General features: G+C 40.9%; 3 protein-coding genes across 5 annotated transcripts; 2 read left to right on the forward strand and 1 right to left on the reverse strand.

Annotated features, from left to right (window-relative positions):
• Window positions 1-354: 354 nt before the first annotated feature.
• tab2 (TGF-beta activated kinase 1 (MAP3K7) binding protein 2) lies at window positions 355-50,577 on the forward strand. Of its 2 annotated transcripts, none has more exons than XM_074685209.1 (7): window positions 355-729; window positions 31,047-31,233; window positions 31,539-33,225; window positions 41,305-41,465; window positions 44,423-44,513; window positions 48,543-48,638; window positions 48,808-50,577. In XM_074685209.1, the coding sequence occupies exons 2-7, from the start codon at window positions 31,132-31,134 to the stop codon at window positions 48,945-48,947; spliced, it is 2,277 nt and encodes a 758-aa protein (XP_074541310.1). In that variant the 5' UTR covers window positions 355-729; window positions 31,047-31,131; the 3' UTR covers window positions 48,948-50,577. The 2 variants fall into 2 exon arrangements, with proteins under 2 accessions (XP_074541310.1, XP_074541311.1); XM_074685210.1 differs by having other exon boundaries at window positions 48,543-48,623.
• An 8,979-nt stretch (window positions 50,578-59,556) lies between these two features.
• LOC141801751 (endoribonuclease ZC3H12A-like) lies at window positions 59,557-80,721 on the reverse strand. Of its 2 annotated transcripts, none has more exons than XM_074684987.1 (6): window positions 80,573-80,721; window positions 70,064-70,478; window positions 64,419-64,558; window positions 61,332-61,566; window positions 61,134-61,240; window positions 59,557-60,703 (listed from the first exon to the last, which is right to left on the reverse strand). In XM_074684987.1, the coding sequence occupies exons 2-6, from the start codon at window positions 70,360-70,362 to the stop codon at window positions 59,820-59,822; spliced, it is 1,665 nt and encodes a 554-aa protein (XP_074541088.1). In that variant the 5' UTR covers window positions 70,363-70,478; window positions 80,573-80,721; the 3' UTR covers window positions 59,557-59,819. The 2 variants fall into 2 exon arrangements, with proteins under 2 accessions (XP_074541088.1, XP_074541087.1); XM_074684986.1 differs by lacking the exon at window positions 80,573-80,721 and adding an exon at window positions 71,375-71,438.
• On the forward strand, window positions 80,722-113,991 carry cd2ap (CD2-associated protein). Its single transcript, XM_074684985.1, has 19 exons — window positions 80,722-81,097; window positions 88,483-88,640; window positions 88,928-89,105; window positions 91,334-91,434; window positions 93,692-93,818; window positions 94,035-94,210; window positions 97,529-97,616; window positions 97,885-97,979; window positions 99,498-99,596; window positions 100,688-100,741; window positions 102,617-102,653; window positions 103,231-103,293; window positions 103,419-103,569; window positions 103,808-103,917; window positions 105,130-105,245; window positions 105,814-105,897; window positions 109,357-109,577; window positions 109,713-109,776; window positions 111,180-113,991. Exons 1-19 carry the CDS (start codon window positions 81,094-81,096, stop codon window positions 111,219-111,221), a joined length of 1,968 nt encoding a protein of 655 aa, XP_074541086.1. The 5' UTR covers window positions 80,722-81,093; the 3' UTR covers window positions 111,222-113,991.
• The last annotated feature ends 17,353 nt before the right edge of the window (window positions 113,992-131,344 follow it).

Below are 131,344 nucleotides of genomic sequence, written 5' to 3' on the forward strand. Positions count from 1 at the left end.
ATGTATTTGCTGTATATTTCTGAGGTAGTAACCCTTGATTGGATTTTCCCATTGCACTGTTTTTGCTGTTTTTTATTTATTTATTTATTTTTATTTTATTTTATCTATTCTGTTCCAGGAATTTTGCAGAACTTTGTAAGGGGCTGTATAAATGAAGTCATTTGTTTTATCATGATCTTTCTGGTCCAGCACCCTGACAGGTGAACCAGGTCTTTATTTGCTCCTTTGTTCGCTTCCTGTGCAGCAGCAGGAGCAGGAGCAGGAGCAAGGCTGTTCGGTCCATTTTGCAATCACTCCTCCCTCCCCTCCCTTCTCCTCCCGGACTCAACTTTGGGAAACTTCGAAAAAAAGAAAAACAACTGCTCCCCTCCTCTCGCGATAGTAGCGAGCTGGAGCAGCCGCCATATTCTGTGACAGTATTTTGATTCGTATGTGCTGGAAGTGAGGAAAAAGAGAAAAGTGAAGGGCTGTCGAGGGGAGGGGGGCTGAAGAGCTGTCACAAACCTACTCCAGAGTCTCTGTCACACGGCGGAGGGTTCAGGCTCGGTATCCCTCCCCGGACGCTGTTTCGAGGACACACCAGGCCCGGGGCCTCGGTTCAGCTGGCTCTTCGTCTCCCCGATAGCAGCTGGACCCCTCTCGGCTTCTGCTCTCCAAGCTCCGCGGCCCTCCGGAGGTCTGGCGGCGGTCTCGGGTGTTGTAGGCGGCCCGGGGAGCGCAGACTGAACGGTGAGTTACTCCAAGTTAACCCGGTCTTTTACCGAAGCGGAGCTGCTGGGTGAAAAGGGTTTAAAAGTGGCACTGTGCGCTAAAAAAGAAGTTGATTTTGTGTATAAAGCGCTTAAACAGTCCGCTTCACTCTGAGGGAGAGAAAATGGAGAGACTAAAGTTTCAGATGTGGAAAAAGTTTTTGTCCGGAGCTAAGCTAGCTAACCTGGGGTGTCTGGAGCCTGTTCCCGTCCCGGCCGAGTGAACGAACCAGGGTCTAACCGAAGTAATATATTCATTAATCCCTCCCGGAGTCTGCTTTGGTATTTATACCAGATAACGTGTATTTTGGGTGTTTTATCGGAGTATAACGGGGCTGACGCTACATGTTTGGTAGCTCATGTTGGACTACTTTTTCCATTGAGCTGTGAAACGGACCAGCCGTGGATGGAAATGTTAAATCATTAAACTCCAGCTTTACTCAGACCCACACTCCGTGTACTTGGTCTCTAACTAACCCCGACTGAAAGCTGTGTCACATTCATTATCAGCTCATCCCTCAAATAAAACTTTTACCAGGTCTCTGAACTTTCTCTGGAGTTTGTCAGTAGGCTAGTGATTGTTTTCTACACAAGGAACAGGAGCGCGTCCAGAGGGGAGGCCAGGGGGTAACTTTGGCCCCCGACGAAATCTGATTGGTCACCCACGCTGCTACTCAAATATCTTAAACCATTATTGGCTATCCGTTCCATAGAAGGCGGGACTGAATCCTACAATCAAGTGTTTGAAGTTTCAGATTGTAGCTGTTTAGATTTAGATATGAAAAATCAAAGTAAACTTTTGTACACTCGGTACATGTTGGCCCAGGTAACACCAAGTCGAGAGTAACTACGAAGGAATCACAAATTTAATTGTTTGATTTGGTCAATGGATATTGTATGTCTACTCTTTTAGTCATGGTTCTAAGAGATTGGCACTTAAAGCAAAAATACTACTCAATGATCACTTCTAAATATTTGTCTATTTAGCCAGTGGTACTGCGCCCCTCCCTGCATATGATATTGTCATCATCTACGCTTAGGTTCTTGTTTCACCTTGCAAAATATACCTGTAACTTTTTTTTTTTTTTTTGTAAATGTAAAAATCTTTGTCAGAAGGCTTTGGTTGCAGAAGTCGTCTCTGTTTCTCTCCAGTTCTCAATCTCACAGTGGCAACTATGCATTCTCAAATTATTTGGAATGTCATTTTGGAAGTGTTTTAATATTAGATGGCAAAAAAAGCTTCCAGATGCCCTCAAATCACTGTCTGGCTGTTTTTCACCATTAAAATCTGGGGTGATGAAAAAAACTGCAAAAATACATTTTTAGGGTGAGATCAGATTTGCAAGAACTTATCATGTTTTTAAGTTTTGATAATCAAATATTCAAAAATCATGACTCATCATTAGATTTCGACCGGTATTTCTCATTGAAACAAAGCGTGCCTCAACAAATCTCAATACCAACAAAAGCCTGACTCAGCAGATATTAAGTGGTTTTATGAGGACTGTTTTAAGTTTTTATTTTCATTAAATTATTAAGCAACTGAACCAACTAAACAGGTGAGCTATCATACACACTCAGATCTGGAGTGTGTGTGGGATCAGAGTGATGCCCTGTCTCTGAAGTTTGCATGCCGTATGAGGAAAACGTCTTTATGCAGACTGTACAGATGTCTGAATGAAGGGGCCGTTAATGAGCCTCGCCCCTCTCAGTGCAGTGTGATGCAGACATTTGACAGGATTTTAATCATTTTGCTAATTGATCACTGAAGTCCGCCTCATTCCCACGCTGACAGCATGCATAGGTGGTGCCACACATTCTCACACACACAGTGGCAAGTAAGATAATAGCTCGATCCTACAGTCACAGCAGGGGATCTAGTCTTGTCTGCTTGTATACAGAAAAAAGAATCAGAATTGGAACTTGTTTATCATGGTCATGGACTTCCTGCCAAGTCCCATCGAATCCAACTGCAGTTCCATAGCATTGCATTATCTAGGTGTGTCAATCAAGCTATGCTGTTCTCAGTCTGATTAAGCTGTTTACATGCATCTTAATAGTCCAATCTCGTGCTGACTAAGCTCATAGTCCGATTTCTTAAGCTGCATGTAAACATACTGAGTGTCTGCTGTCTTTCTCACACTTTTGTCAGCTTGAAGCAGAGGTGAGCACTTTAAGAAGCAATTAAAGATACGATCTCTTAAACCAAAAGGTCTGGCCTGATCAGATTGGGGTTGCAGCTTCAGTGAGTACCTTTAGTTTGTTTATGAGTGTCTACATCCAGACCCCATAACCCCTTTTACACAAGTCGGTACAGCAGCTGGGCCTCCTCTGTCAGCAGATCTGAACACGCTCCTGACAGGTTTCACAAGATTATGCCTCATCATAAAATTATAAGATTGATTTGTTTACAATAATTTTCTGAGCAGCATGATTGAAATACTCCTCAGTGGTTGTTGTTTTTTTTTGTTTACATCTTTGTTATGGTAAAACTAAGAGATTTTTTTTTATCCTGGTTTTGGCTCGTAGTTTATACTTTGTTATAGAGCATCTCTCCTGCTGGAGTCGGTTAAGATGCTCCACAGGTGAGACTGACAGATGAGTAGCAGGGTCTGACCTACATTTCACAAGCCCATATTTTGTACAGTCGAATCACAAAGTCATAGTTCCTGTCTTCTTCCTGTTGTTGTTTTTTTCATGGTCATCAGCAGTCGTGGTGGTTACACAGAGAGCCATGCTGTCAAAAGAGGTCTTTTCTCCAGGACCAGTTGCCTGAAACTAGTGAAAGCAAAACAACCCCTGAAATATAACTACTTAAATACTTAAGAAAATCAATAAATGGAATCCTAAATCCAAACTTTCCAAGGCACTTTCCTGTTTAATATTATATGATAAAATCAAGGATTTTCACAATCTGCCTAAATTATTGAAAGTCTTCACCCTTATCAGTCAGCACCAGAATAACTGGTAGATGAAATTAGTTATTTATATTTTTATAGCTGTAGGTCTGAGACGTTAGCCATATATTGCACGGCCTGGTTTGTCAGAATGTTAATCTAGTGAATGGAGATGAGGTTGTATGTGGGCTGTGTTTGGTTGTAACCACTTGAGCAGCGCGGTGAGAAACCAGCACAGGCATGAGGTTGTTATTCTGCCAGAGGGACTGAAGGCTGCTGGGGCTAGCTATGTGATGTTGAGTTTAGCTAAGTTTGTTGTCTAAAATTTGTCTCACTTTTAGTCTGACTTAAATTTCCTGTAGACCAACTAATCAAATAGAAATCCCCGTTATTAATGTTAGCTGATGCTGTGTTCCATTTACATTGGAACTGGGAAGTGGAGTATGAGAATGACGTCATCTACAAGTTAAAAGCATTCCAGTTGCCAAGTCGGTAAAACTTGCCATAACAGCAGAATTTCTGTATATAAACATTCAATAATACTATGTAACACTAGTCAGAAATTCTTAAATATATGGAATATTACAGGAACTTAATTACTGTTCACACTCAGGGCAGCCATCTTTGATTGTAGACTTGAAGGTGTTGTGGAATCTCGGACTTTCCAGTGGGAAATTCTGACTTCAGTGAGTGTTCCTATCGAAATTTCTTGTAAATTCTGACTTTTGAGTACAAATTGAATGCACCGTAAGTGTTTGTTGTGATGCCAAGTAGCAGTCACAGGTATTGGGGGCTGTGCGCTGAGCTACCTTTGAGAATGATTGTTTCAGTGTCAGCTGTCTGTGATGTTTTAATCAAGGTCTCTTCCTCTTCAAAATGACACAAAGAAACCTTGGTAAATCCTCAACTCTGGATTAGAGGTGTCCCAGTCCGATATTGATATTGGTCTGATATCAGCAAAAAAACAAGTATCGGTATCGTATCGGAATGCATCTAAAATCTCCGATAAAAGTTTCTGTTACCCATTGGTTAATAATGAATGGGTCAGTTTTTCCTCATACCTACTGTTGCTGATTACTGTTCTTTGTTTGAGTAATATCACTTAATCAAGCCTTTTCTAACATGACAGACATACTACAAAATAAGTAATAAAAGTATGCATGTTTAATGCTGATATCGTATCAGATTAATATCAGTATCGGGCAATACTCAGTGCTGCAGTATCTGTATCGCATCGGAAGTGAAAATGTAATATTGGGACATCCCTACTCTGGATGTTTACAGTCTGTGTGTGACACCTGCAGGGCTTCAGGGGCTGTGAGCTGAGCTGCTGCTCCCTGACTGGCATCCTTTTTCCTGTCAAATTAAACAGCAGTGTAGAAACTGTGTCATGGTAAAACATGAAGGCTGCAGTCAGCTGTTAAGAGTCTCCTGTCTCCCATGGCCTTAGACATACAGGTGTGCTTTTACAGGTGAATTTAGGACAAATGTGACAGTTATGTGTGCTGTAGAACTAACTGTACTGAGAGGTTTGGCTGTCATGTTGTTTCTCATCCTGCGACGACGGGCTGAGTTTTCTCTGATTCTCTGAGTTGATTCATACACAGTGCAGATCTCACAGCCCTGTGTGTGTGTGTGTGTGTGTGTGTGTGTGTGTGTGTGTGTGTGTGTGTGTGTGTGTGTGTGTGTGTGTGTCTGCTTCTAAACTCTGCTGTCACTCTGTCAGACTGTGGATCATTCATTAGCAGCTTGTGCCTGTCCTGACTCGTAGTCAACATTGCACTTCCTGACCAATAAGCTGCCACGGCCGACTGTTTATAGGTGCAGACCCTAACTGAAACCATGTGTGCCTGTAGCTGGCTTGTTGCTATGAGGCCTGGCTGGTCTGCCACTCTGCAGGGAGTGTTCGAGCGAGTGATAGTGGGACAGCTGGCTGCTCCGTTTGGGTGTCGTTTGGTAAAAACTGTGTGAACCCACATGATGGAGGGTGACAGATTAGAAGCGGACACTTGTTGACAGAGGCTGAGGGGTTTGGCTCACTGCTCTGCTTGTGTTCAATAAACAGACTGAAGCTGAAGCTTTTACTACGAGCTGATGTGGCGTGTTGTTGTGAGCTCCGCGCACATACTTGAGGCTGCCTTCCTGAAAAACCTGTTTCCTGATTTATCATCTGCAGTTTGCACAACTATCAGCAGTCAGGGCAGGGTGGGGGTGTCGTTTCTTCACAACAGGAAGGATAATTGCTGCATGAGTGTGTTGCGATGGAGCACAGAGCGAGCCGTTTCAGAGTCAGGAACAGTATTATCTTACCTTTCTCTTTCTCTCCCTCTGTAAGAGGCTGCTCTCTCAGAATCACAGCTCAACCTGATACTCTGCGACCTTTCCACACTGCTCATTATACTGTGTGTGTTTTCCTCAGTGCTGAAGTGTCAGGTTAGAGGCTGGAGGTAGGCAGAGAGGGAGGATCCATCACACTATTCTGCCTGAAGCTGCAGAGTTAAGGAAGAGGGTTTGGTGTTTTTAACCCTCCCCCACTCTCAGTGTGTGGCTGTCAGGAAGAGAGCCCCCTCCCCCGTCCACGTCTCCCGACTCCTCGCTTTAAATGGAGTCCTCCATTACACAGGCTGCTGCTCATGGTCCTCTGCAGTTCAAGGGTTAAGCTGCACGCATGGAGGCTGACACTGCACAGGTCAGCACACCTGTAGCCCCCTCAGCGCTCAGGGAGTGTGCATTAAGAAGCAGGTAAACAGATGACCCTGGTGCTCCTCACTCTCAGCACTTTGAAGTTTAGATTTGACTCATTTATAAGAAGCTGGAGGAAGAGGAGCTCCTCAGAGAGCTGACAGACGCACTGCTCTGACAGACTCTGACTCTATGAACTGTTCACACACAGAGCAGGCGCTGGATGAGCCTTTATCTGGATGTTCTTTCTCTCCAGCTGGTCAGACTTTACCAGCCTGTAAGCTCTGCTTTAAGATACACTCCTGTGAACACATCCAGCTCTGCTCTCAACAGCTGACAGTTTGTTTACCTCTCTGTCTCCAGCCGATTGAGCTGTTTGTTAATGATGGAGTGGTAGGTCTGTGAGAGGCAAGGGTCAGAGTGAGAGATGGACGACTGCTTTACTATCAAGCCTCATACTGAAGGAGGGGTGTAACACAAACCTAAAAACCAAGTTTTAAAAGATAGATGCTAGACTGAACTCAGAGAAAGTTCGGAGGTTTGGTGCTGGAGTGTACCTGGTAGGAGTTAGCAGTTAGCAGGGAATGGGCAGAAATTCAGGCCCCATTTACACAAAAACGCTTCATCCAAAAAAGCTAAATTGCAATGAAAATAAACCCTGCGGAACTGAAAACGCCTGAAATGGCCTGTAGTTGGCGCTATAACTGTCATCTACTGTATTGGTGAAAGCTAAGAGCAGAAGTGGGGCAAAAGATGCTTATTTTGTATAAAGACAGTCAGCAGATTCATCACATTGAGCAGCACGAGCACAACACGGCAGTCAACAACAATCGTAGCAACGGTACTGTTGTACTGTTGTATGAGCTTGCGTGAAGTAGCGTCTGTTGCCAGCGTTTCCACTGAAAACGCCGACTTGCTGTTTACAGCTTGGCAGCAGCGTTTCAGAAAAACTCCACCCCCGGAGGACGTTTGCAAAAGTTTGCTATTTACGTCAGCTAAAATGCTCTTTCCGTTTGCGTTTCACTCTAAAACTGTTGTAGTGTAAAAGGCCCCTCAGAAGAGAGAAAGCAGAGAGTTATCAGAGAAGTAAATTTAAGAGTTAGCAGAAAGTTGGCAAAGAGTTAGCAGAGGGTTAACAGAGGTTGCAGAATTAGCAAAGAATTAGCAAAGATTTAACAGAGATTTAGCAAAGAGTTAACACAGGTTAAACAAAGTCAGCAAAGAGTAGCTGCAGATAGTTAAGAGAAAGTAAACAAAGGGTAGACAGAGAATAAGCATAGAGTTTATAGTAGGGTTGGGCGATATGACCTAAAAATAAAATCTCAGATTTTTTCACAAAAAATTCAATTTACGATATTTTGATGATTTTTTTCCCTTTTGAAGCAAACAATAAGTACAAATGACAGATAACTCAAAACCAGTTTTGTTTTAATTTTGTCAAAAACTTAATAAAGTAACCTCTATTTGACTCTTGGAATTGAATTTTCAGCTTTTCTTCTGTTTCAATAACTTCACTTTGTAGTTTTATAGGAGGCAGATTTTTTTACATTTACAGTAAAAGCTGCACCATTTTGTACATTTTGAATTTAAAAATACTGCTAGGAAAAGCGTGTACAGTACTGTTTCAGTGCACTACAGCACTATTCAGTTATAGTCTACTTTTAAATAATCAAAAAAACCCACTTTGTTTCTGTCTAGTTTTATTTTTTAGCCTGTTTATCCTTTAATTTAAATACAAACAAATAAGTAAAAATAAATGCAATTTATTCAAGTGTGGGCTCACAAATTTCATGCCTCCCTGCATAAGTCAGTGCCCTGGTTGGGGCACCCCAGTCTAAAAAGTCTGGTCGGCCCCTGCTTGACAAAGCGCACCACGATGCTGGTTGGTTATGTTGCTCTGCTCGTCAGCGGATGGATTTATGCTGAATGGAGGATTTAGTTGGTGGAACAGAGGGAGTTACAGGGAAAGACAGAACTCAGCTTTGCCCAGATAAAAGTCAAACAGCTTCTCAGTCATGTCTGTCCACCCAGCGCCGCTCTGTTTGATTGCCCATCGTTGTCCTGTCCCCCACCCCGCAGTCTACTTCCACAAATCATGATCCATGTCACCATAAGAGGGGATTTACTTCGGTACAGTGAGAATTTTCTGAGAAAAACGAATGTCTATTTCTTTACTATCTAAATCTCAAAATGATCAGAGTATTAACTTCGAAGAGCAGCAGGTTTTACGCACGTCAGTCATATCATTAATAATAGTCTGCAGAAGAACCTGAAAGGGTCCCGTTTTTGTAAATGTTTCAGTCAAAGATCTAAACTCCTGAAAAGTGACAGATAGAAAACAGGGTATTGGAGGAAAGGGTTTTGAACATTTACTGACGAGAGGTCTAGTTTATATCAACCTCTTAGGGCTGTTGATACGGACTTTAAGGAATACGTGTCCTTCGAGGTGCTGGGTCTCAAAGACGCACAATAACATTTTTATGATATCTAGGTATCTGTTGTTTTGTTAGTGAACTGTTAAATCAAGCTGCACACACGCAGAGTCAGCGCTTGCTGCGGTATGAAAGGTGCACAATAGTGGGAGAGAAAACAATTTGAATTTGTCATTTTTTAAATTGTCGACAAGGAAAATTTTGAATTAATTGATATAATCGATATATCGCCCAGGCCTAGTTTATAGAACTAGCAGAGAGGTAAAAGAGAGTCTGCAAAGAATTAGAAAGTTGACAGTTGACTTAAAGAGACCAATGAGTTTGCAGAGAGTCAGCAAAAAGGAAACAGACAGCAGAAAGTTATAATTAAGAGTCAGAAGACAGAAAGCAAAAAGTTAACAGATTGCAGAGAGGTAAAACAGAGAGCCAGCATGTAGGTAACCAGAAGTTAGCAAAAAGTTAGCAGAGTTAACAGTGAGTTAGCAAAGAGTTAGCAGAGTTAACAGTGAGTAAGTACAGAGTTAGCAGTGTCAGCAGAAAATGAACAGAGAATTGACAGTTATTAGCAAGTTAACAGAGAGTCAGCAGAGTTAGTTTAGAAAGTTAGAAGAGAGTCGACATAAGTTTAACAGAACAGTTGCAGGGTGAGGACTTTGAAATCGTAGTGACAACATGAATTCAAGGAGCTGTTTTGGATGTAGCATAAAAGCTAATTGGAAGCAGGGGCGGAGCAAAACAGGCACTGCAGCCCTTTCAAACAGTTCACTGTTGTTCTCTGAGCTCTGCTCAGCTTAATGAGCTATTGGTCAATCACATTAAACCATCCTTTAAAGTCAGTGACAGGAAAATGTCACAACAAGAAGAAACCACACACAACAGAAAGTCCTGCTCCAGCTGAAGGCCTGCTGTCATCTCCTTTACCTCCTCAAGAAGTCAGACTCAGTGACAGCACTCTGAAAATGTCTTTATCTCACTCCTCATACACACATCACTGATGTCCTCGCTGTCAGTCATGGAGAGCAGATTATGCAGATGAGTCCATATCATGCGTCTCTGGGTCTCTCACTGGGTCTTTCTACCCACTAACAGTCCATCATCAAGTATCAGGTGTGTTCACAGGTATCCCTTGTGTGAGTATGTGTGTTGTGAGTGTGAGGAGCTCTGCTGCAGTAACACCGTCCACTCTCTGAGAGTCTCTGAGTGACAGCCGGCAGGAAGCAGGTTCAGCTGTTATCTCTGACCTGCTGTAGACCCAGCCTCTGCAGCAGGATGTGTGTGTGTGTGTCTGTGTGTGTCTTCCACTTCCTCTTCCAGTGCATTGCTCTGAGAAACACCTCAGTTAGCATTTTTACCCTCCACCCTGCCTCGCTGTGAGTGAGGGTGCAGAGGTGTGTTAGAGGATCCAGTGGAGCATGAAGCAGGTTTTGGTTTGTCAGCTCAACGTCAGGATGGTTAGTTTGAGACTAAAGCAACGACCTCTAAAGAAAAAAGTCTTTCTTTTGTTAAAACATGAGCTGATCCTGATGTTTGAATGGACCTGAAACCTTCAGACAGTAACAGAGTGAAACTCTGATTTCTGACCTGAAACTGCTTCTTTAACCGTTCAGCTTTGGGTGTGTGTGTGTGTGTGTTTCAGAGAGGAGGACACGTCTGAGGGTAACACGGTTCCCTCTGAAACCCTAGGACTCCTCTTCTTCTTCCTGTAGTTGCGAGCAGTCAGCAGAGAGCAGGTCTGCTCTGCATCTGTGTGAGTAAGCCGACTGTAAGCTGACCTCCTGCAGGCCGCTCTTATCTCTCCGTGGGCCGGTCCTGGCCCCGCGTCCTCTCTCCCTCAGACTCATCCTCTCCGACGCAGCAGAGCTCCTCGTCTTCTCCTCCTGTTTTTAAATGCCAGCAGAGACCACTCTGTCCTTCATCATTTCTCCCACCGCCTGCTGACGCCCTCTCATCTGTCTCCCTAACGAAGGGAGAGGGCTTTGATCCAGGGTCCTATCAGGAACAGCGTGGGCCTCCGGCTCCTCTCCTCCCTCCCTCTCCTCCCTCTCCTCCCTCCTCGCTGTCTCTCTCTGAAACTTATTGTCAGGGCGTGGTGGACCGAGTCCACCCAGCTGAAAAGCTTTTGTTTGTTGTGGTTCAGTACAGCTTTGCCAAGGGCAACTGTCTGAGTGGGTCTGCATGAGATTCCTGCAGCAGTAGTGGTCTTTCATTTAGCCCCTACATCTGCCTGTGTTTTGCAACCTTTCACATCGCAGATATAACCACCTGAGCTCCAGGGCGAGGAAAACAAACTGCCACAACACTTTGAAGGAATCTGTTTCCCTCCTCTGGAGATTTGGCAGCCCCCGAGTGAAGCCTGTGGGTCTTCACCCTGCTTCCTGCTGTGTGCATGGACCAGTTTCCTCTGTCAGCTGAAGACTGCAAAACAGAAACAGCTTTACCTTTACCTGAGTCTGTCTGTGTGTGAAAGTGTCTGGAAGGAAAACTCACCAGATTCAAGGTGAAGTTTGATTTTGGGCTCTGACGGACAGGTCATTGTCAGACCTCGATCCCTCATGAACAAATAGCTTCTGTTAGAAACACAAAGATGAGTGTTGTGCATGTTACACGCTGTAGTACTTCTTGTTCCTGACTCTGTTTCCTCTGAATGAACCTCTCTGAGGTGTCCTCAGGTTAAACCTCAGCTGAAGGTGTGTTTGTCTGACTGAGGATTGACGTTCTCACCTCTGAAGCTCAGATTGTCTCAGAGATAAACTTCAGTGAGAGCCTGTATTGTGACAGCAGGCGTGTAAACAGACTCTCAGTTTAAAGAGGGGAAGTGGAGCCTCAGAGCTTCAGAGCCTCAGAACAGGGATATCTCTGGGTTAGCTGAGTCCTACTCCTCTCTTTCTCCTCCTCCCTCCCCCATGGTGCCCTTTGGCCTCCCAAACCCACTGGCCTGCCTCTGCTCCTGGTTAGAGATGTCATAACAGAACCACTCAGCTGTGCTATTCCTTAGAGGAATGTGCTGCTTGAGTTCGGTTGTGTGTGTGAGAGTGTGTGTGTGTGTGTGTGGTATGGCTGCAGGCCAGACTGGCACTGGCACCCTCCAGGGCACACCTGTTGTTGCCAGTCTTAGCAGAACCAGCACTGTGTTGTCCCTCCCATCATCTGCAGACACCTCCTCGCCCCTTCAGCGCCTGCACACTCTGCACCTGACTACGCAGCTAATAGGGGCTGATGGGAAATTTAACCATGCATACTCTTTAAGCTCCCCACTGTGCATCTCAGAGGAGCTCAAACTGTGTGAAAACCTCACAGAGAATGAGTCTGTGGAGGATTCAGGGCTGATGATAAGAAACACTGAACATCGTGGAGCCCTGCTCTTATTGGAGCAGCTAAACACTTAGAGCTCTTCTGGTGAAATCAGTGATGAATCACTGATTGATTAATCAGTGAGGATGTTGTTCAGGTAGATTAGTCCTGCTGGTTTTACAGGACACGGATATAACACGCATGTGTTAAAGTATAAAAGCATGACCACAGGTTGATGCACGCACGTTTATAACATTCTGTATGAAGTCGGTAGTGCTTTTCTGGGGTGAAGACTGTTTGCCCCATCCAAACTCAGTGAATTTAATCGTCATAGAGCCTTTTTGTCTAAGTGCTGTAAAATGATTTGTGTTTGTCCTGACCGTGGGCTCTAAGAAATCACATTAGAAAAGCGAAACTTTTGGTTTTGATAACCTTATTTTAAAGATGCAGTATGTAGAAATTAGAATTCTAGTGGCATTGAACATTCAGATTTTAAAATGAGCCCATCTGTTAATAAATTATTTAATCACCAAGAGACTCTCAGCCTTTGCAGATCAAAAGAGATCCTGAAGATGGCATCACTCATGAATTTCCCTTTGGGGATGAATAAAGTATATTTTATCTTTATCTTTATCTTCATTTATTTTTGTCATCATTTTGACGGCCATTGATGCTGTGGGACATGTCTCATAGCTGGAGAAACAACAGATAGAAAGCTACACGACGGCTGCAAAACCCTCTGAGAGCTCATGTTCTGTTTTACAGTAAACAACAAGTTTACTTTGACTTTGTATTAGTCTTTCATGATCATAGCATTTGGTATTTGCTTTTTGTTTTTATTTATGGTAAGTGTCATGATGTGTATTTTATGCACGAGTGGACTGTGAGAACGGTGGCATCTGAGTTTCCCTTTTAGGGATTGATAAAACTGTCTCATCTTATCTTTTCTTTAGGGATAGGAACCAAATTAGGTACATTTATATTTACTGACCAAATTCTGTCAAAAGTACCAGGTAAAATTAAAAGGTACCATGTTTTGGTACCTAAATGCATCCTTGTGACTGTGAGGGAATGGATGAGTAGGTGATTTTCCATGCTGGACATGAACACAGCATTGCAAGGTTATATATTGAAAAATAAATATTTTAAATTGATTTTTTTTTTATTTCATTATTAAACAAATTGATATTTTTTACCACATAAACACAAAAAAGTACTGAAACTTGGTACCGATTGCCAGGTACCGGGCATGGGTACCGTATCATTTCAAATGTGAAAGGTACCCATTAGGGATGGGAATTTCGACTAATTTCCTAGCCGACTAGTCTCAAATTTTATTTGCGACTTTGGTCGCAAACACCCAACTTCAGCGTCAATCCTCAAACCAAACTTTTTCATTGATGACTCCCAGTTGGGAAACTCGGCTCCAAACAGTGTTTACTCTTCCTTTGGACGTTGTCTGTCACTTTATTTCTTTGTGATTGTTTTTGTGACGAAAATGTGATGGATTTACGCTCATGAGATGCCTGTTTGTTATTCTCCATCATAAAATATCTACTGTAGAAAATATAGGAATGGGTAACAAAAAACGGTTTCTGTTGAGAATCAATAAGAAATGTTTCAATCCACTGATATCATTACCTTTTTGCATAATGATCCCCTTATTAATTCTTTACACTATGCCGGAGCTGCCAGACCTTTCGTCGACTAGTCTGCCCCAGCTATCTTAGCGTAGCAGATGGATAACAGTTTCCCAAGAAAATTCGGATTCAGGATTTTCAGCTTGAAGTTTTACTGAACACACAAAGAAATCTACATTACTCTCTCACAGGAGGTTCCTGTTTAATACATTCAACATGTTATAAATCTCCTTAATTACCAAAAATGTTCTCAACATGCGGCTGTGGCTCAGTGGTAGAGTCGTCGCTTTTCAGTCGGAAGGTTGCTGCTGCTGTTTGTCAGTGGTGTGTGAATGTGGTGTATAGGCTGATGGTTCCTGTGGCAGAAAACCCTCGACCATCAGTGAGTGAATGTGGTGTGGATGGGTGAATGAGATGAGCAGTCTCAAAGTACTTTGAGTGGTCCTGGAGACTGGAAAAGCTCTAAGCCGTGTTTCCACCAAGCAGTCCGGGTCGGTTCATCTCGGTAAGGTGCGATTTTATCAGCGTTTCCACAGACTCATCCCAGGACGGATCCCTAAAAACCGAGACGAGCCGTCCCACTTTTTTGGGACCCTTTCGTATGGGTGCCAGACTGAACCGATCCGCTCTTGGGAGGTGGAGCTACACACTGCAGACGGTTGATTGGTCAAAAGAATCGTCTCTTACCCCGACAGCGGCTGCATTTCTCCTTGCGGCTCACAGACTTCTCTGAAACGAAGCTTGATTGCACTTTGTAACAGAGAGTTACATGAAAATCACAGAGAGGACAAAATGCTGCATGTCTTCCATCTGTGCTCTTTGTTTACTGTGTTGCGTTTTCTTCTTTGTTGGATTTATTAGCGGGGTAAGCTGCTACGGCGTCGCGCTATTGTTTACCAGCTGTGGCTTCCGGCATCCGGCTGACACGCTGCCCACCACGAGACGGCACAGTTTGCTGTGGAAACGGGATCAGACTTCACTGTCCCAAACCGTCCCAAACCGTACTGAACCGACCCGTACTGCTTGGTGGAAACGCAGCTCTATATAAACACTGGTCCACTTACCTTTTACTATCCAAAATGATGCTAGCTTGATGCTAATGTCTATGGGAAATGGTGCTGATATGCTAGCAGTTAGCATACATCAGTATAACTTCGGCTTTAGAATAAAATTTCATCTTTCATCACAGAAACGTGTCATAATTACCCTTAGTAAACAATACTGAGAACTCCAAATGTCAAAATACTAACAGGCAAATGAAAGAAAAGTTACATGCAGGCTCATGGTTGGCTGGATCGACACTATTATTTGACAGAAATGATAGATAGAAATTAAAAAGTGTGGTAAATGAGCACCTATAAGTCCAGTGGATTTAAATGAAAACATAGAATGATGGCAAAAAACCAAGAATCAATGCAGGAATAGTCACCAACCAGCAGGATTTCCAGTTTTATACCTCGACTTGTTTACATTTACCAGTCTGTGAGGCTGCAGCTGATGTCCTCTAACTGTTACGTTTTATATTTGGTCACTTTAAACATTTAAATGTGTCCTGCTCTGGGCTGAGTTTATGTTGGTCTCAGTCTCATAACCGTGAAATATTCAGGCTCTTTTGGTCACACTGCTGGCTCAACCTGAGCACGCTGCTGTCAGATTTAAACTGATCATTTTTCCAGATATGTCACCAAGAATATCGTCTCCTTACTAGAAAACACTGAGCAGCTCAGAAGCCTTAAAACTCTGAAACCGGTCACCAGCTCAGGAACAGATGTGTTGGAGTCCTCCAGCTGTCTACGGGGACACATGAAATCTCCACAAAGAGGATGCTATAAATAAAATCTGGAGCTTAAATCATGCAGGGTACCACAGACTGCATCACACTGTTTTATATCTATATATGTGACAGATTATATTAGATAAACTGAGCCCTGAAGGTTCCCTCAGTCCGTTTCCGTTAAAGCCTCTCACCATTGTTAGCCGTGTCACTATGAAGTCCGTCACCTTGCTGTGGGTTTAAGTGGCTCTGCTCACTGACAGGTATGAGTTGAATGTTTAGAGAGGGCTGGAGGAAGACTGAATGGCATCTGAGCAGCAGAGCGCTCACGTGACTTGGCTGCTGTTTGTCTTTTGGTTGGCCTCAAGGTGGGGAATGATACTCCTAACAGCTGCAGGAAGCATTTCCGGCCGGGAGTTTTCTCCTCCTCAGCCAAGCACCCGGAGGTCCAGCGACACACTGAAGCATCCACGGCTGCTCCTTCACCCATTCATATAGATTTACCATCATGTAGGTTTACTATCATCAAGATTAACGATCATATAGGATTACTTTTATAAAGTGAAGAAGTGGAGACCACATGGAGGAATGGTGTACCTCTGAAAACGGAGCGTTACAGCAGCTATTGATGCTTTTTATTTAAGTATAGCACATTATCAGAGTCATCACAACATAAACTGAAATAATCTAAGTTTATACCTCGAGGACTGATGGGGGTAGTGCTCATGTGTAGGATGATGTAAAATAAAGCTTGGTTAACAGGTGGTTATGTCAGTGAACAGGTGGTGTCATTGTCCTGCTCACCCTGCAGAGAGTCTCACTAACATTTTCCTGTTATCTTGTTATCTTCTAGAGACAGAATGATGAAAGGTTAGTTATTATATGCTTAAAAGACTTCCTGTGATTCTGTGTTCAGAAACAAAGTGGGTGGAGCTTCTGAGAGGAGTAACTAAAGTAGAGAACTACAAAAGGGAGCTGCAAAGAGGAGATCAGTGATGGGTATTGATTAGGGATGCACGATATTGGATTTTTGCCGATATCCGATATGCCTATATATTGAAACCCCTTTTGGCCGATACCGATAATCACAAGTTTGTTTGTTTTTTTCACTGTAAAGAAAGCTAAGTCTATCCTGTACTGGAATTTATATGTTACTCTAATTGTGACGGTTTTATTTGTTTAAGAAACAAACATAAAACAAGACAAAAACGTTTTATTTTACCATAAATAAGAAATGTATTATTTTTTCAAACTCAAGACATTCAGTATTGAAATACAGAAAAATAATTTCTTTAGATCACATGAACTTTAAATGTACAATGTCTATTTAAACATAACCAAGTTGCATTTGATTATTTAAGAGCTACTGTAACAACCCGGTGACAGACACAGAGCTCTGCAGTGCAAATAAATGAAGTGCTGCATTTTATTTAAGCAGCTTTTTTTTCAGATGGAAAATAATAATAATCCTAACTGAATAGCACCTTATCGGCTGTGCCTATCGGCAGAAATTTTCATATCTGCCGATACAGATAAACGTGTTTTTAAGCTTTTATCAGCCGATACCGATATTGTGCCGATAATATCGTGCATCTCTAGTATTGATAACCAGTTCCTGTTAAGAATCGATTAGAAATGGTTCCACCCATAGACATCATTAGCTGTTATGCTTAACAATTCCCTGGTCGATTCTTCTGGTGGTGGCAGAAACAGTCCTTTCTCTCAGCACAATCTGCTACCTGTAATCTCGTTTCCACCAAGCGATTTAGTTCAGTTCGTCTCGGTATGGCATGCGTTTTGTGGCATTTCCATTGACTAATCCTGGGACAGTTCCCCAAATTACTGACCTGTACTGTCCCAATTGTTGGTACCCTTATGTCCAGCTGTCTATACTGTTGGGGTGCTAGACATACCGATCTGACTACAGAAGATGGATCCAAGATGGAGAAGGAGTTATGCCATAGTGATGAAACTTGGCATGCATTAAAATCAACATTTTTAGACACTTACAGCCTGGTTTATTTTTCAACACGGTCAGTGTTTTCTTGAGTTGTTACTATGGCAGAACGTACATACCTTGGGTCATCTTCAACTGTCTCCCTACCCTTCGTGATTTCAGCTGCCCACTTTTTCACAGTTGATAAAACTGGAGCATCATCCCCTGATGTAGCAACCATGTCAGCGTGAATGTCCTTAGGGGTTAACCCCTTTTTCTGCAGATATTTGATAACACCACGGTGCCAAATTTTGTTTATTTTTACAAAACTTTTCAAAGTCCTCAAACACTACATCAGTGTTAGTTAATCTGAGTGTTGAATTTGATGCATGCCAATTTTCATTAGGGGTGGGCGATACCTGGAATTTTGTTATCGATCTGATACCAAGTAAATACAGGGCTAGTATCGCCGATACCAATACCAATACTTTTTACATGAAATATAATGATCATTGAATAATTTTGCAATTATCATTATGACTGTGGTAAAACACAGCATAAAGATTTTAGGCAATAAAAATTCTTTTTTTTAACTAACCACAACAATAGACACAACATTTAAACAGTAAAAAAGTAATAAGATGATTATTCTTTCACCACAATTGTTTAGGGAAAAAAAATCGCAAGTACAAAATAACAAAAAGTTTTCTCTTATTTGCACAGTGAAGCGGCTGACAGAGGAAAGTAAAGTAAATTGCTGGACAACATAAGAGAATCTGCAGTATCGATCTCATCATGCTAGTATCGATCTGATACCAATACTCATCTTGGTATCGATACTATCGATATTTAGATCGATGCGCCCACCCCTAATTTTCATTACTATGGCATAACTCCTACCTAGTCATGCTTCAAACTTTTCAGCCCTCTCTCATAGAACATTGCAGTCTGTTGATTGGTCAAAAGAATCGTCACTTATCATGTGTCAGCACCTGTATTTCTCCTGGCAGCACACGGTCTTCTCTGATACAAAGCCTGATTACACTTTGTATCGAAGAGCCACATGGAAATTAAAAAGAAGACAAAATGCGGGAAGTCTTTCATCATTCCTCTTTGTTTATTGTGTCACTTTTTTCTTTTTTGTTGGATTCATTAGCGGCATACACTGTTTTGTTTAGCTATGGCGCTATTACGTAACCGACACAGCTATCGGCATCCAGCTCTCATGTCCCCTATCAAGGGGGGCACAGTTGGTCAGCTGATCCAACCTGTACCAAACTGTACTGATCCAAACCGGACTGCTGGTTGGAAACTGGGCTTATATGTGAACATCTTCCACCCCATCTGAGAGGGTCTTTTCGATGACTGGACATACTATCAGTCCGCAATGATCCAAGAGTCGTCCAGAGATTTAGGATACAGTGACCATGTGCAAAGATTTTTCTGATTTATGTTTATTTCCGTCAAGAGAAATCCAGATCCAGTGACCAACTTCATGTTTATTCACATAAACCCAATAAAATGTTGTTGACGCGGAAACGTGTAAAGCTACTTTTCATACAAGGAAAACTCAAAGGAGGAAATGGCATTGGTATCAATGAAATCTTATCAGCACCCATCCTTAGAGGAGATCTTAACTAGTTCTTTGGTATTTGTGGTGTCTTGCTGGTTTTTCTTTGTAAAGACCTAAAGAGAGATTCTGAATCTGGTGTGTTTCAGGGAATTTTTTTCATGTGTGTGAATTTGTAGAGACTTCTTAACTGTGTGTGGTTTCAGGCCTGTTTTCCTGTGTAAGAAGCTGATAACAGCTCGAGCCGGAGGAATGAGCTGACCACAGACTGAAGTGCTGTTAGAGTCCTGCTGCCTGTGTGTTCAAAGAGCATGATGACATACAGTGAGTGCATTTCATAAGACAATAAAGGGGGAAGATTTGCCTGGTGCATACTTGGCATGTCATCGCTGAGCGCCTGAGTGCAAGCAGTCTCATTGTGTTGAATGGGCTTCGCTGTGGGTGCTGAGAGACGGCACTGCCACCCAAGCTCCAGCTCCAGCAGGTCAGGAGGTCAGGGGTTCGAGTCCCAGGCTGCATGATGCTTTAAGTTCTGAGTCTAAAAGGAATCAATCAGTGTGAATGAGGGGCTGGTGTTTGTTGTTCTCAAATAATAATCTGCTATGCTGCTCTTTCTGCAGCTGTCGAGTTCTTCTGCTCCATCCTGACTGTGAGAAACTTTGAGGTACAGTCAGTTTGTTGTCTGTGGATAAAAACAGGTTCACATATAAATGTGCTGTTACTCTTTTTCTGAAGTATTGGGTGTGATCTGTCAGAGGGATGGTATGCTGTGTTTGCGTGTCTGCACTGTTGCAACACTGAGAAAGAGGTGTGTGTGTGTGTGAATGTGTGTGTGTGTGTGACTTCCTGCTGAAGGCGGGGCTGTGGGTTTTGATTGACAGGGCTGTTATGTCTGGTATTTATGGCTTTTTGTTGGTAGCTTTGTTATCTGAAGGACGCACACAAGCTGCTACAGTACAGACTACACACTGTCTATTAGTCAGCCTGCAGACCTCTGTCAACGTGTTAGTCACAAGGAGAGGGACTTCACATGCACGCTGTGCACTGCACGTCTTCTGTTGTAACCTCACTACATTTTATTGCTTTAACTCAACTTTAAATGTATAATGATAGTTGCATAATAAAGTAATGATAGTTAATAAAATCAGAGACATTTAGGGTCTGAAGTCTGTTTTCATCAGTCCTGTGTGAAATTCTGGGATTTATTAAATACATGAGGAAAACAAGTCCAAGTTCATCGCAAGGTCCAGAAGCTTTCATGATCCAGAATTGACACATAAAGGTGAAAGGCAAAACAAATGTGGAACAAATATTTATGTTGTCAATGTTGATAACCAATGCCAACAGAAGCTAACTCTGGTTTAACTCTAACTAACCAGAATCAACTAAACTTATCATGAGGTTTTGACCAATCAGAGTGCAGTATTTAATGGAAGTATTAAGTAAAGACAGCACTCTTCAGAGTACGGATGTCACAATCCGATTTTTTCACAATATATTTTGCCAATACCGATCCAATATCAATACCTACCTCTTAGACATGCACAGATCAATCAGCTGGCCGATCGATTGGTGCCGATTTCCTTAATTTTGGGAGATTGGTAGGGATGTCCTGATATTACATTTTCACTTCCGATACGATACCGATACTGCAGCATTGAGTATTGGCCAATACCGATATTAATCCGATACGATATCAGCATTAAACATAAATACTTTTATTACTTATTTTGTAGTATTTCATGTTAGAAAAGGCTTGATTAAGTGATATTATTCAAACAAAGAACAGTAATCAGCAACATTAAGTATAAGGAAAAACTGACCCATTTATTATTAAACAATGGGTAACATAAATTTTAACATTAAACATAAAAAATACTAGTAATTGAATAAAATAAAGAATAAATTAGAAAAACCCAGAAAATAACCTAAATAAATCAAATAAAAACAGCAGGAGCGGAGTCTGGAATAGACTGCTTATATCGGAGATGTTAGATGCATTCCAATATGATACCGATATTTGTTTTTTTGCTGATATCGGACCGATATCCGATATTAATATCGAACTGGGACACCTCTAGAGATCGGTGATAGGCCCATCCTTAAAAATCTGATCTTACCTCCAGGAAGGTCTGACAGCCAGCCATTGTTGCTTTGTGCTCTGAGACCTTAAACTCAGGACACTGTTGTTATTGGCTGTTTAAGTTAAAACATAAAGATTGTATTGTTTCACAGGTATTGTTCAATGATTTTCAATAAAACAAGATTAGAACATTGAAGGTATAAACTGTCAGTTATAATAAATAAAAAATGAAAATCGGTATCGTCAGGTCAGGCTTTTTAAAGATCAATGATCGGTTAGAAAATGTGATCGGTGCACCCCTACTTTCTTTGATAAACCCTGTTTTCCGTTGAGTGATACCGTTATAAATGATGAATCATATTTGTTGTATCAAAGTGAGCCCTGTTGGTACCTCCTTGAGGAACAGTCACTTTATGAATGTTGCAAGAAGCTGTTTTACTATCATTGCTTTCCAAAGAGAAGTAGTCTCACACAGCAGACATGTTTGGGACGTGGTTTGATTTATAGCAGCTGTAAAGTGTGACGGTGCTGAAAACACGTGAAAACTAGATCAGTCCCATTTGCGTCTTTAAATTCCATAGTATTGGGCACCAATACTGATCAGTGGATTGGATCAGGACAACCCTAGTTTAGAGTGTAGCTGTAAATGAAAAAATGATCCAATGAGACCAAAGCTGTTATTGTTCAGGGGTGTTAACTTCTCTTTATGATCTTTCAACAAGACCCCCACACTTTGTTGATAACCTCAAGTGGATGCCGGTGGAATTGCTCCTTTAAATGTGAGTGTAATGCAGCAGATACAGTAATCGGTCTAATACTAAACCATGAATACCTTGGATTCAGTAACAAGCTATTGATACCTTAGTTTGATGCTAAGCTACAGATTTTTTCAGTTTCCAGAAAATCTTTAAGATGCAGAGTTTGAGTGAACAGAGATGCAGAGGCACTGTGCAGGACATTGTATGACGCAGAAAGACAGCATACTCTGAAGAAAGGACAGTATATGCTGCAGAAATTGCATCAGAAAGTTAAGTATATGCTTAGCTAAAGGACAGTATATGTTGCAGAAAAGTCTGTATGTGCACAGTAAATGCATCAGAAAAAACAGTATAAGCTAAGCTAAGCTAAAGGACAGTGTATGCAGTAGATAGGAGTGTTTCTGCAGCAGAAAGACTGTCTCTTTGTTGATAGGTTTGAGCTCTACTGCTGACTCTGTGATATCCCTTCCTTTCAAGCTCTCTGACATGTTTCCCACTGCTTTAATTCCCCCTCTTAAAGCTTTGCATTGCTCTTTTTCTGCTGTTGTCCCGGCTGGGATTGGCTGAGTCAATCTCCACCCTCCTGTTGGCATGTTCCTGAGCGTACCGCAGGACCTGTGATGTATGCCAACAGTTTGAGCGTTTCCTCCCTGCAGACGTGCCATGCCAATAAGGTGTAAAAGTGCTGCAGACAGTCTCATAGTTTGGCTGTTTGCAGAGGGTTTTATGGTTGGAAAATAAGCTCTATCATGTAACCTCTCCTTCCCGAGGGTTGGTTTGGAAAGTTAACTGTGTATAGATTGTGCTATACCTGCTCAATAGGAGTCTCTGTTGGGGCTTGTCAGTGGGTGATTAATGTTTCCACGATGTAAGGAAAAACAGCATGCCCTGCTGAGACCGTCGTTTCTGTGTGCTTCACTCTGACTGCGTGTTGTTGTGGAGACTCACTCCCTCTTTCTTTAATGCATATTTTCTTGGAAGAAGCCAAACAGAGAGATTAGTGGTTGGGAATGAAGCTTTGATGCTGCTGAGCTTCTATTTTGAGCTCAGGCTGTGGTCCTGACAGTTAATGCCTGAGGAAAGTTCCCTCAGAAACAACTGCAGAGCAGAGGTGAAGGATTGTTTTCCTGCCTCGCACTGAATAACTCAACCTCTGGCTGTCTCCTTACCTGACTGAAATATCAGAGAAACATTATTACGTAGGGATACGTGCACAGGTGGACTCTAGAAAGACTTATCAGGGTTAAAGGGATACTGACAGGACTAAGCAGATGTAGATTAACTTACCACGTTCTGGTTGACTTTTTACATTCAGTACATGAACATAGAGGTTGTATCCTATAGTCACAGCAGGGGATCTGGTCTTGTCTATGGATGTCCCGATACAGACTTTTTGACTCCAGATTTTTTCACGATATCTTTTGCCAGCTCATTTTTCGATTTTCATAAGCTGCGTGTAAACGTACTGAGTGTTAGTTAGCTAATTCGGTTTCTCTTTGGTAAAAATGAAGCTGAACTCCGGGTCGCTCTCGTTGACTGTGAACCAAAAGTTTTGTGTTTTTCCCATAGAAGCCCAGATCATCTGTAAATGAAGTTGTGTGTTTTAGTTAGGGATGGATACCGACTGAGTAGGGCTGAACAATTAATTGAATTTAAACCAACATCCCAATGTAATAAAATGCAATTTTCAAATCGCAAAGACTGCAATTTAAATTAAAAAAAATGTTTTGAAGTGCATTTGAAAAGTGTAATCCAAAAGTTTACATATTTCAGTAATTGAGCCAAAACTTTGTTTTTATTTACACTTCTGCGTTTGTGTTTTGTTACTGGTGAGAGATCAGTAAGATTTTTATACATTTGATATATATATGTTGACACAGTGTTTCTTTTTCATTTTACAAAAAGTGCACCCCACATGTGGACACATTTCAGTGGTTGAGCCAGAGATTTGGTCTTATTTACATTTCTGAACTTTTTTTAGTGTGAGATTCATAGAGAACGGGATTCATATTTACTTTTTATATTATTGTTCACTCCAGGCCTCTTGTTCGCAGTGCTTTGTTCCTTTCTCTGATTTTATTCAAGGAAATACATTATGATTTTATTACACGTCTACAAGGCTTTAGGTTCAATCAGTCAGTCAATATTCTACTGTGATTGTTATAGTTAAAAATACATTATTCATATCAATTCATGCATCAGTTCATCTCATTTCATCATATCATGTGGGCCTGGCCTACAGGAGAGACTTGTTTATACGTTGACAGTTTTATACTATAGATCAGTTTATTGCTTGTGTTCAATGAATAATGTAGAAGATAACCCCCCCCCCCCCCCCCCCCCCCCCCCCAAAAAAAAAAAAAAGATAAATAAATAAATAAATAGATAGATAAATAAATGAATAAAAAAATTGTAAAAAAAAATCAGATGCTAAATTGCAATGGCAATATTGTTGGTCCAAAAAATCACAATAAGATTATTTTTCTAAAATCGTTCAGCCCTAGTACCGAGGTACTTTTATAGGTACCAAACGAATTCCATCTGTAGTACCAAGTACAGATTCAAGTAAAATGAAATAGCACCATGATTTGATATCTAAACTCATCCTTGAGACTGTGTGGGAATGGAAGAGTAGGTGATTTTCCATGCTGGACATAAACACAACATTGCAAGTTTATATCCATAGAAATAAATATATTACATTGAAAACTTTGAGATTTTATTATTGAACGAATTTATATTTATCACCACATAAACACACACAAAAATACAGAAAATTAGTACTGTTGAGTACTGTTACTAATTGCCAGGTAATGGGCATCGGTACTGTATTTTGTAATGCAAAATATTTAAATGTAAAAGGTACCCATTAGTTTCAGTTTCAGCCACTTCTGACTGAGTTTAGGTTGGATAAACAGCAGCTGTACATGAAAGCTTCACCTGTGTTTTCACCTGCATCTTCATCTGGAGCCTCACGTGCAGCTTGATCTGCATCGTAACCTGCAGATTCACCTGTAGCTTTCTCTGCAGCTTCTCCTGCATCTTCACATTTTCTCCAGCCAGTCTGCAGTTTCTCTCACCATATTTTATAATTTCAGGTTAAAACAAAGGTGGACTGATGCCCCACCATATTTCTGACTCCTCCCACTTTCCCACACTGCACTGAGAGGAGTCAGTGGACCTGAGGAGCTGGTGCCCTCGCCTGCTTTCAATAAACCTCCAGCTGCAGGCTGCGGTGCTGAAGAATTTTTGATTTCCTGCACACACACACTTCCCCCTCCTCTACCACCACCATCAGCACTGTGCACATGCACTCACACACAAATACAACACACACACATACACACACTTACATAGCCCTGTTTTTAAAAGTGGGCAGCTGAAAGTCCCGGCTGTGCAGCGGAGTGGATCCCAGCTCAAAGGGGCCTGAGTGAGGACTCTGAGAGGACGGTTTGAGTCCTGAACATAACGTCTGGTTTGTTTCTGTTGTTGGAGATTTAGTCAGCAACAAAAGAAGTGTACAGACCTGCTGTTTGAGAGTGTTTGATCATCATAGTGATGAATTAAGAGGATATTATTGTCTTGAACATATTAAAGTGTCTCATTCACATTACATGAAGCACATAAAGCTCTCTACACATGAGAGATTTACACTCTCAGCCTGACCTCTCACAAAGTCGTTCCAGGATGTTTTAAGACGATCTCTGTTTCAAGTTTCCATTGATGACACTATTACAGTTCATCTTCAGCCTATTACAGTCAGCCTGGTGACATTAATACGGTGAGAAATCACTTTGATTCAGCAGGTCACAGCTTTTGTGATGTCTCAAAGAGCCTCTCTGTTGAGACTGGTCCTCTGTGAAGTTTCCACTCAGGCTTTAGCGTTCGTGCTCTCTGTGGGAGGCTGTGTGTGGCATGCACAGTCACTGCCTCAGAATCTAAAGAAGTGGATGAATCAAGCAGTGATCTTCAAGAATGACGAGCCTCTGTGCGAGACAGAAACATACCTTAAAGAATAATCTCTGCATGACTCGTGACAGTGATTGAGTGATGGTCCTTTGGGTGCTTTAGGCAGTCAAGGTGTGTAAGCGCAGAAAAGGTGTTAGTGTGTATATAAGACCTACATACACACAGATGCATGTCTGTCACTTCTTCAAAGAGTCCTGCTGGAAGCTCTCCACACTGTCTTTTGCCCATTAGTCTTTTCATGTGTTATGGTCAGAGCTGCAGAGCTGCAGAGCTGCAAAACTGCAGAGCTGGGACTTACTGCTGCAGAAATGTGACTTGAAGCTGCAGAGCTCTAGAGCTGTTACTTAAAACTGCAGAGTTGTGATTCATAGTTGTGGAGGTTCAAGCTGCAAAGCTATTACCGTATTTTCCGCACTACAAGGCGCTTCAGAGTATAGGGCACACCTTCAATGAACGGCCTATTTTAAAACTGTTTTCATGTATAGGGCGCACCACATTATAAGGCGCATAGAGTAGAAGCTATAGTAGTGGCTGGGGTTATGTTATGCATCCACTAGATAGAGCTGCGCTAAAGGGAATGTCAACAAAACAGTCAGATAAGTCAGTCGAACTCAGGCTACATCCACACGGAGCCGCACATTTTCCTATCCAACTATTTTCTGTGCCGTTTTTGAAAAAAGTGTAACGACGAAGCTGTTTCTACCGTCCACAAAAGCTGTTTCCAGAGATCAGTTCAAATGCCAGACCTTTCGGGTCGCGCTGTATTGCTCTAACAATAAACAAGAGAAGAAGCCCGGGGCAGTCTGTGAGCTAATGTTAGCACCAAGGTTAAAATAGTTTTGGATTTGTCATTATAGTTTAGTTTTAGTTAGTTTTGACATTTTATTTTTCATTACAGTTTAGTTTTAATTAGTTTTAGAGCGGGCATTCTAGTTTTTATTTAGTTTTGATTTTTGCAACAAGGCTTAGTTTTAGTTTAGTTTTAGTCTAGTTTTAGTTTAGTTTAGGTTTTTTCATACCTTATTAACCAGGTGCAGGATTCAAAAAGGTCAGAGTAAACATTTTGTAATACTGTTTATTTTTCAGTCCAACATAGTGCTCACTGCTCAGTCAATGCTGATACTGAACTGTTGGCTGTTGTCTTAAACACAAGAAAATAATATAAACTTAGTAAAAAAATATAAACATAAGTCATATAAAATAATGTTAACATAAATTACATAGAAATAATAAAAATGTAAATTATATAAAACAATATAATATGAGCTTTAATAATTAGAAACTTGGACTCTGTAACAATAAAGTCAGACCCACATGAAATTAAACTATTACAGATGCTCTGATTCATTGCTCCTCTAAGTTTTGTCGCAGCACAGCGCACAGCCAGTCAGTGCAGTAAACAAGCACGTCCCAGTACATCGCTGTGATGGTGCCGTACGGCGCTGACAACTGTAGTAAAAATGGTTGGGAAAATGTGTTGGATAGATTTAAATCCCAAAGGCTATTAATATTGTCAAAAACTATAACTAAGGACATTTTGTCTTTAATTTTGGTTAGTTTCAGTTAGTTTTGTGAACACAAGATACAGTTTTAGTTCACTTATCGTTTTTGTTTTCTTTTCTAGTTTTTATTAGTTTGAGTTAACTGCAATGTATTTTAAATTTTAGTTTTTCTTTTTAGTTTCGTTTTAGTTTACTATTATAACCTTGGTTAGCACTTAGCAGACTTCCTCTTTACAGGTTCTTACTGCTTACTGCTGTTACTCCGGCGACGCCCCCTGACTACAGTAGCCATGATTAATCAATATCGATCCATATATAAGGTGCATTGGATTATAAGGCGCACTGTCGGCTTTTGAGAAAACTGAAGGCTTTTAGGTGCGCCTTATAGTGCGGAAAATACGGTTCATAGAATTGCATAGTTGATGAGCTGTGATTTAATGTTGTAGAGGTGCAGAGCTGTGACTTAATGTTAAAAAGCTGCAAAGCTGCAGTGCTGTGACTTATAGTTGCAGAGCTGCAATGCTGCAAAGCTGTTAAAGTTGCATACTTGATGAGCTGGGACCTTATGTTGTAGAGCTTCAAAGGATGGAGCTGCAGAACTGCAAAGCTGTGACTTAATGATGCAGAGCTAAATAGCCTAGAACTGAATAGCCTAGAGCTGCAAAGCATGGAGCTGCAGAACTGCAGAGCTGCATAGCCTAGAGCTGTAGAGCCTATAGCCTTGAGCCTTGAACTGCAGGGCTGTGACTTAATGATGCAGAGCTGCAGAGCTAAATAGCCTAGAGCTGAATAGCGTAGAGCTGCAAAGCATGGAGCAGCAGAGCTGCAGAGCTGCAGGGCTGCAGGGCTGCAGGGCTGTGACTTAGTGTTGCAGAGCTGCAGAGTTTGGAGCTGTAGAGGGTGTTGAGTTGTTTGATGAGAGCTCACTGAGACTCTCTCTGTGTCCTCTGTGTGTAATGCTCTCATATTTGGTGCTCTACTGTTGATGTGATTGTTCCTCTGTGGAGATCAGCTCTGCTCTTAGCCCTGATCTTTGCACGCTGAGGAGAGAACAGCGTGACATTTAGTTGTGTGTTTCTTGTTCTCGGTGATGTGTAGCCTCTTTGTTTACCTGAAGCAGCTCAGAGTGGACTGTGGGAGCAGCCTGAGCTCCAGGTGCCCAGCTTGTGTTTCTCTTCAAGGCTCCTGTTGATTATTTGTCCACATTTAATTCACTCTTGAATTGATTTGGACGTTTTTAGCTGGATTCACAGAGGCAGGCTGAATGAGCCCATTGATGGGATGTGGCAGGCCGCTGCCTCCAGAAGTGAGTATGGGTCTGTGGGTCAATGCTTTGGCACCGTGAATAACAGCCTCAGTAAAAGCAGCTTTGTCTCTATCTGTGCTGCCTCGGGCTCTGTTCCACCAGCGCCTCCAGGGACAGCCGGGTCTAATCTGCCCCCCTCAGAGGCGCCCCCACACAGCGACCTTCTGCAGGCCTGTAATTACACACAGCTAAGAGGTGTGGACCTTTTTGTTTTTGAAGCCAGGAAACAATCCAACCACACTGCTGACCTGGAGCTGGGTTAGCTGCCAAGTAGTGAGTTTCCTTTCCCACAAAGGCTGAGCTGCACGGCCCTCTGAGCCCGGACGATGATGGTGCTCTCTGGCTTCTTCTGGCATGTTAGACTGAGCTGATAGTGGAGCCTGCACTACTGTAGCAGCTATATCTGTTATTTTCTACAGACTTGATCATCTGAGAGGAGATGAAAACATTTAAAATCCTCCAACACTGATCATGACACCAGCCGTTCAGCTCTTCAGCCAAACCAGAGCGTGCTGTGCAGAGAGCCACCTGTCGGGGTTTGGAGCTGATCTTGACGTTTCACTTCTGCTTGAGGATCTTTGTCCCCAGTAGTAGTGCAGCACCACTTCCTGATTTCACTAACCAAGAGATGGGTCAAAAGCTGACGCCCCTCCTACCCTGATCCTAACCCTGCTTCAGAGACAAACAGGAGCCTCTCTCCTGGATTAAAAAGAGATTTTATCTGCAGAATGATCATGTCTTATCTCTGAGGATAGCACGTCTTCAACCTTCTGCTGCAGACAGCCGGTCACTGAGGGTTAATACTCTACACATCTGATCTGAACGCTCCTCCTCCTGTTATCAGCTCCATGCGGATGTTTGCCGAGCTGATTTACGACCTCTCAGCTCTGATAGAGACACAGCTGCCGTGGAGATAAACACTCTGTCCTCTTGGTGGAAGTTAGAGGGATTAAAACCCTCTGAACTTTCCCTCAGAGTTAAATAAATGTTTTTAAGTGTCAGTAAATCTTGTTCTGGGTTATTTCAGTCCCTACTCTCGCCGCGGTATGGAGACTACTGTACAGTGTGGGCCTGAAGAGAGCCGAGGAGGGCGGCTTCATGTCTCTCGGTGCATGTGAGGACGCTTGTGAAGGGTGTGTCAGGTGGATGGAGACACATCCAGTCCTCATCAGGAGCATGTGTCTGACTGTAGAGCCACAGTGTGAGGGAGTCGTGCTTGGAGAGGTGAGTGTGTACCTGAGGGAGGGTCAGGTCAATCTGCTTCAGGGATGTTTACGTTTAGCAAAGAGACACAATCTTTTCGGACGACAAACACTAAATCAAACAGAGCTGAGACTGAAGGATGAGAACATCGGGAATTGTGTGTGTGTTTTAGTAATGCAGAGTTCACATTGTTTCTGTAAGACAAGGAGCTCTGAGGAAGCTTTAAGCTTGGTTTAGGCTTGTTGCGGCTTCATGCGGACAAATCCTAGCCCCCTTTCCTTGCGCAGTCCTTTGCGCAAGGAAAATTTCCCCATACCGCACCTCTGGAAGTTTCTTGCTTCCGTGCAGAGATGTGCAGACAAACTAGAGCTCTTTGCATCCAGGGTACAAAAAATTGGGGCATTTATATGGGGGATGCTCTGATACTGATCGGTAGTATCGGTTTTTGGTGCATCGGCACCCCTTGAGGCTTGATCGGTATCGGTGGGAAGAGATCCAGGCAAACAGCTGTATGCTTTTTTTTCCCAGCGCTCTTTGCTACTTGATTTGAAATCTTGCCTCTGATGCACTTGCTTTGTTTTTTGCTGCTTTACCAGTCAACAGGGCATAAACGTTTACATTTGAAAAGAACTTGCTAAAGAATTGCTTTGATGGTAAACATTTAAATATATCATAGGTGAAATAAATATTAGCTTCAGTAACTCCATATTCCTATTTTTTGCCTTTTACCCAAAACATTACCGGTCTTATCCCATAGTAGGGCATGCAGGTTATTATTTAACACAGCATTGGTTGATATCAAAGCCCAGGTATCAGTATCAGGACCAGAAAAGTTGGATCGGTGGGTCCTTAATTTATATGATTCATCGCACAGAGATCCACATGACAACAGCGTGATGAACAGTTCGTGGTGAAAATGTGGCAACACTCAGCAGAGAAGAGGATTCGCTGAAAAAATGTTGTAAACTGTGTGAACAACTTCTTCTTCCCCTTTAGTGAAGTGCTGTGATAGACGTGCATTTGCGATTTGCGCATAACGCAGCCTTTAGTCCACTTTGACAAACATCCACAGGAGAGTTACTGAAATTGCTCAGACATGATACAGAGATGCAGAGATGTAGCGATGCAGTGGAAGGTGGCTCCATGAACAGTTTGAATATGTATAGTGTTTTCAGTGTGGGACAATGGGGTTAACTCTGCTGTTTTTATGCAGATGACTAACATGATTTTTGTCTCTTCTTTACTTCAATACAGAAAATGTTGACGCTGGCTTTTTGCTGCCTCCACTGACGCTCAGTGACCTGAAGAAAGGAAGCAGTCCTGACCTGGCGACTCACGAATGGCCCAGGGAAGCCAGCAGATTGACATTCAGGTTTTGCATGACCTGCGCCAGAAGTTCCCTGAAGTCCCAGAGGGTGTGGTCTCCCAGTGTGTTTTACAGGTGAGTCAGAGACACCTGAGACGGCTGAGTTCACATCGTTTGAATCATGCCATGTTACGCCACATCATATCACATCACGCCACATCAAATCACACCATAAAGTTTCACGTCCTGCCCGTCACATTAACAGTCACTGTGAACGTGCAGACACACTCCTGTACATCCAGCAGCTGTCTCTGCTGTTCCCTCTGAAGCTCCCTCTGAAGCTTCCTCTGGTGTTGAATCTCACAGTGTTGTAATATTAGCAAGCTCTTCTGTAGGTTCTCCTCTGACAGTCTTTTTCCTTCTCGTCTTCTTTCTTCCAGAACAACAACAATCTAGACGCCTGCTGTGAGTACCTGTCAAAGGTCAGTCCGAGCTATCTGTACAGTGAAGAAGGCAACCTCAGCTTCTCTGACGACCCCAGCTACTCCCGTCTCCGTAATCACATGACCCAGCTGAACCTGGGCCTGCAGTCTCAGAATGTGCATGTGGCCCCGCTTCGGGACGGCCTGAGAATGAACGGCAGTCGGACCCTCGCCCACAGCCTGAGTGACGGGCCCCTCCAGACAAGCCAGGCCCCTAACAGTGACTTCTTCCAGCAGGAGCCCCAGTCAGCTCCTGTTCAGGTGCCCTCCAGCCTCAATGTTTTTGGTGTGATGGAGCCCACACGCAAGCCACAGCCTCCCCAGCACCTGGGACTCTACCCTCTGGGTGTCAAAGGGCCAACGATGGGCGTCCAGCAGACACCACGCTTTAACCCCATCACCGTCACGCTAGCTCCCAACATCCAAACAGGCCGTAACACCCCCACGTCTTTGCACATACATGGTGGGCCGCAGTCGGGCCTCAGCAGTCCACAGGGTAACTCCATCTACATCAGGCCCTACGTCAGCCAGTCCGGTACGACCCGGCAGAACCAGCAGCAGGGAGGCAGGGCCCAGTACAGCCCCACCTCCCAGCCCCAGCAGCAGATCTACCAGATCTCACACCCACCGTGCCTGTCCAGCTCCTGGTCCGGCCCTCAGCACGCCTCCTCACATACCTCACAGACCCAGGGCCACCAGACCTCCCACGTCTACATGCCAATCAGCTCCCCCACAAACCCCCAGGCACCCTCCATCCTCCCAACTGGAAGCCAAGCCTCCTCCTCTGGTGTCTCCTCCTGCTCCTCCTCATCCTCTGCCTCCTCTATCATGCCCTCCCCTCTATCCAGCATCAGTCAGTACAACATCCAGAACATCTCCACAGGCCCGCGAAAGAACCAGATAGAGATCAAACTTGAATCTCCTCAGAGGAACAACTCCACGACCACCACGGCCGTGCTGCGGACTGGCAGCGGGCCGCGGTCCTCCTCCACCTCCTCCTCCTGCCCGTCCTCTTCCTCAACTTCCACCGGTGTGGCTACCATCCCCACCACCCCTCTGTCCATCGGAGGCCCGGGCCTGAGCCGCAGCCAGCCAACTGTTTACATCTCTGCCAGCCCGCCTACTGCTGCTACCACGCCCTCTGAAGACGCCGTCATGGCCTCAGCTGGCTCCCGCTCCCAGCCAAAGTTTTACATTTCTGCCAACGCCTCCAGTGACGACAGCGGAGGCAGGAACCCTCCCACAGTCTACATCTCAGCCAACCCTCCCCTGCAGGGGCCTTCAGGGGCCAGGAACTTGGGGGGCCAAGTCAGCATGGGCCCCGCCTACATCCACCACCACCCTCCTAAGTCTCGCACATCAGTGGGAGGGGGGGGCACTGCGTCGTCCCCACGAGTGGTGGTGACTCAGCCCAACACCAAATACACTTTTAAAATTACCGTGTCCCCCAATAAGCCCCCAGCTGTGTCCCCTGGAGTGGTGTCCCCTACTTTTGAGCCCAACAACCTCCTCAGCCTTCCCTCGGACCACCACTTTGTGGAGCCAGACCCCCTCCATCTGTCGGACCCGCTGTCACCACACAGGGAGAGGCCGAGTGAGCCTCGCAGACTCAGCATGGGCTCTGATGATGCAGCGTACACACAAGGTGAGTCATCATCATCATCACTTCAAATAATCCCGGGCCCTAACTCACTCTGCCATCATCCAGATTATTTCAGTCCAGACTCATCTGTGTACCACAGACCCTGTTCATTTCACTGTTCCAGTCAGAGTCAGGGTTGGTGGGAGTCTGTCTCTTACACTCTCTGTGCCTGTTCTCCTTTGGCGCTCTACCTGTGACTCTTTCAGACTCCAGAGTCTTTGACTGATGAAGCTGTGGTTTGAAAGTGTCGAGTTTGCACTAGAGGTCGACCGATATGGGTTTTTTGGGGGCCGATGCCGATGCCGATGCCGATGCTTTCCAAATTTGGGCAGCCGATGCCGATATGCATAGCCGATTTTTCCAATTTGATATTCAGGCCGATTGTTAAATAGATACATATTTATCACATTTTTGTGAAACGCAGCAATTTCTGAGCAGCTAAAAGAAATCTATTACAACAAGTCGTGTCCAGTCCTCTGAACATTTATTCAGCTTTCAAAACAATGAAATATTTTGTCTGAGTAAACACACAATGTAACAAGCAGTAGTAAACATTCACACTCTTCTTAAATTGTCAAAAAAGAAATTTAAACTTATTAATATAATTTGAAGAAAAGTATGTAATGTATCCAAGTGGTTCCACAAGTTTGAGGTGCTCATCTTTTTTGTGCCTGATCAAAAATTGTGTCATTTTATACAACGGATCAAAAATCGGCTTTTTAAAAGAAAATACGGCCGATGGCCGATAGAGACAAATGTCCAAATATCGGCCGGCCGATATATCGGCCGGCCGATATATCGGTCTACCTCTAGTTTGCACACAACAGGTGTTTTTAAACCACATAGTTCATGTCCTTTTGAAAGAGGAACCATTAAGGAGGGGGTTTACTGAGAACTAGCAACTTGTGGGACCAACCATCATGGTGAGGACTGATACAAACTAACAAACTTTATAAAGGGATATTACTGTGGTTGAAGTTAGGTGACAGGTCAGTCAGTAAAGCCCTGTTTCCACTGAGCAGTCTGGTTTAGATACAGTACAGTTTGGTACGGGTTGGCTTGGTCAAGCCTGATCCTGTTTGCGCTTCTACAGCCAACCATGCTCTCTCGTGGTAGGCGGCGTGTAAGCCAGATGCAGATAGCCGCATCAGTTGAATAATAGCGTGACACAATAGAAGCGTGACACTGTGTACCCCACTAATAAATCCAACAAAGAAGAAAAACACAACACAGTAAACAAAGAGTAACAATGGGAAACATCCAGCAATTTGTCTTCTCTGTGATTGACATGTGGCTCTTTGATACAAAGCACAATCAAGCTTTGTTTCAGAGAAGACTGTGTGCTGCTAGGAGAAATACAGCCGCAGTCACACGGTAAGTGACGATTCTTTCGAGCAATCAACTGACTGCAGTGTTGTAGCTCCACCTTCTGGGATTGGATTGTTTAAGTCTGGCAACCCTTTGGAAAGGTCCCAAAAAGTGGGACAGCTCATCTTGGTTATTTGGGGATGTGTCAATGTGTGGATTACTCAGTGGAAACGTCCAGGAAAGTCTACCACTGTTTTTGACCTGCTCTCTCAGGAAATACTCTGAAAATCACATCAGATCTACTCCTAGCCCTTACCTGAAAATGCTGTCGGCTCTTTAATCGATGTTTTCCTCCATGTATGTTGATCTAAAGACATTTTACTAAATGTGACTTACTGATGGTTTGCAAACGTCTATAAACATCTGACCAATCAATGCCCACTCACTTATCTTAAAGCACTTCTGTTAAATGTTGTCTCCCCTTGGCTGGGAGAGGGTATGCTCTGATGTAGGAGCTGAAAAAGTTTGTCTAAACATGGTTCTTTGAGCTAAAACAGCTCATAGTTCCTTCAATATCACTTGAAAGGTGGAGGGTGGTCTGAAAACTGCTCGTGTGTCCAGAGACTGTTCACTGTGAGTGTGTCATGTCTCAGAGAGCCAGTTGATTTAATATTTGTTGCTTGTTTGGTTCATGTTAGGACCTTACAAAGTGTAAACTGATAAGAGCATCTTTTAATTTATAACATAAAGTTTATTTTTGCTGTGTGCTGCTGAGTGAAATGCTTTTTCCGATGCATCCTGCCAAGAGAGGTACACTGTGTGGATTTAACGGTCTGTTTCCATAACACTGAAGAAAGTGAGCTCTCCATCCAAAGCCAGCGTGCTCGCTGTCAGTGTGTTCATTCAGAGCAGAAACTCGGCTCTGACTGAGAGGTAGATGGAGGCAGCTGTGATTGGCTAAGGGCTGCTGTGATGATGACTGCAGAGTGAGTCCTCCACATTAAACGCTGTGTTTGCTCTGACGACCCCTGAGACGGACAGATCCTGTGCTCTGAGTCAAACCTGCAGTCAGAGCTCACTGCTGTTTCCTTTTTTGGGCTTTTCACTGTTTTACATGTGAGTCAGCAGCTGAGGCTCTGCTCTGCAGTCACTGCCAACAAGAGGGGCTGCAGATGTAGGCTGATCCTCTGACCCCTTAACCCCCTAACCATCGAACTCTCCAAGCGTAAACACAAAGAATCTGAATAAGAGAACTTTATTGATCCCAGAAGGGCAATCCAGTTTACAGCTAACTCTTAAACTAACAACCACAAACAGAAAAACAGTGTCAGTCACTGCTCAACATGTCGCTAAACTGTGGAGCTGGAAGAATAAAAACTAAAAACAGACACCTTATAAGTACAAGAATATAATCTGTCAAGAATATCTTTCAGCTTTAAGCAGCCTGATGGTAGAAGAGATAAAAGCATTAGCATATCTCTTTGTTCTCCTCATAGGGATGAGATAGCGCCGTCCTGAGGACATTAAAGAGAACTGTTTGGCCAAAATGTGCCTCAGTCGACCCAAAACCTCTTTAGCTTTTTGATATCCAGTTTCCTCTAGAGAGAGCTCAAAACCTCCTCCTGTACTGCAATAATTTTGGAGCTGGTCTTATTCTTTCACAGAGAAAACATAAAACCAGAAGATTTAAAAAGAAAAAAAAGTTTCAATGAAAACATGATAAAACATTCACAAAATGTCCTCTGACATACGAAGAGAATTTAGATTACACATCAGGGTTTACGTTCATGTCAGTATTTACTCTTCAATTTAAATCAGAGCCAAACACTGTGATACACCAGATACTCGAATCATCTGGGAACTTGACCAGGTGTTGACTCTCTTGGCGAGCTGCAGGCAGACTTTCTGACCTTAATCTGACCCTCTTTGAAACACCAAAGCCCCATTTACAGGACATTTCATCTGAAAATGCTAAAACGTAGTAACAAGAAAAAAAAATCTATGTTAACATGGAAAAGCTGAGGGACTGAAAACGCTGCAGTAAGCATGCCAGTCCCTTAGTTGGCACTATAACTGTCTTTTTTAGTGTTCATAATAGGCCTGTTGTTCTGCAGTGCTTTGTTCCTTTCTCTGATTTTATTAAAGACAAAAATTAAATCAATCAGTCAATATTCTACTGTGATTGTAATAGTTAAATTAAAGCTGCAAGCAGCGATGAACGGGCCCTCGCCCTGTGTGCGCCAGTTGGAGTGTGTCCTAGCCGCCACATGTGCCCGCATTAGCAACACATTGTGGCTCAGCCAAAAGCCATAGGTCTAGGCACGAGGGTTAAGCCCAAAAGTTTTGATGCCTGTAGCTCAAAGTAGCTGGACGGGCTGCAGATTTGAGCCCCTGGGTGGCGCTATGGAGCATTAATGTTAGTGCAACCAGTGATAGAAATGCACTTAGGCTGTGACACTGAACCTCTGTGTGCATTTTTGCCCTGATCCAACACTGCTCCGGAGAGCCATTAAGGTTTTCATGAAACAGTTAAAATGGCCAACTTTGACCGTCATTTGTTGCCACGCCCATTATCGTAGCAAAAATCCATTTGGAACTTGTCATTGTTAGCGTGTGTAGTGTACACAGGGCAAGTTTGACGTTGATCTGATGAAAAATCTAGGAATCATTCCATTTAGTCTGAGGCTAAAAATCGTCAAAATCCGATGTTTGTGTACCTTTTCGGAATTGACTATGGTCATTATAGACTTTTTTGTATGTCTTGGCATGCTTGTTATGCCTTCCAAATTTTAGGTCTATAGCTCAAAGTAGCTGGGGAGGCAAAAATTTGGAGCCCCATGGTGGCGCTATGGAGCATTGATGTTAACACAAATAATGATAGAAATGGAATCAGGCTGTGACAGTGAACTTGTGTGTGAATTTGGGTCCTAATCCAACATTGTACAGGAGAGTTATCAAGATTTGAAAAAAACGGCAAAATGGTAAACTTTGGCTGTCATTTGTGGCCACGCCCAAAAAAATTATAACAATTGTATTATGATTATTAATCTTCAATGTCTGTAGTATAAATACGCCAAGTTTGGAGTTGATTTGAGGAAAAAGCTAGGACTAGTTCATTCAAATACATACCCTATGAATGCAATTCTTGCTAATTTCGGGCCATTGCTATTAGGGGGCGCTGTACTTTCTGGTGAAAATAACAACATGGCTGTGTCCGGGGCGCAACACTGAAGATGTGTGTCCATTTGGGTGTAGATCGGACAAAGTTGAAAAATGCATAATCTAATAATCACAAGGGTTTCAATAGGGCTTTCGCCCCCGATCCTCGGGGCTCGGGCCCTAATAAAGGTATATGTTATTTGTAAACATGACATGTAGGCCTCGCAAACAGGAAAAAATTGTTTGTATGTTACACTATCCTTTGTTGTGTTGGTCATACTGTAGAATGGTTTATTGATTGTGTTAAATTAGTAATGTAGAAGATAAACATCCCCCCCCCCCCCCCCCCCCCCAAAAGAATCGCATGCTAAATCGCAATATTGGTCCAAAAAAAACACGATTAGATTATTTTCCAAAATCGTTCAGCCCTAGCAGCGACTCAGAAAAATTCCACTCTGGAGGCCGCTCACCCTAAAACTGTTGTCGTGTAAACGGGCCCAAAGATAGTCTTAAAATGCTGGCTTGACTTTTTAACCCTAAACAGTGATGCTTACCCTTATATCCAAATCCTTTCTCTGACTTTAACTCTCAAACTCAAACCACCAATAGAGGACTCACATGCAGGCTGAGCCCCTGATCCTAACCATAACCATCAAGAGAGGCTTCACATGCTGGTTAACTTTCTAACCCTAACCCTTTAACTACCAAAAATGGCTTTATGTGCAGGCTGACTCTCTAACCCTCTCACCCCAGTCTGACCCCTAACCCTCGAAACCCTCACTACTAAGCATGCTGACCCTCAAATCTGAACCCGACCCTCTGTCCTCCTGCTCTGGATCAGAAACTTCTCACTAACTAATTTAACGCGAGGGAACAGTGACAGCCTCAAGCTCAGCATCATTAGTCACAGATTATGTGCTGTTATTGTGGCGTAGGATGAATCAGTGCTGACTCTTTCTGCAAGCTAAGCTGAGCTTCCCCTGTAGTCAGCGGTGTGAGCGGTGTTTGATCCTCAGTGAGTGACTAATGATCTGTTCAAATCCTGCTGTCCCTGCACAATGACACAGAAACACTTTGACAATCCAAACATCTTACAAAACACAAGAGGGACATGTATAAGTGGTTTATAATAAAATCCCACAGGGGAGAACAGATTATTTATCAAACCATATTGACTGACTGACTGACTGTGGAGGTGGAGAAACGCAGGTAGGTTCTCAGGTGGGCAGCATGAAACTGAGCAGATTGTCCTTCAGACCTCTGAAGGTAACAATGAAAGTGTGTAAGGAATAAACTCTTCCTGTACATAGTATAAGAGGAGTTTCACATTTTATAATACCTCCAGTTTATCAGCTCAAACCTGAATGATATCAATAATAGAGTAATTTTTATGGCACATGAACAAAGAAGACATTTATCCGGCTGTGATAAAGAACAGAAAGATTACTCTGTACGATCAGGAGATGTGAAGGGTGACTCTAATTTACCACAGTGTGACGTGGTGTGACAGGAAGAGCCAGACATTTATTGTTTAAGTCCAATCCAATCTACTTTATTTATAAAGCACATTTTACAAACAGAGCGTTACCAAAGTGCTGCACATCAAAAACACAATAATAAAAACCGTAAAACCGCTCCACCAGTTCTCATTAAGGTAATAAAAACAAGTAACAGTAAACAAGAAAACACTAAAATAATAAATAGTACATAAAATAATAAATACAAATAAAATAGATAAAATAAGGAGAACAACAATAAACTTAACACTATAAAATAACTATAAGAAATAAAAGACACAGAGGACCACACAACTCACGCAGTGTTAAAAGCCAGAGAATAAAAGTGGGCCTTGAGACGAGACTTAAAACAGTCCACTGTGGGGGCAGATCGAATGTGGGGGGGGCAGAGTGTTCCACAACTTAGGGCCGACCACAGAGAAGGCCCTGTCCCCCTTTGTTTTAAGTCTCTTCTTAGGCACCACAAGCTGGGACTCGGACCTCAAAGCGCGCGCTGGAATGTAGATTTGGAGAAGGTCCATAATGTACTGAGGGGCCAGTCCATTCAAAGCTTTAAAAACAAACAATAAAATTTTAAAATCAATCCTAAAATTAACAGGGAGCCAGTGCAAAGACGCAAGAATTGGACTAATATGCTCATGTTTTCTGGCCCCTGTTAAAAGTCGTGCCGCAGCGTTCTGGACTAGACATAATAAATAATAATTTAATGAGAGCTTCATTAAAATAAACCAGGTTATGAGAGGTGACCTTCAGCTGTCGTCTTGTCAGACAGGTTTCAACAGTTTATTTTCTTGACTGTGTCAGTAGATAAAAAATACTTAATTAGACTTAACTAAGATAGTCAAATTTTAAATCACTATTCAATATTACACTGTTCCTTCTCTGCTCATACAGTCATTGTTATAAAAAGTGTTTGGTTGAAAAAGAGTGCAGTAGAGATGATAAATATTTTTTATATTTTTTTACAACTGGCACACAGTGACTGCAGCCCTCTTGAATTAGAAACAGAAGAAGAAGAAGAAAGCTTTTATGCCAGGTTGTAGTTAAACTGGTGAATGACTGTAAGTTAAGTCTCCATGAAGAAGTCCTCTTAGGTTTATTTAAACGACTTGTCTCCTTTCAAAAAACTCAGGCTGAATCTCCTTCATGCTAACATGCTAACACGCTAACTGCTGTGCTGCACATGATAACGGCCCATCTTCTCCTTCTGTGGTGTCATGTTTCCTAAATGGCCTTCATTTTCGTCTCACTGCCCTCTACTGGTCTCGTAGTTTGTTGCAATTACTTTAACTTTTTTCTCCATATAGCCTGTTTTGCATATTCCCCCCAGGACTTCAGCCCGTGGTGAAAACGCAGACAATGGGCCACAGGAACCGTGTAGTTCTTGTGAATGTTAAACAGGAACTAAAACACCTGAAGACATAATCAAAAAGCTAAGGTCAAGAGCAAACTTTTCTGGAACCAAACAAGTCTGTAACAGTGAGACACAAGGCACCCAGCAGGAGAGGCAAAGCGCATTCGATTAATCATCAAGTAGCTCCTGGTGACGAATGAATAGTTTGAATGCCTGAAACACCAAACCTTAGTGTGCAGGTGTGTGCACGGTGAGGACAGCACCAGCCGGCTGCACTCTGGTCCATGATCTTTATTGAAGTCATTAAATGGACGCGAGAAGAGAAGATCATGTTTTTTTAGGTCTACAGTCTGTGTGAGTTATCAAAGCAGAGAAAGAGTGAGGTTTGGTATCGCTGTGTGTCTGTGGAGGAGGTGTTTGGACCTGTCAGCAGATGCTGCAGTGATGTTGAGTTATGGGAAACAGGCTGTAGCACATCGTGTGTGTGTTATACAGCAGCGTTTGCCTGCAGCACTCAGTGTGTGTTAATGTGAACTGATATAAGGACCCCAGAAAGGAGGCAGCATTTCACTGCTCTGATGTTTCTGTTTGGATAAATAGTTTTTTGTTCGGTCTGAATAAATGTCTTTAAACATCTGTCCTCTGTACATGAAGTTTCTCTCCTCACCTCTTTTTCCAGATGAGATTCGTTCAGCTGCATGTAGGACATTTCTAACAGAGCTCTGTGTTTGTGTGTGTGTCCAGCGTTGTTGGTCCATCAGAAAGCCCGCATGGAGAGGCTGTGGCACGAGCTGGAGCTGAAGAAGAAGAAGCTGGAGAAGCTAAAAGAAGAGGTCAACGAGATGGAAAACGACCTGACGAGGAGACGGATGGAGAGATCCAACTCAGCCTCTCAGATCCCTTCAGTGAGTTACGCAGGCACACACACACTCTCCCATCTCTACTCAGATTGTTTCCCATCATGCATCTAGTGGACAGACCCCTGAGCAGCCGATGTGCTGCTCAACATTGTCTTGTTGACTTGGGGAGGTTAACTTCTCAACCATCCCCCCAAAGTGCCAAAAAGGGATGTTTGATACCACATTTTTACAGACCCATACCATTACGAGGACTCTCTCTTGGTTACTTACCGATACCAAGTACTGATACCACTAGTATTTTTGCTACATAAAGTTTTGATCGTTAGTGACAGATCATTTTGAACAAAAGCACCATAATCACTCTGCCATTAAGTCCAAAATAAAACGCAAACTACTCTCTCTGAGTTTATTTCTTGAAAATTAACAAATGTGCAAAAAATAAATACCAACTGTCAGAGTTTTAGTTTTTTTATATATATAATTAGAAAATGTATGTAATACACTGAAGTGCAGTATAAAATTGTTTAGCTGCCAATTTTCCCTGGTTCATTCAGATTGTCTGAAGAGGACCTGATGCACATTTACCCTGGTGTCATAGCGCTGCAGTGTAGAGACAACTATTGGGGAGGAGGACTTGAGTATCGGCTGCTGGTATCGGCAGCCTTCACGAGTACCAATACCTTATATTAAGGCTGGTATCGACCCGATACGGATGCCTGCTGTCAGTACTCGCCCATCCCTACCAAAAACTTCTGTTGGAGGCAGACCCAAATAAATTAAAAGCTGTTCTTGGGTACATACAAAAGCTTAGTCTCTCTGTAAAGGTAACACTGAAACTTAAACTTTAGCAGTCAAACTAATAGTAACTGCAACTAGTTTGTAGTGACTGAAGTAAGAAGACACAGAAATTGAATCTTTTGTCCCTGTAAATAGAGCACCTGAAAGGATGACATCATGAAATTTGTGTCTGTTCACACCGTGTCTCACATGAGGAGGATATTATTGGCTCTGGAGAGACTATAGGCTGACTCAGTTGGTCAAATGAAGTGTCAATCAGAAGGACTACTATGCTGACCTCGCAGAATCTACAAGGCTCTGTGTTAAAATCAAAGTCCAAACAATATTCAGAGTTCATCAGGATCTTATTTTGCTGGTCTTTCTTTAAAGCTGAGCTCGGCCTCTTTCACTCACAGACTCATCCTGTTTCAAAGGAACGTAACCATGGCCTTCTAAATCCATCCGGGCACTCTTTAGTGGATTATTTTTCTCAGGTTTTTGTCTGAGTTCTTATTAACACAATGTTTCTTATTTAAAAGCTCTGATGTGAGTTAATCCACTCTGTACAGACTGAGCACACTGAGCAGATGGCTGCTCCTCTGCTGTCTGTTCATACAGTGCGTAACATGAAGGTTTTGTCGTCCTGTCCCTCACTGTGACAATCAGCAGACCTCCTGCTCACTGTGCTGCTCTGACAGTTTATTTAATATTTAATCTTTAATCCTTAAATATGAGTCCAGTGTGTGATGAATCAGACATGATGCTGAAGCTGTCTCCATGTTCTTCTGTTTCATGTCTGATAATTGATCTCAGCTCCTCCTGCCTAAACAGACTGTTTCAATCCATTCTTGAGGCTGCGTTGTGCTTTCTGCGCAAATGTGATGCACGGAAATGAGATGAACGAGAGAACGCATGAAGCTTTTATGCTTTCAACACCCCGCGTGGCATCCATTAGTGTCCATTCCCAAACTGCAGTTTGGCTTTGTTTTAAACACGACATATCTGTCCTGGAGACTTCTCTGCCAAGAGCAGCCGCAATTTCACGCTAGAGCTGAAACGATTCCTTGAATGATTCGAGGTACTCGATTACAAAAAATACTTGAGTAATTTTCTCCGCCTCGAGGAATCGTTTAATTTAAAAAAAGATCAAAGAGAGGTTTTTCAAATAGAGCTGAGGCCATATTAAGAGAGTTTTCAGACCCCTCAAGATACCTCTGATACAAAATAGCAACTAGCAACAAATCTAGCTTCTTTTCTGGAGTCTGGAGACTAATGGGTCATTCTACGAAACGGGTGCCATTTGGGTCCTCAACATTTGATGCGATGTACAAGGCACAAAAAATGTGTCAAAGTGTGTTTACAAATTTTGGAGCTACCAAAGCAAGTGCTCTTATTGACATGCTGTATCAGAAAATTCTAGTTTCTTAAAGAGAAAATGTTTCATTCGAAAAATAACTGCTCTTTAACTAAACAAAAATGTATTTTATCCGATTACTCGATTAATCGATGGGATTTTCAGTAGAATACTCAAATGCTAAAATATTGGATAGCTGCAGCCCTATTTCACGCCATGAATTATTTATCACTGGGTTATCACAGTGATCTCTGTGTGAAGAGTCATACAGATGCCTGTATTTCTGCACTCTGACCACTAGGATATTCTGTTCTTCTGCCATCTTGTTCACATGTCTCGGTGCGGAAATTTTCCGCATGAAAAGGACATCATTTGTCCACACGAAGCTGCGGGGACCATGTGGAAGCCTCAAGCATAAATCAGCCTTAGCCTCTGTAGTTAATTTTTATTTGGTGTTATTTTGGTGCTCTTCATTCGAGATTAAAATGTACTTCACTGAAGTTTAGAGGAAGCGTCCAGCAGCTGGAGTTTTTTCCTTATTGATGGTTTCAGAATGGCGGATGTAAACACAAGTCCTCTCAGACAGACGCATTCGCACAGGTTCAACACGTCACAGTTTACCTATGACCTATGAGTCAAAGATGGGAGAGATTTTTCATGATAAATTGTTTTTTTATTTTGTTTTCATGTCGCAGACTCTGCAGTGAGTTTTTGTAGCCGCTGATAACATTTATGTCAAAGTAAGAAAGTCATGGTGTATATTTGATCATGTGAACAGCCTGGTTTTATTCTCCCTCATAGAAGAAGACGGATTGATACTTTGACTCTTCTTCCTGTCTATCTGACCCACTCTGCTCTGTCTCTGTTCCAGATCGAGGAAATGAAGCATTTACGATGCAAAAACCGGTTACTGCAGATCGACATTGACTGCCTCACCAAAGAGATTGATATCATTCAGACAGGTGGGACTCCTCAAATGTTATACATGCTGTGTTTTCTTGTGTCTATGCTGTAGTGTTTGATGGTTAGGGAGGTCCAATCTGATCCAGGATCAGCAACAGCAGCAGCAGCAGCTCGTCGTCAGGCTCACATCCTCTCAGTCACTCGCAGCCATTGTGCCGTTAACTATCACTTCTTCCTGAATTACATCCTGCTGCTGCTGGGAGCGAGGGATTTATGGCCCTGTTGGCGGCTCTTGGTGGTTGTAAATGTTGACACACACACTCAGGTTCACTCAGGTGAAGGACGGCAGCGAGCCTCGGCCACAGAGAGAAGGTGTGTTCCCTCAGAGGAAACCACACACTGTGCTTCACTGAGTTAGTGCTAGGATCAGTGTCAGTGACCCTAAAGACAGGCTTCTGTGAATGAGCTCACAGCTGCTCCCATCACGGAGCTGAAGCAGACGGTCCTGATGGTTTTGCTTCAGAGTGAATATAACACAAAGTCAACAGAGCGACACCTGGTGTCAGATCAGTGATGTTGGAAGATATTTTAGGTGAAGTCTTTTGATGAAAATATGTAAAATTTTCACATCTTAGTCCAAAAACATTTTGTCTTTACTCTCAGACAAAAAAAAAAAACTCATCCATAGAGTCGACCAGGGATTGATATTAAGTTTGTGCCGAGTGTTTAAATCTGCAACATTTCTCTTTCTAAACACTTACTTGTGTGTAATGACCTAGTGAAATAATGTCGCCAGGACTTTCCTCCAGATGTAAGGCTGCTATACTGTCTCTGCTGATGGGGACAAGTTGCTCTGCCTGACTGAGGGCCCCCCTCCCTGCTCTGAGCATGTCACATCCATAGACTGTACAAAGAGTGGACAGCGTGGCCCCATTTATCACTGTACGGTTTTGAAGCCAAAATTCCCCTGTCACAGGAGCAGCCATTGGTAGCAGTTGTGTAGCCACAGTCTGCGTAGATGGGAATGTGAGGGATTCTGGGAGAATGAGTGGAGCGGGGTGACAAAAATGATAATTATATTTTTTCTTTCAAGAGTCTAATCTCTTCTTGACTCTGCGTCCTGACATATTTTGCAATCCCTGAAAAAAATATACAAGAACGTCAGCTGTCAATCATTGTTGTACGTGATATAAAGCCTTGTTTTTAACCTCTTATAACAACAAGTGAGAAACATTTCTACGACATGTATTAATATTTAAAGTTTGTCCAAAGCCCCTTTGGGATGACTGGAGAGACGACATTTTTACCAATACTGCAGCCAGCCACCAGGGGGAGCAGTTTTTGTGGCGACCTCACTTCAAGCCAAGCAAGATGACGTCCAAATTTTTTACATTTTATGATTGCACCACTGAAGTGGACAGGCAGTTTCACTAAATGTGTCACTAAATACAAAACCAAACCTGTTACAGGAAGTTTTGTTTGTGTTTTGACTGATTTGACTGAAGAGAAACACTTGAAGAGGACAGAGCTCACCCATGCACAGCCCTGAGGAGTTCAGATCTACAGAAAAATACATTGACCGATTTTATTTTCTCGTGGTGGACTTCGTTTTAAAAAATGAGCATTTGAGCATTGTGCTAATTTAGGGTTAATCTTTAGCCTACAGAATACATATAGGCCTAATTAAAATAACAAAGTAATTGTAGACTAGTGTTGTCAAAAGTATCATTTTATCGGTAAATGTCGATCCTGAAATTTAGCAAACAATTCAATATAAAGTTCCCCTCGTATCGATAGATCGGTACTCAACATCTTTCCCTAGTTAGAGATGTGCTGGCGTCAAAACATACACACAGAGCGCACACAGAGTACATGCAGCCCCTCCCTCCGAGTCCTGCCTCGTAGTTAAGAGAGAGAAAAAGAAAGACGCTAGCTTACACTGAATGCCAGCTGTAGCGGCTAAAACCGTCACTCCTACTCGCCACTTTGGCGGGTTGAATTATTTAATTGTAGTTTTCTGAAATGGCATCTGAAATACTAAACCCATTGCAATATGAGACTACGGCACTACAACTCCCATGAGCACTGCCTGCACACAGTGTTCGCTCGTTGGTCCATTCATGAAGTCTCCTGCTGCCGTAATTGCTGACAGGCGCTCAGACGCGCTCATGTCCAGCCTCCGACACAATAACGTGATTTAAGAGTTCACTCACGGCTTTTTGGCTCTCTATTGTAAACAGATCCCGGTGTTAAAGTCACAAACTAGCGCCAAAACTCCTGTAACTTTTTAAAAGTGAGGACATTTATCGAATGGAGCTCATTTAAACTCACACTGCACCGATCTCACCAGCAACACTCACCCAGAGCAGAGGAGGGGAGGAGGAGAGGAGAGGAGCGCATGTAGAGAAGAGAAACTGGTCACGGATATGAGGAGCTGAAGGAAAAATATTTAAACCTCCTAATAAACAAACATTTATCACAGTTACATGGAAAAAAGTTCACTCTGGAAATACTGTAAACAAACCAAATCATTCTAAATAAATGAAACTCATGGTCCAGTGTGACTTATAGCCTATCTGCTGTTTTCGTCTTCATGACGCATTTTTTTCTTTTGGTTGATACGACTTAAAAAAAAAAGAATAATTATACTACGAAGTGACATAGTCTAGACAGTATAGTACCTCCAAATACAGTTAAGTGACTTTTGAATGTTTGACAAATATCAGAGGCCTTTAAATAAGTGATTTTTGTTGTTTCAGTTGCAGCTAAGTAAATGTGTTCTGTACTGTTCGTTAAATAAAAAGAGAAGTTTTTGCACTGAAAATCCCTGTGGATGCGTGGTATTGAAAATCGTATCGAAAATCAATATTTTTCAAAATATCGTATCGAAGTTAGAAATCCAGTATTGTGACAAGCCTATTGTAGACCCAGTATCACCCTATAGCTTATTTTTGCTTTACATTGAAATAAATAAATAAATGAGCAAAAACAAAAATAAACACAACTTCAGCTTTAATGTTGTAGTTTTATGCAAAATTAACAAACTCCAATGGCCGTAATCAGCGCCCAGGTAAGGAAAGTTACAGCAGATTATTTAAAGATAATTTACTCTACACTTGTGGACTTGGTCAGAGAGAGCAAACGGATTGACACGGATGCTGATGCAGGAGAAGACCACACGGTGACTCTAAAGGGACGTGTCCTCCTTAATGGCTTTTACCCACGGGTTTCTGACACAATTCTTCTGGAGTTTCATCTGGCGTCTGCACAGACATGGGTTAATATTATTTCAGTGATAGATAAAAGGAGACAGATATTAGCCTGGGTTTATTATAGTTATATTTTGGGGGACAAAATGCATGGTGCGAACATCGTGGTGACCCTTTTCTGTGTAAATATCTCGTGTTACAACGTGGGGCTTATTGTCAACAGCCTATGTATGTAGAGTTTTTTCCTTTCTAGATTTAGTTGATGAGGCTTAAACCTCTCGTCCAGTCTAAGCTCAACTCTTTGTCTCAAGAACATGTTTCATAACAGCTCTCTTTAAGCTTCTTAACTTATCACAAATAACGAGATAACTTGTGTTTGGTAGATCATTTCTTTGTTTTAATAATGCTTCTTAGCAATAAATCTTATGTTTTTGTAAAGCCAGTTTATGTCTCTTTTAAATGGAGCTGCATTTGTAAGGAACATGTGTTCGTGGGATGAGCAGCAGAGCTAAGTTTGTGGGTAGCACCCACTGCTCATGTTCTGTTTGCAAAGAATCTTGGTCTTTTGAGTTGAGGAAGTCTGCCATACTACTGCTGCTGTTGCTATGGATACAGGAAGAAGAAGCGGAAATGACACACATTAAGTCATGATGTTCTTTGTGCGTAGAGATGTTGTCAGGAATAACTGTGTTGCATTTACACACATGTAAACGGGTTATCCCGATTGTTTCAGAAACCAGAATATTGACTTTAACCTGAATATTGACTGCATGTAAAAGTAGCCACTGTCTTACCTGTCCTGTTTGTTGAGTGTGTTCATGTGTTAATAGAAAGGTGTTCTACTGTCACCTGTAAGGTAAAAGTTTCCTCTGTTCACAGGACCACACTTAAATCCCAGTGCAGTGGAAAAATTCTACGACAACATCGTATTCCTTGGTTCCGTCCCACCCAAACCCAAAGGTACTCTATCTGTGGGTGAGTGAGACACACTTGTTAACCCCTCACCTGCTCACTGCCTGCACCTGTCTGTACATCACTTACACCTGTCGTAACATTCATTAGCTCCCACTGCCGGATCACACATTCATTCAGTGAGAATGGTTTAGTTGTCTGACCTCCTCCTTTGTCTCCTCCTCTTCCTCAGACGTGAGCGGTAAGGTGGTGAAGCCGGCCGCAGACCAGGAGGAGGACGAGGGGACACAGTGGAGCTGCACTGCCTGCACCTTCCTCAACCATCCCGCCCTCAACCGCTGTGAACAGTGCGAGTTCCCACGCCACTTCTGAGCTGTGGGGCTGCAGGGCGCCGCCCCCTTCTCTGCCCGCAGACTGAAACAGGAAGGAGAGCGATCCTCTCTGCCTTTCCGCTCAAACGGGGCGTGGTCTTCTGACATCATAACTCCTGTTTCCTGGTTTTCTCCTCCTCCTCTCCAAGGTTCAACAGGGCCGTGTTTTAACGAGGTGGGTGGAGTGATACCTCACCTTAGAGACGTGGACGGGGTGGGGTCACCCTCTCTTTGTTTTTGCTGGATGGTGACACTTCGACCCTGGTGATACCTCGCTGCTCCTACGTGCAGTATTAAGAGTGTGGCCTTGCAGTTTGGCGGCACACACATACTCTCACACAGGTGCTGCTGTGCCTGTTGCTGACCTGGTTTCTGAGTTTTTTTTATTCCTGTGTGGTGGCGTGACGTTGGATTGGGACTGTGTTGGGCCGCTGCTCTCCGTCTGAGCGGAAACTCACAGACTGATGTGGACTCCAGAGTTTGTTTGCTGTTTTCAGAGGATGCCTAAAGGGGGCGTATCTCTGCCTCCCACCTCCCGTCTCTCGAGTTATTGAAAAGAAAGTAAGTTGCATGCTTTGTGAAGAGTACACGGAGGCAGAAAGTGGCCCAGCTTTTTACTGTAAATATTTTAGGAAGTGCCCTGAAGCCTTTTCTCCTCACACTATGAATCACGTGTATTTCTGTAAGTATAGCTTTATAGACTTTATTAACTTTTGTCTTGTTTCCCTGTTTCAAACAATAAGCATCATGCTCCCTTTTTTAAGCTTTTTACTTGATTTCTGTGAGAGTTGAAGCCTTGCAGAAGGAGAGGAGCAGGGCAGTCATCATGAAGCTACGCCACAAGCACAGCTTCAGAAACGCTGAGTTTTCCAAGTACGATCTGCAGAGGCAGCGAGCAAACGGAGGAAATCTCCTGCTTCGTATTTCACTTTCTGTGTCCAGGGCTCCAAACACGTCAGGACTGTCATGGAAGGGATTCAAAACCAGAAAATACAAACTGCCACGTTTTCTGACAACTGGAATGTAGGTTTAAACGTCTGAGGACGACTTCACCTCAGAGAGATGATCACGCTGTTACTCTAGGTTAAAGCTCCTTCCACGTCACACCTGAACACCTCACGAGAGGTACCAAAGATGAAAAGTGTGCTCCTGGGGTGATTCGGTGTTCACATGTGCCTTAGATACACCTGGTCTAAAGTGTTCAGCAGGTCTCAGCCAATCATAAGCACAATATGTCTGTCCTCCAGGTGTCCCCCTCCTCCTGAGCTTTAATCCATGAGGGTGTTTCTAAAGTTTACTTATCCTCTTTACTTAAACTGTGGACTAGTTACTTCCTGTTTTCACCATTGAGAGAAGGTGCCTTACATCAGTGCCTTAGATTGAATCTGTATTAAGACTTCCTGTCACGTCAAAGTGCCGTTTCAAATCCAGATCAAGCTCTGGTTTATAGAGAATCAGATGAATTATGAAGCACTTACTCTAAACTTCTCCCTCCACGAAGCCAAAGAAAGCAGATCTTTCAGTTTGATCTGCAGCTCGGTGTGAAGAGGCAGTTTGTTCATGTTCTGTTAAAGGAAAAAAAAATCTGATCTAAAGTGTTTTTTGATTTTAGCTGGGAAAACTGTCTTTGTAACAGATAAGTTATTTGTAAAAATAATAAAAAAAAATCTATTCAGAGTTTTTGTGTCTGTGTCCTTACTGAGTCTTTACAGGTAGGGTCTGCAAGATTTTATTTAAAAAATAAAATGTCAAGTTTTACAGGAATATTCCTGCTCAATTGTCACTTCAGAGCTTCCACACGTGTGACTTTGTATGCCTTGAATCCTCTGCTCAGCCTTCAAGTTGATGTTTTGGTTGTTTCTGGACGTTTCTGGGCGGAGAGTAAGCGTGATACCTCAGCCAATCACAGAGCAACCAGTGCGCAAGTCACCTTGCGTGTTGATGATAGCGAGTGGTTTAGCTTTTCAGAGCAGCTACGACAGTGGACGTAGCACAGAGGGAGAAAAATACAACATAAGTGAAACAAATTGAAAAAGCTTTATCCTAAACAAGGGTGAAGCTCACCTCGACTTTCACTTGCTTTCAGGCACTTGGAGAGCAACACGGGGCAAAGACTGATACAAGTTGGCTTTTAGCTGATCAGGTATGTGTCAAATAACCTAGTGATTAGCTGGTGCTAACTGAGCGGCAACCTCTGGTGTAAAAATATGAGACAATGTGGAAGTGCTAAAATCTGCTGTTTCTCGAGTGTCCGCTTCAAGCTGTCTCCGGAAGTACCAGAGGTCACATACACACCAAGCAAAAAAAAAAATGTTTTCGCAGCATAAATTGACCCATTTACAGCCTGGTTCAAAAAACGTCTCTTGTCTGAATGCCAATTTTACTAGCATTGCAGGGGATTCTAACTTGGCAGTTCAGAGGATATTAAGATCGCGAGCACACCCAATCAGAGGCACAGATCAGCTCACGTGACTTACGGGCGCTCTACAGCTAACAAGCTGAGTCAGGTGCGCAGCTCTCGAGTCTCTCCCATGTAGAAACTGGATGTTATGTGCTACATGTGGTTGCTGGGCGAGTGAACGTGTTCATGTATCTACAGTTGGATGCTGTGGGTGTGCCCTGCTGCTGAGCCAAGGAGGAAGAGCCCAGTTTGGATGCTGTGTTTACTAACAAAGACAGAAATTCCCGCAGACCCCACCTTTAAGAAACTGAGAGGATGATCCAGAATTTGTGGCGTTTATCGTGGATGACGTGCACCATCATCCACTGTTGTTGAGATGTGAGTCTTACCAAGCGCCACGTTTCTTTGTTTAAGGCCATGTCAACACATAGCCGGGAATTTGAGATACCCACATAGATTTTTATACATTATGGCCTTTCACCAGATTGGGCCATAACTGGGTCCAATTTTCAGAAATACACAGTTTTAAGCGGTCTCTTTTTCAGGGCAAATTAGGCCTGTTTTAAGCCTTCCAAGAAATTGGCCGTAACTCCACAAAACGTAGCCCGAGGGCTCCGAAACTTCTAGGGTGCATCCCTGATGTCCCTAGGTACGTCCCCAGTGGGTTTTCTCAGAACCGGGTTTCAGGTCCAATTTTCGTAAGAATGCACTTTGATGCAGGCTCTTTTTCGGGGCAAATTAAGCCTGTTTTGAGCCTTCAGCCAAATGGGCCGTAACTCCACAAAACGTACCCCGAGGGCTCAGAAACTTCTAGGGTGTGTTCGTGAGGTTCCTAGGAGCGTCCCCAGTGGGTTTTCTCAGAACCAGGTTCGGGGTCCAATTTTCAGGAAAATCGATTCTTTGCAGGCTGTTTTTCGGGGCTAATTTAGGCTTACTTTTAGTGTCTCAGCCAAATGGGCTGTTACTCCACAAAACATAGCCTGAGGGCTCCGAAACTTCTAGGGTGGCTCCGTGAGGTCCCTAGGGTCGTCCCCAGTGGGTTTTCTCAGAACCGGGTTTGGGGTCCAATCTTCGAAAAAATGCAGTTTTATGCAGGCTCTTTTTTCAGGGGGTAATTAGGCCTGTTTTTAGCCTGCCACCAATTGGGCCGCAACTCCACATAACGTAGCCTGAGGGCTCAGAAACTTCTAGGGTGCGTCCCTGAGGTGGCTAGGAGCATCCCCAGTGGGTTTTGTCAGAACGGGGTTTTGGGTCGCTTTTTTTAAAAAATGCAGTTTTATGCAGGCTCTTTTTCACGGCAAATTAGGCCTGTTTTTAGCTTTTTTACCAAATGGGTGGTACATTTTGGGCTATGCCCATCCACCAGGGGGCTTTCGCTGGGTCACATTGGGGGACATTTTTTCAAATTGAGCAACCCAGAACCAGCAACGTCCCCTGACCACGCCCCACTACATTTGAGTCATTTTTTCCACTTTGGGGGACCATTTACATGAAAGTTCTCCTGATTGGTCCTGGTGCCGCCTGGTTACGCCCCAAGTCTATTCGGGGTAATTTTTTTCACTTTGGAGGACCTTTTTCATGAAATTTCTCTTGACTTCTCAGGACGATCTCTGGCCATGCCACAAGTCAATTTGGGGGAGTCTTTTTCACCTTGGCGGATCTTTTACCAGAATTTTCTCCTGATTGCTCGGGATGACCCCTGGCCACGCCCCAAGTCAATTTAGGGGACTCTGGGTGGTGTTGTGTCATAGAAAGCCATCCACAGATACTGAGATATAGTATTTAGAAATAACCAATTTCAGCACTGATGATATCATTTTAAAATTTAAATCATTATTTTATTATTTATTTTTATTTTATATCATTATTTACGAAAGATGCGCTTCTAGCGGTAGCAGTAAAGTTTGGCCGCTCCCTGTTATTACTCTGCTTTTTTGCTATATTTTTTATCTTTTATTGTTTTTTTTTTGCTAATTTTTGCTCAATACTGGACTTTTTTGACAACTCATGGATATGTCTGTTGGAAGGAGAGTTTATTCAAGAGAGGAGCTTCTTGCACTACGATGGAGCAAATCTGGAGGATATCACCCTAATCCTGCAGAGATAAAGAAGCCTTTCCGAGGATGTCGTGCTGGTGCAAAGTTAAAGGCCAGGAGATGGAGATATAAGCCCTTTCTTCCATCAGTCATCATGGGGAATGTCAACTCTCTGCCCAACAAAAAGGATGAACTGGAGATACTGGTGAAGACCCAGATTGTATACCGTGAGTGCAGTCTCATTTGCTTGCTCTCATTTGAGACCTGGTTGAATCAAAACATCTCTGATTCCTGTGTGGATATCCCTGGCTTCACGCTGATACGTCTGGACAGAGACACTAAAGCTAGTGGCAAGTTAAAAGGTGGAGGACTGGTTTTATACATCAATCAGAGATGGTGTAATCCTGATCATACTACAGTCAAAGTGAAGATGTGTTGTCCGGACATTGAACTGTTGGCAGTTGGTATGAGGCCATATTACCTTCCCAGAGAATTCAGTCATATAATAACAATCCTCGTGTACATTCCACCCAAAGCAACTGCTGAAGTTCCATGTGATGTTATCCAAGAAACTGTTGCCAGGCTACAGACTCAACATCCTGAGGCTCTCATAATAATATCTGGAGACTTTAACCATGTTAGCCTCTCCTCTTATCTCACTGGATTTAAACAGTTTGTCAATTGCCCAACCAGAGTGAACAGAACACTTGATCTTCTATATGCCAACGTCAAAGATGCATACAGTGCCACTGCATTACCACCACTGGGCAGGTCGGATCACAATCTGGTTTTACTTCAGTCTTGTTACAGACCCTGCGTATTGAGGCAGCATGCAACTACTGTAACAGTTAGAAAATGGACACCTGAGGCCAGTGAGACTCTGAGAGACTGCTTTGAGTGCACAGACTGGAATGTATTGTTAGAAACAGATGAGAACAGTATAGATATTGATAAACAGGTTGACTGTTTTACTGAATACATCAACTTCTGTAAAGACAAAATCATACCATCAAAGACTGTACTCCGTTTCTCCAATAACAAACCCTGGATCACAAGTGACATCAAGGATATCCTCAATCAGAAAAAGGAAGCCTTTAGAAATGGCGACAAAGAATGGCTCAAACTGGTGCAAAAAGTGCTAAAGAGGAGATTAAGGGAGGCTAAGGTGAAATATAAAAAGAACATTGAGAGAAAATTACAAAATAATAACATTCCCGAGGTGTGGAGAGGAATCAATAACATCTCTAGTTATAACACAAAGACAAGGCAGCCAATTGTGGATGATGTTGAACGTGCCAATGAATTCAACCAGTTCTTCAACAAGTTTGACACAGCGACCACTTCCTCCTCTACTGCTGCTTTTTCTACACATCTGTGTCTCTCCACCACCCCTGCTACATCCCCTCTTACACCTGTGCCTCTTCCACCGTCACCGTCTGTCACAGCTTTAGGGGTGAGGTTAGAGTTAGGAAGACTGTGCTCAGGGAAGGCTGCTGGTCCAGATGGTGTGTGTCCAAGACTGCTTAAGGACTGTGCTGCCCAATTTTGTGAACCCCTTCAGAGGATCTTCAACCTGAGTCTACAGTTGGGTCAGGTCCCGGCTCTGTGGAAAACATCTTGTATTGTGCCGGTACCAAAACTCAAATGCCCAGCTGAACTTAACGACTACAGACCAGTTGCCCTCACCTCACATGTTATGAAAACCTTTGAGAGGCTGCTTTTACGTCTGTTGAGACTTGAGGTCAAAGACACACTAGAACCTCTGCAGTTTGCATATAGAAATCATATTGGAGTGGATGATGCAGTTACATACATGCTCCACCGTGCCCTGTGCTATCTAGAAGAACCTGGCACCTATGTAAGAATTATGTTCTTTGATTTTGCAAGTGCATTTAACACCATCCAGCCCATGATATTGAGAGATAAGCTCAAAGACATAGGAGTGAACCCATCCTTTGTCTCCTGGATCACGGACTATCTCACAGAGAGGCCACAGTTTGTCAGGTTGGGAAACTGCGTCTCTGGGACGGTCATGAGCAGCACGGGGGCCCCACAAGGAACTGTTCTGGCTCCATTCCTATTCACACTTTACACTACAGACTTCAAATACAAATCTGAGTCCTGTCACATTCAATAATACCCCCATGACAGTGCTATTGTGGCGTGTATCCAAAATGGACAGGAATCTGAATACAGGGATCTGATAAAGGCTTTCTGTGACTGGAGTCATAGAAATTGTCTCCTACTAAACACCTCAAAAACAAAGGAAATGATTGTGGATTTACGAAGGTCTGGGCTCTGCCATCAGCCAGTTAACATCCATGGGGTGGACATGGAGGTGGTGCCAACCTACAAATATCTTGATGTACGTCTGGATAACAAGTTGGACTGGTCCCTTAATACAGATGCACTCTTTAAGAAGGGGCAGAGCCGTCTCTTTTTCTTAAGGAAGCTCAGATCAATTGAAGTCTGTGGAAAGCTGCTGCAGATGTTTTATCAGTCTGTGGTAGCCAGTGCTTTGTTTTATGGTGCAGTCTGCTGGGGAAATAGTTTAAAGCAGAAGGACAAGAGGCGACTGGAAAAATTTGGTGAAGAGAGCTAGTTGTGTGGTTGGATCCAGTTTGGACTCACTGGAGGCTGTAGGAGCCAAATAGGCATCAGGAGGTCTATCCAGTTCATTGTCTCTACACTTGGGGTCACTATATGCCTGAGGCACAGGTACAAATATAGGCAGGTCTTTGTGGAGGTAAAGGGTCACGAACCCCGGAGGGCAAGAAAGTTTTTGACCGCGGCACGCTGTATGCTGTGGGCTGATTTGATTGTAGGTACACTTGAATGGCAATGAATAAATGTGATTGTTTGCACCATAAAGCCTTTTGTGGATCCTTGGACATGCAGCTCAGTCAAGCAGGTGAAGCGCGTCAATAAAGCAACGCCGGGGAAGACGCCTCAGTAGTTAGCATTGGGCTAGCTCCTACAGAGGCTGTGGTGGAAAGGTATACACAGAAGAAAGTGGAGGCCATCATTCGTCACTCTGATCACCCACTTCACATCATCCTTGACAAAAGAAAAAGCAGCAGTGGATGACTCACCTCTCTGCGCTGCAGGACTGAAAGATAAAGAGGATCGCTCCTCCCTGCAGCCATCAGAGTTTATAATTCTTTAATCTATGGAAGATGAGTTATTAAATCTTCATTTTATTCTTTGTTCTTGTTGCCAAACTACATGAATTTCCCTTTAGGGATTAATAAAGTATTTTATCTATCTATCTATCTATCTATCTATCTATCTATCTATCTATCTATCTATCTATCTATCTATCTATCTATCTATCTATCTATCTATCTATCTATCTATCTATCTATCTATCTATCAACAAGTATAAGTGACACCATCACTTTTGGACTCCTCACAGGGTCATAAATGTTGGTGTCCACTAGATGGCAGCAATGAGCTGCCTTCCTGCCAGAGACGCTCTGCTCTGACAGAAAGTGAACTGTGGTATTTGCTGACAGTTTTTGTGACATGACAACAAAAAACTGCTGACTCTGACTTTAATGCTTACATTGAGGGTCACCGGGCTGGGTTTGTGGTCCATCCTGATGTGAGCTATAAACAACAACAAAACCCCACAGCAAACCTCAGAAATGCGCGGTCTAATGAGACCTCAGCAGGAGGTGAGTAAGAGAATGATGTGTCTGTCACTAACTTTAAATCTTAATGATCCATTACAGTTACTGAAAAAATCCCTTTGAGACAGTTCCTGAGCCCTCTTGTTTAGTAGGTTACACTCAATCGTTGCTGTAGACCAGTGTTTGTCAAACTGGGGTTCCCTGGTGTTCTGCCAGTGTCTCCTATTGGTTCATTGTGATTACATCTTTTCCCTTTTTTATTGAAACATTACACATTTTTTTATTAATTTAAAAAAAGAGGAGAGATGGAAGGACAAGGGCAGTTACATTGCAATAGGGTAGGAAAGGTGTCAGGAATTATTTGAATGGAAAAAAATGGTCCTTGGTCTGGAGCGACTTCAGAAACACTGCTACAAATGGCCTGCTCCCTACTCCAGTTGCTACGACTATCAACAGGCTCACCATCATTATCATCACTTCTACAACACCGAGCTATGAACTCTGTCACTCCAGCGCAGTCTCAGCAGAAACCTCTGTAAATATTAGGGATGGGAGATATATCATACGATATATCTGGATTTTTTTTTTTGGCAATATCAGAATCTGATTCTTTGTCAAATAACAATTATTCTTTCAAATTCTTCATTTCAGTCTTTGTTTATGAACAGAATTGGAGAGGGTGACATGTTTCTCTCTGACTCACATGATGTGCATTTTCTGGTAAAATATGGCTCCTGATATATTCTGTTGACATTATCATCATCATTTCACTTTTTCACATGGTCTGGTTTTAAAAAAGCAAACTAAAAACTGTAAAAATTGTAAATATCGAAGAATCCGATTTAAAGTGACTCGGCACCCCAAAAATAAAAATAAAATAAATCGCAAGAACAGCATATCGTCCCAGCCTTACTAACTATGGGGCGCCGATTGTAAATTTGCACACAGTACAAAAGACTGCATTTCTGTTACAGTTCAGAAGAATGTTGGACCACTAAAGCAGGAGACTGAACTCCAAAAATTAAAACTTAAGTTCTTTTAATAAGACAAAAAGCAAAATCACAGCCAAGTAACAAAAATCAGCAGCAGGCGGGCTGGTAGGCTGAGCTGGGGAGCTGGAAGCGAGGCAGGAAAAAACAGCCTGCAAAAAAAACAGAGACAAAAGATCATTAGAAAACTTAAGTTCAAAAACAGAGCTTCAAAACAAGAAAATCCAAGGCAAAATTTCACAAGAGTTTTCTCAAGAAAAAACACTACCGACGAGATGGAACTATCTGGCAAAGTGGTGGAGTCCAGACCAGAGTTTTATAGCAAGGAGTGATTGTTGAGGATTGAAGACAGGTGTACTTCAGCTGCAGCCTCAGAGGGAAAGAAGTGAAAACCAGCTAGCTATGCCTCCTGCCACAGGCACTGAGAGGAAGTGAAAAGGAAGGGAGAAAAGGAGGAGAAACCACCACAAGGAAAAATACAACCAAAAACACCAAACCATAACAATTCCTCTACATTTAGCTCCAAAAAATCACTTTTTATGTAGATTTAGAGAAATAATTGTGAAATATATTTGTCAAATATTATTTATAAATGTTGAATGTTTTATCTTAATGTGAAATGTTATATATTAATGTTATACATAAATGTCCAGATACTAAATATTTAGCTACGTTCTGAACATTTCATTTTTATTCTATATTTATATTTAGCTAAGATTTCTAAATCTTAAGAAAAGATTTCTAAATATTTAATCAAGATTTTAAATCTTGAGGCACAATTTCTCAATATTTAGCCAAAATGCAAATCCAAACTCCCACCCGCCAGGAGCACCATGGTTTTAAAGTTTGAGGAAGCGATCCAGCCAAGCAGGATTTTGAGAATGTCAAACACAGTAGACTTAACTAGTTGTTAGAAAAGAAAAGTACCAAGTGCTGTGATGACACTGTTGAAGATCCTGTGGGTGGCACCGAAGAAGGAGCTTGACATTCTCAAAATCGCTCCATCGAAACTTTTATTTTGGTGCTTCCGGCAGGCAGGGGTGGGAATTTGCACATTAGCTAAATATTTATAAAATGCTATCTATTTCTTGAGAAATAACGCCTCAAGATTTGGAAATCTTGACTTCATATTTAGAAATCTGAGCTAAATATTCATAAATCTTAGCTGAATATTTAGAATGAAAACTAAATATTTAGAAACGTAAATATTGAAATCAGGACATTTATGTATAACAGTAAAATATACCATTTAACATTTAGATAAAACATTTATAAATTATATGACGGATATATTTCAAAAATATTTCTCTAAAACTGCATTCAAAGTGATGTTTCAGAGCTAAATGTGGGGAAATGTTATTTGTAGGTTGTGCTGCTTTACAATCAACGCCCCAGACCTAATTGAGTCTGGTTCCGCCCAAGATTTCTGCCTGAGTGTCCATGTGATGTAAATGATCAGACAGGTGTTTACAGTGACCAAAGCTTTGGAGTTTTATTTTTTATTTCACAGGTTTGTCTCCTAAAAAAATAACATATAAAAAGACAGGTCAGAGGGTCCATACAGAAAGATCCTCACTTTGAGGAAACATGGCAAAACAACACATGCTGCTTTAATCAAACATTATTACTGCTACAGTAAGTAGCTAGTTTTGAGTGCACTGCACTTTAAACACCAGGTTCAGTCTGCTGCCTCAGGGTCAGCAGGTAAAGTCACATTGTAATGCTCATGAATATGTGTGTGTGTGTGTGTGTGTGTGTGTGTGTGTGTGTGTGTGTGTGTGTGTGTGTGTGTGTGTGTGTGTGTGTGTGTGGGAGCTAGAAGGAGGGGTAGCCACCCCTGTAGCTCTGGATGAGGCAGATCAGTTCAGACATGTCTGAAACATGAGGATGTTTGTTCATGACCTGCTCCACTAGGCTCTGAGGGAACAGGGCGCTCAGCTGGCTCCTCAGGCCCATCCTCTGCTCTCTGCTCTGGGTCCTGTCGATTAGGCCATCCTGCCCCACTAGCTCTCTGGGTAAGCTGTGAGTCTGTCTGCTGGGGGGTGGCCTGACATGCTGCCTCTCTGAGAAATGAGCGGAGTGCTGCCCGTTGTTGTGAGGGAGCAGAGCAGGGCAGGAGCTCCATGCTGAGTGCTGCTGCTGGACGGAGGACGGTCTGATTTTCTGTTGAGCACAGCTGCAGGGTGCTGCTGAGCTGCTCAGCTGAGGATAGTAACCTCCTGGGTGGATGCTCGTGCCGATGGAGCCTGACATGGAGAAGTCGTCTTGGCCCAGGCTGTAGCTGGCCACCCCACTGCTGTAGGTATGTGGAGAGGGCTCCACACTGTAGGGCACATCCTGGATGTACAACCTGGACATGGAGCCCTCCATGGAGCCAAACGCCTCGTCCACCTCTGGGCTTGGGCTGTGGCGGAGGCTCAGGTGTGTGTGGCTCCAAGGGCTGCTGGAGTCTCTCTGGTAGACAGGCAGGGCACCCGGTGAGACTCTTTGGGTCTGATCCTCTGCACTCAGTGGAGGAGGGGTGGGTGAGGTGTACCTGAGCTCTGGCTGATACGCTTCAGAGTAGCAGAGAGGGTCCTGCAGGTTCAGCTTGGCTCTGTCTCTCTGCGCCCTCAGCTCGTCGGCCACAGACAGCTGTGATTGGTTAATGCGCTCCGGGTGATAGAACTTACACTTAACTCCATAGGTGCACTTCCTCCCTGAAAGAAGAGGTCAGGTGTTATTGATGCTGGAGCTGTGGGCACAGGCTTTCTGTAAACACTCAGCCCCACTCACAGCCCCCCCCCCCCAGGATAATAGATCTTTCTTAACCCCTTCATGACAGACCTCTGGCCTCTTACACCTTCAGTCTGGTCACACCTCAGATTAAGAGATAAACAGCACTCCCTGCTGGCCCTTGGAGGGAGCTCCCTCTGTTTTTAAACTGGTCATCTGCTTTAAAAGCCAAAGTCTGGAGAAATGTGACAGTTTGACTCAGAGCTCCATATATCTGACTTTTGCTCTTTAAAGGGATGGTTCACTTTTTTAAATGTTGTTTCTCACAGTGCCCTTGTAACGCCAAAGTAAAGCTCTGATCAATTTTAAGACTGGCTTAAAGAACCTGATGGACATTTAGGAGGTGTAACCCACCATAGGGACAGTGCTGCTGCCTGTTCTCTGGACTCCAGGGCTTCTTCCTCAGGAAGTCATCGATGGTCGGACCGTTTCTTCCCAGGGGATCATCAGGAGGCATGAACCTGCACAGAAACAGGGTTAGGTCAGGTGTGAGTGAAGTCTTTGCTGCTGTGATGTTTACAGACTCTGTGCACAGACCACCTGCAGCCTTACTTGTCGTTGGCGAAGGTGTACATCAGCAGCCTCTCCTCGATGAACTTCTTCCACTGGGGGTTCTCTGTCTGTAGGTCTCGGTAGTTGTCGTTGGATACAATGATCCCATCAGAGTCGAAGGCCAGCTTGATGATGTAGCGGTCATCGTAGCAGACCACCCTCTTCCCATTTACGCAGCGGGATGGCGTGTACACCAGGATCTTCTTCCTCTCCAGCTCATGGAGGACATGTTGGTCTGTAAACACATGAGAGCTGCTGAGGAAGGTGTGTGGGCAGGTTGCTGTGAGTGTGATCGGAGCTGTGTGTGAGAAACATCACACCACATCTTTCACACAGCAGGGAGAGCCTGCTGCAGACTTGTTTCAAGTCTGCAGTCTCAGTATATCCATGCACAGGTTTCAGTTTGAGTGTTGGACTGGGATCAGCTGAAACCTGCTGGATGAACCTGACGTAGACTGAGCAGCTGACGTAGCATACAAGGACAGTTATACAACAGGAATTACAGCCTGTGTGTTATCAGTGCAGGCTCTGTCTGAGTGATGTTTAACTCTCCTGTCAGGGCTGGCTCTCACTGAAATCATCCACTCTGGTATTTCTCTCCTCTCATATTAAATCTGTCTGCTGTCAGAGTTCAGTCCACCATTTCCTGGTAACCTGTGTACTTGTAACACTCTAACAGGTGTTCTAGGTTTGCCTAGGTGACATGAGAAGGTGAAGAAACATACTTATTAACCTTTTAATACCCTATAATGTCACAATATAATGTTTGAAAGGCCTGCTAGTCATACCTACAGTATCTGGATGTAGTATGGGAGGTTGAGCCTTCAGTTATCAGGCTCCTCTTCTTTGAAATCCTTTACCAGTCAGGGTCCACGAGGCAGAGACCCTCTCTGCTTTGCAGAGTAGACTTCAAACTTTCCTTTTTGATCAAGCTTGCAGTTAGAGCTGGATTAGGCCTGGACCAGCTCCTAGTGATGCTGTTTAAGCTTAGACTGTTACAGACTTAGATTGTAATAGACTGAAACTGTTAAAGGCTTTGACTATTAGTCTAAAACTGCGATAGGCTCAGACTGCTATAGACTGACCCAAAATGTAATAACTGTCCCAAAATGTAACAAACTGTTACATTTTGGGCAACAAGTTCTAACATTTTGGGCTCAGCTTTGTAACATTTGGGGCTAGTTATAACATTTTGGGGTTAGCACTTTTGTTACAATATTGACTAGTTATCACATTTCAGGTTTTTTGATTATTTTGTTTATCATATTTTGGGTCTTTGCTACATATTGGGCTTTAAAAAGGCTGCCTCCCATACTTTTGCACTGACACTTACTATCGAGTGCATAAGAATGATTCTATAATTAGGGGTACGTTTCATGTCCATGGGGTATACTTTTCAATTTTACTAAATGCAAATTTTAAGCAATGACCAATTTGATTGATATTGCATTTTCATTTCATACAAAAAGTTAACAGGTTCCATAATTTATTTAGCAAAAAATGCAAATCATATATTGGAATTTGTGTTTTTTTTTTTTGTGCGGTCCGATTTCTCAAATGCCAGGTTTTCTCTTCAAAATTAACACTAGAATACATGTTTGTCAATATTATTTTCAGTATTTTTTTTTAAATCATTAAAAAATGACAAAGGTGTTTTGAAAACTATTTAAATAATCTGCATAGATAAAACAATTCATTTTGTGTGTGTCTGAGAAATCAGGGTCAACCATGTTACCCACTGAAAAAACCCTATAAATCAGCAATGGTTTGCTCCAAAGTCCCATGACCTAAATCAATTTAAGTCACATCCTTATTTGCGGGAACCATGAAGAAAGTGTTGCATATTTGAAATCCTCCTCATCATATTTCACCAGAGTGATCGTCTGTACATGGTGCGCATTGTTTGTTCATCAACTGTGTTACCAACATTTTCTGGTGTTCTTACTAAAAATGTAAAAAGACCAAACTGTGAAGGAAATGAGCAGAAATATGAGGTGATTGAGGTCAGGTGGTACCATATTCAAGGTCTGCAGTTTGCACAAGAGCCAAAAGAAATGAGAAAATGTCAACTATGTTACATGTGATTTTTGTGCCATAATTATTTTAAATTTTGACTAAAGTATGACATAAAATGATGAGGGACATTTCCAGGGAGCAATGTCTTGAATAGAAATGTTAAATAACTCTTAAGTACGGTATCATATGGATCTATGATGAAAAAACAGTCACAACTTGTGTCCATAACACAGTTGACAAAATAATGCTCGTTTTTTTTTTAACTTAAATGATCAAGAGTTCATTAAAGCTTAAGCTCGCCAGTAAATGAATGTAGTACATTTCAGGTATATCTTTTGCAAACAAACAGAATATGAAGCAAAAAAAGCACTTTTTTTTCCCACTTTTTTTGTTTAACTGAAATGTTCCCCTAACTATAGAAGTACTCTTGACGGTATGGACAAGCACAATGAGCTTTGATTTTTCAGCTGGCACACTCAAAACGGTCAAAAAGTTGAGTGTGGAGCATCGGATACTTCTCACACTCAATGGTCGCCGTATTGGCTACATAGAGGAATGTGTGGGAACAGAGGAACATTTCTGTTTAGTGTTTGTTTTGGGACAACACTGTAAGATTCTGTGCACTAATACAGTCTGTGCGTAGTGTGAGAAGCGTACTTCATTGAAGTGTACTTACAGAAGTGTACTTACAGAAGTACATGATTTGAATCAGAGCCTAAGCCTAAAGCAGTATTTAGCTGAATGCTGCCTGAGTCTACGGCAACGTAGCTAAGAGCTGGTCCAGGACTGAGCCAGTTCTAACGAAATATTCAATCAAAATCTTTTTTTATTAACTTGGTTTTTATTAGCCTGTATGAGCTGTTGTTGTTATTGATGTTGTTGTTGTTGTTGATGACGATGATGGCGGTTTAGCGTGAGATATGCCAGTCACTGTCACTGTCATGTTTAATTCACTGCACTTCAGACGCTCTGATCAAACCAGAGTCAAAGATAGGCTGAGTCGGTGACCGACTGTTGGTCTAGACAGAGAGGCTGCAGACTGACCTCAGCAGCTCAGTCAGGTGAACTCACCTGTGATAGGAGCTTCAGGCCGCGCCTGCTCCTTTCTCCACAGGGGCACGAACACAGTGATGTTTTGCAGGCCTTTGTTCAGGAACCAGTTCACGGCCAGTTGAAGGCCCTGGCATGAAAACACCTTCTTGTCCCCGTGACTGCAAAGATAGAAACAAGAGAGGACAGAGATCACTTCTTCATTTGTGTTTCACAGCACATCATGTGTTTATTCTCTTTTTCAGGAAGTTCACCATGCTGCACACATGGCTGTTGCACACAGCTGCAGAGCTTCCAGAAAACAACGCTGCACAGTTCACTGACAAACACCTGGAGACACATGCAGAGGACAGAATCAGCACAGAGGTAAAGAGATGCAGCTGAAGACTCACCTTCTCAGTGACTCTTCAGGAATCTGTGGGTTTGTGTGTGAGGGTATCTTGGAGTGACGAGTGAGAGGTAGCCAACATGTCACATGTACATCAATAACTCCAACCTCAGAAAAGTTTCGTGTTGACTCTGTGGTTAAAAACTTCCCTAACATGTAGGATAATAGCCCTCAGTTTATTAAAACAGCACAAACTTTGGCTTGATGGTTAATGTGTGATCAGTCAGCAGCAGAGAGAAGAAGAAGAAGAAGAAGAAGAAGAAGAAGAAGAAGAAGAAGAAGAGAAACTAAAGAGGAATTTAGTTTCAGGGATGGTTAGGGTGATAGTTATACAGCAATGATTAAGTTATATCACTTGAAGCTGTTATTGTAATGGCAGTTGTAGTTTAAAGTGAAGCTTCAGGTAAAGTTGTTTAGTAGTTTAAGGTGACGTATGTTATAGTAATAGTTGAAGTTTTAAGTTGAGCTGTTGTAGAAATAGTTCTTGATACAGCACAAGTCTTAGGGTTAGTTATAGTTTTAGTTCTAGTTTTACTTTTAGGTTAAGCTGTTGTTTTAGTTTTAGTCTTGTGTAGGTTTAGCTGTGGTTGTAAAGTTAACTAAACTAAACTCAGATGTATTCATCAAGTTTTATATGGTTGTAGTGTTTGGTGTAGTGTTGTTCCTCTAGGTTTAGCTGTATTTGAACTTATAGGTGTAGTTATTGGTATATGTTTAAGTGTAGATGTGGTTGATGTTTTAGGAGTAGTAGTGGCAGTTTTGATTTTAAGTGTTGTAGTGATAGTCCTGGTGTAGTCATGAGTGAAGTTTTAGGTGTAGTTGTAGTTTTGGTGTAGTGATGGTTAAAGATTAGATGTGTTTAATTTTATCTATTTTGGTTTGGAAGTAGTATTAGGTGTTGTGCTGGCTGTATTTTTAGGTGAAATATTGGTAAAGCAGTAATATTAGTTGCTTGGCACCGCCCTGTTGGCTATGGCTGCCCTTTGCAGCAGCTCTCTCTTCTTTGTCCGTTTTTTGTATTTTTTTTCATCTCTTTTTCGTAATCTTTGTATTTGGAGTGGATCATTACTTTGTATGGCTCATTTGTTGGTCATGGAGGCCAAACTTTTTGTGGCTTCAGTGTTAGTTTACTACTTCTTCTCCTGTGTTTGTCTGGAGATACGACATGTAACCATGGCTGCATTGTTTACATGTGAACTCAGCTGTTATCAGCTTGTAGCATGTCAATGCTAACTGGTGCAAGGCCTGATGTCTTCTCACAAGGTGAGGAGAAGGAGGTGAGGATGACGTGCTGGTTCTCAGGTGTGAGTTAAGAAGTGACGACATCAACCTGTCCTTCCATTCATTGTTATTGGGAACATAAGATCTATCTCCAATAAGATGGACGAGCTAGCTGTGCTAACCCAGTAACAGAGGGAATACCAGAGGGCAGAGTAACATCATGCTATTCACAGACATGGCTAACGGAGCTAATACCAGACACCAACGCCATGTTGGAAGAGCTTCACCTGCTGTGAGCGGACAGGATCCAGGAGACAGAGACTGAACAGACTGCTGAAGAAGCTCAGTCCTGGACCCTGTGGAGGTGGAGACTGGCTGAACTGGACAATGATGGACAAGCTGTCATCATCTATTTTCTTATGAACCTTTTTGCACTTTCTATACACTTTCTTACTTTTGTTTTCTTGATTGCTGCCGTGACTTCAATTTAGTTATACTTGTTACAATGACAATAAAATTCTGTTCTATTCTATTCCATTCTATTTGGTGTAGTTGCATTTATAATTGTAGTGTAATGTGCAGATGTAGTTTCATGTAGGCTATAGTTTTAATGTTGGCTGTAGTTGTAGTATTAGGGATAGCTGTAGTATTGAGTATAACAGTGTAGTTGTTGTATTTGTTGAAAGTGCAGTACAATTTGTAGTTGTATTATGTGAAAGTGTAGTATTATGTGTGGTTGTAGTATTAAGTGAAGGTGTGGTATTGGGAGTAGTTTTAATATTAGGTGTACTTGTAGTATAAGGGGTAGGTGTAGTATCAAGTGTAGGTGTAATATTATGTGTGGGTTTTGTATTATGTGTAGTTGCAGTATTATGTGTGCGTGTGTTTAGTTTTAAGTGTAGATGAGGTATAGGGTGTAGTTGTAGTATTAGGTGTAGCTGTATTATCAGATATGGGTGTAGTATTAGGTGCAGGTTTAATCTTTGTGTCATAATCTTCTGTAAACCTTGATATCAGTTGTTCCTACTTACACACTCTGTTTCACTTCCTGCTGCTCTGACTGGCTGTTTGAAGATCACTTGATCGTTTAGCCTCAAGGAGTGTGTGTGTTGTGTGTGCGTGTGTGTTGCTGCACGCCCATGGGGAATACCCGTGTTGCGATCTGCAGGAAGTGCTAACACTCTCTTTGCGCACACAGGTTTTCAGATCATATACTCCAGCTGCAGCTTTAATGGAAACAGTAATATCCTTGAAGCATGAAGATAGGAGGAGGAGTCAATTATGATACGACAGCTGCCATCTTTAGGCTTCAATACTTTGTTTAAACTCAACACGTGAAAACTTTATGGCGTTGGACTTGTCTCCACTAACTACATACTCAGCAGACTGATTAACAGACAAGCTCTGCATATGGTGGGTCATGACAAGATCAGACTGAGTCCTGCCTGTCATGGATTTTGGTTGGAAGGCCAGGTGAAGGAGCATCAGGAAGGGCCATGATGTTTTTAAGCAGAGATGATAACAGATATTAAACAGGTTTAGCAGGAAGAAAAAAAGTAAACAGCAGGAAGATTAAAAGATCTCTACGAGCTGAGGATGTCTGATCATGTCCGTCATGTCTGTTAAGAAACACGATTGTTTCAGGAAAGAGTGCCAATAAACACAAAGGACATGTCTTTGTGTCCAGCTGAGAGATAACATTACATATATCATCAGCTGGTAACATGTCATGACCAGTACTCGCACTACTACTATGTGTACATACATCTGCGCATACTTCACAATGCTAGTTTTAAGCAAGGGGCAACATCCAGTTAGTAAAAATGAAGCCTATGCGGAAGTGCTAAAAGTTGCTGCTCATCAAGAATCCACTTGAGGCTGGCTGCAGAAAGACCGGAAGTCACATACACACCCAGCCATAAAAACATATTTTTATGGCATTAAAAAACATATTTACAGCCTGGTTCAAAAACGGCTAGGGTCTGAAATGCTGATTTCACTATCGGCATACACTGTACAGTGAATGAATTTTTTTCTGACTTGGCGGTTTAGAAGTTATTAGGATCGTTGATTGTCCAATCGGAGACACAGCTCAGGCCACTTGACTGACAGGCGCCCTGTAGCTGTTCAAAAGGAAACTCACAGCCGGCATAATTACCAATGTGGCTGCGCCCAAAGATTAGCTTAATTTCACGGTATCAGGAACAGACGGGTGATGTTGCGGAGGCTGTCCATGTTTTATACAGTTTATGATTATAAGACATCACAAAGTCCAATTTACATGTGCACCAGTTCACATGTATCCTGATCCACCTGTTAAACTACTAACATAATCATACTTGCTCCTGTTCACATGAACTCTATAGTTTTAAGCGTGTAAACTAATACACCTGGTCACATGTGCTCCTGTGACCTTGTGTAGCTCTACACATGTTCACATATTCACCAAACAACACTTGCTTCTGTTCACATGTGCTTCTGTTCACATGCATATTAATGATACTGTTCACGGGTGTGCTAATACAACTGTTCACATGTGCTTCCGATCCCATGTACACTGATACACCTGTCACATAGGCTTTACTACCTCCGCCAAGGAGGTTATGTTTTTGGGAGTTTGTCTGTCTGTGAACAACATAACTCAAAAAGTACCAAACAAATCTTGCTGAAATGTTCAGGAAATGTTCAAAAGGGACAAAGAAGAAGTGATTTACTTTTGGAGATGATCCGGATCACCATCTGGATCCAGGATTTTTTTTAAAGGATTTTTTATCATTGTGAGATAGGGCTGTTTTCACCATATGTGTTTATAACTCTACTATAAATGGTCAGATTGTTTTGCAAAACAATACAAGACAAGGTCACCATAATTTCTGACAGATGTAAAAGTACAGTCCAGATCCTGACATTATTGAATACTAAGATCCAGAATATGAAACATGTACTGGGTCATCATAATTGTCAACACTGGGAGTATAACATTAAAGTAGGACCAAAGAGTTGCCTGACAATCACAATATGCTTCATGGAGATGTGCACTCCCTGAGTGCTTTTCTTGTTTACATTTGCTCCTGTTTACATCATTACTATTACCCCTGTGCTCCTGTTTCTATGTGCCTCTGTTCACATATATGCGCAGTTCACATGTACCCCAAAACATAAGATGGTGTTTTTTAAGGTGATGTGTCAGCAGGTGAGGATGTCTAACCTTACAGGAAATCCTCAGAGACACACAGTCTGAGTCTACCTGTCTGAGCTTCCACACCTGAGGCTGCAGCACAGTCACCCCTGCCTGGGCATAGAGGTGTGACAGTAAATGCTGAGTCCTCTTCCTCCTTCATGTCCTGGCAGGATTATGTGTTGTGCAAACACCTCTCTTTTGTTGATTCATTTGAATCAAGTTTGATCCACCTTCCTGTCAGTTCATTGCTTTGACTCATAACTTCCTTGTTACCTGGTCTAGGTGGAGTCAAGCTGGAAACCATGAGATCATACTGGCAGAATGTCAGAGCAGTGTCACCTACGCAGCCTGACATGATGGAAAAACATGTGAGTGTGACCTGCAAGGGTAGTGTTTTATAAGAGAACCTAAAGAGCAGAAAAACACACACCATGTTTCACTTCCACATCTCTACAGAGGAAGTGTGTGTGATCAGTTAGAGAAAAAAAATTTGACTCCCACAGACTCTTATGAAACTGAAAACAGTTGTTTGTCTCTGTTAAATCTCAGGTTCAGCTTCACTTATTGTTATTATTGAAATGCTTTTATCTGCTACGAGCGAAATCTGTAAAATCTTAACTGATCTCTGAGAGCAAGCAAAGTTTAAACTTTAAGTCTCTGAGCCACAGGAAAATAAAATGAACCTCCACACTGCTCCTTCTGTCTCTCACATCTTTAACTACATCATATTTTTGTAAAAAAAAAAGAAAGAAAATAAATCAAGTTTTACCCGAGAAACACTTTAACTTGATCGGAGCTTGGTTGTTTTGTACTAACTACTTTATAAAGATGGAGATCCTCCACCTGCGGCTGCACAGACTCAAAGAAGAGACTCACCTCATGGCCACGTTGCTTCCATCTATGACTACAGGTCTGAAGCTGGAAGCTGGCTCTTGGTCTGGTCCTCCTCTTTGTGGACTGGGACTGGGGTTGCAGCCTCTGGACACCAGCTGGGGACTATGTGGGGCGCTCTTGTTGCCAGATGTGCGGGTGTGACAGGTCTTTATGAGCTCCTCCAGGATGTCATTGGTTTGGGCGTCGTGCCTGAGGCTCTCCAGCACCCTCAGGATGTCTTTCTGACTGAACCCCAGCTTGAGGAAGCGCTCCACTTTGGCGTGCTGCTGGTGGTGGTCCATGGTGGATGATAACTGCGATGGTGTTCTCAGGACTGTGGGGCTGGGGGTTCCTCCTCGCCTCCTTATTTAGGTTCAGTGGCGTCTCCACGGCAGCAGCTTGTGTTTTGGAACAGCTGCTGAAAGGAGGAAGGTAACATCCAATCAGAGCTGAGGTCTCACGGGGCTTTTGGTCCTGAAGCTTCCTGACTGAACCTGCTGCGGTTTGTTCGAACTCATGACTGCAAACACCAACGTCACGCTGGTTCAAAAAAGCCCCTGTCACAGTTAGGAGGAAGCTGAGGGTCTCCACTGATCTCTGATTTCACCTCCTTAGCGATTGGGGTCAAAGCGAGCAGAGCTGAAGGCAGCGTGGGCTCATCAGTGAGTTCTGTTTTTATTGTTCATACTGGAAACCCCCCTGAGCTGCAGCCATTCATCAGATCTCACTGATGTTGTTAGACTGATATGACTCAGTCCTCCCTCACAGAACAAACCCAGAAACAGACTTCACACCTCCAGCAGATGCAAAGAAACCGAACAAGAAGTGTGGCAGGGAGTGTCAAGTGAAAAAGCACATTAATCTATCAGACGTGTTTTCTTTTTAAACTCCATTCGATCATGCGAGATTGACTCTCCTGCTTTTGATGTGTCACTGAAACACTTGCAGAATGAGGAAACAGATCTGAGAGCAGTCTCCCCTCTATTTCCTCGTTCTATCACACATCTGATCTGAAGTGCTCCGACATGAGCCAGTGGCTGTCACTAAGCGTTACAGGTAGAGCTGTTTCTATCCTGCCAGGTTCAGCTCTGACAGGCATGCTTCAAACTAACCCCATCCTGCTCTGAACCACATCCTCTAACTGTGGAGACGACTTACCCTCAGAGACTAAACACACCTCTGAGAGCCTCGCATCCAGACTTTAAAAACCCCAGAGAACACCTGACCCAACTTCAGCCCCAAAACTTCAACCAAGACCAGTCTGAACAGGACCACAGTCTACACACGCACACAGCAGTCACACTCAGTACTTACTCTCAGCATGTGGTGGATCAGAGCCTCTCTGTCCCAGCGTGGAGCTGCTCTCGCTGTCTCATTGTGGAGCTGCTCTGTCTTTGTCTCTTTCTCTCCCTCTCTCTCTCACACACACACACACACACACACACACACACACTGAGGAAGTGAGAGCTGCCTGCTGAGAAAGCAGCTCTGCAACCAGTAAAGAAGAGGTCTGAGAGTGATTCAGGGATCAGTACTTCCTCCTCCAGGACGGGTTTGGGAGCCTGAGGGATTTTTCTCTCTGTGTCGTTGGCTCTTCCTGATTCGCTGTGTTGCAACAACAATGAATCAGAGTGTGTGAAGCCTGCCAAAGTCACACCAAAGCTGCTGTCACAGAGTTCATTGATAGTTCTCAGGTTGTTCTTAAGGAATACACACTCCTACACAGTGTCCTTTGTGTGGTTTTTAACCTCAGATTAAAGAGGAGCAACAAAGGGAGATTAGGAACTCATTCAATTACTTCTTTGTGCACTCATACAGGAAATGTTTGTCCAAAGTCATGATATGAGAACTCAAACTCTCACAGATGAACTCCTCCACACTTTGTCACTCTTATCAACACCTTCACTGTGTCACCGATGACTGATTCAAACCTGAGAGTTTATCTTTTTGACCCTCTGACTCCTCTCACCTCTGCAGAGAATCATCCAGCGTCTAAAGACAGCTACAGGCTGCACTTTCATCTTGATTTTAACAACAATCCCACCTCCAACAGGGAAGAAAGCTTATCAAAGTTTAGCAACAACACCTGGGGTGACCGATCAGATAGTAGGGGCTTTGCTGCCTAGCGTGGACAAAGCACAAATACTTCAGTCAAATTATTAACACTCCGCATCAAATCCTACTTAACCATAAGTCAAAATTTTACCTGTAGACAAGGTCCTAAAGTATGTACTTTTAAAAATACCAAAATATTTAAAAATAGAATGTATTTTTCTAATATCAGTACATTGCTGTATTGTTTTCCTCAGTGCTTTTAAAGAACTTTTTAACTCTGAAACCACCTCATGATGGACTGACTTACCTGTAGAACCACCTGCTACAAAAAGTTTTGAGAAACACCTGTAAAAACTTGTGCTTAAAAAATACAATAAAAAACAATGGCAGCTATTTTCATGTAATATTTGTAATCTAAACATCTACACCCCCTCCGAATAAAATAAATAAAGGAATGAAGTATTTTTTTTTCTTTTAAAAAAGGAAATCAAAGAAAGTTAACAGGTTTTGTGTGTTTAAAAAAACACTATTAAATCAATGTGACATATGTTGCTGAGTAATGTCAACAGTTGGCTTAAACCTAAAACTGAAAGAGAACACCAAGTAGCAACCTCAGGTCTGAAAATATGAGGCAATGAGGAAGTGCTATAATCTGCAGCCCGTCCAGCATCCACTTGAGGCTGACCCCAGAAGAACAGGAAACCACATACACACCAGACCAAAAGAAGCTGTTTATAAAGAACAAATGAACATATTTACATCTTTATACAAAAAAGATTACCGGTATGAAAAGTGTATTCCTCTAATGGCACACACTGTACAGAATAGAGATGGGTAACTTTCCCATTTGAAAGGATGGGGTAGAGATGCCTGGTACCTGGCAATCAGTATCGGTACACTGAAAAAAGAAAACAGACCAACTTAAAGTATTGCTTCAATTGGTCGCACATAAATTCATTAAGTTATTTGAAATGATAATAAGTTCAATCAACACAATGATTAAGTCAAAGAACTTGAAAATGTGATTGTTCTCAAATCAACATTTTGCATCAATCCAACTTAAAGTTTTCCGTTGTTTCAACTTTATAATTTGCAAAGCCCAAAGGAAATTCTGGTGAGGTGGTTTTATACTTTTTGCACTGTAAAAATGTGACAAGTTGAGCTTACTTAAAAGAATCTAGGAAAACAACTGCACTAAAAAAAGGTTAGTAAATATAACTAATGGTCTTAGGTTTAGTTGTCTACTTGTAAAGTTTACTTTACAGCCTATGCAGTGGATATTAGACCCCGCTGTACATTGAGATGTTAACCTGCCAAGGACACAGGCTTTCTGTGCGCCACATGGCATGGACCTGCTGTCTGTGCCCTGTGGTATGGACCGTGTCCCTTTTAACGTTTAATGGGTTATATGTTAATAAATGAGATGTGTTGATAGGCTAAAGCTATGATTAGAAATGATGGGTTTTGTCTTCAGTTATATTTAGATTACCATTACTAAGCGGGTATTTTAATTTTGTGTTTGTTTGTTTTTTTTTTTAAACAAATTTAGAGAGAGATAACAAGGGGGCATAATTAAAATAATTGACACAGGAGTTTTTCATCGGTTAGAAGCTTTAATTGTCAGTTGTTGTTTTTTTGTTTTTTTTTCTGGTTGATCAACAAGCCCTTAGAGCAGAGATCTCAAACTCGTGCCAAGGAGGGTCAAGAGGCTGCAGGTTTTCTTTCCAACCAAAAACTCCACCAGCTGATTTCACCGATTGGTTCTTGCTCTCTGCTTGAAGGTGAGGTAATCGGTGAAATCAGCTGGTTTCAACTGGTGGAGTTTTTGGATGGAAAGAAAACCTGCAGCCTCTTGGCCCTCCATGGCATGAGTTTGAGATCCCTGCCTTTGAAGATGGTTCATTTTTATTGTCTGACTTAAGATCAAACCCCTAACATACCCTACTCCCCCTGCTGGACATTAATATATTGTAGGCTGAATTGATGTGTGAAAGTGGTGATGATGCTGAGCAGGAAGTTTTTCTCTAAAAATACACGAAAAGTGAAAGACTAAACCTGTCAAAGTTGGCATGCAGTCTGTGGTTTCAGCCTCAGAGCATCAGACGTGACGTTCACTAAACCACCGTCAGATATCTGATCCTGTTATCTGAACAACAGCTCACTGACAGACAGGTTCCTGTTTCCTCTGCTGTCATGTGTCCCTCATGTGCACACGCTGATTCACAATCTGCCATTACAAACAGACACACTTCTATTTTAACTCTTTTATTGGTGAAATAAAGCAGGGCGAACGAGTGACAGGCAGGACAAACAAGAACAATGATTAAGAGAGCAAACATGAAGCAACTGTCAGGACTGTCAGTCACTGAGCCAACATCAGCCTCAGATCCTCAGATCTCACAACATAAATATCATCAATAACGATAAAGAACGTCATCAGAGATAACAATGATAAAGAAAGCAATCCCACAGCAGCTGAGTGAACAGCACAACTAGTCACTGAGCCAACATCAGCTGACTGTAAGTCAGTCTGATAGGAGCCCAACACAGAGGGAGGTGACTGCTGGTGATGTTTAGGATTCAACAACAAGAATAATAACAACCTTTGCTATAGGCAAAGGGACACACCATGCATGATTCAGCTGTGAAACTAAGTTATACTGAACGTCAACTGGTAGAGAAGTATTTGCAATAAGCAATACTTATTGACTGAATGGAACCACAAGCAGAATTTTGCAGCTGTTGTGCAAGTTAAAAACAATTTATCTTGGGCAAAAAGTTTGCTTGACTCTGTGATACATTTAGTGTCTATGAGCACCATCACCCACTGACATAAAGGTGAGATGCTTACCAAAGAGTGCATTTTGTTTTTGAATCAAATGATGGGGGGAGCAGATCTTCTATACACAATACTTTTTTTTGTTCAAGACATCTTTTCCCGGGAAAGTAAAAAGTGACAATTGAGGTTATGCATTTATTTGTGGTTATGTATGCTATTGGTTGAACGTGACAACAATCAAACTTTGTAAATTCTGTTTGTAGTGTAGTTTAGTTTTCAGAAGGTGAGCAGACTGTTTATTGTTACAGTCTGGTGCTCTGAGACGTGTCTGAAACCACCCAGTAAATCCTGGTTATGTCCTACCAATGCTCATCTACCAACTCCAACCTCACCAAGCAGAGCTAACGTAACCTCACTCTTCATTTTATTGATAGACTCTCAAGTTTGAACAGACCACTGCAGAATAACTGCTGACTGTGGGTTGGACTGAACATTATTACAAACAGCTTAACTCATGTTGTAGCCCGTGCTCTATCACTCTCCTGTTTAGCTTCCTTTTATTCTTCTGTCTTTTTTCTTTTTGAGCTCAGCTCAGCTCAGCATATTGCAACACCTCAGTAGTCATCGTGTGACACAATCAAACTCCAAACTTTGAAGCATTGATTTGTCAAGTCATAGACGGGTGTAACAAAGATAATCTGGTCATTTTTCAAAATAAAACACTGTTCAAAATCAGATAATAAATCAAACTGAAATAATGTAGGTTGAGGATATTTTATGTACGGCCTGGTATTAATTGACCCACAGACCGGTACTGGTCCACGCCCTTTGGGTTGGGGACCACTGCTGCATCAGACAAAACAATTTTAAATTAGGACTTAAAATTTGGCAGAGTGAAAGTTTAAAACACTCATGGCTCAGAGGCAAAGAGGATTACACTTTGATTTGATTGAACTTTCAATGGGAAACAGAAATAAACAAAAAAGTCTTCATTGCATGCAGATATGAAAAGATCAAGAAAAAATAGTCTGAGTTTTCTTTGAGCTTACCAGGTTCGGAAGTCAAAGTCCTGCCTCAGTCTGTAAGCATCCAGTCAAGCAGCTGATGATTAGCGTTACTGCTTTGATGAGCCTCATTCTCATTGGAGTAACAATTTTGGATTTCATTATAATAAAACTAGAATTTCCTCAAAATCATGTTCAACAAACAAGAACAAATCATCAAACAACATGAACACAAATAAATCATGTGATTCAATCATTCTAAATAAACAAATCAAACACATATCCACATACCAATTCTTGAATGTTGATATCAACACAAAAAGCTTTATTGGCTGAGTTAAATGCAAGATGGCATGGAATGGCTCCAAATGTAAAACTGTAGTTAAAGAAAATTCCCATATAGACCCAAGAAAAAAAATAAAAATAAAATAAAAATAAAATAAAAAAAATACCGAAACAAAAATTTGGTCCCCAGTTAAGAAATGGCGAATGGTTCATTCAGCTGAAAATCCTAAAACATGGTACATTTTCATAGCCAAACCATAATATCAAAGATTTTTTGGAATAAATAAACTTTTTTCCTCTCCGTACAATTGTACTCACATTTTGAGTTTTATTTCCATTTCATTCTTTTTGTTATGTGGGGTTTCAGTCAGGAAATCATGACTCAAGATACAATGAAGAATGAACCCATTGCCTTTAGGTGCTCATAGAGCAGGATTTGTTCCCTGAGTAGAAAAAAGGAGAGTTCAGTACTTTCAGCACAAATAACAAAATCTGGGAAATGGTGCCATCCAGTGGTGTAATGGGCAAATCACCATTTTAGGTCCCCTATGTTTTACATCATTGTGTAACTAAGATGAGCTCTCCTTTGAAAGAATTTTAACAAAACGTATGTTTTTCAATGTTTTACGTTGATATTTATTACAGGACAGATTACGCAGAGCGAGTTTTTGTTTAGTGTCTCCAATAAACCAGTAACAACTGTGTCTGCCGTACATATACTACTTACAAGTGTCTCACCTGATCCTGGAACTTCCACTAAAACTCTTATAGCTTGGGAAGGAAGGATGTTGATAACTGACATCTTCTCGATCACTGCTTCTCAGGTCTTTGGAAACCTGGCGCTCACCCAGACCCCTCAATTTTACAAATAATTTTGAGCCATAAGGTGGATTCATCTATGGGATCAATCTTTTTACCTTTTCATCTCGAAGCTAAAGCTAATTATGCTTTTGAAGCCCCAGTATTTCTATATAGAACTTTCATGTTGCAGTGTACTCATATTATACCAAATATGTCCTCCAACTGATCACAACACCTGATGAAAAAAAAAAACATTCTGTATCTATGAAATGTAATTTGAAACATAAAAAAACTTTTAATGTCTGACCTGTCTGAGGGGACCATGTTGGGTGTTGCTGTTGCAGTTGCCCGATCCCAGGGACAGCACTTCGCTGGCTGCATTCCTGAGGCCAACTGCAACAGCTGGTATGTATGAAGGTTAGTGGCGATTGGGTGTTTTAAATATGTGTCTAAGTTGCCCACATGTGGGGTTTATGTTTACAGTTTAAAATGTTTTTATCATTTTTTTTTAAATAAATGAATAAATTGAACTTATACTTAAATCCATTTTCAAACATTGTTTTCATTGGTTATTTCTTTTTTATGAATTATGAAACACACAATTTGAGATCCATCAATGCTGTGCAGTATTGCATTAACAACTGCCAGTATCTCCTCTTAATCTGTCTCGTTATCATTCACTGCTTTCTATTTTCTTTGCACTTGTCTGTACTAATCTAGACTGAATACAAACAGTGACACAAACAAATCATTAGATGTATTTTAACTTAAACATCCGTACAGCATGTTTCTTTATTTGTTGTTAATGAATTGATTTTATATGCACACAGAACTAATATATCTTAGTTATTTTTTCTTTACATTTTTGTTCTCATGTTTATATCTTATACTTGTAATTTCATAGTATTTTGAAGTAATTTAAAATGTAAGAAAAATCCCAGAAGTTCCTATAATTTGAAATTCTCTTTTGTTTATTTTATTTCACTTTAAGAAAACCAGTCGAATTTTCAGGGCCTGAACATGCTACAGACCCATGGTTCTTTCATGCAAAAACCTTGGTCACTTCAACCCTCTTGCATATTTTTGGAACAGAGACACCCTCTTTTTTTCTAAATATTAGGGTACCCAAAATGAAGTCAAGCAATATTGTGGTGTAAATGGCTTCTGAACAAAATTCAGAGGATGGTCCACCTTACAAGAAGGAAGTATCACCAATACACAAAAAAGTGATTATCTCAGCCATGCATACGCCAATCTTACCTGAACACAGCATGAATCATGAGGGCCTGACCACATCCATTTAATTTTTATTTAATCAAAGTCTTAGTGCCCCCTTGTGGCAGCAGGTAGTTTCATGCTGCTACCCCAAGAGCTTTATTTTTAGTAGTGTTGAAAATATCTTCATTATCTTTATCATCTTCAGCTCAAAATATCCCTGAAATGTTCGTATTGATATGTGGAGAGAAAATGAGTTTTGCCAGAGGGAGTGGTTTGCATGGTGTGGTGGGTGCTGATTTTGACATTAAGTGTCACCATAAAAAATTTCAACTGTTCTCGCTCAGCCATACATTGGTCATATCATATCACATGCCCAGCAGGACTTAGGTAAAGTTTTTGCTGGCACACCGTCTTGCCCTTTCTGTTTTATTATGATTTTTTAATGCTATCACTTCTGGGAAGCACTTACTTTTCCCTCTTGGAAACTTAGAGAAGAGGGTTGTGTACAGTTTTAGTGGGTGTGGCTGTGGTTGTTTGTAAAATTTGAAACTCTATATGGTTAATTCTGTGTGTGGGGGATGATGAAAGACTGTAAGCCTCTGGCACAACACTGCTGTCCATCTTACACACTCTCTGGCATTAGAGGAAAACTCAATACCTGTCTCATCTGGGGTTTTATTTAACTTAGACTGTCATGGCAAATATAACAAACGTATGTGAGTTTACAGGCCTAAATAGTAATAGTACAGTAAAAGCTTGGTTGAGAAGCCTTCATTTTGTTACAGTGCTGTACACACTTTTGGTTTCACAGAAGTGCTGAAGGCTACAGAAATGTATCATCACACTTTAGAGGGCTGCATCTATTTTCAAAGTAAAAAAATAACCATATTTCAATTGAATTTTTAAACATATAATTATTTTGAAAACATTACTGTACAAACTTCATGTTGTTAATTTATTTTATTTTATTTTATTTTTTCATATCTGTACTTTTTACAATTAAATATAAAACTATCAATAATCCTTTCATCTCCACAAATACTCAAGCAAATAAAATTATTATACCATTTATTATTTTAAAATTACAAATTGTAGCATTGTCCTATAGAATCACAAATTGTGAATTCACCATTTTACCAGCAGCACTACCCAATACTCTAGCTTTTGAACTGTGTGCTGCTGGGAAAGTCAAAAATGGGCTGGTCCTTCTCCTCCTTAGAGCAGATATCAAAAATTATATAGTTACTAACTATAATTATGTTGTTATATAATTAGAAATGTTTTATTTGAAATTAATTGGAAAGGAAAATATATCTCATATTTTGGATCTAAATTCACAGACCTTTTATTTATTATTTCAGTATTTTGATTTTTAATCTCATATTTGCAACTTTCTATCACATTATTGCATTTTAATATCATGGTTTAGATCTTTATCGTCATAATCTTTGACTTCCTTCTTATAACTTTGACTTTTCAACTCCTCAAAACTTTAACTTACTGACTAATGACAATGAATTCATATCACATAACTGCAGGGTTGAATCACATTGTTTTGATCCTAAATCTTAAAAAAAATGTTTTTCTTGAGTTTTTCTTGAACCATAAATTGTGATTTTTTAAAAATAATTAATTAAAACTTTTATGTCATAAATTTGATTTTTTAATTTCACATTCTTGATTTTTTTTTGCTTAATTTCAACTAGGTATCTCATAAATTGAATTTAGTATCTTATGATGTTCACATCTAGTTTTTAATTTCCATTTTTGTCTCATTATCTTGTCTTTTTATCTAAAATGTTTTACTACCACATACTTTCCTGTTTTTATCTCATTATTTCAAATTTTCTGTTAAAATTTTGATTTGGTAAGTTATTTTTAAATAAATCTTAGACCTTTGATTATGTCAGATTTTCGATAATCAATTTAGATTTTTTTGTATCAAACTAGTTACACCTGTGTATTGCTACTGCAACATTTTAGTTCACAGTTTTTTTTTTCCTTATAATCTTTATTTTCCTCAAATAACTTTGACTTTTTAACATTCAGGTACTGTCTCAGAATTACTTATGACTTATTATTTCAAAATTGCAACTTCAAATTACACAACTCTGACTTTTTATCTCATAATGTTAATTTTCCATATTTTTCTTCAGAATTGGGTTTAGTATCTCATATATATATATATATATATATATATATATATATATATATATATATATATATATATATATATATATATATATATATATATATTACAATTTCAACTTTTTGCCTCATCAACCTCAACCCAAGTTTTAAATCTTATTAGTAAGAATTTGACACAATTTAAGTTTTAAGCTCATAATTTAGAGGTCAACTGTTTTTCACCTGGTTGAGTTGGTCCTCCATGCACACTGTGAAACACTGTATCAGCAAACATCGACGGATGACGGTGCTGGCTCTGAGAAGCTGGAGAAGGAGTTTGGAGACTCTTCGACTTTCTTTTCCCCACGGACACAGGTCAACATTCCGCTAAATATTCCTCTCGCGGGACTGTCCTGCCCGAAGCATCGCGAAGTTTCCTGTAACATTGTATGTTGGTGGCAGGAGTCAGACGGCAGCCAGCAGCAACAACCAGCGGAGGCACGTCCAAGAAAGGTGGAGACTCCTGGTTAACTTCCTGAACAATAATCTTCAAACACCGCTAAGACAGAACTGGGGAGGGTACTGCTGCTGCTTGTGCAAGGACGAATGGCTATACGGCTCACTTTACTTCTTTTTGGGCAGTGAATCGACACATTCTGTCGGTGGTCGGTTAAACACATCTACCTGAGTGTAACTAACCGTTAGTGAGACTACTGAGACGGAGATTCCCAGCGCTTGGTAGCGAGGTGGTGAGGCGGACAGGAATGGGTGAGTTTTCCATGATGTGGCGCTTGTGTGTGATATCCGTTCATGTCAGCTGCTCCTCCTTTCTGATTTAACATACAAAGCAGGCTAAATACGCATGAAGCGTGAATACAGGGGCCTGTAACATCAGTGTTCCTCCTGGTTGTGGTTTTTAGGAATACAAACATGGCAATCATGGAAGCTAGCTGGTTAGCCCAGTTAGCTAGCCGTTCAGATAACAGGATAACGCCACCTACATCCTTAGATTTGGCTGCATGTCGAACTACAGGATACAGGAGCAACCCTTCAACAAGGCCTCTGTAAAACTGTCCAGAAAAAGCTTAAACAGTCCATATTCACAGTTTATTATTGTCTCCGCTGTCCTCAGTATCTCTGCTCAAAGTTAGGACTGTTAATATCGACATGACTCCGCTGGCTAGAAAACTTCAGACGTGAAGTTTGGGTCAATCCCTCTTTTTTCTTTAGGCTTCTTTAATGCCCAGTAAAAACAAATGTTTACTGTACGTACTGCTGCGTGCTGTGCATGTCATTCTTTGACAATCAGTGACAGTCTTTCTGAAAGTTTCCACACCCAAATGCATAGTGTAAGGCTTCACTTGTCATTGCTTCTTGCCACTTACAACTTGAGGGGTCTTTTTCTGGTATGGGCCATGATCCAGATCCTAAACCTTTCCAACGAAGGATGCCATTTACTTATGTTAAAAATGGTGAATCCACTTCTCTGTTGCTTCAGCAGGACATTTTACAGTAAAAGTTTCTATTAACAATCAGTAGTGTCTTCCTTGAAGTGTATGCCTAGGTTAAATGTTTTCCCACTGAAGTTTGCTTTTATGATGAGCCTGCCGCCTATATGTAGAGGAAGCAGTCATCTTTGTTTTTATCTTCGCGAACCAAAGCACTGTATTATGAAACCTACCCACTGCATCTTGCTAGATTTGCAGGCTGAGGTTTGGGGGGTGGTGTGCAGAAGAACTTTGCTATGCAGTAAAACAGGTTTTTAAGCTCAGCCCTTTAAACCTTCAGATGTGAAAGGCAGAATATTTGTGGTTTTGACAATATTAGTTAAAGGTCTGCTGAGTATATCACTGCTCTGCATTGTTTCTGTGACTCCCACTAGGCAAAAAGCGTTTAAATGATACCAGTAGTGAGGATGAAAGTGTCACGTGACCCATGACATGGTATTTTGAGTGCAAAGAGAACAACAAAAACAAAACACAACAACATGTTTTCCTTTTGAAACATGTAAAAATCTCTCCATCAATGAAGTCACTACAGCATACTTCATTTTCAAGTGTTAATGTTGGGACACTTGGTAGACATGGTGTTTTAAAGTTTCATTTCTCTTCCTTGGTTCACTTTTCCTCATTTTCCTCAGGAAGTTCATTGCTGAGGATTCCTCAGCTGTGTTTGAACACGTCCCTGGTGTGTGTATGTGTATGTGCAAGCCTGCACCTTCTCTGTTTGCTTCCACTCAGTTGATCTTATCTTACCTAGCTTATTAACTGTAATCTTTTGTTTTGAGGCACAGTGTTGTTTACAGGGCTGGTACCTTGTCAATCAGCCTCACTGTCCATGCCAACAACTTTTCTTTAAGTTCGTGTTGAACTTTTTGGTATTCCCTCATTCTACATTGATAGCTACCGCACAGCTGAGTGGACAGACCAGAGATTGGGAAATGTGTCCAGACCGAAAACTTCCAGGTGCTCTTCTTGCACTCTAGGAGCCATGAGGATGTCCCAGTTACGTTTCGTTTCACTTGCTCACTTCCTTGAAGGATTCCATAAAAGCCTGTAAACAAAGACTGTAGCAGGAGGATGTCTGATTGAATATTAACCTTACTGTGCTGAACCAGGATTTACCAGCATGTCGTCATAAATGTCTTGATTGTCATGTGCAGGTCAGTGTACCATTTCAGGTTAATGTGGTACTTGAAAATCCCCGATATGTATTAAATGCACAGATTTCAAACATGCACGTTTTTAGTTCTAAGTGTATCTTGCATCTCTCTTGCTCTGTCTTTCTGTGTGTATGTGTGTACTTGTGTGTTTGTGTGTATATAGTGCTTAACAAATGTGATAAACCACCACCCAGTGTAAAGTGTCATCTCTGCCTTAAATGAAAAGTATACTTTTGATAACTTAAATAATTCTTTATGTGTAATGGTTAATCCACTTGCATCTGCTTATTGTGGGCATTGTTTTACTGGTTGTTTGTGATTCTTGATTCTGACTTCTCAGAGGATGAATTCAGTTTGAAATTCCTCTCTCCTGTTGAGAATGGTGAAGCTTAATGAACTTACTCAGGAGGAAAGAGTTTGAATTGAAGCACATCATGATGCTGGATGGTTTCTTGTTTTCATGACAGGCGGTGTCATAAGTTATTTATGTATGTGTATGTGTGTGTTAATGTTTTTTCAGATCTGCAGATAGTTGTTTATCCTATTTTGACATTACTTTGGTGGAATCTTGCAAAGCCCACAGACAACATGACTTCTGTTTACTCCTTTTGTTTGTCCTTTTTTCTTGCTTATTTTATAGGCGCTGACTTCACACCACTACCAAACGTGCCTTTTTTGTTGACTCAACAACAGCTGTTGGGGAAAAAATATTGCAATGCATTGTGGAATACATTATTATTACTCAGCTGTATTTGTAACTTTTGTCTTGCGTAACCCTATCCTGATTAAACAGTTTGGAGTTGAGTCAGACATAAATGTGTAGATCTTATGACAGGCACATCTTTTATTTAACATTACTTCTTTTTGTCTAAGACAACTTTTTACAGGATGCAAAGTGTTGAGGTAATGTATGTGTTTGTAGTTACCTAGCATTATTGTTTGAAATGTTACAACAGGCAAACTTTGTAAACTCGGTTTCTAGTGTAGTTTAGTACATGTCTATGTTCAGAGCTACTCACAGCCCAGAGCTGTAAGATGTGTCTGTGACGTGTAAAATTAGTGAACCCTGGTTATGGCCAGAGCTCATTTACCAACTCCAAGCTCACCAATCAGAGCTAGCATAACCTCATTCTTCATTTTATTGATAAACTCTTAAGTTTAAACGGACCACTGCAGAATAACCGCTGCATGTGTTTTAGCCTGTGCTCCATCACTCTGCTGTTTAGCTTTCTTCTGACGTCCTTTTTCTTTTTGACAGTTCAACTCTAGTATATTCTGTTACTACAAAATTAATCCAGGAAATTCTTTTCAGCAGAGAAAAGCACAGATTTGTCTTCTTTGCTAAACTCTGCCAGTGTGATGTTGTCATGGTGACTACTACGTAAATCAGTCCCGTCAGACCTGACTGGGAAGCTGCGAAAAAGCATTTGTAAACAGCCTTATTTTGGCACCGTTAATTTTATTTTAAACTGTGGACTAGGATCAGGCATATGTCTAGAAGTAATACTTTTTCAATATCATTTAGAAAGTCCTCACAGCCTCATTAAACTATCATATTATCTCTAACTCTTGTTGAGGTTGCCTACTTTAACATCTAGCCAAAGGCCTACAGATGGAAACTAGCCCTTTGGCTAACTCTGGCATATTTACAGAAATGTTAGTTAGTATGCATTGTCCCTGTTAATTTAATAAATAAATAAAAATAAAACCTGGGATTGGTTACAGGATCCTAGAGACAGCTGACAGTTCATAGTTACTGGCCCTACATTCAATGGCTCCTGAGGAGCTGCCATTCAAAAGAGTGTAGCATGAGTGGGTGAAAATTATACGACTGTGATTATATCAGAAAATATTGCACTTCTAATAGACATTTTTTTAAGTAATTTGCAGAGGTGTCATAGGCAGAGTGACTGTTTATTTACTTCCAAACAAAACACATTTTCACATTTTCACAAACTGATGATAAACTGATGTCAGATTTGGGTGACAAACTCAGCAAACAGACTAATATCACCCTGAAGTTGCAAAGGATTGGATATCTGATTAAAAATATGGGAAATTTGCCATACCCCTTGGCTTTAAGTGAGGTCCTAGTTTTTCCTCTCTTTACCGTAGCCCTTCCCCTTGATCTCACGGATGATTTGGACATAGGGATGGGTACCTTTCACGTTTGAAACGATACAGTACTGATGCCCGGTACCTGGCAATCGATACTGGTACTCAACGGTGCCAGTTTTCAGTACTTTTGTGTGTTAATGTGGTAAAAAATATAAATTTGTTTACTAATACAATACATTTTTTGCAGTTTAACATATTTATTCTTTAATATATAACCTTGTAATGCTGTGTTCATGTCCAGCATGGAAAATAGCCTACTCTTACACTCCCTCAAAGTCACAAGGATGCATTCAGGCACCTAAACATGATACCTTTTGGCTTTATATAAATCGGTACCCGTACTTTTGTCAGAATTCGGTCGGTACCTTTAAAAGTACCTGATGCGGTACCCATATTTGGACACCCCTTTGCTTGCATGTGCTATACCAACGTCCAAGGGATAAGACAGGGGCTAAAGGGGTACAGTTGAGATTAGCCCATGGTATAGATTGTTGTTAGCTAGCTATCTAGTTGTTACACAGTTGTTAGCCTTGATGCTAGCAAGAAATTGTAGTTGTGGTTGATTTTCACATGTTTTGGAGAGATTGGTTGTCACATGTTTATTTAACCCACCAGCACTTAACATTGTGGAGCTGATGTGAGTATATTAACTTTGTCGGCTGAAAAAGAAGCTGATTGACAGTTAGCAGCATTCTCTCCAACTCTGACACAGAAATAAGATGTTGAAGCAGGGCACACACTTGCAGACTAATGTCTTCAGACAGTTTGGACCGTACATAACCAGGACCAAATCCAGCTCCAAAATTTGATTCCTTGAATTTCTCTGAATACCCAGTGCCTCAAGTCCTAAAACCAAAGCCCAAAGACAGATTGTCAGCAATAGAGGTGTCCCAGTCCGATATTAATATCGGATATCGGTCCGATATCAGCTAAAAAACAGATATCGGTATTGTATCGGAATGCATCGAAAATGTAAGCAGTCTATTCCAGACTCCGCTCCTGCTGTTTTTATTTGATTTATTTAGGTTATTTTCTGGGTCTTCTAATTTGTTCTTTATTTTATTCAATTACTAGTATTTTTTATGTTTAATGTTAAAATTTCTGTTACCCATTGGTTAATAATAAATGGGTCAGTTTTTCCTCATACCTACTGTTGCTGACTACTGTTCTTTGTTTGAAGAATATCACTTAATCAAGCCTTTTCTTACATGACAGACATACTACAGAATAAGTAATCAAAGTATGCATGTTTAATGCTGATATCGTATCGGATAAACATCGGTATCGGCCAATACTCAATGCTGCAGTATCGGTATCGTATCGGAAATGAAAATGTAATATCGGGACATCCCTAGTCAGCAAGAGCCAGAATATCACTTGAGTGAAAAAGTGGACACCTCCTGTCCTGTGTTTCGTTAAGTCAGGCCCACAGCTTCTCTCTGCCAGCTCTCACCATCACATCCACCATCATTTAACATCCAAATTCAGTCAGTATTGTTACCTTCAACAGACCCTCTGCTTATGTAAGCTCCAGGTTGTGACATACAGATATTACCTATGCTACCCTGAGCTGCCCCCGACCCTTTAAGCCAGCAACAAGAGGAAGAGTCTGTGGTTAAGAAGTTAGACAGACGACAGGGAAAGCAGAGTGAGGTCATGGGTCCAGTCTTAAAAGTTGTGAAATATGTATTTCTCAATTTAAAGGCAATGTAAGGTGGGGTAATTGTGTAAAAAACAAGCACATTTAGATGATATGGTAGATTTTGTTGGTTTTCTTTTACTGGAACATCTGTTCTGCACACGCAGAGTCAAAGGAGCTGATGGGTGTTGGAAAGTGTTTGTTAGCTCACGGGTGCTTTTTAGCTATAAATCACAGCCTCTTGTGCAATTGCAAAACTGTATGATCTGAAATTATGATTGTGATCAGATAAACGGTGCAGCAGTACTTACAAAGCTGTTATTGTAATGGAGAGTGTGGCAACTTGCAGTGCAGCTGCAATAAGGAATGGTGTGAAGTAAGGGTGGGAGAAAGTATTGATGTATCAAAATATTGATTTTTCGTTTAACGATTTTAAATTGTGATTATTTTGTTCAAAAATCTTTTTTTTTTTTTTTTTTTTTTGTTCAAATTTTAGTCCTTCATTTTGGTCTTTGTATATATGCTGGGCTGGAAAAAAGTTGTCAGATCCTCTGAATAAATCCGACAAACTGACTTATTATGATGTGCATTTTTGGGAAAACTTGGCTCCTGATAGCCTGCAGACATCATCATCATCATTCAACTTTTTTTGCATGGTCTGATGTTGAGAAAGCAAACAAAAAATCAGAAATATCGAAGAGTTGCAATTTAAATCGAATTGGCTCCCCAAAAATCATAAAAGAATCGAATCAGGAGAAAAGCATATCATCCCAACCCTAGTGTGAAGTGTGTCACAAAATGAAGACTTTATAAAGGTGGTGGATTTAAGAACTTGTGTTATGATAATGTAGGGTCTGTAGAGCGTTTAGACCTGGACTCCTGAGACACTGGCATTGTGATGCAGTATTGTTCTGTAAGCATCTTCCAAATATTAAAATGAGCAAATAAGGCTGATTTTGAATCAATATGTAAAAGTAGCTGTGGTCAATTTTCCACCAAAGACTGGTTTTAGTTCAAAACAAATGCCTGCACTTATTCAGAATCCTGAGAAGCCTCTTGTTTTTCCTTTTCCCTGTCATGTAAAAAGTTATAAAGTTTCAATTCAAATCAAACTGTAACTTGATGTTAGCGCTGCCAAAATGAATGCGTTCACCAGTATTAATTAATTTGTGTCTGTGCCTGATGTACATCCAACATAACTCCACAAAAAAAACAAATAAAACCCATTGAATATCCATCCACCTATCTGTCTTTAAAATGAGTTAGTTTTTACAGTTGTTGCTGTTTTTGGTGGATAACTGCATCACCCAGCTTGGCTATTGTAAAAATGCACACGCACCGCTACTGTACAGGGGTCTATATGGTCCAGTGCTCGCGTGAAGCCCGCCATTCCAGTGTAATCTTTATGCCGTGTGTCATGTTTAAAGAGCCACACCACAAATTTTAATGTTTTATTACCAGCGAGTCCTCTGCTGCCAGCTGGGTTTCTGAGGTCACAAAACCTGCTCCTCTGGAAAAGCAAAACACCGCTTTTGTTTGTAGTATGTGTATATGTGTGTGAGAGAGAGATTTTCTGTCAGGTTTTTTTTTGTTTTGCTTGTAATCTTAAATCTTCCACTGACACCCTCTTTCACCTGCTGCTTTTCTTTCCTTCTTTTAATGACCTTCTTGTGTTACAACTTATCTCATACTATCATTACCCTTTCTGTGTCCCTTCCACCCTGTGTTGAGTAGAGGTTGTGGCGGAGTATGAGTATGAAGCGCTCCATGATGATGAGCTGACTCTGCGACCGGGCGACATCATCAAGAACGTGCGGTACATCGAGGAGGATGGCTGGATGGAGGGAGACCTTAACGGGAAGAGAGGCCTCTTCCCTGACAACTTTGTCAAGGTGAGAGCAGGAAACTTCATCAACTTTGTAGATCCATTCAGTGGGACTTTTTATGAACCCACCACTTATACTGCATCATGAGAACATTAATAAAGACTAACTAATGTAAAATAAAGCTTCAACTGCTCCTGCAAATAATTAATTAAACTTAACTTGACAGTAAGCTTATGCATTTCTGAGAGTGCAATAACTAAACCTCACCTGCAACTTTTTGGGCTTTAAAATGTGGAGTTAATTTTTTATTGGAAAAAAAAACAAATTTGTCCATGTTTCACTTTTTTTGACAGGAAATGAAAAAAGATTCAAAGGATGTCAAAGAAACTAAGACCGAGCCAAAAGAGGAAACCTCTCAGCCCCAAAGAAGAGAGAAGAGTGCAGGGAACGTGGCCAACCTGGTCCAGAGGATGAGCACTATTGGCATCCCTACGGGTGGCTTTCAGCCTCAGCCACCAGCAGCTGCTAAGAGTAAGATGCTGCACATTACACATCAGAGCGTGTGGTATTTATCATCTGATGAGGTCTCAGTTATGCTGCTCGTTACTTGTTATCAAAATGTTTGGTGTGTTGTTAATGATTGGGGAGATAGTTCGGTGACAGTCTGTGGAGACGTTGAACCGCTGCTTGTCATAGCTGCTTGCTGCACAAATAAGTTTGAATGAGGGGGAAGTCCTGGTGACTCAACTGGTTGAAAGGAAGCAGGGGACTCTGCAAATCTGCCTTGCTTCAGTTTTACATGGGAGGTTACTTGATCTTTAATTCTCCTCCAGAGAGGGGTCTGACAAGGTACTGGACAGGAAACCTGGCTGAAGAGGCTCTAGTATGGAGCTAAGTTCAGCACCTTTTAGCTCTGGTTTAACACAAAGCCTCTGCCTAAACCAGCGCTGTCATAGATTTATCCAAACTTGCTGGGGAGATGAAGGGTGGCTTTTGGTGTTACAGAGCGCTGTGGCAACAGGTTTCCTCACAAAAGTGAGATCAGCTGATAGATCCTCTGTTTGACCTCCAGGTTCCCACTCTGAGTGTCCCATGGTTAAAACCGGTAGGAATATTAAATATTGGGATAATATTATTAGGGGTACATCGATCACAAATTTCTGGCTGATCACAGATCACCAATCTTTAAAAAGCCTGACCTGCAGATACCAATTTGGGCCAATATCGATATTTTTTTCTTTATTTTTTATAACTGACATTATACACCTTCAATGTTCCAATCTTATCTTATTGAAAATCATTGAACAATACCTGTGAAACAATAAAATCTTAATGTTTTAACTTAACAACCAATACAGTGTCCTGAGGTTTAGGTTTCAGAGCAAAAAGCAACAATGGCTGGCTGTCAGACCTTCCTGGAGGTATATAAAATCTGTTTTATATGTGAGGACGGGCCGATCACCGATCCTTTATCACTAATCACTGATCACCGATCACCGATCCCCCAAAATTAAGGAACTCAGCACCGATCTATCAGTGCATGTCTAGATAATATACTGTTCATCCCTAAGTTGAAATGTAGAAAGCTGTACTGAAAACTAGATAAAAGGGTTGAAAAGTTAAGGCTAGATGCTGTTTACCACCTAGACAATACTGTCCCCACTGTGAAACATCGTGTTGTGGATGTTGTTCAGCATCAGGGAAAGATGACTGCAGAAAAGTACAGATCCTTGATAGAAAAGTAGTCTGGAGAGCTCAGGGGTGAACGTTCACCTTCGGTTAGGACAACAACTGTTAACAAACAGCACATAAAACAAAGAGTGGCTTCTGGACAAGTCTGTGAATAATCTTGAGCGGCTCAGCCAGAGCCTGGACTGGAACCTGTTAGAGCACCTCGGGAGAGACCTGAAAATAGCTGTATACAGAGGCTTGTAGTGTCATACCAGAGAGGACTTGAGGCTGAAATTGCTGTCAAGAGTGCTTTAGTGGAGTGCATAGTTATGGGTGTGAATACTTGCATACAAGTGATATTTATGTGTAGTTATGTAACTGTGGTTTCCCTCTGTCATTATAGACTATTGTGAATAGATCTTTGAGAAGAAAAATAAAGTCAGCATCTTTTGGGAAACACACGATGTGGTTAAAGTGAAGGGGTGTGAACACTGTGGATGTACTGTATAGTATTAAAAAGAGTTGTAAAGCATCAGTTCACATTATGACCTGTTAGACCTCTTTTTTTGTTAGCCAATTATAAAGTTTATAAAGACATTGCTAATTTCCTTTGATGCTGTTAGATTTGTATAACTATTTCTTTTGTTGTGCCAAGTATCAAAATAGAGATATTAAATTTAAACCACTCACTATCAGATGGTGGACCTGTCAACAATGCAGCTCTAGAAGACAGTGTTGTTCAGAGCATGAAAAAAAGTATGGTTACCAACCTATTATGAAAATTAAGTTTTTTGCAACTGATTTTGCCATTAATTGTTTTTTGACATTATTAACTATGCATCATCCTCTTTGTACCAACAGGTGTAAACATGAGAAGTACTGCTTTGACATTTAGTTTAATTTATTGTTGAACAGACATGCACTCCGGTCAGTGGAGTAGAGGAGAATTTTCTTTTGATCATAATCATATTGTGGACTGGTAATACAAACACAGCCACATTGTTTCCTGTTTGCTGAAACATTACACGAGCAGGAGTCCTAACAAATGGTTGGTTGTCTCACCAGTGTTTTCTCACTCACCTCCACAGAGCCTAAGAGGAGGCAGTGCAAGGTTCTGTTTGAGTATCAGCCGCAGAATGAAGATGAGCTGGAACTAAAAGTTGGAGACATCGTAGACATCAATGAAGAGGTATCAGTCATAAACTGTGATTATACAAATGTGATATACTAGATTTGCTCATCCTAATTAAATGAAGGAAACTCATTCTGTGCTTCCCACCTTAGCCTTTGCATTTCTGTTTTTCAACCTTAAAATAGCCAAAATACAGTTGATATAGTGTATTCTTGTGCATGTAAATTGCACCATGTGCACAGGCTCCTATCCTAGAAATCAGCCCAGAGATGTGATATGTTTAAGACTAAATGATAAGCATTATGCGAAACACACAAATGCTTTTCTGTACTACTAAGTCATTTGATTTCGGCTATAACCAATGGTTAAGAAATGCACACAGTTTGCCCCCATCTGCACCATTTAAAGTTCCAAGTAAATTGCACTAATGATATTCACGCACAGAATGCCCCAGTAGTTCTGGAGCTATTTGCCCCCGTTTTGCTTCTGATTGTGTCCGAGGTGAGCTGGCAGCATCTCCACCTTTTACTGCGCAGAGCTGTGCCATACATAACAACTTCACTTCACATCCAGAAATGTAGAAGCTTAAAAAACACTGGTGCATAATGTGGTTTGAGCCCAGACAGACCCATACTGATGTAATCAGAGGTGTAAAAAAGTAGAAACAGAGAGGTGGATTCATGTTATTTTTAGGTCATTCAGAGGTGTAATTGTCTTTTTGATCAGTGTATAGTTTGAGGGCCTGATTCACTGAAGGATTGTGCAGCTTCTGCGCTGAAAATTTCCCTATTGCTGCAAGTACAGGTTTCTCTTCAGTGTGACTCATTTGCATGGAACGGGAAATACTTTGCTTCAAATCAAGGCCTAATAACAAATTCAAATATATGCAAACAACACTGCTGCACAGAGATTCTGTTTGCTATTCAGCACAGTTTGTGATGCGTTAAAGCCTTTACCTGTGTTTTGTTATTTAGATGGGGCTGTTATCGCTCAAACCCACAGGTTAAGCCTGGATACAGAGATTACTGTATCTTCTCATGTTTGGATGCATCAGAGATTCAGAATGCGTATCTGTCAACATCAGTGAAACCCTTAAATTCTTAAATGTATGCAGAAAAAAAATATCAGAAATTATTTGCACTCTTTCAGAGTGGTTAACGTTGTCTTAGCTTTACTTCTGAAAGACTCTGAGCCAGCCATGTTACCAGCCTATTACATGTTAACCTCACTAGTTAAGTAATGTCCCTGCAGGTGTTATTTTTTAGTTTGATGTTATTATTATTATTATTATTATTATTATTATTATTATTATTATTATTATTATTATTATTATAGAATAAAAATAAAATTGGTATAATAATTATAATAATAAAAGTTATAATAATAAACTTTATTTATACAGCACTTTGTAACACTGCTTTTGAAAGTACTGTATAAACAAAGTTTATTATTATTATTATTATTTTTTATTATTACTACTACTACCACTAATTATGATAATAATTATTATATTAATAATGATAATAATAGTTATTATTGTTATAATTATTATTATTATTATTATTATTATGAAATGATAATAATATTCGTATAACAATAATAATAATAATAAACTTTATTTATACAGCACTTTCAAAAGCAGTGTTACAAAGTGCTGTACAACATTGAACGAACAGTAAAAGAATTAAAAGAAGAAGAAGAGAAATGTGCGAACGAAAGAAAATACATTTTATAAAAAGCTTAAAACCACCACCAAATAAAGGAAAGAAAAACATCAGAAAAATAAAGGAAAGAAAAACAGTGAAAATAAAAACAATAAAAACCTTAAAACAGATTTAAACGACAAAAGATAAGAATTTAAGATCCTGCCTATGTAGTGTGAAAGAATAAAAGTTAGGGGTAAAATAAAATGTCAAAAAAGTAACATTTCAATGATTAAAACACACTCAGCTAGTGTCTCCAGTAAAAGCATATTGATAAAAATGTGTCTTTAAAAGAGATGTAAAAGAGGACAAAGATTTACCCAAGTTCGGGTGAATGGATGTGGTGCTGGCATCAGCTTTAAAATAAATTTCACAACACAATGTTTGCATTGCATTTGCGCTTTAGGTGAATATAGGGTTTAAATCTTATGCAAATGTTTTATCAACACTTCATAGCATCCCAACAAATGAGTAGCATCATTGAAACTGTAGAGCAGCAGGAAAAAACTATTTTCCTTAAAGCACACGTTCACCTCAGTGATAAAAAAAAAGGGGAAAAAAGGAAGTAAAATTTTCTGTCAGACAATAAAGTGGATTTCTCTCCTGTGCAGATTGAGGAGGGCTGGTGGAGCGGCAGCCTAAAAGGCAAGTCAGGACTGTTTCCCTCCAACTTTGTGAAAGAGGTGGATTCTACAGAAGCTGAGTCAGAGACCAATGATGTGGCTGCAGATGAGACCGGTAAGGGAAAAGAAACATATAGGGCTAAAGGATTTTAAAGTCAGTGTCAAAGGGAAGTGCATGTACATTTTATGTATTTTATTACACATGGTATGATAAAAACATTAAGGACTAGTGTTTTAGAACCAAATGAACCAATAATTTTCACCTAATTAGGTTGAACTGTTATCAGAGGAGCAGGACATGGATGAGTTTGTTGCTCTTTTTCCACCTCAGATGCAGGTGGAGTGGAGAGCTCCACCTCTCCCACCTCCTCACAACCTGCCCAAGGTAATGGTGTCGCTCAGCCCAAGAAGATCCGAGGCATTGGCTTTGGAGATATTTTTAAAGAAGGGTCGGTGAAATTGAAACCCCGACTGCCGAGCCCTGAAAGAGAAGAAAAGAAAGACAGAGTAAGTTTTATGCAAGCAAGGAATACACATAAACAGTAATGTTCATTTTACTAATTTAACATTAATTAATAACAGTTAAGATACGCAAAGACTGAACTATCTAAGGTGTTGTACACAGCTGCATAGTAGCATTATTTAAAAAGCTTAAAAAGCCCCCAAAACATAGGGACACTCTCCATCAAACATAAGTGAAACACACAGTTCTTACTTCTGAATCTTTAAAAGTTTGTCATTAGAATATTTTTATGGCAGCTTTTCTTTGACGGTTTGCCAGTTTGAACAGAGTAAACATTGTAGCTCAGCGTGGTGATTCTTTCTTGCTCAAATACTGTACACAGAAGTTTTAGGGTCTCTTTAAAAGGATGATTTATTATCAACTGTAGCTCTTGAAGTAATGTGCACTGGTAAATTGCGCCTTTAATTCCTTTCTATAAATAAACAAAGGGCAATTATTGTTCTTCTTTTGTGACTGGTTGTTTTTCAGTTAGATGGGCATCAGAAACATTACAATGGGCCAAGTCTACTAAGGCGTATTTTTGTACTGGCAGCGCCTACAACCTCAATTTCAGAGCTGCTCTCACCAGCTCTTACTGTTGCTAGGTTATGAAAATTGTCCATGGCACTAAACGCCTCCTTAAGTAGTGATTATTAATTCTGTTTTAAGATGCTCTGGATGTTTTATATTTGCTCTCACCTCATGGCAAAAAACCTCCCCAGGGACAGGAATCGTGGCATTAGTAGCAGCTCTGGAGTTGGAAATTGAACCTTGAAAAACAAGCCTGTTAGCTTCTCCTCTGTGTGGACTTCTATAATTTCTGTTGACAAAGTTGATTTAAAGAGTCCAGCCTTTTCTAGATTCTGTTTGGTTGGTGAATAAGCAGTCACACTGCCAAGTTTTTACTGTCAGCACTGGTTTAAACACCTGTTTTGGTTTCAGCAAACACACTTGGGTTTGAGTTCACACATGACAGAGATTCCAACCCTGATGCTAAGTGTTGCAGAGTAATTTCTAGGAATGCACTGATCCAACTTTTCTGGTTCCAATACCGATACCGATACCTGGGCTTTAAGTATCGACGGATACCAATCCCGATCCGTGTTTGATAATAACCTGCCTGCCCTTTTGTGGGATAAGACTGGTAATGTTTTGGATAAAAGGCAAAAAAAAGTATATGGAGTTACTTAAGTTAATATCAATTCAAACTATAAAATATTTAAATGTTAAGCAGCAGTTTGGTCAAATTAATTAATTAATATTCAGCTGTAATATTTTTTACCCTGTAGACTGGTAATTCAGCAAAAAACGTAAAAGTGCATCAGAGGTTACATTCCAAATCAAATGTCCAAGAGCACCGGAAAAAAAGAAAAGGGAGAAAGCTGTTTGCCTAGATCGGCACCATAGATTGGCTCCTTCCCCCAGACACCAATCCAGCCTAAAGGGACGCCTATCCAATGATACCCGATACCTGGATCGGTATCCGTGCATCCCTAGTAATTTCTTAAAAACAACAACGTAGATCAGACCCCTCTTGTTTAATCTTACAATGTCATTCCTTAGACCTTCTTTAAACATGATCCCCCCCCCATATTTTTAATATACTTTCTATGTATATACACACATTATTATTATTATTATTATTATTATTATTATTATTATTATTATAAATTAATTAATTCATTTTTTATTTTTTTATTTTTTTATATTCTTAAATTTTGAAATATAAAATAGCTATCCAATGTCAATCAAGAACTTCAAGAGGTTTGAGAAGTAAAATATATATCTATATCCATCCATCCATCAATCTATCTATATAATATATCTATAAATATCTATCTATCTATCTATCTATCTATCTATCTATCTCTCTCTCTCTCTCTCTGTATATATATATATATATATATATATATATATATATATATATATATATATATATATATATATATATATATATATATGTATATATATATGTACATATATATATATATATAGAGAGAGAGAGAGAGAGGGAGAGAAAGAGAGATAGATAGATAGATATATAGATAGATATATAGATACAGATATTTATATATAGATATACATAGATATAGCTATAAATATAAATATATATAGATATAAAATTGCAGCAACTATTGTTACCAAGTGGGATTAAACAGGTTTAAGAGATGAGCCAATCAAATACCTTGATTTACTTGCTTGAAGGCGTGTTTCAACTTGGCAGTCTCAAGTCCAAGATAAGTACGATTGATGACTGTAGCTGTGAATTGTGGCCAAATAAAGAATTGTGGATACTGTTACTCCTGATAGGAGATGAAGTGTGGCTGTGGTTGTTTGCATTTGTGGACCTGGTAAATCAGTTACCTTTTTCTTAAGCTATATGGCGCTCTCTTTGAAGTTATTTGTGGCGCCCCCTTGTTAGTCTTGGTGATAACTTCAGTAAATGTGTCTGACCTCATATGTATACATTACAGAAGACATTTCAAAGTTCAGCCTTTCCTCTCTTTGAGTGCTCTCTTGTACACCTTCAACTTTAAAAGCACTTCTCTGATTGTGATCACACATGACTCTCAAGAACAACACCTTAAGTTACAGATGTTGTTGAAGTTGACAGAAGCTTGTCTGCTTCAAAGCAGTCAAGCATTAAATGGTTTCTGAAACTCTGCTCTGTTTCTCTTCTCTCTCTTCACAACAGCTCTCACACTCTTTCACCACTAACAGCTTCTTACACTCACCTCCACCCCTCACATACTACCACATGTTGCATGCTGTCACACTCTCTTCTTCATAGGGTGTATCCATTTATCCAGCCCACATAATGCACTGACTGCCTGTACCCTATGACTGCAGTAGTATCACAAACAAAGCTTCAAAGAACTTTTGAAGTTTGTGATGATCTTCTGTGAAATTCTGTTACACTTCTCTGGTACATTCATCTGATACGATGCAAAAGGTCCTGTCGGTACCAAAGCCTGGTCATATACATTTTTACCCCCAGTCTCTTTAATTCACACGTACCAAGCTGTATCATCAGAATCAGAATCAGAACAGCCTTTGTAAGTAAAAATCTTATTCCCATTGTTTCTTTTCTTTCAGTAATCATTTTTTTCTATATCCTCTGCAAGCCCTACATACTGACCCAATGATTAACAGCAACTTTCATATTTATTTATAATTCCAGTTAAGTAGTTCTGATCAGATTACTTCTCTTATTTGGTCCAGACAAGAACTGACTTAGACTATTAGGGAATCCACCACATGAAGCCACATATCCACTCATGTACAAGGAATTGTTTCCATCTGTATGGTTTGCTTCATTTTAGCCAATCTCATCATTACCATCTGCCGCAAAGCCTGCCCATCCCAACACGTCAGAGTCGCAGAGATCAGACAGAGACGACAGATCGAAAGGTAAAAACCCTCAGGAAATGGAAACTTGAATGTGAGGAAAATGTCATTTACTTTACAGTGCAGATGATTTTCATCAGACATCATAGTTGTACAGCTGCAAACGTTTCATAGCTACCAATTGATAGATAATACAGAGTCAATATACTATGAGCAGGATTGGGCCAGGTGACGTTTGTCTAACCATTTTAGATCATTTAACTATCATGGTTTGTTTGTGTTCCTCTTTCTGTGAATCTGTGTTGTAACCACAACCGTTCTGTTTCCTCAGCAAAAGAATATTGTAAAGTCACGTTTACTTTTGATGCTACAAATGAGGATGAGCTGAGCATAAAAGAGGGCGACATCATCCACATCCTAAGCAAGGTGAGTTCAAAGCAACAAAGGTTTTTGTTTACAAAGTGAGTTTCCAATGTCCAAATGTCAGAGTACAAGCTTTAAGTGCCATAATGAAATCCATTCATGTCTTACAATGTTCTCTGCTGGAAGATCTTTATCTGAGGTCATTTTATTATGATGTTTGTATCTGTAGCATTATGAATGTGTGATATGGGGTTAATGGCTGGGGTTTTCAATGACAGGATCAGGCTTTTTTGACCTGCAAACAACATTTTAGCCCCAAATTTTTCTCGTCCTGCATTCTAGATGATCTTTCTGCACCAATTCATAACTTTCCTTGCTACCTCAAGGAAAACAAGTACGAAAGGCTACTTGTCTGATATGAATTTCCAGAAAAAATTGCATGGATCACTTCTTGATAACAATAATAACAGCAGTAGTATTAATACTAGGTGAAGGGACTGCTCACATGTTAGTGTTAATTATTCCACAATATTATTAATGATTTACACAACAATGATGGAAGGAAACGTATATAAATTCCTGGAAAGAGCTCCATTGTGACCGGTGCGATTTTTTGGAACACACCTCGCGGGCACCTTAAGTGGTTTTTGTGGGCCCTGGGTGCTCACAGGCCCCGTGTTTGTGAACCCTGCTCTAGATGTTCATGGTGCACATTTTCACTTCATGATGAATAGATTTATTCAAACATGTCTGCTGTTTGAGTTCTTGAGTTTCTGCAGAATGCACAGAGCTTTAGTTTTATACAAGTAGCCTATCAGTCCACATGTAGGTTAGTTTTTGTTTTGTGCACTCAACATAAAATGTAAATGTACACATAATTTAGAATATGATTTTGTTCAGTGCCATGATTAAGATGTTGTAAGAATGAAAATGGACTCTGGACGACGACCCACCCCTGGGGAGGACATGCCTGCTGTAGACACAAGAAGCAGAAAAAAGGCAGAAGAAATGTTTTGCAGTCCTATTTTCATCAAGTTCTGGACCTAGTTGAATTAGTTCAGCCAAATAAATGTTTTTTTTTTTAGTTTTTATTAAATAAATAAATGAATAAGGGTTTAGAACAATCCTTTCACTTTTATATAACTCATAGAGAAATGCTGTGTGTGGTTCTTTTCTGTACAGATATGTTTTTGTTACCTCAAGCTGTGTCAGTACATCACTCTATCATGTGAAATTTTTAATTAACTTCTTTTTAAAACAAAACTTTTCCCAAACAATCATATAGATCTGTCAACCCAACCTCAGCACTTCTCCCCCCCTCTGCTCATAATCCAATCCACTCCATGCCCAGCCCTGTTAAACAGGAAGGAGAGGGGGAACACAACCTTTAGCCTGCTTGGCGTAGTCCATTCAGATACTGCCATCTGGTGGACACTGTTGAAAAGTGCTGATAGATGTTATGAGAAGTAATTTGTAGTTGTGGTGCTCAGCGCTTTTTTGCTTGTTTTGTTTTCTTTCATACCTCCTTCCCAAATAATCATAAACAACTTTATTTTCTTTATTATGTTTGTTCTGCAACAGGACACAGGAGAGCCCGGCTGGTGGCGAGGGGAAATTGGGGGCAGAGAAGGTGTATTTCCTGACAACTTCATCGTCATGCTGTCTGACGCAGAGAAAGAGGTGAGATTGAAAAATAAGCTGTATGAATTACTTTGGCTAACAGAAGGATGTGTGTTTGTCCTTGAGCAGGATGACTATTCTTTACATTTTGTATATGCTCTAACATTTTATTGGAAAATGACGCTAGTTGGCAGGTGGAAAACCTTCAAGGACAATAAGTTCTTTATACTTCAGTGTGTTTTTAATTAGACAATGGGTAGAAATAACCATAGTAAGAATAGTGTAACAGAAGTGCTCTTCTGTCTTTGTGCTGCACTTGAGAATGATGGTATTTACAGCATATCTTACATACTTCGACAAATAGTGTGTATGACTCTACTCGTAATGGCAGCAGGAAACATAATTGGAAGCAAAAAGGTACAGGTTAATGATCACATGAAATGTGTTTACAGAGAAAGGATGGGAAGGAAGTGGGGACATTAGAAGGGCTACTGATCCAGAGTGCTGGTTCCAAATTTGTTCAAGTAATAGTCTGGGAAAGGGTGTTGAGTTTCTAGAACAATCCTATAGGTTCATGATGTTAAGGCTACTGTTTATTTTGTGTGAAACCTGGTGATTCCACTGCTGTTGGGCAAATCCACAAAAATTCCATAACAGGGTCTGAAATTTTTACTTACATAGGTAAGAGTGTGTTGAACTTGTCTGACCAGAATGTGTTTTAGCTTTGGGCACAAGAGGCCTGACGGCGGCAGGTATAAGTTGGGTCTGAACCAAGAAATTCTTGGGTCTCTTCTGTTAAATCCCCTATCTTCCTCTTTGTCCTGGTAGAAGTAAAATGTAATCGCACAAAATGACTTACTCATTTATGTAACATGCTGAAATGTGCTCTTAATTATTTTACTACACATTAACCTGCAGATTGCCCTTTACTGGTTGATGAACTAGTATTTGAAGTGAGGCTTTTCATAATGTTGTACACACAATGATATTTGAGTATTTATGTCCTTCCTCAAAGTTTGACTAATTCCTTTCCACATTGTACCCCATGTTCATGTAAATACCCATTGTCCTATGATCTTTGAATTTGTTCTGAGTTATTCCACAGATATATTTATCTGATTATTCACTCTGTTTGCATGTTTACATTGTAGACTCTCACATCGAGAGGGTCGGTGAAATCGTCACCCAAACAGGATTCAGAAGAGGTAAGCTGTTGTAAAAGAGAACCACTGATATGTTTGTTTGTACATTTTCATATTGTCAATTCTACTTTCATGGGACTGGACAAAACATTTATCTTGGACAGACAAATTGAGGGGTCAAACCAGAAGCAACAAACATTAATCCCAGAGTCTCAGTAATCTACTGTCGTCATTTGTAAGTTAATCACATCCTAATGATATGTCCAAGTGAGGGGAAACCAAGATATTAAGTCATTTTGAAAATAATTTGCTTATGTTATATAAACAAGTCTTTCACCAAGTACATTACATACTGAGTCACAGTTACCGAGCTGACACACAAAGTAGTAAAAGTTAAAATTTCAGCTATGATGTCCTTTTCCTGCTCATAGTCCAGGTTTCTGGAATAGGTGGTATAATTCTCAACAAAATTTGACACACAAGTTCCCCAGGCTATACCTCGTCCTTTTTCAACGCAACTAACAATTCACCAAAGAGTGTTTTCACTCTTACAGGGCAGAAAACAAACAAGCTAGACGAGATGACAACAACTGCTTAATCTGTGTTGTAGAAATCAGAAAATACCAATGTGCTGCCCTCCATGTTTGTGGAGAAGACACCATGTAATCAATGTTTCCTGCGGAACTATAAATCAAATATTGCTTTAACTTATTGCCCAGCAAGACAAATGACCAAGTGTCCACGCCTTGCTGTTCAGCACAGAGTTGCTGCATTCCACTGGGTAGGGAGCACAGAGGATTACATAGCTGCATCCTTGACGGTATAGATTGAAGACAAAGGTTATGATGATTGCATCTAGGAAACCTTGAGGAGGTGGCAGCCCAGTGATGGTATGGGCGGGTAGCCACTGTGGAGGAAAACCACATTTGGTGGTGCTGGGTGGAAGTGTTAATGCTGTTGCATCCCAGGACATCCTGGACAACCATTTAAGTGTATGAAGGGTCTGTGGGTACAACTTGAGGCTTCAGGACAACAAAGCAGAATTTCTTGATGCAGATGGAGTGCAGAAGATGCCATGGCTTTGTTGTTATAATTCCAGCTGAGATGCCCGAAGCCAAGCTTTATTTAGAGGAACAATACTCGTCAAAGTCTGCAGGAATTAGTCAAGGGGTTGGACGCTCTGCCCATAAACAGCATCAACAAGCCTGTGGACAGAATGCCATGTCTTAGCACATTTATTTCTGTTAAGGGTGGCCATATTCTATATCAGTGACTAAGTGAAATTTAAAGAGTGTTGAATGTTGAACATTGCACAAATTTCCCTCAAGTAGGTGTTCCCTCAAGTAAATTGATAAAGGTTGAAAAGTTGAAACGAAGTCTTCAGGCTGTGTCGTCAACATCCCCAAATTTATTTAAACCTGAATCAACAGTTTGAAAAAGATTAATTTTCTTTTAATTTTTACTAATATGTTTGGAAAAGATTTATCAATAAAGTTAATCTTCCATCAAGTACACATCACTTTATCACAGTCATCCCATAGGAAGAGAAAAAATGATTTGATTTCAACTTCATGTGTAACAGTGTAGATTGTTAGTTTGTCACAGACATAAAGGTGTTACTCAGCACTCTTTGTGTCCAAATATGGCACATTTTTGTCAGATTTCCCTTTTGCAAACTTTGTTATTGTATTCAATTTTTAATGCCTGGTCTTGACAAGATTGGAGGTCTCTTTTTCAAAAGAAGACCTAGCAGAGGATGTAAAGTAACACATGGATTCAACAAAGTAGACTGTGTATTTTTCCGGCTAAAGTTTCAGAAAACCTAAAAGGTGTCTTTCCCTAATGAGTTCATAATTAGTTTCCCTTTTTCACATTTGGGTTATTATTGACTTTGATGTCATTGACCTTTGCTTTTCTTTCTTTATCCCTCCGATGAAGAAACCAAAGAAGCCTCCTCCACCGTTTAAAAGCATAGGTAAGGACTGCTCGGCCTCATTAAATTCTTGCACCTTAGTGGTAGGTGTGAGAACATGGTGCCACTTGATGTGTCTTGCAGCTGTTCTGCCTGATAACAAGTCCTTCTTGCTTCAGGATTGCATGAAAATAACGGGTTTATTGCTGCATAGAGTTTACAGTTCAGCATGTCATGATTTAATTGTTTAAAGGGTGTTGCTCCAGTAGATGCAGGTGATGCTGGAACCAAATCACAATTAATCTTGATCATTCATGACCTCAGCATTAATCAAAACAATCATGACTGTATGTTGTGCAGAAATTCAGCATTCAAATTGTTTTGGGTAAACATCAGATCTTTTTTGAGAATAAACATCAAGCTGACTACAGCATTTAGATCAAATGCTACGCTTGTCTTGAGTCTTACTTCAAAACCTTCTTTCTTGATTTTAGAGTTTCTGTTGGTTTAATTAATGTCACAGAGCTTTTCTTGTTCAGTACCCTGTAATAAGCATAAAATTGAGAGAAAATACTGGGAAGGGATTCTTGAATTTGTGAGGAGAAACAGACAGACTGTAACTGTAGTTCCTTTTTTGCAGCTCCTAAACCAGAGGTTTCAAGCGCTGACAGGAGGCTCCATCCCAGCAGGCCAGAGGACAGAGGTATGGCTGACCAAATTTACCCCTCCAGGCTCTTATTCACATTATCCAAACTGCTGCTGAGCAGTAGTTACTACCCTCATGTCCTATCTCAAAATTTAGTGTTTGCCCTTGTTTCTCTCTTTCAGTCGATAAGCCGACTCCAGATCACCGGCCTTCCAAGCCTGCAGCCCCCATGGTCCCACCCAAGAAGCCAGTCCCTCCTCCTGGTAAAGGCAGACCAGGAGTCCTCCCACCAAAAAGGCCCGACAAGCCTCTTGCTCCCTCACAAAGCCTCAAGTTAGTCCACTGTCCCTGCTTCTTTCTCCTAGAGTTTCCCTCTCAAAATCGCTTTTTATGAAAGGATTACCAAGACGTTATGCTGTAGAAGAAGTTTGTTGTGTTTGTCACAAACCTGTGATAAGTGATGGCCCTTGTGGTGAACAAGATTTTGCACAGTGAATTTTACTTTGTTTCACCTGTGTATGTGATGATTTTTTTATCCTGTGTGTTTTCTGTGTTTTCTTTTTAACTGCAGGCACAATGGGGAGGTGCCTTCTACACGATCAAAGTCTGACCTTGAGTCATCATTGCCTGCAAAGCCCAAAACACTATCTGGGGACTGGGGGGAGAAGTCCTCAGAGATAGGTATGTACAATCCAGATCAGTAAAATTTGGTTTGACTAACTTCATACACCAGAACACACATCTAGGAGGTTGTTAAATAAAATACAAAAGAATTTCATAATTCAATTTTACCCCAGAACTTCTTTGTTCATATGTTACAGCATACACAACCACAAATATTTATTATATTTTTTGTTTTGTTTTGTTTTGTTTCATTTGGGATTTCTCTGTAGCTAAGACATAAATCTAAAAATGCTCAAAAAGACTCTTATGAACATTTGAACGATACAATATTTTTCCCCTAAAATTAGTGCTTTAATATTACAAGAGATAAAGAGAAACATGAACCCCTTCAATAGCCTCAACCCCTCAGTAAAAACCAAGACTCAACCTCTGAGAATATGAATCCAGTACAAACCAGCTGTTCATTGAGTTCCTGCTTGAGGCTGTCTCCATCCTAAATATGCCCTTTCAAGGTTTTATCATGTGAAAACACTTCATACATTTTTTACCGTTATAAATACTTTTTAAAAATGATATTCAGTGTTCATGCACAGTATCTGCTTTGTCTAAGACTCATCTTTCAACAAAGGGGAAGTTTGAGAAAATATATTTTGTTATTTTGTTTGTCTCCATTATTAACTTTTCTCTGTTGAAACTCAGTATTCTAAACCTTTGGGTTTCTTCTGTGCCTCTTCACGCCTGAGCTATAAAGCAGACCGGTTCGGTTCGTCTCGGTACAGCGGGCTTTTTGCGGCGTTTCCACCGACTCATCCCTGGACGGATCCCTAAAAACCGAGACGAGCCGTCCCACTTTTTGGGTCCCTTTTGTATGGGTGCCAGACTGAACCGATCCGTTCTCGGAAGGTGGAGCAACACACTGCAGACGGTTGATTGGTCAAAAGAATCGTCACTTACCCCGACAGCAGCCGCATTTCTCCTGGCGGCTCACAGACTTCTCTGAAACGAAGCTCGATTGCAGTTTGTAACCGTCCCGAACCGTACTGAACCGACCCGGATTGCTTGGTGGAAACGCAGCTTAAGCTGCCAGAGACACAACCAAGGCCCACACATTAATCATCATGTAGCTTCATTTCGGCTGAATTAAATTTAGTTACAAACACACCAGTTCGACCAAAAGTATTCTATTAAAATAAGGAAAATGTTCCTGTCCTGTTTTCCTTCATGATAAAATCCTTGTTTTTTTTTACCTCTCTTAAACATTTCCCATAGATCTGATGAGTTTTGATGAGTTGTCATCTACCTCAGAGAAGCTGTCTCACCCCACTGCTAACAGACCAAAGATGCCTGGACGGAGGCTGCCTGCCCAGTTTGGAGGAGGACATTCGGTAAATGCACATATATGGGGATGGTATAGTGCCAAAAATAGGAGATTGTTTCTTCTTATACTCCAAAGAATATTTAATCTGGAAAGTCTCCCCTCCTTTCAAACTGTATTTTGTTGAAAAATTTAACAGACAGATCTCCTTCAGTCTGGTTTTGTCTCATTTTGTACCAAAAGTCATTCCCCACTTTTTTCAGATTGATCGTCTCTCTGTGAGTTTCCGTCATCTCTTCTTGTCTCTAACTCTCTGTAACTTCTTCCTCCCCTTATTTCACCCTCATTCTGTCGAGCTCACCCCCATTCACACCCAAGGAAGTGCGAGGACGCAGCAGCTTTTTGCAATGTTCTTTTATACGCCAGAAGCAGTTTTTATACAACACATTCGCATCATCACACTTTTTGCACTTCCAAACGATCTGAAACATGCACTTTAAAAGGAGCTTCTCCCCACAGGGGCTCACCCCCCCCCTCAATCATTTCTCTTTGAGTGGACATGTTCCTTTTTCGCTGGAAAACTGTTACAAAACTATGTACAGGAGTCAGTGTGCTCAATAAAAACTCTTCCCTTGCAGCCCAACAAGGAAGTGAGTGTGGAGAAATCATTTAAGACTGACGAAGAGGAAACGACCAAACCAAAGCCCACAGAAGCCCGAAAGGTGAGTAAAATGGTAACAGATGACAAATGTGGATAAAAGAAGGACATGCTCCAAACTGACATTTGAGAAATTAAACTGAAAGCTGCAGTTCTTTGAGTGTCCTCTTGAGGCTGGCTGACCAGAAACCACAAACAACACATACACACCAAGCCAAAAACAATGATTTCTACACCCAAAATAAAACATTTTTACAGCCTGGTTCAAAAAAAGGCTTCAGGCTGAGTTATACTGGAAAATAATTTATCCTCCTCCTGCCTCGTGAGCGAATGCTAACGGAGAAAAGTTGTGGGCATGTCTATTGTTAGCTTTTCTTGTGGGCAGCACTAAGGCGTGCTTCTCTGCTTAACCCAGCGTGACGCTACCAGCCAATCAAATGTATATTTCACTTAGAGCAGTTCTGCAGTCCAGTGCTTCCCGTTGACTTTGTCTTTAGATTTAGTCCTCTGTTGAGTGACGAGGAGGGTGAAAGTAGGTGTGTCATTTACTCAGTTGGCTGTGTGCAGTGAGATGCAACATTTCTCGGATTTCAGCAAAGCAGGAGCTTCAAGTTAACTACAGTAAAGAGGTTATCTTAAAGGGCTGTGTTTCACTCAGTGTTCACTTATTTATTGTCTGACAATAGAAACAGAAAAGTGAATGAAAACAACTTTAAGAATTCTGTTGTGTTGAAATGCCGAGTATGAGTGCAGATATCATCCTCAACACGGACAAAACAAAACAAATAATACTGGACTTCAGGAAAAAGCCTCCCCCTCTCCAGCCTCTCCAGGGACTCAGGTAAAAGGGCAGACACCTACACATTCCTTGGACTGCAGGTTATATCTAAACTCAGCTGGACTTTCAACACCACACAGCCACAGTGAAAAGATCCCAACAAAGGCTCTACTTCATCAGGCTGCTCAGGAAGGCTGAGCTGAGCCGTCGCCCTCTCACCCAGGCCTACAGGGGACTAATAGAGAGCACCCCCACCACAGGCATCACTGTCTGGTATGGGAATACCACACAGACAGAGAGGGAGGCTCTGCAAAGAGTCATAAAGACTGCGGAGAGGCTCATAGGGACAGAACTTCCCTCTGTTGACTCTATGTATGTGCAGCGCAGCTGGAAAAGTACAGAGAGAATCATCAGAGACTCACTCCACCCAGCTCACTCCCTGCTCAGACACAAACACTGCACGTACAGCCTGAGACACAGCAGAGCAGACGGCATCATCACCCATAGGACTCTTTTTTTAACAGCTCCTTCCCTGCCACAGTCAGACTGATGGCAAAAAAGTAACTACTGGACATGTGCAAAAAAACATGCTCTACCTCACTCCACTTGTTATGTGCAATATGTGATAATTACAATATACATAATAATAATAATAATTAAAAAGTATTATTATTAATGCTGTCAGGCGATTAAAAAAATAATCTAATTAATTACAGGATTTGTAATTAATTAATCTAATTAATCACATTTTAATCTCATACCTGCTTAAGGTCCCAAAATAAAGAATTTGAATTCCAGGACATTAAAATTACATTAAAAGACATAAAAAAAACATTTAAAAATAAGGTGGGAATGTATACAACACATTTTTAGGTACCCTGATGCATAAGGAACACATGAAAAAAGTGTTATGGTTCTATCTTTACAAAATCTACACAGTCCTGCACCTAAGATAAGCTGATTTGATTTTTAGGACTGTTTTTGCTTCTGTCACAGTTTTGCTCGATGTTGACTCGATTTTCACTATATATAAACATATATATATAATATATAAACTTCTATACTTCTATGAGGTCAGGAGAACCAGGGCTAAAGGCTAAAAGCTGTGAGGAACTATGTACAAAACACTTAATTCAAGTCTTGGATCAAAGAAAAGTGAAGTATTTTCAGTTTAACATGCTCTGAACACACAAACTGTTGCTCATTGGTGCAGAGCATGACACAAGGAAGATGGAAGCAAATTTTCAAAGGATTCTTTAGATTTAAATACAGGATATATATCGATCATTCAGGGATTGTTTAATGCAGTAAAGAGTAGAATTATCTGTTTTTTACAGAGTTGAGCTAGAGCAAATGGTTGATTTTCGGCAGATTTTCAAAAAGGACGTGTGAATAAACCAATGTGGACGGCAGTCACAAATCACTCTCGTTTCCCTCCCTCCGGTTTAAAGCATGTTGCTGATGTCAGGTGTGATACATTCAAGGACCGTCGGAAATGTGAAAAACTGATGAGAACACCTCTTTTTCCACGTAGGACACATGGTTTGTAAATGCCAGACATTAAAAAATAAGTGCGTCTTTGAACGCCCCGCGGGTTTGGGATCCAGATTAATCTGCGTTAATTTTTATAACACGTTAATTTGCGGTGTAATTAATTAATCTAATTAACGCGTTAAAATGACAGCCCTAATTATTATTTAACATAATTCCTTAAGTTTATTATTATCATTATTATTGTTATTCTTATTATTATTAATATTATTGTTATTATTTTTATTACTATTATTATCACCATCATCATCATCCTCTGCAACGCCCTGTCTGTGTTAACTCTGTGTTCAATTGTTTGACCCTCTCATATTTGCAATATTTTCTATAAGCCTCTTTGTTTATATTCTCTGTTTAAATCTTTTATACATCTTGACTCTGAGAGATCCCCGCAAAAGATTTCCTATAAGTCTGGACTGCTGGTCCATGTACAACTGGCAAATAAAAACCTTGTATCCTTGAAAGATAGAAGGGGAGAAGAAATTGTAGAGATTAAAGACTTTTCATGTCGACTTAAGCTCATTGATTTTTTAAAAACAGTGGTTGTCAGTAGAGTGAGATGTGAACAGAGATCACAGGGAAGAGTGGCTTCCTTAAAATGAGAGAAGCAGGCAGTGAAAACTCTATTACATGTTCAGTTGAAACACATTTTTGCTGTGTCCTCTTCACTTTTTACTTTTATCTTTTCATTAATTGCTTTCGATCTAATCAAGGCTGGATTTGTCTTGTTTAGCCTACTCTGTTCAGACTTGGTTTGCTGACGGTGTATAGCATTGGGACACTGTTGTTGAAAAGAGACAGACAGTCACAGGCGGAGGAGTAAGAATAAATCTTAGCTTGAAGCACTCATAACCCAGCAGCTTAGACTTGTAGAGATGAAATTGCAGGTCATGTCCTATAATTGGTCTTATCTTTTCAAAATGAAATTCTGACCCTTGTTGCATTTTGACCAGTGAGGGTTAAGACAGGAGCTGAACAGAGGCTGTTCACCCTGCAGGGAAGGAGAGGTTGCAGTATTGAATTCCTATAACTAAACTTAATAACTTGACATACAACTGTTGAAAGGACAAGTAGTGAGTGTATGGAGTGTCTTTATTACATCCAAATTTTAAATACACACAAAAAACAACTTGAGGTTACAAAAACAACTGACAAGCTTCTCTTGAACTCTTTTCTCACTGTCCCTCTCTTCTACAGCCTTCAACAAACACGTCACCCCTGTCACCGTTGTCCAATAAGGTGGCCTCCACCAGCATCGAAGCCAAGCCCAGTTCAACGTCAGTCCCGAGCTCAGTCAGTGTGTCCCTGGACAGCAGTGTCCACCCGGAGCCGAACTCCTCTAACTCTCAGTTGGATGAACTGAGGAGCCAGATGAAGGAGCTGCTGATGACAGTGGAACTTCTCAAGGCCCAGCAAATGTAATAACCTGAAATAACCTGAATGAAAAAAACTGTTTGCTTTTCAATCTCCAAGAGCCCTCACAAGTTAAATCATGAGTTTATACTTTGATTACATCTGATGATGATTGTGTAAATGTTTGTGTGTGTCTCTAGGAAAGAGATAGCTGGGCTCAGAGAAGAGCTGGATGAGGAGAGGCTAAAACGCGTGGCCCTGCAGGTAACTTTGATCCGTCATGCCAGGGGTGTTTAAACATTTTTTAAAGAAGATCACACTGGATTTCATGAAAATGACCATGGGCCAGCAGCTCTTACAGACATATTTATTAACCCTTACAGTAACATATGAATGCTCTTTTTACAAAACTTTTTCTTTTTGTGATTTCTGTAAAAGATCAGTCACTAAGTGTGCTCAAACACATTTATGACATCCTTACAGACTTATGAAGTCAAACCTTACCTAAGTCTCAATTGTACATTAATTTCTTTCACTTGGTTGGGCAGATACTGACGTGACTATTCACTCACTAAAACCTAAACTTCCCTGCTCTTAATTTGATTTACACTTTAATTACTTGTTTTGAAACAGCAAAACTTTTCTTTTTAACTCAAACACATTTTTTCTTTTGTAACTGATAAGAAATTTTACAACCTACACAGTTTGACAGATATAAGTTCTCACTTAATCCCATAAAAAAAGCTTATATACAAGGTTGGGGAAGAAATAACAAAAAAAGGAATCAATACAATTTATCACCTTAAGTCTTTTTCTTCAAATTCTTCAAGCCCCCAGCTGTCTTTTGTTTTTGACTGAATTGACCTTTATCTAAGCCACGCCCTCGCCACTCACTTGGACAAATATTAGTTTGGTTCTACAGTATTTACATTAAATCTTTCAGTGTAACGTTTTCCAACATGTGTTATCTCAGTTATTACCGATAAGTTAATGAAGCTTAGCTCAGAAGCTAACGTTAGTTTAACTAGTGCCCTTACCAGCTAACAATGATGATCACCAAAGTTCCAAAACTAGAACAAAATAGGCCAATGAACTCCCAACAAACAGAGTCATGATGAATGATGGAGCTGGAGGCTAATGGTAGGCTAACTTTAACTAACGTTAGAGATGTTAGAAATATCTTTTGATTTCATTCCAGCAAAGTCCTAACATGCTACCTAAAAATATGATGTTGACTTACCTTAGAACAAGTGTAGACAACCTTGTTAATTTCATTCAAGTGGAGTTGATGTTGTGGTCTACTACTGTTGTACTCATTTCTTCATTGAGATGTGGTTCAGGAAAGGGTAAAAAACACACCTCACCACTCAGCCTCTCAGAATACTTTGTGTCAGAGTCTCATGTACCCCATGAACACCATGTGACCATTTGTAAACTTAAAATCTCAGAAAAACTTCATAAAACTGGACAAAACGGACTTTCTGCAATGTATGCAAACGGGCAGAGAACGGGCTGTGTATGAGAATTGCTATACACACTGTGATTGGCTCATCACGTTATAGGGCTTAGCCATAGATCAGTTACTGCCCAAACCTTTCCAGAGCACCATAAACTGTCTTTTGCAGAGTCATCATCTCCATGCTGTGTGTTCCTTCTTGTCTCTGCAGGTGGAGATAGAGAAACTTAAGCGGACCATCCACTCCACGTGAAGCCCACACGCCAATCAACACGGCTGGTTGTTGGTCTGTTAACCAACCAGAGAACCTGCAGCCGGTGCATACACAGAAATTATTGGGTGGAAAGAGGATGGAGAATCAGAGGAACCACCTCATGCACAATCCTTATCAGTGATTTTTAAAAAGTATAAATTCTCCTGATATTTGTAAACATACATTTTGCACATATGATTTTTTCAAGCTATTTAGTCACAGGTGTATATGTTTCTATTTTTATCTAGTATATTTTGCCAACACAAAATACTGAGGCCTTACTTTAAACTGTTGTGCTGGACTTAACTCTTTTCCACGGCTATCTTCCCTTCACTTTAGCGTTCCTTTGACCCCCTCCCCTGAGGAGGGGGGACACTCTCAGTACTACTGACTTTGTATGAAGCAGGGGGAGCTTCTCCTTACCTGGTTTCCTTCTCTTTTTTATATATATGCACAAATAGTTTACTTTCTGGGAAAATACTTCATTCCATGTGACATCTTTAGATCTTTTAAGCTAATTGTTTTGATTTTGTACATGCTCTTGAAAGCAGTACTCATCTCCATGTCTGCAGCGCTTTTCTTTAATTTTTTTAATGTATGGTTTCTTGTACTCCTATCCAGGGTAACACTTCTGTGCCTGTTATTAAATTGGGTGTCTGTAATGGGAGATTACATATACCATGATGGTGTCTGGAAATGTTGCAGCATGATATTGTAAATGTATATTTTCTGACATGCTAAATAGAGGGCCTCTTCTAGGCTGCTATATTCTATTTTTGTCAAACGATTTCTCTTGCTGGGAATGTTCTGAGAGATTAACCTTGAGTTTTACTCCTATGACGATGCATAAGGTGTCCATGTGAGGAAAAAAAAAACTTGTGTGAGGAAAAGAAAGATGATTATTTCTTTTTGAGGTGGTTGCTGACCAACATGTTGGCATTTTTATCAAGAAATCAGTATTGATATGATCATCTCTACAAGCTCTTTTTCCTATCAAAGCCCATTCTGTCTTTTCCCTCCTTGTTCTCATTGATCAAAAATGTATCATAGGATGTGTGCTTTTCTACACTATTGTGTGACATGTAATAGCATGCACAACATGCATCATTTATGTTGTTATTTTTGTAAGTGTCTCCACGGATTTTATCTTTCTCCCATTCCAATCGCACAAGTTAAGCTAACTGGAAGCGTAGAGCAGGGAGCTTTGAAAAAATGAAATTGAAGAACATTTTCTTTGACCTAAATGTTTGAAGAACAAATAGCTGCGGCCCCTTTATATTGATCATTTTGCGGATATGTGATTCTAAAATTCTGCTGGTTTTGGGGGCTTTTGATATGTAAATGAAATCAGAGACATCAGATAGATTGTAATGGCATTTTGTACAGTTGTTATCCACAGGAAAAAAAAGAATTTGCTGGTCCCATGAAAGTGTTTTAACCACCCCATGAATTATCTGGTATCACAGGGGTGACTCCCTGCGACGTGCTCTAATGTCCTACAGTCCACTTTGGTATCACTGCTCCAGAGCGAGCATTGTGAACCAACACCTGTTTCACCTGATAAGAAGTTGCTCTTTTTGATGCTCTGCACTTAATCAGGCACCAGTGTCATCACAAAGAGCCTGAGCGGCACGTACTGGAAACTGGAGAATGTTTGCACACTCACTCATTGAGCTTTAACGTTTGATGACCAAAATAAACAGTTATACCTGATGAACACTATTATCTGTGCTGGAACAGTGGTCAAAAAAATATCCTTGGAGTATATTTTTATGCAGCGCAAAGCAAAAAGTAAAGCTATACAAAGCAGCAAGAATGGCTACTTGTTAATCTGAAACCAGCCCCTGGTTGTTGTAACCCTACCCAGAGGCTTTAAGATGACCCCCATAAACGGGAAAAAAAAAGAGCTTTCTCATTCATCTACACTGCTGCTCTTTACTCAACACATTTAAGCATTACTAGTTCTGCTCTCTAGATTGAAGCTGGACTCTTATCCACAACTCCCCGTCGGCCAGCTCTAAACTGTAGCCCTGGGCTCTGAGCGCACAGCGTGTGTTTCATGTTATCTCATGCTGGCATGCTGCTTTTGAGAAACTGAAACCAATACGATAGCGAGTGTAAACCCCCTCCAGCTTTAATTTAGATTAGCCGGGAACCCTTCAGCTCCAGAGTTTTGGTCAAAATAACAGCAGCAGGTTTGAATTCCAGTTTTAGAAGTTGTATAACTGTAAAACAACTACTGTGTACCAGGAAAATATACTGATTTCACTGTTATTCTTTTTCCCATTTAAACTGTCATTATGCATATCTCACTGAAGTCTTAAGAAATGTTTATTTGCTTTTAAATCCTCCTCAGGCTTCGTTTCATGTGTTTGATGTGTGTTTGTGCATGCTTTTGCAGACATGACTTATCAACAGTGAAATTTAATAGTGTCAATGATCGTATCTGGACTCCCAAGTGCTTTGGTTTAACAAAAAAAAAAAAAAAGAAAGAGAAAAACTGATGTGATATTTTCATACCTAAAATGAACCTCACTTAAGCTCAGCAGCTCTTACTCAGTACGTTAAAGCAATGAATTATTCACAATCAAGGAGAGAGGCTCCAGGGGGTTTGGGTGACAGCTCTTAATGTAATATCTGTAACTTGGCTTTACTTGTACATTCCAGAGTCTGACACCAAGAAAAATGAAATTTGTGCACATTTATAACATTTTCAAATGATTTTGTTTACAAGAGCTGTATCCTTGCATGAGCTGAGAATCTTCTCAGAAATTAATAAATTTCTTTGATAACTGTCAAAACCGCTCAAAATTGTCTTTCCTTCTCTTGCTGTGCTCTGAAATGTTTCACCAGTGCTCACACTTTTCATCACTGAGTTGTTGAAATGCACCAATCAGATCCTTAGATCTGGTATCAGGTCAATCCAAAAGTTAGATCAGGTATCTATGACAAGGAGCCAATCCAGTTTAAATATAGTATTATTTCATTTTTGGTTTATAAAGTTAGAAAAGCCTTAAGTTAAAGAGACTGAAGAGGATCTGTTCAGATTGGACTGGAGCGACGTGATGACATGACTCCTAGCGAGGCATTTGTTTTGTGATTGAATGAAGATCAGATTCTTTTCAAACTACTTTTCTTTGTTCAAGACAACTTTTTACTGGTAACAACGCAACAAGGAAAGGTATTTTATAATGCAGTGTAGCATGTAGCAACAAGCAAACTTTGTAAGTTTAAACAGTAGTGTAGTAGCCGCCTATGTAGCACTAGCCCGGTGCTATGAGACATGCCTATAACGTTAGTGAATCCTGGTTATGTCCTGCCAGTCATCTACCAAGCAGAGCTAACGTAACCTCACTCTTCATTTTATTGATAGACTCTCAAGTTTGAACAGACCACTGCAGAATAACTGCTGACTGTGGGTTGGAATGAACATTATCACAAACAGTTTAGCTCCTGTGCTCTATCACTCTCGTGTTTTAGCCTTAAGCTTATGCTCTATCACTGTCCCATTCAACTTTCTTCTGCTTTAGTGTATTTTTTCTACCAGTTTCCACCATCACTACAAAATTAATCACAGAAATTGTTTTCAGCAGAGGAAAACAGATCTATCTTCTCACTACTAGACTTGGTGTGGTGTGGTGTCGTAATAGAGACTAAGGGCGTATTCAGACCTGGACTGTTTGGTCCACTTTAAACGGACCAGGGTTCGTTTCCCACGCTGGTGCGGACTTTCCATGCAGGTGTGAATAGACACAAACGAACCCTGGTGCGGACCAAACAACCGGACCAAGACCCACTTTTTGAGGTGGTCTCGGTCCGCTTCCAAACGAACTTTGGTGCGGTTCGTGGTTCTCCGGTGCAGGTCTGAATACAAACCAAGGTCCATCCGAACTAACTACACGATATATGTGCCTTTTGGGCCTATAAAGCCACCGTAACCTAACCGTCTTTAGTTCATACCTGATCCTCCGTCTTCTGTTTAGCCACGCTGTTGCTAGCATGTTGTGGGTCAGGACATGCAGCGCACAGCGTCTCCTTGCTGCGCGTATTCGTCTTCACTGTTCCAAATTTTGAAGTGGTGTTGTTAAGCTGCTTTGAAGGAGCTGCTCTTGGAACTGAACATGATTTTGCAGCTCTAATAAGAGCACAAACACATGTTTACCTCCATGTCCTGGTCTGTATTCTGTGTGTCACCTTTGTCAGTGCTGTCCAATGAGAGCACTGATCGTCACACAGCATCGTCGTTTACAGAATATAGTCCACTTGCAAAAAGTACAATCTGAATACGAACCGCACCAAATGAAAAAAATAAAGTCCGCTTTTGGTCCGGACCAAACAAGTGGACCAAAGGACTTTTCTGGTCTGAATACAGCCTTAGATGTGCCATAAATCAATCCAGTCCTGCTCAACTCGATCGGGAAGCTAAGAAGTAGCATCAAGGAATAATCTGTTACCTGTAATATTGGCACTAATAATCTTGTGTTAAAGTGTGGATTAAGATCAGGCATATTTCTGGAAGGGAGACTTTTATTAAGATCACTTAGAAACTTCTCACAGCCCTTTTACACAAATATCTAATCAGTGAATCGCATGTCAGCAACTTCACCAGAAACATGGTGAAAATGAGCTACTGAAGTTCACTTTGGAGAAGAAAAGTGATTTAAGGGACTTAAAACGTGACATGGTTGTTGGTCTGAGTATCTGACAAACTGCTGATCTACTGGGATTTTTACCCAACCATCTCTAGGGTTTACAGAGAATGGTCCCAAAAAGAGAAAATAACCAATGAGCAGCAGTTCTGTGGGACAAAATGCCTTGTTGATGCCAGAGGTCAGAGGAGAATGGACAGACTGGTTGGAGCTGATAGAAAGGCAACAGTAACTCCATCAACTTTAATGTGCAGTAGATCTATCCAGTCCTGCTCGACCTGATCGGTAAGCTCAGAAGTAGCATTTAGGAATAACCTATATTGGCGCTGCTAAACTTTTTTCTTATAGTGTGGATTACAATAACCAGGCATTTACCTAGCAGGGAGACTTTTCAAGATCACTAAGACACTCCTCACAGCTCCTTTAACAAGACATGGTCTTCACTCTCATCCTTCTATTACAGAACAAATGTTAAATTAACACTGGTATCATCACAGATCAGTATTGGCTGATACAAAAGCCAAGACATCAGTATTTGAATTAGAAATTAAAAGTTGGATTGCTGCATTCGTATTGAAAACTCAAGCATTCTTGCCATTCATGAGTGGAAAATATTGACTTTGCAGTGAAGAAGTTGGATTTTTGAGGAAACGCAGCTCACTGTCAGATTAGTCTTTGGAGTTGCAGCAGCTGAAATGAGTCCCCCACAGGCTGGCTGGGCTCAGGCTCAGAGGAGGTGACGAGCTGAAACATACAGAGGGATCAGAGTAAAGACTTTGATCTACACATTCACAGGATTTGGTCAATGTGGGTATGTGATTAAAACTTCAACAAATGGGTGACAGCAGGGTGGTTTTAGAGCCCAGTGGAGAGATTATCACAGTGTATGAACAGCCTTGTAGCGTTGTTTGCTGGCAGGTCGTTCCATCCTCTCCGCTCCTGAATTCTGGAGGTCGTCTCAGAGAAACCCATCTCTGTGTGGGCGAGTGTTGTCTTGGAGGGTAGATTGTGGAGAAGTAGGAATGCTAAATGTTGCAGCAATCTTTGACCCGACAATCCGTCTGCTGTTGGCAAAATCTGGACTCTGAACAAAATGTCCCTCCACCTGTTCAGGATCCAGTACATGTTGTCAAAGCCAGAGCAAACGAGTATGTCAGGGAACTCATGGCCAGACCCTCCTGGCAGCCCTGTGAGACCAAAGACTGGCTGCATCCAACGAAGAAGAAAAATGCGACACAGTAAACACAGAGCAACAATGGAATACATGCAGCATCTAGTCCTCTCTGTGATTGACAAGTGTCTCTTTGGTACAAAATGCAATCAAGCTTTGTTTTAGGGAAGACTGTGTGCTTCCAGGAGAAATACAGCTGCCATCGCATAGTTGGTGACGATTCTTTTGCCCAATCAATGGTTTGCAGTGTTGTAGCTCCACCCTCCGGAGTGAGGTCAGTTTAGTTTGGCACTTTGGGACGGTTCGTCTATGTTATTTGGGGATCTGTCCCTGGATTAGTCAGTGGAAATGCCACGAAATACATGCCATGCCGAGACAAACTGAACTGAACCACTTGGTGAAAACAGGGCTTGAGGTTCCAAAGTGCCGACAGGGTGAGGAAACTTCTTCAGGTATGGGTTTCTTGGGACGCCCACTCTGCAGCCAGCGTCTAACATTTTATGACACTTGGCCTTCTCTTTGAAGATGATACTGATGCTCGATTCAAACACCACAGATTGATTTCCTATCACACAGGCCCCAACCAGATCAGTCATAATTGCAGGCCGACACTGTCGTGCAATTTGTAGTATAGCAGCAGACACCCGGAGACCTTGGACCACCATCAGAATAAACTGTTTGGCTGTGCCAGAGAAGATTTGGTACAACAGTCAAAAAAAAAAGAGAAATAAACAGACTTACCATTGGAATAAGGTTATCGGCAAGAAGCTTTGTTACAACAGAGAAATAATCTAATAATGCTAAGTAACTATCCACCAAGTAAATCAAAAACATGAACACACCTCAGTATATAAACCTTTTTCTGTTGCTGCTTTTTTAAGATCATTTGGATTCTCAGAGTCGGCCCTATCCAACATGGTGCCCTAGGCAAGATTTCATCTGGTGCCCCTTGTATTCCAGCACCAATTACAATTTTTACATACTTAAATAAAACTATTATACAGCTCTACGTTTTAATGACTGAATTTTTACATAAGAAAAACCTGCAAATAAACACTTTAATCAAAATTAAATTTAAAAAAATATACTAAGATCTATAAATACAAATTGAAGATTTGAAAATGTGTTTATCACAAGAACCTACAACGAAATACAATAAATAAGAAACCAAGTTAGTCACATATATCAGTCAAGTTATTCGTAGTGAATATTTATAGACAATAAAGCAAACGTTTGAAAAGTTTAACTCCAGCGGTTCCTTGGTATGTTTTCTCTCCATCAGAGCAGCAGGGCAAGTGTGCTTCAAACTATTTTACACAATATTTGTATTAAAAGCTGAATGTTAGCTTACTAAGTGCACAATCATGTTAATAAGAAGTAGGACTGTAACGATAACTACCTCGTAAAAGAAAAACTCTAAATCTATACCTGGCTATTTTATCTACACGTATAAAAATGTTTGTTTACCTGATTTAAAAGTAGTGAAAATAACTGACGTTAACTTTATTAGAAGTTAGGACTTAGACAGTCAAACGTGACTACCAACAGATAAGCTAGCATAACTGCGAGTAAAACTTCTAAATAACATTACACACATACCTTTGTCTTTTTAGCATTTCTCCTTCTCCTCTCTTCTTCTCTTTCACCCCTGGGCTCCTGAAGGCTTTGGCTTTTTTGACATGATGCCTGTTATTTAGCGTACTGTCGGTCAGTATCATTTAAGCAGCATAAGCTGCCTGTCCATCTCGTCCACAAATGAGCAGGTGAGGAGGAGCGGCGTTGATGTTGTGATCATGCCCCCTTCAGGGTCAAGCCGAGTGTAGGAAAATAGGGACTTTTTTAGATTATTGTCATGTTTTGCTGGATTCTTTTGTAACATTACTGAATATAAGTCTGGAAATTCTTTTATTCAAAAGATAATCTTAACTCATTGTAGACAATTTTTCTTCTTTTCTTCTTATCATACACTGATGATTTTATCAGCCCCCAGCAAATCATGAGGGTGCCACCATAATTGCCGGCACCCTTAGCATTTGCCTATACTGCCTATGCCACAGGCCGGCCCTGTGGATTCTAATGTCTTGGCTCACTGCACACATGATTTGTTAAATAGATGTTTCCTCGGGTGTATTAGTGCATACAACAGGCTCATTAGTAGTCATACCTTGATTATGTTTTGTGGGGGTTCCTATCAATCAGTCCTTCTCTAGGATTCTTTGCTTGTGTTGCTCTGTGCATAGTTGTGATAGGGCTTATAAGACTTGCTGTCACCTTCACCAGTAATAACAGTTGAGATTTGTGTCATGTAAACATCCACTTCAATTTATTTTCAATCACAACGCCTCAGGAAACAATCTGTCATGCTACTTTGCTTTGGCCTACATAGCGTCAGAGGGCAGCTCCATACGCAATGACAACATGGTTACAGAGCTCAGATATTCAAATGGTACCAAGATGTCAACATTAAATGTAAATTTCAGAGAAAACAATGGTTATAAAGAAAATGGTACATTCTCAGCTGTAGACACTACAGCTGCAGTCTTTCTTATTGTATACATTCCCCACTCAGCTCTCCATCTAGCTGCCTCTTTTTCTCACTGCATCTTGTGTGCTGTCTTCTGTCCATATCCCACACAGACGAGCACAGGAATGTCACAAATATGTAATTTCAGTATCTCCAGACAAAGAGCAAGACCTTGATAAGAATCAAAGCACCCGACCCTGATGTAGTCTTAGCTCTGTTTCGGGCCACAGCACATCAATACCCACCAATCTGCAGACTCCTCCTGAGCCCTGCCTTTCTCAAGGTGGAATTATCAACCTTTTCAGGCCCGATGGTATTTTCTGAGCTCAGCAGGCTGTCTGCTGTAGGCGCAGGTTTTTGTGGTGTCCATCTCTAAGAAGTTGTTCCACTTGGATGGGGATAAAAACAGTGTTTTGATGTTGGTTTTCAGCATTTCAGGGAGTGAATAATGCTGTTTTTGTCAGTTAATTTTTAGTTTCACATCAACAACAGCAACTAAAGATTAGAATTTTTTTCCTAAGGCATGGACAAAAAACTGCACAAATGCTTGATATGTGTACAGGACAACAGCCTGCAGTAGCAGTTTTGCTGTGAAGGAATGTGTTTCTTTCCTACTGAAGCAAAGAATTTGAGTAAAACCTGGTCCATATGTTGCTGTTTGACTTTTTCTGACTGTATCTGAATATTTACACCACATCGTCTGAGTGAGTGAAAACTTTTTCAAGGGTGGAAGCTTTGGGAGTTCTCTCTTTCAAGCAAAGCTGTTCAGCCTCATAAAGAAGAACTTTTTTCAACATAGTTCAACAGTGATATATTGAACATATTGGGCTCTAATTTTGTGGCGCAGCGCAGGGGGCGCAAGCCTGGCACAAGCCTGGCGCAGCCTGCGCAGTGCTAATTTTGTGCGGCGCACCACCTTGCGCTGCCAATTTGACAATTTGGTAGACCGTCTGCGCAGAGACGGGTGTGACGGCGCGCCAGGGGGAGTTGACGGCGCACCAGGGGGAGGTGTCAGCAGATTCATGTTAGCACAGGGACAATTTTGTGCCAAAAAAGTGCGCTGAAAGCTCGCCAGCTCCAACCTGGTCTATCCTCGGCGCAAGGCGGAGCGCACCCCACGCAGCTGTAATTTGGTGACAGGCGCACATGTGCGCACATGTCAACAAAGCCTCAGAGGCAGGTTTCCAGAGTGTCAGGCACATTTTAATGCAGTAAACAATCACAGCAATCACTGTTTATTGTAACCGTCTGAACCAGCATATACATTTATATCTATACTAATTGTCCCATCACATCTGATGTCAGATTAAAGCCGTTTGTCATAATGGAAAGTTAACCTGACGGCAGCTGGAAGTTTGATGCACATCTTACAATTAAACAATAAACAGCCTTAACATCTGATACTGAGTATATCTGGTTCTCTCATTTCATTTAATTCAAAGAAAAGGGGGAGAGAAAAGAAGAAGAAAAAAGAGACAGAATAAATGTATGTCACTCAGGATTTACCCGTGATTTCCCATATTTCTCTGTTTTAGTCTTTATTTTTAACCTGATCTAAAAAGATGGAGTACATTATTGTAAGGAGGATGAGGTGGAGACACTGGGAGAGTATACAGTGTATCACCAAAGGTTCTACTATTTGGCGAAGACAAACCAGGAGTACAGGTGGATCAAAAGTATTCTGAATGGATAAGCCAGCTGTGTAACTGTTTCTTAATTTAGTACTCCTATTAATGACAAAGGAACAGATTACATCTGTCCCGGGAGCTGGCCCACTGGGTGACGCGCTTCGTATCCTCCTATGTGCCCCGCTGTCCATTCTCCTGCTGCAGGGACAGTGGCTCTGACCGTCTCTAAAAACCGGGTCTTTCTTGCACACTCTCCGCGGTGCTGGGGATCACTCAGACCAATCAGACGCTGCGCCTCGGCCGCAGGGCATCTAAAGGCGAGGAGAGGCGCTCATTTGATTGGTGAAAACAGCGCTCGGCTGTGTTAAACCCACTCAGGCTTTTCTCCTCCCTCTCTGCCATTTGCGCGGAGGGAGGCGTGGACGCGCACCTCTGCGCTCCTCTGCGCCTTGACTGCGCCTCTCTTGGCACTGCAGGAAACTTGCAAAGTGAGCTGGTCACGCCCTGTCCGCGAAGGCCGGTGCAGGGCGGGTGCGCCTGCGCTTGTGCCAGGTCAAAGAAATTAGAGCCCATTGTGGTTAAGGCACTTCATTTTAAGTCAGTGAGGTCTTTGAATCCCAAATGAGATCATCAGAGCCAAAATTGTTCATTTTTATTGGTTAATTTAGATTTTTCTGATTTTTCTCGGAGCACACAAATCAATTTACGGCACATCAACCGAAAGTGGCAGACACTGTAGCTGGATCGTCAAAAAAGAAAAAGGAAGTCAGAGCAGAAGAAAGCTGGACAGGAGAGTGATAGAGCATGGGCTAAAACACGGGTTGTCAGTGATAATGTTCATTCCAACCCACACTCAGCAGTTATTCTGCAGTGGTCTGTTCAAACTTGAGAGTCTATTAATAAAATGAAGAGTGCTAGATGAGGTTGGAGTTGGTAGATGAGCTCTGGTAGGACATTGCCAGGATTCACAAACAAAAGACTAAAAAGATATTGTCCTATTTCTTTGGACACTAAACTACACTACGATCTACATTACAGTGTTTTCATAAAGGGGCAACTTCAGGTGTTCCACAAAAAATGAAAAAAAGTTCAAGTGTTTGAACAACTGTTCTTCACAACATGAACTATCTTACATTGGTATTTAGCTTTTCTTGCCGGTATTTGGTAAACACAGCTGAAGGGAGCATGACTATGTTTTTTTTTCCAAACCTGGCTTTGTTTGTCCGACTAAAGGAAATTAAATCAAGGGTTCAGCATCTCTGCGCTCTCCGAAACCCTTTTAAATCAGCCTGTTTTATTCTATCTAGTAATAATTGTGATGGTGACTTTTTTTTGCAGATGACGTGGATGATCAAAATAGTTTGACAGATGATAGGTAGATTCATTCATTCATTCATTCATTCACTAAAGACTGCTTAAAAATGTCTTGTGGGAGGGTAGGGCTAAAAGTGAAGGAAAATGTAGGAACACAAGACCTAACTTTGAAACCATCTGAGAAATGTAGGAACCTTGTGCTTTGAGAACATCGAACTGTATCCCTTGGCTCCCTCAGCTCTCTCTAAAAATGGACATCACTAAGGCCCCATCAACACAACAACATTTCATCTGAAACGCTGAAACACAGTGAAAAAAAATCTGTGTTTACATGGAAACACTGCAGTAAGCACGCCAGGCCTCTAGTTGGCGCTATAACTGCCTAGTCCAGAAGCCACTTTTGGTAGATTTCCGCTGAAGTAGAGTTGAGCTGATCGTCTGCTGTATTGGGGAATACCTGGTACTTTGCACACTGCTCCTCGTGTTTAGTTAAACCATGCTGCGTATATTTCTTCTAAATGGCAACTTTCTCTTTGCAGATGAGACAGGTAGGATTTCCCTCAAAGTCGACAGAAATAACTATTGTCCCACTTCTCCTGGAACACTCTGTGCCAGACACCAGCCTTCCTTTTGGTTTCTGAAGGAGACATCTTGATTGAACGTTTTGAGGACGTTGGTAGGGTGCCAAGTGCTTTTTTTCCACTTGGTGATTATGCTGCATTCAGGATCAATGGCAATTAAATATTTCTCCCATGGTCACAACAATAGACTATATATATATATATATATATATATATATATATATATATAAATATATATATATATATATATATATATATATATATATATATATATATATATATATAAACACATATATATATATATATATATATATATATATAGATATATATATGAGAGACACATTTTTCAATGCCAAGTCCATAAAATTAATGTCAACACATTAAAACTTGATTAGGCAAAAAGTGTGATCCATCCTTTTAAAAGCCTTAACAAAAGTCTCAACTACACAAGTAGTTAAAGCTTAATTAGCAATTTATGTCATGTTTTACATTTAAAATGACTGGCACTTATTATGATATATATTTAATAAAGCATTTAAACAAAGTATTTAGCTGTATTTTGTTCAAACTTTAAATGTCACTGGGGTATAACAGACAAAATGAATGTGAGACTGAATGGTGCAGATCCCCAGGGAGATGGGAAATGAGTGTGCAGATCCCTGCTGACAGTCGTGAACCTCCAGGGCAGCTGCAGAAACAAAGAGATGCATCTCAGGGGTCTCGTGTCTTCAGTCAGGTGATCATAAATCCTCAAGTCAATGCACTGGGCTGGTGAGAACAGCAAAGGTGTCTCTAAGGCCCTGTTTACACAACAATGTCTCATCTGAAAATGCTAAAAGGCAGTGAAAAAAATCTGTGTTTACACGGAAATGCTGAGGGACTAAAAACAATGTAGCAAGCAGGGCAGACCTGTAGTTGGCGCTATAACTGTCTAGTCCAGAAGCCACTCTTGGTAGATCTTCATTGAAATAGAGTTGGGCTGATCATCTGGTGTATTGGGGATAACTAAGTGCAAAAGTGGAGCAACAGATGCACATTTTGTTGAAAGACAGTCAGCAGATACAGCAGATTGAGCAGCACAAGTACAACAGGGTAGTCCGTGACGATCGTAACAACATTACTGTTGTACTGTAGTCTGCGCTTGTGCCAAGTGGAGCGTGACATAAGCGTTTCCACTAAAAACGCCAGCTTACTGTTTACATGGCAACGGTGGCATTAGAGTCTCAGAAAAATTCCACTCTGGAGCCCGCTTTCAAAAGTTGGCAAAATCACTGTTTACGTGTAAACGAGAGGCAGGAACACAACAACACTTCCGTGTTTCACCCTAAAATTCTTGTCGTGTAAACAGCCCCTAAGTGTTGTATTCTGAGCAAGGGGGAACATCCGGTTAGTAAAAATGAAGCCTAAGCAGAAGTGCTAAAAGTTGCTGTTCATCCAGGACCTGCTTGAGACTGGCTGCAAAAAGACTGGGAGTCACGTACCCATCCAGCCATAAAAACAGATTTTTAGGGCATTAAAAAGCATATTTATAGCCTTGTTCAAAAACGGCTCTGGTCCAAAACCCTGATTTCACTGTTGGCACAGTTTTTTCTAACTCAGAGACAATCAGAGACACAGCTCAGGTCATGTGACTGACGGTGGCCCTGTAGCTGTTCGAAAGGAAACTCACGGCCGGAGTCATAGCAAATGTGGCTGTGTCCGCAGATTGGCTTCACTTCCCAGTTTCAGGAACAGACGGGTGACATTGCAGAGACTACGTCCATGTTTGATACAGTCTATGGTCCTGAGGTGTGATACTCCTCCACCTCTGCACCATCAAGAAATGCCGCACCAGGTGTTATACTAGTATTTACACTGGGTTATTGCATGCTCTGTATGTACTAGAATTTTTTTATTATGATAATTGTTATCAGAGTTTTTTTTTTTTTTTTCCTGCAAAATTTTAGTTTTCTGCTTTAGATTAGTTGACTTGGTTTTTATTTAAAATAGAGCTTAAGTAGTGGAGAAAAATAATAACAAATTAATATTGTAATTTCTATTATTTTTCTCTACTACTTAAGCTCTATTTTTTCTACTTTTTGCAATATTTAGTGTATCTCTGTGTCTTTCTTTTTTTACAACAATTGTACTGAGAGAAAGCAGTTTAAACTGGAGTCAAATTCCTTGTATTCTCGAAAATACTTGGCGAATAAAGGCGATTCTGATTCTAATTCAGATTTATTTTATTGAAACTGTCATGAAAATATATATACAAAATAAGAATAAATTTTGAGTTTAAAATAAAGAAAATCAGTGAAGCACAAATCTGTCATTTGTAACCCTGTTGTAGCAGACTGACGTTAGTTGAATTCACAATGTGTGAAAACACGTGAGGTGGTGGAGCAGCTTCAGGGGGGACAGCTGAGGACTGAATTAACTGACACAGGTGTTATCTGAAGACTGATTGCTCTCCTCTCCCCTGCAGTCGCGTACTAGACCTGGATGACACATGTGAGACACACACACACACACACACACACACACACACACACACACACACACACACACACACACACACACACACACACACACACTCTTCTGAGGTTAAGAGAGGACTCAGGGAAAGTATGCTCCCTGGACAATCTTAAAGGAAGACGAGTGTGTTTATGATGATGATAACTGAGCGCGTGACCAGCTGTATGTATTGAATTCAGTTCTAACACAAATTACACATAAATCTCTTTTTTTGACAGGTCTACACTGATTTGCGAAAAGACCAATAGTCTAACTTATTTTCTAATATGTTGATTGGTTATTTCTGTCATTCATTTTTCAGACTTGGGTCACCTTAAAGGTAGGGTCTGAAGGAATTCTCGTTACTTGTTAGTGAATACAACATTCAAACTAGGCTCCTCCTCCTTGGCTCAGTGCCAGCAGCAGCACACACCCACAGCTTCTGACCGTGACTAGGTGAACACATTCACTTGCACAGAAGCCACCTGTAGCATTGCATTTCAACACGGGAGGACTTCGAGAGGCATGCACCTGACTCAGCACGTAAGCAAAAGGTATCACCGGTAATATGCAGCCATCCTATCTTTGATAGACTCGGAGCTGTGACGCATAAATTCAGTGCAGGGAAGATTGAGTGGGACAGGAGGTAGTGACCGGAAACTACCTAAAAACACCCAGTGACTTTCAAAGTAAAGAAACTCTGGCAGCATCAGTTTGTATTAAGCTTGATTACAATGATGAATGGACATAATGAGTGAAGCCAGACCAGGAGTCAACAGGTTTGAGGTTTTACAGCCCAACATGAATGAAGAGAGACTTATCAACTGAGTGGGAAGCACAGGAACTTCTGTGACTCCAGCTGTTAGCCAGTCATGCAGCTTGTTGGACTGAACACGCAGCCGGTGTAAGTTGACAAACACAGTCAACATGCAGTGCATTGGAATCGAACTGTATATGTATGTATTTTAGGCATAACTTGTGTCACTCTTGGTCCCGTGCTACTCTCCAGGTACCCTAAAGCGAGTGAAATAAAATGTTTTATTTGTTTGGGGTTTGTTTAACTTTTTTCTTTGTCTCGTTTCGTGCTACGTGGAAAAGGGGAAGTCTGAAAACATAAATACAGCAGCAGATTGGGTTTTCTCCCAGCATCCACCAGTATATCATGTGGAATTCCTCAAACAAAGAGTTGACCTCTTCTGACATCATCACTGCTTTTGCCAGGTGCTTAGATCAGTTTCTCTTATGTCTACAGACTAAGTGAAGTTTTCCTTCAGGTGTTTTTGTACCATGATGCTACATTTGTTTAAGTTGGCACCAAAGCAGACCCTAATAGTTCAGCATTCTCAACGTTAATCCTGGTGTTGTCCGCTCCTCTTAATGACACTTGTTTTGCATGAAGACCAGCACCTCTTGTGCCATCTTACAGTTCATTTCCTCACCTACCTGTCCCTTGTTAAGCCTACTTATACCTCCCTACCTTTCTCTACTCCTTTATCCACTGGTCTCCCACAGAGACAACAGTGCACAGAAGTAATAAGACAAATACACAAACCACACAACCAAAGGATCTAAACCAGTTCATTTCAACCACTCAATAAAATCTCACTTTCTCTATCCGTATCCCTAACCTGCTCTAAGTCTCCAACCTACTGACAAACCGTCAAAATCTAACATGTCCTCTGCACTTTTACAGGGGGTTGATTCACGCAATCTGTAACCCACCATTAATTTAACTTATGGATCCCAATTAACACCACAGGTGACAGCAATCTACATGAGGACTCAGAGCAGATGTTCAACATACTTCTGACCCCATACAGACGTTATGTTGCCCTTATAGATTTCTGTAGGTACGAACATCACATATAGATCCCACAAATGAGTAAATAAAACCTCACCGTTTCTCACAACTTACTGAAAGTAAAACAGGCTTCAATGTAGCTACCTGTTTTCCCATTTCTCTTTGATAGTTACTGAAATACAATTTTGACTCTACATTGTTTGTATTATATAGCCAAGAACAGGAAACTGAGGCTACAATTCACACAGCAACCCCAAAACTGGACAACAGAAGATTGGAAAAGCACATATGTATATCTATCTATCTATCTATCTATCTATCTATCTATCTATCTATCTATCTATCTATCTATCTATCTATCTATCTATCTATCTATCTATCTATCTATCTATCTATCTATCTATCTATCTATCTATCTACACATATATGTATATCGCAATGTAAACATAGACACAAGCATCCAGACATTTGTAAATACAGACTTTCATTTAGATCTTCTCTCAATGACATTCAGAGAGAGTAATTCACTGCACTGAACCATGACCAATCCTTTTAACCTTTTTAAAACAGCACTGCTGCATTTTGTCTGTTCAGAAGCTAGGGACAGCCTTTTTTTGGTATTACTGATTTGACCCAGTTTGGAATAAAGGACAATGTCCCACTTGTCTGTAAGTTCAGTCCCATAATCGAGGAGACAAACACTTGAAGAAGCTGAGTGTGTAGTAACAGCCTCTTATCAGGAAAGCTGTTTCTGTCAGGTTTGGCCACAGTTACCTTCACACTCCTGTTCTTTGACCGTTTCAGCCCCTGGCTTTGAAGCTATTCACAGTGTCCTCAGTATTTAAGTAAGTAAATCTGCTCATCGAGTTGAGAGACAAATGACCCGTTTTCTGGTTCTTTCTAGCACTGGATACAATATTTTCAGATAATCTCAACATAAGCACATTTCAATACATTAAAATATTTTTTTCTTGGTTATTATCAGCAGCAGGTTTCAGAGCATTTCATTTTGGGCTTTAGATCTTGTAATTGAAGGGAACTCCTTGATGTGGAAGCTTTATTCATACATAATGGTCACAGACACTCTATGGATTAACCATCAGGATGTTTTTTCTTAAAGCTACGGGGCTGAGCCCAAAAACACAGAACAATAAGCCACCTTTTCCAGAGAAGGAGAGAAAATACACTTTTTTGTCTGGTTTTTGGTTGCACAATCTTATATACAACACAAGTAGAGACAGGTGTCCAAAGTAATCAGCTATATTTCGATCCATGTGATGATGGACAGTATTAGAGAGTGTCAAGCACTAACACCATAATATGCTTTATTCAGTTTACTCGATCTAATATAGGTATATAGTGAACATTTCCCTGAAATAAATCTACTCCCACTCAAACATGTTCAAATGACTATTGTCTGATGTATGCTTACTGTTATTGGACCCAAACATCATTTTCAAGATCTGTCCTTTAACTCTCACACCCAACAAAGTTTAAAGACAGAGTTTCTTCACTTTCAAAATATAAAAAAATCTCTGACACATCCTGTCTCAGACCAGTTCAGAAAAACTAGTCCATGTTTTGGTTACCTCTAAGTTGGATTACTGTTGATCTTGTCCCTCTGGCTGTCCTATCAAGTCCTTAAGCTGGTTCAGAACACCGCAGCTCTACTGACTGGCACCAGGAGGAGAGAGCACATCTCTCCAAAGTTAGCTTGAGTTTTTGACTTCCTGTTGTCTTTCTATCATCTCCAACCAGTCCGTCCATTCTCCTCTGACATCAACAAGACATGTTGTTCCAGTGAACTGTTGCTCACTGGATATTTTTCTCTTTCTGGACCGTTCTCTGTCAATCCAAGATATGGTTGTGTGTGAAAATCCCAGTCCCTTGATTAACTTTTCCTCTTCATTCTGATGCTCAGTTTGACCTTCAGCGGCTCCTTTCCACCATGTCTAAATGCATTGAGCTGCTGCCATGTGATTGGCTGATTAGATATTTGCGTTAACAAGATGAACAGGTGCAGCTAATCAAGTGGCTGCTGAGTGTGTATTATCTCACAGTTTGCCTTGAGCAGCTAAATTGTGTAGTCAGTAAATCAAAGGAATGTAAATAATTTCCTCCTCTTGTCTCAAACATAGAGCCGATTTTACCAGTGAGTAATTTTAAGGGAAATTAAAAAAAAAAAAAAAAGGCGCCACCAAGGACCGGCTAGGATTAAACCTGCAAGTATGTGTCTGCAGCTGCACCACGATTTTCATACCTTTGAGTTATTTGATTGCACCGCTTGGTGTAAGACAGATGTGGGGTATCCTATGGTAAGATTTCCTGTTGTCATGACACCACTCACGCTCAATGGGGTCAAATAGTGTGTTTGCAGAGCCTTCTGGTACATACAGTACATCTTCATTCAAGATGAAATAGTAGTGACCAGGAGGATGTTTTGGCTCAAGCTAAAATGAGCAGCTCCCTGGTTTTATTACTGAATTTGAAAGAAGGGTAACAGGAAGGCAACAAATCAAAAAGACTAAAACCCAGAGGACGGTGTGTGTTGTACCAGTGGATAATAAAGCTGTAAATTCTTGTTAATGTGAAGCACAGCTACAAATACTTCTTAAAGATCATGCAGAGCTTCATCCTTATAACATGTATGACAGAATGAACCACCTGAACGGGTACATGAAGCATCTCTGAAACAGAGACTTTAGACTCTGAAGAATGCTGTCTCAATGAGTAAATAAACAGTTTGAGACAGAAACTGATACAGCTGCGTCTACTGTCAGTCAGAATCAAGAAGTTTAAAGTGAAAATGATTATGAAATTTGTACTTCAGTTTTGCACTTGGCTTTTTTTCTCATTAACTGGACATTTAATCCTTAAGATCTGCACTTATTGTGTTGCAAGAAACTGAGCATTTTGTCCTAATGCTAGGACAACTGCTAGGTTGCTATTCGCCGCCCTGTTCGCTATGACTGCCTTTTGCAGCAGTTCTCTCTTCTTTGTCTGTTTCTTGTGATTTTTTCGTCTCTTTTTCGTAATCTTTGTTTTTGGAGTGGATCATTACTTTGTATGACTCATTTGTTGGTCATGGACACCAAACTTTTTGTGGCTTCAGTGATATTGTTACCGCTTTTTCTCCTGTGTTTGGAGATCCTACATGTAACCATAGCTGCATTGTTTACATGTGAACTCAGCTGTTAGCAGCCTGTATCATGTCAATGCTAACTGGTGTAAGGCCTGATGTTTCCCCGCAAGGTGAAGAGAAGGAGGTGAGGATGACGTGCTGGTTCTCAGGTGTGAGCTAAGAAGTGATGATATGGACCTGTCCTTCCATCCATCGTTATTGGGAACGTAAGATCTATCTCCAATAAGATGGACGAGCTAGCTGTGCTAACCCAGCAAGGGAAAGCAAGAGGGAATACCAGAGGGCAGAGTAGCATCATGCTATTCACAGACATGGCTAACGGAGCTAACATCAGACACCAACACCACACTGGAAGAACTTCACCTGCTGTGAGCAGACAGGATCCAGGAGACAGAGACTGAACAGACTGCTGAAGAAGCTCAGTCCTGGACCCTGTGGAGGTGGAGGCTGGCTGAACTGGACAATGACGGACAAGCTGTCATCATCTATTTTCTTATGGACCTTTTTGCACTTTTTATACACTTTCTTACTTTTGTTTTCTTAATTGCTGCTGTGACTTCAATTTCGTTGAACTTGTTACAATGACAATAAAGTTCTATTCTATTCTATTCATATTCATAATCTTAACATGCATGTTTTACTGTTCTGCTTCATCTGTCTGCTGGAGTTCAACCAGTGAACCTTATGCCCTGTTATGCTTCAAGGATCAACAACAGCTTCTGCCTCAAGGGCTTATGGTCAAGTTGGATAGACAAAGTCACACAACAGGAAAATTAACTGTCAGCTAAGGCTGTGAATTCTACTCTGATGAAAGGACCTC

Source organism: Halichoeres trimaculatus, unplaced genomic scaffold (assembly GCF_033239565.1).
Source record: "Halichoeres trimaculatus isolate MK-OKI-2021-1 unplaced genomic scaffold, fHalTri1.1 fHalTri1_scaffold_13, whole genome shotgun sequence".
Taxonomy (NCBI): Eukaryota; Metazoa; Chordata; class Actinopteri; order Labriformes; family Labridae; genus Halichoeres; species Halichoeres trimaculatus.

Bases quoted from the DNA above. Each gene is read 5' to 3' on its own strand.
- LOC141801751 (XM_074684987.1), bottom strand. From the start codon at position 70,362: ATGGACCACCACCAGCAGCACGCCAAAGTGGAGCGCTTCCTCAAGCTG. The intron at 64,559-70,063 runs GTGAGTCTCTTC...CTATCTTTGCAG, and splicing joins GGAAGCAACGTGGCCATGAG to TCACGGGGACAAGAAGGTGT. The intron at 61,241-61,331 runs GTAAGGCTGCAG...GTTTCTGTGCAG, and splicing joins TACACCTTCGCCAACGACAA to GTTCATGCCTCCTGATGATC.
- cd2ap (XM_074684985.1), top strand. The intron at 97,617-97,884 runs GTAAAAACCCTC...CTGTTTCCTCAG, and splicing joins CAGAGACGACAGATCGAAAG to CAAAAGAATATTGTAAAGTC. The intron at 103,570-103,807 runs GTTAGTCCACTG...TTTTAACTGCAG, and splicing joins GCTCCCTCACAAAGCCTCAA to GCACAATGGGGAGGTGCCTT.
- tab2 (XM_074685209.1), top strand. From the start codon at position 31,132: ATGGCCCAGGGAAGCCAGCAGATTGACATTCAGGTTTTGCATGACCTG. The intron at 41,466-44,422 runs GTGAGTTACGCA...TCTCTGTTCCAG, and splicing joins CAGCCTCTCAGATCCCTTCA to ATCGAGGAAATGAAGCATTT. The intron at 44,514-48,542 runs GTGGGACTCCTC...CTCTGTTCACAG, and splicing joins GATTGATATCATTCAGACAG to GACCACACTTAAATCCCAGT.